We start from the raw sequence: 138,916 nt of genomic DNA on the forward strand, positions 1-138,916 counted from the left end.
CGCTCCTCACGCCGCCCCTCCCACCTCTCATCTACCCCCCCGCTCCTCACACCGCCCCTCCCACCTCTCATCTACCCGCCGCTCCTCACGCCGCCCCCCCCACCTCTCATCTACCCCCCTGCTCCTCACGCCGCCCCTCCCACCTCTCATCTACCCCCCGCTCCTCACGCCGCCGCCCCCCCCACCTCTCATCTACCCCCCGCTCCTCACGCTGCCCCTCCCACCTCTCATCTACCCCCCCGCTCCTCACGCCGCCCCTCCCACCTCTCATCTACCCGCCGCTCCTCACGCCGCCCCCCCCACCTCTCATCTACCCCCCGCTCCTCACGCCGCCCCTCCCACCTCTCATCTACCCCCCCGCTCCTTACGCCGCCCCCCCACCTCTCATCTACCCCCCGCTCCTCCCACCTCTCATCTACCCCCCCTGCTCCTCACGCGGCCCCTCCCACCTCTCATCTACCCCCCCGCTCCTTACGCCGCCCCTCCCACCTCTCATCTACCCCCTGCTCCTTACGCCGCCCCCCCACCTCTCATCTACCCCTGCTCCTTACGCCGTCCCTCCCACCTCTCATCTACCCCCTGCTCCTCACGCCGCCCCTCCCACCTCTCATCTACCCCCCCGGCTCCTCACGCCGCCCCCCCACCTCTCATCTACCCCCTGCTCCTCACGCCGCCCCCCCACCTCTCATCTACCCCCTGCTCCTTACGCCGCCCCTCCCACCTCTCATCTACCCCCTGCTCCTCACGCTGCCCCTCCCACCTCTCATCTACCCCACGCTCCTCACGCCGCCCCTCCCACCTCTCATCTACCCCCTGCTCCTCACGCTGCCCCTCCCACCTCTCATCTACCCCACGCTCCTCACGCCGCCCCTCCCACCTCTGATCTACCCCCCGCTCCTTACGCCGCCCCTCCCACCTCTGATCTACCCCCCGCTCCTTACGCCGCCCCCCCACCTCTCATCTACCCCCTGCTCCTCACGCCGCCCCTCCCACCTCTCATCTACCCCCCCTGCTCCTCACGCCGCCCCTCCCACCTCTGATCTACCCCCCGCTCCTCACGCCGCCCCTCCCACCTCTGATCTACCCCCCGCTCCTCACGCCGCCCCTCCCACCTCTGATCTACCCCCCGCTCCTCACGCCGCCCCTCCCACCTCTCATCTACCCCCCGCACCTCACGCCGCCCCCCCACCACTCATCTACCCCCCTGCTCCTCACGCCGCCCCTCCCACCTCTCATCTACCCCCCCTGCTCCTCACGCCGCCCCTCCCACCTCTGATCTACCCCCCTGCTCCTCACGCCGCCCCTCCCACCTCTGATCTACCCCCTGCACCTCACGCCGCCCCTCCCACCTCTCATCTACCCCCCGCTCCTCACGCCGCCCCTCCCACCTCTCATCTACCCCCCCGCTCCTCACGCAGCCCCCCCCACCTCTCATCTACCCCCCCGCTCCTCACGCCGCCCCTCCCACCTCTCATCTACCCCCCGCACCTCACGCCGCCCCCCCACCTCTCATCTACCCCCTGCTCCTCACGCCGCCCCTCCCACCTCTCATCTACCCCCCGCACCTCACGCCGCCCCCCCACCTCTCATCTACCCCCCGCTCCTCACGCCGCCCCTCCCACCTCTCATCTACCCCCCGCACCTCACGCCGCCCCCCCACCTCTCATCTACCCCCTGCTCCTCACGCCGCCCCTCCCACCCCTCATCTACCCCCCCGCTCCTTACGCCGCCCCTCCCACCTCTCATCTACCCCCCCGCTCCTCACGCCGCCCCTCCCACCTCTCATCTACCCCCCGCTCCTCACGCCGCCCCTCCCACCTCTCATCTACCCCCCGCTCCTCACGCCGCCCCCCCCACCTCTCATCTACCCCCCCGCTCCTCACGCCGCCCCCCCACCTCTCATCTACCCCCCGCTCCTCACGCCGCCCCTCCCACCTCTCATCTACCCCCCGCTCCTCACGCCGCCCCTCCCACCTCTCATCTACCCCCCGCTCCTCACGCCGCCCCTCCCACCTCTCATCTACCCCCCGCTCCTCACGCCGCCCCTCCCACCTCTCATCTACCCCCCGCTCCTCACGCCGCCCCTCCCACCCCTCATCTACCCCCCGCTCCTCACGCCGCCCCTCCCACCTCTCATCTACCCCCCCGCTCCTTACGACGCCCCTCCCACCTCTGATCTACCCCCCGCCCCTCCCCCCGGCTGGGTGGCCCCCACCCCCGTTCTGGCCGCCTGCCCGCGCTCCCCTGTCCCCACTCGCTCCCCCCCGCCCGGCGCTCACCCCCGTCCTGCCCCTGCCCCTCCCCCTCCCGCCGGCGCGGCCCCTTTAATTCCCTCTCTCCCCTCCCCCTCCCGGCTGCTCCAGCCTCCATTTTCCAGCGGCTCCGGCACCTGGAGGCAGCGCGGCGGGAGCGGCGCAGGCCCGGCCCGGGCATGGCCGCCAACATGTACCGGGTCGGAGGTAAGAGCCCCCCGGGGCCCCGGGCCCCCCCGCCGGCCGCTCCTCCCCGCGGGCGAGCGGCGCGTCACGTCCCCCACCCCCCGGCACTGTGGGGGGAGGGGAGAGCCGGGTCGCGGGGCTGGCGGGCGTGTGGGGCTGGGGGCAGAGTTGGGGTGTAGGTGGGTTTGGGGCTGTGGGTCTGGCAGGAGATTGCGGGTAGGGGTACGGTGCAGTGTGGGGTGTGATGGGGTGTGGGTGTGGGGCTGGGGGCAGAGTTGGGGTGTAGGTGGGTTTGGGGCTGTGGGGCTGGCAGGAGATTGCGGGTAGGGGTACGGTGCAGTGTGGGGTGTGATGGGGTGCGGGGGTGTGGGGCTGGGGGCAGAGTTGGGGTGTAGGTGGGGTTGGGGCTGTGGGGCTGGCAGGAGATTGCGGGTAGGGGTACGGTGCAGTGTGGGGTGTGATGGGGTGGGTGCGGGGGTGTGGGGCTGAGGGCAGAGTTGGGGTGTAGGTGGGGTTGGGGCTGTGGGTCTTGCAGGAGATTGCGGGTAGGTGTACGGTGCAGTGTAGGCTGCGATGGGGTGGATGTGGGGGTGTAGGACTGGGGGCAGAGTTGGGGTGTTGGATTTGTTTTGGTGGGTTTGGGGCTGTGGGTCTTGCAGGAGATTGCGGGTAGGGGTACGGTGCAGTGTGGGGTGTGATGGGGTGCATGCGGGGGTTTGGGGTGGGGGCAGAGTTGGGGGTGTTGGATTTGTTTGGGGGTGGTTGTAGGTAGGCTTGGGGCTGTGGGTCTGGCAGGAGATTGCGGGTAGGGGTACGGTGCAGTGTGGGGTGTGATGGGGTGGGTGCGGGGGTGTGGGGCTGGGGGCAGAGTTGGGGTGTTGTACGTGGGTTTGGGGCTATGGGTCTTGCAGGAGATTGCGGGTAGGGGTACGGTGCAGTGTAGGCTGCGATGGGGTGGATGTGGGGGTGTAGGACTGGGGGCAGAGTTGGGGTGTTGGATTTGTTTTGGTGGGTTTGGGGCTGTGGGTCTTGCAGGAGATTGCGGGTAGGGGTACGGTGCAGTGTGGGGTTTGATGGGGTGGATGTGGGGGTGTGGGACTGGGGGCAGAGTTGGGGTGTTGGATTTGTTTGGGGTGGTTGTAGGTGGGTTTGGGGCTGTGGGTCTGGCAGGAGATTGCGGGTAGGGGTACGGTGCAGTGTGGGGTGTGATGGGGTGGGTGCGGGGGTGTGGGGCTGGGGGCAGAGTTGGGGTGTTGTACGTGGGTTTGGGGCTATGGGTCTTGCAGGAGATTGCGGGTAGGGGTACGGTGCAGTGTAGGCTGCGGTGGGGTGGATGTGGGGGTGTAGGACTGGGGGCAGAGTTGGGGTGTTGGATTTGTTTTGGTGGGTTTGGGGCTGTGGGTCTTGCAGGAGATTGCGGGTAGGGGTACGGTGCAGTGTGGGGTTTGATGGGGTGGATGTGGGGGTGTGGGACTGGGGGCAGAGTTGGGGTGTTGGATTTGTTTGGGGTGGTTGTAGGTGGGTTTGGGGCTGTGGGTCTGGCAGGAGATTACGGGTAGGGGTACGGTGCAGTGTGGGGTGTGATGGGGTGGGTGCGGGGGTGTGGGGCTGGGGGCAGAGTTGGGGTGTTGTACGTGGGTTTGGGGCTATGGGTCTTGCAGGAGATTGCGGGTAGGGGTACGGTGCAGTGTAGGCTGCGATGGGGTGGATGTGGGGGTGTAGGACTGGGGGCAGAGTTGGGGTGTTGGATTTGTTTTGGTGGGTTTGGGGCTGTGGGTCTTGCAGGAGATTGCGGGTAGGGGTACGGTGCAGTGTGGGGTTTGATGGGGTGGATGTGGGGGTGTGGGACTGGAGGCAGAGTTGGGGTGTTGGATTTGTTTGGGGTGGTTGTAGGTGGGTTTGGGGCTGTGGGGCTGGCGGTAGATTGGGGTAGGGGTGAGGTGCAGTGTGGGCTGCGATGAGGTGCATGCGGGGTTGTGGGCTGTTGGCAGTGTTGGGGGTGTTGGATTTGTTTGGGGGTCGTTGTAGGTGGGTCTGGGTCTGTGGGGCTAGCAGGAGATTGTGGGTAGGGGTACGGTGCAGTGTGGGGTGTGATGGGGTGCATGCGGGGGTTTGGGGTGGGGGCAGAGTTGGGGGTGTTGGATTTGTTTGGGGGTGGTTGTAGGTAGGCTTGGGGCTGTGGGTCTGGCAGGAGATTGCGGGTAGGGGTACAGTGCAGTGTGGGGTTTGATGGGGTGGATGCGGGGGTGTGGGGCTGGGGGCAGAGTTGGGGGTGTTGGATTTGTTTGGGTGGGTGGTTGTAGGTGTGTTTGGGGCTGGCAGGAGATTGCGGGTAGCGGTACGGTGCAGTGTGATGGGGTGTGTGCAGTAGGGTAGATGTGGGGCTGGGGACAGAGTTGGGATTAGGTTTGCATTTGATTGTGGTGTGAGGCTAGATGGGTTTTGGGGCTGGTAGGAGGTTTAAGTAGAATTTGGTGTGGGTGTTGTGGGTTGCAGGTGTGAGGGTTGTGAGGGAGGTGTAGTGGTGGAGGCAAAATGTGGGATGGGGTAGGTGAATGTTGGGTTGTCGGGATGGGGGTTCTGGGTCCACAAGTGGTAGTTCTGGTGTAGAGTGTGGGGTGGGATTAAGGGGAATGTGGAGTGTGTGTATGGTTGGGGGTTGTGGGATTGTTGCTGGCCTGGTCTGGGTGCTGTGAGATGGAAAGGGGGTTAGTGTGTGCAGTTTGGCAGAGGGACAGTGTGGCTTGTGGGGCACTGCCAGAGGAGAGACATTGTGGTGCTAAGAGGGGATTAGGGCTGGGGTGTGGGTAGGGGAGGGTAACTGTGGGGCTGGTATATGGGGCTGTGAGAGGTGAAAGAAGCATGGTGGGATTGAGGGGGGTTGGATTGGGTGGGGGAGTGTGGGGAGCACAGTTGTGTGCTGGGTTTTCAGAGCAGGGTTGTGGGGTGATATGTAGGGAGTGCACAGCTGGGGTGTTATAGGAGTGCTGAGGTACTTGTGTGGTTCTTTATGGGTGTGGGTGAGGATGAGAGCCTCTCAGTAGCTGGTGTAGTGGGGATGGAGTGGTGTGATTGCATGAAGTATGGCTGTTGGTGGAAATAAGTCTGCTGGTTTCTGTTGATTTCTTCCCTGCCCTCTGTTTTATTCAGAAATCTTGTTCAGAACCCCACACTTCTAACTGTCCCAGTTTTAGCACCTGAGAGGAGAAAGAAGAGGCTACTAGATAGAGTGTGGGGTTGCATTTTAGGGAATGTAAACTTGGAAAGTGTGGCCTGGTGTGGATTCATCCTTAACTGGTTTTCTGGATGAAAACTGTGCAGTTGAACTTCCTTCTTTCTGAGAGTGAGGTGGGGAGAATAGGACAAGGAGGTTCTGTTGTGTAACAGCCCTCTGCATCCCCAAATGCTCCACTTCCTTGGCATCCAAAGCCCATTATGGCACTATCAGTTCCAGGAAAAATGGGATAATGCAGAAGATATAGTAGAGTGACACGCAAAGCACGAGCAGCAAGTCCCAGTCCTGACTTCAGCTGTTGTCCTTTACGTTCATCAGTCTCCGCTCATCTTGGCATACCTCTTACTGTTCCCTTGCTTTTGGCTCACAATTAATTGTCTCTTACCTCTACTCACTGATTTTATTGCACTTGTCTTGATGAGGGGATATGGTGTGGCCCTTAGCGATCATAAGCTTTGGCTGCAGAGAATCCTGACCATCATTGCTCTGCATTGGATTTACAATCATCCCTTGCTAGACGAGCACAGTTGGTTCCCAAATGTCTGCTTGTTGGCGAAAACTCATAAGAGCGACACTAAATTTCCATTAAAATACATGTAAAAGTCGCCAGTTTGTTCCAAGTGCTTGTAACTTGACATAAACCAGTTGAGTTCAGGTACTTTTCTGAAATATTTGAGTAGTTTGGCACCAGAAATAAGACAGTGTATGTATGTAGAGCAGGAATTCCCAAACATGGGTCCCAATAGATTTCTTAAAGGTCGCCAGCTGGGCAGTTCCCAGCTGCACGTGGCTGTTAGAGAAGCCATTTGCAGTTTCTTAACACTGCTGCCTCAGACGGATATCTATCAACAGAGATAGCTGCCATCTCCAGCAGCTACCTTTATCACTCGGGACGGCAACTCCCTGATGCCTAGGTGCTGAAACCTTAACAACTGAGTTAATTTGTTTTAATGACTGTTACCTTTTGGGAGCAGGAGGGCTGGGGGAGCCACCCAGTCTAGTAACCCCCAACCTCCCCCACCCCGAGGAAGAGGCTGCAGGGGGAGGAGGAGGAATGTCTAAGGTTGGGGCTATTTAGGGATGCAGGAGGGTCTAAGACTGGGGGAAGTTTGGGGGTGTAAGGCTGGGTGCTGTTTGGGGCTGCTTGGAGGTGTCTAAGCCTGGGGGCAGTTTGGGGCTGCAGGGAGAGTCTAAGGCTGGGGGTGGTTTGGGGCTGCTGGCGGGGGTCTAAAGGTGGGTGGCAGTTTGGGACCTTGGGGGGCGGGGGTTAAAACCTGGCCAAGGGTGAGGTCTGCAGGATGGGTGGCAGGACTAATATAGTAAATCCTCGAGGTACCCTGCGGTTGTTCCTGCAACCCCTGTATAACTTGAATTTTCCTGTAAGGGGAGGGGAGCCAGGAACCACCAGGCCTGGTCAGTTTCCTGGCTCCCAGAGTGGCAAGAGTTGGGAACCAGAGGCAGGCTGGTTCCAATCTACCCCTGGCTTGCAGGACCTGGAAACTGATCAGCTCATGGCTGGTTAGTTTCATGTTCCCCTCAGCACAGGGGAGGGAACCAGGCTAAGAGCCTTCTCCCTTTCTTCCCCCAGCCACACAGCTGCATGTCTGAGGGAAGGGAGGGAGAAGGCTCCAGCTGCAGGTCTCGCTACCCCCTGGCCAGGGACCCCGTGGCTGGCTCATATAAGTGGGGAAAGTTCACTTGTTTAGTGAAAGAAGGTAGTTATGTGCGTCCCTTGTTTCAGTGAGTACTTGTAAGAAGTGTACTTGTTAAATGAGGAATGAGTGTATTGAGGGCAGGATTTTGAAGGAGATAAATTGTAAGGGATTCTGCCTCCTTGTTCATTTCTTTCATAGGGGTTGACCATTTGTTTGGTGTTTATCATCCTGGAGCATCGAATGCCAGGAACCCTGTTCTGTGACTCATGTTGTTTAAGGAAGGGCTATTGGCTGTTATCCAAAATTACCATTCTCCATTATTTTAATGTATGGGGTCTTGTAAAGTGTCGTCTCTAACTTTTTCCACCCATGGGCAGAATAAATTTTTTTATGGGAACCAAGGCATGTGTGGATGTATAGGGTTCTTCCCACATGCTTCCCACTGCAGTTGGCTTTGGTCACTCTGCTAATCAGCTGGGCAGCACCTGAATCTCCTGCGTGGCAAACAGTTCAGCTTATAGGAAGCGTAGGTCTTGACTTGACACACATTATGAGCCCTTTACGGATGGTCCAGCAGTCTCTAGATGGCAATCAGATAGCACTAGTCAAGGTTGATTTAATAAAGGAGGTTGTGTTGGTTGCATCCCGTTGAAAGGGGAGACCCTCACATTTAAAAACTGTCTGTGCACCCACCTCATGAGAATTCAGGGTATGAGTAAAATATGATTATGGGTTCTGAAAGGACCATTCTCATGCTGATTTTCTGTTGAATCTTGTTTTTTGGTCATCCTGACCTTTTGACCAAAGTTCCATTAGCATCCATAGAAAGCGCTCTTGGAGGAATTCTGTGCTGCTGAGCACATGCACAAGTCATGTGTCATGCAGAATTTCTTTCCTGGAGAAAATACGTTCTGTTGGAGAGGTGCTACGCTTGTCTTTTGCCCACCAAGTGGAGGAAGGGTTTGCAGAACCACGCACAGTAAGTGTGTCTGACAGAGAAGGTGGGGATTACAGTTTGGTGGCTCTGTAGCAGCTGTTCTCCCACCCACATCCAACAACCCTGCAAGTTCCCCTGCCTCAACTCCTCTGACACTGACTTCCCCCAGCCTTTGCACTGCTTCTAAAGGGCATGGCATATATTTTTTTGCATTGCAGTTTAAATGAGTTGCCTGGTAATATGCTTAGTAAGGAATCTGTTTGTCAAAAAAAATTTCCCAAGTCTTTTTTGTTTTCTGTATTGGTACAGACAGTTGCTGGCAGGTATTTTGAAATAAATTGCCAAAATAATTGAAACATATATGATCATAATGATGTCTTGACAAATAAAATAAAAATAATTTTAAAATATTGGGTGCAGCATTTTCAATTATTTGGTGCAAAATTCCAAGTGTAGGGAATGACAACAATGCTGGTAAGACCCTGACTCAAGATCCAATGGCTGTTAGAATATATGTGGGCATGTACCAGCTTCTTGTCTCAATAGATGAAGGTGGCAATACTTGTTTCAATGTTGGGATTGTCAGAAGTGCTAGTGAAGATTATTTTATTATGGTCTTGTAAGTTTACACAATCCGTTGTCAAAGCTTAGCTTTGCTGCAGTAGATGCATAGAACCTGTTATATTTGTCCTCTGAAATTAACATTTTCTGATGTGAACAACAGTGCACCTCGTGGATCATACTATTTGTAAGACTCAGGAGTTAATCTTTTACCCTCTAATGTTAACACAGTAGTTTGTAAATATCATCTTCCTTAGCACCATCCTCACAGTCATCAGTCAACAGATGAAATATAAAGTAGCCAGAGCATGAGGAGCAGAAATTAAGTTCACAGTTTGACTGATCACCCAGAAAGAACTGTTTTTAAATCATGTGCCTTGAATATGATAGGAGTGAAGATTTTCTTCTCCACTATAACTTCTATCAAAGCTCAAACAACCTGAAATCATCTGGGCTGTGGACAGTATGGTGTGTGTGTGTGGTCTCTATTTGTTTGGAAGTAGTTGAATGTGTGACAAGATTGATCAGTTTTGCAGTAGCTGCCTGCCTGTATAATGGCAGATCCTTCTGCATGTCCTGTTTGTAGGAATGTTGTTGGATATACATGACACTTAAAGATAGTGGGGAGCTTTGAGTTGTGACCTACAGCTTGACTCAATGTCTCTGCTAGCAAATAAAGCCATGAAGGGGAAATGTTTTATGTTCACTTTTATCTGTGTGTTAAGTCCTCCACTCAGAGGCCAACATATCAGAACAGTTATGTCCATTATCAAGAAGCCATCTCTTGATGCTGACAATTCTACTAACAATAGTCCTGTCTACATCATCATCTTGGAGAAATGTGTGGGAAAAGTTTTTGCCTTATCTGGAGTTTTAAGAGTTACCTTTTGATTCCTTTGTTAGGACAGGATATGAAAGAGAATAGAGCTGGTTTTGAGAATCAATCCTGCTGTCTTAAAGAAAAGAGACCCACGTGATATCAGTCTTTCCAGTAAGTGTATTGTTGATGTATCTGTCACTAGGGTCAAGTAATTGATTTTTTTTTTGTTTTGTTTTCCCCAATATGATACACCATTTTATAGTACTTGTGGAACTCCCTAGTATTTTATTCTTATGGCCCATATCGTTATAGTGTCGGATCACCTTTCCCGTTAAGTCAACTTATCTTCTCAACATCATAGCGACCTAGGAAAATTGTATCATCTGCTCTTTGAGAACTGAGGCACAAATATCAAGGAAGTTTGTGCCAGAGGTAAGTTTTGAGCATATCTTGGAAGTCCCTGTCCAGTGTCTTAACTATATGGCCACCCTTCTGTCTTATTCCATGATATCTCCTATTCGGTTTGTGTGGGAAGTTGATAGAGGAGATTGGTAACACTACTTTCTCACTCAGCACTGTATCATTTCTTCCATCAAACCCAAATGTGTCTGTTTTCCCAGTGTTCAGCTCAAGTTAGGTCTTGGCTGAAGCTGAACTGCATCAACTTAGTCACTGATTTCTGAAAATATTGTCCCTATTACTGGTGGTGTTATCCCACAAGGTGGTTATAACTGCAAAGTGAGATGATTTTGCTTTTTCACCAGTTTATGTACACTTGGAGCAGTACTTTGAGTCCAGTTAGTTACATAACACAGCCATAGTGAGCCCAATGGATGTCTAGTTAGGGATGCCACAGAGGGAATGAACATAGAAGGGCAATATATTGAGTGATTTGTACTCTGCTGCCATTTACAGCTTCTGCCAGCCAGAGGTTTAGGGAGTCCCAGAACACGGGGATTGCATCCCTGATGATCTGGACGAAGAGACATTGATGGACCTTTCCTCCAGGAACCTCCTTATATCTTTTTTTTTTTTTTAATGGAAATTGTACTTTTCTTTTTCACAACATCCCCTGGTAATGAGGTCCAGAGATGGTGTGTTGTACAAAGACATTCTGTGGATTTATTTTAAATGCGCTGCCAGTTAATTTCATCAGATGGCCTTCTGGGTCATGTTTAATATGAAGGGATAAATAATAGTTCCTTGTTGACTTCCACATACCATTTATGATTTTATAGACTTCAATCAAATCTCCCTTTCTTTTCTTTTCTAAGATGAACAGTCCCTGTCTTTTTAATCTCTTCGTATAAAGAAGCAGTCCTGTACATCTAATACTTCTTGTTGCTCTTCTCTGTGTGTTTTTCAGTTCTACTATTTTGTTTTAAAATGGGGCATCTAGATGTCAGGCAATGGTGTGAACATACAATTGACTTATGTTGTGGCATTTTGATATTTTCATCTTAATTGCTACCCTTTTCTTAATGGTTCATAAAATTTTGTCTACTTTATTGACTGCTACTGCACACTGAGTAGATGTTTTCAGAAAACTATCCATAATGATTCTAAGCCGTTTCTTGAATGGCAACAGTTAATCTAGACCTCAATTTTATTTGTGTAGTTGGAATTATTTCCTAATGTGTGTTACTTTGCATTTATCAACATGGGATTTCGTCTACAATTTTTGTTGACCAGTCACCTAGTTTTGTAAGATCATAGAACATTAGAACTGGAAGAGACCTCGAAAAGTCATTGAGTCCAGTCCCCTGCCCACCTGGCAGGACAAAGCACTGTCTAGACAGTCCCTGATAGATGTCTGTCTAACCTGCTCTTAAATATCTCCAGTGATGGAGCTTGCCTGCAACCTCCCTAGGCAATTTATTCCAGTGTTTATCCACTCGGACAGTTGGGAAAATTTTTCTGATGTTCAACCTAAACCTCCTTTGCTGCGGTTTAAGCTCATTGCACCTTGTCCTATTCTCAGAGGCCAAAGAGAACAATTTTTCTCCCTCCTTGGAGCCCTCTTTTAGGTATGTGAAAACCGCTATTATGTCCCTTCTAAGTCTTCTCTTTTCTAAACTAAACAAGTTTTAGTTCTTTCAGTCTTCCCTCATAGCTCATGTTCTCTAGATCTCTAATCGTTCTTGTTGCTCTTCTCTGGACCGTCTCCAGTTTCTCCCCATCTTTCTTGTGGTGCCCAGAACTGAACATAATACTCCAATTGAGGCCTAATCAGCACTAAGTAGAATAGAAGAATGACTTCTCATGCCTTGCTTTCAACAAGATCCTTCTGCAGTTCTTCAAAATCAGCTTTGGACTCAACTTTCTCAGGTAATTTAGTATTGTCTTCAAACTTTGCCACTTTAATGTTCACCCTTTATTTCCCCATATCATTTAAGAATACGTCGAACAACACTGGTTCAACTATAGACTCTTTGGAGAACTATGTACATAGTGAAAACAGATAACTTATCCCTACCTTTTGTTTCCTATCTTTTAACCAGTTACTGACCAATGAGAGGACCTTCCCTGTTTTCTCATGACAGCTTATTTTTTAAGAGCCTTTGAGAGTCTTTATCAAAAGCTTTCTGAAAGTCCAAGTGTGCTAGATCACTTTTTCCACATGCTTGTTTGACATCCTCAAAGAATTCTAATAGTTTGAGGTGTAGTTTCCATGGACTAAAGCTATGTTGACTTTTCTCCAGCATACCATATTCATTTATTTGTCTGATCAATCAATTTTCTTGGCAGTGAAATTAGACTTACTGAACTGTAGTTATCAGGGTTGCCTTTGCACCCTTTTTTTAACAAATCAGTGTTTATGTTAGCTGTCCTCCAGTCGTTGGGTACTGAGATTGATTTGAGTGATAGGTTATGTCCCAGGTCGGTAGTTCTGCAGTTTCGTATTTGAGTTTCTTCAGAAATCTTGGATGAGTACAATTTTGTCCTGGTGATTTACTACAGCTGTAGTCAGTTTGTTCAAAAAACATGCTCAGCTGACATGCTAATCTGGGACTGTTCCTCCTCTGTCACCTATTGATTGTGGTATGGGAGACTCCTTCAGATCCTCTGCGGCAAAGACCAATGCAAACAATTTTTTTTTCTTCTCAGCCATGGCTTTGTCTTCCTTGAGTGCTCCTTTTAAAACCTTCATCCTTCCTCATTTCCCAGGTTGTAAGTCTGTTTTGCATATCAAAAATGGGGTGAGAAAAATAATTACCTTGGGTTTACAACTTTTATTGTAGTGCCTGAAAAAGCTTTTAAAGCTGTCTACTTAAGTTTTACTCACAAAAGTACTCGTGTCAGTCAAGGATGTAAAAAATATACCCTGACCAACATGAGTTTCACTGGCAAAAATATTTGTATAGGAGAAGCTCTGCTGCTGACACAGATAATGCTACTCTTTGTTTTTTTTTATTCATGCTGGCAGGAGAGCTGTCACCTGTCACCGAAGAACAGCTACACTGGAGACCTGTACAACAGCCTAGCTGTCCCACTGTAAGGTCCACAGTTTAGACATAGCCCATGTCTCGTTTTATAAACTGACTCAATATCAAGTTTCAATATTCCCCTTTGTAAGGTTACCCAAGCATTTTCATTCTGATTGACAAACATACACAGCTGAAAAGGACCATTATTTTTTGGCCAGAAATTTTCCATATGTCCCCTCTTACCAGTGGGGGTGTGTGTGTGATCTCAAAACAAATTATTTTTAAGATAACAAAAGCAGAGAAAATAAAATTGCTTGTGATTACGTACAGCAAAATTTAACCTTTTTAAACATTTTAGTAGTTCAGGATGGAAACTTGAAATTATTTTTTGTTTTGTTTTGTTACTTTTTTTGTTTTTCATGGCTGAGATGATTTAGTTGGGATTGGTACTGCTTTTAGCAGGAGGTTGGACTAGAAGGCCTCCTCAGGTCTTACTAGTTTCTGGGACTGGCCATCATTACACTAGAACCGCTAATTCTTAATTACCAAACAAATAGGAAAATTGTGTGAGAAGTTTGTCTCTTACTGAAATGCTTTTTTTCAGTAAAGTCACATTTCAAAATATTTTTGGTTATTCTAATTAAAGTTTCATACTTTAAAATCACACTTAGATAAATTATTTCCATTAGTAGATTTCAAGCTTCTTTTGCTGGAAGTGGAAAGAGAGCTTTTTCACAAATGACCACTAGTTGTGATGGAAGCTAATGATAAATGGCAGGGTGCTATGAATTGGTGTTAATATCTGAACAAATGTTATCCTTGAATGTTACTAATAAGCATTATTTCCTCTACTTTTAGTAACATCTCAATTTTGTGGTAAAGTCTAAGCTTAACTGAATATGAAGAAAATGTGCTCCTAACCCTTCCTCAAAAGCTACAGGAAGTGACTTTCTCTTTTGCAGGAAAATTGTTTGATCATTAATCAAGATGCATTTTAAGTTTTCCCCCCTGCCCACTGAAATTTAAAATACAACCTTCAGGGAAATGCTCCTACTGTTTTGTGAATCACAAAAAGTCTTGTGATGCCTTATAGACTAAAAGATACTTTGGAGCATAAGCTTTCATGGGCAAAGACCCACTTCATCAGAAGCATTAGTGGCCGGGGGGTGGTTTCAGAGGGGTATTTAAAGAGTGGGGTCCCAGTAAAGGGGGAGGGCCAGAGCTGACAAGGTCTATTCAGCAAGGTGGAAATGGCCCAGTTTCAACAGTACCCCCACTCATGCATCTGATGAAGCGGGTCTTTGCTCACGAAAGTTCATGCTCCAAAATATCTGTTAGTCTATAAGGTGCCACAGGACTTTTTGTTGTTCTTGAAGCTAGAGACTAACACGGCTACCCCCTGCTACTGTTTTGTGTTTAGATATGCTTTCCTAGTTACAAAAATTGAAGTTGCAACTTATACTCACTCAGACTTCTCAAGCTAGACCTATTGCCAGTTGATGGAAATATTTCTCTATTCAGAGCTTTTGAATCTTGCAACATATAATTTTTTTTGACTTGCATCTCGAGCAGATCTTTCCTAGCATTGGGAAGTTGTATGGCCCCCAGTGGCCAGTTAGTTGTTCGACTGAACAGTCATATGAAACAGGCTGTGGAAAACCACATGATAAAATTATATAAAATCAATCCCGCAAGGGCAAAAGAGGTCTTTTTACAGGGTCTGGGGCATTCTTCAAGGCCTTGAGCAATACATTTGCCTGGGAGTTTTGGGCTATAGCTGTAGCTATGCACCACAGTCCTGTAGCGTAAATGGAGACTGCTGACAGAAGGGTTTTTCAGATTGGTATAAGACACACCACTTCTCTGAATGAAGATAACTGTGTTGATGAAAACTCTATTTTCAAAATACATTTTCAGGGTAAATATAACTGTCAGCATAGCTGTGTTCATAGAAACCTAGAGCTAAAGGAGACCTCAGGAGGTCAAGTCCAGCCTCTTGCCCAAGCAGAACCAATCCTAACTAAGTCATCCCAGCCAGGACTTAAAAACCTCTAGAGATGGAGATTCCACCATCTCACTAGAGCTATGGTTACACTCTAGCTCTAACTCAAAATAACTTACACAGTTTGTGGAATTTGTTTTTGAGTTTACTTATTTCAAACTTCATTGCTGTCCACATGGCACTGAAGTTTGAAATAAGTGGCCATTTCAAAGTTTCCACTACGCTTTGTACGATGAAGGGTACCAGAATACTGTGCTTGAAATAATGCTGCTATTTTGAGCACGGTGTTTAGCCACGGAGTTGCTTTTTCAGGATACATTTTTATTTCTGGCTTCTCCATAAGCTTTGGCTTAATCTGATACCTTGTGTGAAAACTGCAAATTTCACTCAAAGCCATTAGTTACCTTGAATTAAGGTGTGTTTTTCTCCTAGCCAAGAATCCCTTTTGGTGCTATAATATGGTACTGAATAACCCCAGGAACTCTTTGTAGCCTTTGGGGGGGAAAAACCCAACCAAGGAAATAAAAGTAGAGCAATTTAAAACCATTTTCTTAATGGCCATCTAAGCTAGCCAGAGGGAGCTGCATTTTAGGCTCTTTAGAAAGGAAACCATGCTCAGAAAGGAATTTTTTTCTTTGTCCTTAACAGCTGGTCCACCATAAAAAGTGAAAAATTGATAAGCATAGCAAAGGTCATAAAAAACAGGCACTCTTCTTGTTGCCAGAAAAGTGACTTGTTTGCCTTGGAGGTTGAGATTGTTGAACAGAAACTAGGAGAGGCTGTTGTCCAAATGGTTTCAAAATGGCTGTAGTGAATCCTAAATATACTACTTGAATAGCACAGTCTCAAGAGAGCAAATCATAGCAGAAGGGCACTAAATCTAATATAAAGGGATTTATAGTGGTCTCCAAAAATGAATTGTTTATTGGTCTCCTTCTTGCCAGATGGTAATCAAGGGCTAATGGAAAAGCCCCTGCAACTCTAACAGGTGAATTAAATAACCCCCAAGATTTGATTAAAGAGCAAGGCACACTAAAACGCTCTTGTGGCACAACACATCTTGGTTCTAATACCTGCTTATGATGGTATCCTATCCATCTTTGTGTCCTCTCAAAGAGGAGCTACTGATGCGGTCCTTGACATACTAGATGGCTATTTTCTGGGTGACTTGGACGTTGAGGGGAGGTGGCTGAAAAGCATAGCCTTCTGTCATCATACCTCTTGTTTTTAAGCTAAATTTTTTCAGTTTGACCAACACATGAGCATATGGTATAAGCAGAATACCTGGTGTAAAGCAAAGGACAGACTTATAATAAAAAAACCCCAATCTGCCAATATAACTGATATATTAGGTTTCCTACAGGGTGATGCCTTACTGAGCCTAAAGGTAAATGCCTTCTGCACACATGGGAGTGCATTTAACAGGGATTGACTTCCTGACCATACCATATGAATGATTTTTAAGAGTAAAAGTGCTTCTTATTCTTCAGGTAGTGTCCTGGAAGCTTACTCTTGTTTTTAATGATCTGAATAGTTTTTCAAACCCCTACATACACTGTCTCTCTATCTTGCCTTCCAGTTTGTATAATTGTTACTAGGAATTCTATTTCACAGTTAACAGCCTTACTTATGGAATCTCACTAATGTACCTGTCTGCCACTCAGAGTGGACCAAAGATTTTTGTAACTGCTATTTTTCATCAGTATGGAAAGGGTGTAATTGCTTCCTTTTTCTCCTGCTTTGGTGCATTTTGGGGCAGGGGGTGAGGAGGAGGAATGGGATTAACTAAATGGGAAAGGCCTTCTAGAGCAGTGGTTCTCAAACTGGGTCATGACCGCAAAGTTGATTGTAACCTCAACAGGTCTGACTGAGGCTTGCTGGGGCCCAGGGCTGAAGAAGAATCACTGTGGCTAGAACTGAAGTCCTTGGGCTTTGGCGCCCTACATGAGCAGTGGGGCTTGGGCAGGCTCAAGCTTTTGTTCTCCCTCCTGGACTCACACGGTAATTTTTGTTGTCAAAAGGGGGTCAGTGCAGAGAAGTTTGAGAAATCCTGATTTAGAGCATTGCTTGGAAAGGAAAAGGTTTTCCCAAAGCTACACAGATCTGCTTCTTCTCTACTATATGGCAGTCAAAGGAAGAAAATCCCAAATCCTTCAAATTCCTGTAGTACTACATTGTTAGAGCTCTGTGTTAAATATGTTATAAATTCAAAGCTATTAAACCTCCTGCAATAAAAAAAAAAACAAAAAAAAACAACTGTGGTCCATTAGTCCAGATTAGTCTCTCTTGGCAACAGAAAATTCTTGTTTTCATTGAAGAGATATGTTAACAATAATTTCAAGAAGAGAAACAAAAACAAGGACCTGAGCAATGCCAGGTAAATCTTCTAGTATAATTATTTACATCTTTTCATTCTAGTTTTACGAGTTTCAGACATACTTCCTATACTTAAAATGGGGAATACTGATAGAGTTGATATTACTGCAGAATATTATAATATTGTTATTGCAACTTGTAACTTATTCTTACACACTGTGTGTGCATGAATGCAGAAGTACTTGGCATCTAGGTTTCTTGGTAATGTTGCTGCACGTGGCCTCCAGCAAGCAGATTGCCTTTATCCATTGTCTTGTACGCTCATGTAAGGGCTAAAGGTTGAAGACAAACTGCTCATGGAATAAGTGTAAGAAACGAAAAATGCCAGTTCATTCCTTGAAAAGTAAGGTCTTTGTGAGCGTATTGCTTATGTAAAATGCCTGCTGTCTTCTCCTGCAACTGCATGTCTACACATGGAATTATTCTGTGTGGACACAAATTCTAGAGTAAGGCTATGTCTACATTAAAAACTTGGGTGCAGATTACACGGTCATAAAGCTGGTGCCATTAGTATATCACTTTTTTGCTTGCATGCTCGTTGGAAGCACTTGTGTTGATGGACAATGTGGCATGCCACAGGTAGGTATCAGTGTGCAACCTGCCATCATCCACCTTCTGGGAAGTTTTGACAGTGCAGGGTGGGACAGAAGTGAGCATGCTGGAGTGTCTGGGAACAAGGGTTCAGTATTGCAGATTGCTGCTGTTTCCATCCCATAATGTCACCTATATCCCAGAATTTGTGAACCTTCTTTAAAATCTCACAAATATGCTCATCCTGCTTTGCTTTTCATCATCTCTACAGAAGCTGGGAGCCTACAAAGCTCTGCACTAATTATAAACGTTGCGGGTACAGGATACATGGTCCTCCAGAACATAGTAATTTCTTGGGGGCGAGATTGCTGTGGGACATAGCGAGAACCAACTCAAGGTTATTCGTGGCATTCACAGAGCTGCTGCAGATGGTGAAGTATCACTTGAGCACTCACTGGTGGGATTGCATCATAATGCAGGCTTCAGGTGATGAAAGTTCTGCAGGGATTATTCCTCTTCCTTTCTGCTCATTCTTGGGGTCTGTGAGTCCAGCTTCTTGGCAGTATCCACAGAGGTCTGAATAGTAACAGAGAAATAGTCGTGTTAGTCTATATACTATCAAAACAAAAAAGCAGTCCAGCAGCACTTTAAAGACTAACACAATAATTTATTAGGTGGTGAGCTTTTGTGGGATAGACCCTCTTCTTCAGACCATACCCATACCAGAACAGACTGTTCTGTCTATCTGTTCTGATATGGCTGTGGTCTGAAGAAGTGGGTCTATCCCACGAAAGCTCACCACCTAATAAGTTATTTTGTTAGTCTTTAAAGTGCTGCTGGACAGCTTTTTTCACAGAGGTCTGCAAGTTGTTGGCCGGATCTCTCAACCAAGAATGCCCAGCAGCTTTGAGTGCAGATTTGTGGATTGACCACCAGATTGCCAATTGGCATCCCTGACCTTCTGATATGCCTGCAGAAGTTCCTTGCCTTCACACAGCACTGTATCTCCTACCTGTCTCTCATTCCTTCTGCATCCCCCGCCCAGGCTGCTCTCACATGTCCACATTTCTGTGGTGGTCCATTAGTGTGCTTGCACAGCTTGCAGTCATCACAGAGGCCCCCCCAGTACCCCAAGAGCCAACATCTTCTGTCTACTTCAAGACTGGAATGAATGTGCAGCATGTAGGCAGCGTGGTCAGATGGGCGGTTATATGCAACAGTGGAAAGTTGCTAGGTGTGCTTATCAAGCTGGACAATCAGGAAAATAAAGTTCCAAAGAATTCTCGGGTTGAAATTGGGGAGTGGCTTCTGGCCTCCGTGGTGTCTGGGCAGTGAAGCTGTGTTGTGATGAATCGTGATTAGAACAGTCTGCAATAAAATATGATTCTGGAGTACTCTTTAACACCTTCAGGGCACTTCTAGTTCTAGCTGAGGCAGATTCTTAAGTATCTGAGCACTTCATATACAAGCAGGGAGGAACATCACATCACTTTTTTTACGAGCCCTACAAGGTGGAACCCAGCAATATTCCACAGGACATCTTGTTTTCCTTTGTGTAGGCAGAAAACATACCCTGACCAGCCCTTATGAGTTTTTGTTTTGTTGAGGACAGGGCCAAGCCAACCTTTTTCAAGTTGGACATTCTGGAGATAGGTGTATTTGTAACATTTGGGTATTGGTATTTTGTAGCACCCCCAAGGTGTGCCAGGTTCTTCGCAGAAGACTTGGTGATCCGAAGTGTTTCTAATCTAAAAACTTCAAGTGACTGAAATGAGTGAGGATGACGGACAAGGGTTACAGCAATAGGGCCGTGTGGATATTGGGCCTCTTAGTGCTTCTGGGTCATATGTGCATAGGTGAGTCAGTAATTGTGGCACGTGTACAAGTGTTTTCTGTGAACACTAAGCTTGCTGGCATTGTGCGTACAGCACTATTCTGTCAGAGACAATTACTCTATCGCCGCCCCCCCCCCCTTTTTTTTTTAAAAGGAAGTTCACATATGCCTTACCACAATTACCTTTTGGTTACAATGGTCTTGATTCTGCTCCTGGTCCAGGTGTCAGAGTGAACAAGGATTTTTCCCTGTTCATATTCATAAATGCAGTTCACAATTAGCAACTTTAAATTCCTCCTTGGGAAGGAGTGTGGTGTCTCTCTCTCTCTCTCTTTCCTGACAGTAGATTCCTGGTTAGGATTCAGGGGTAGAGTGTGGGTAGTGAAGAGGAAAATTACATTGAAATCCCTAGCTGTGGTTTGGTTAGATTTACCTCAGGGCTGCTGTAAAGATGGAGGGATATAGTAGGTTAGCTTATTTCTTTGAAAATTGTAGTATCCTCAGATTCTACAGTCAATGGAACATCTAGCAGAGGCTCCTCTAATTGCATTATCTGTGCATGTTAATTGGGTAGAAGAGGTGTTTTTCAGAAAGAGAGATTTTACAGTAGACCTCTAATTAAAATGGAAACTACATTTTAGTCATATGGTTGCAAATAACTGTACAAATCAGTTGTAGTAAGTTTCATATTTTATAGAATGTATTAATTAGCAATAAAGGAATCTAGAATAACTTCAAGAATGAGTAGTAACAGAGAGGTCGCCATGTTAATCTATATTCTAGCAAAACCAAAAAGCAGTCATGTAGCATTTTAAAGACTAACAAAATAATTCATTAGGTTTCGTGATCTCCAGATCTGGCGAAGTGGGTCTGCCCCACAAACACTTATCACCTAATAATTATTTTGGTAGTCTTTAAAATGCTACATGACTGCTTTTTTGTTTTGAGGAGAATGAGGGATTTTTGAGAAGATGACTGAGATGTTTAACCAATAATATTGCACTGGGATCCTGATTAACATCAGAGGTAAATGTGAGAACTTGAAAGTTCTTAAGATAATGTGGGCTTTTGAGGTCTTGATGGTAGACTAAATGACCCATTGAACCAATGTCAGGAAGTTCACTGTAGTACATCTTTTGTTGATTTCATTTCTAGTGGTTTTTCTAGTGCTCTGACATTCATGAACTAATAGCTGGCCCACCTTACACAATATCCAAGAAGAGAAGGTAGTGTTACATCCAGCATCCCAAATTCTTATCAAAGATGGGCTCTGGCTTTCCATCCCAGTAAGTCCGTCAGCCTGCCTTTTTGGTAACGAGGCCCTGGGGAAAAAAAAAATCCCTTTTACTGCATGGTCAGCACCACAGCCTGCTCTTCTTATCTATTGTTTGAACTGAGCTGTTCTGAAAGACATCTTAAGTGGTTCAAATCTCATGGATGATATAGGGGATTGTCAACTTCAACCTGTCACTTGCTATGAATAGTGAAGATTTCCAGTACCAAAAAGTGCTGGTATAGTCCATTGAGTTTAATATGGCTTCAGACTATACATTTGTTTTCATTGAAATATGCAAGTTTAGTACCTGAAGTTCTGTTCATAATCTCTTTTCCAGCCTTACTCTAGATATGACATCTGGCTCAGGCACTGTACAGAAGAGCAATAACTACTGCTATTCTCTTGACTCCTCAAACTCCCCTTTCTTGGGTTTGGAGAGGGCCTACTTATTGCCTAGAGTGGGGATCACTGCAGGTAATACTCAGTGAAAGCGAGCAGTTACTTACTCATTGCAGTTTTTCAGGTGATTGGCTGCATGGATTCACAAGTCTTTTTTGATACTTGTGTCCTGCAATAGATTCTTCAGTTAGTGGAAGACAACTGAGTTGCAGTTCTGTCCCCTTTAATAGTCGAAGTTGATGGACAAGGGTGCACAGAGAGATGATGCACAGAGCAGCGCCCAACAGTGCTATCAACAAAGCTTACGTTGAAAGTGAGAGCATACCTTTTACAATGCCTGTGTGGATCCATGCCAGCAATTATTTTTAACCGTTTGCTACAAGTAACTGTTTTTAGTCAAAATGTGTATCTGATATAGTTCAATTTGCATTGAAACTTGTAAGATTTTTTGATAATGCTTGAGCTTATAAATTTACACTTAAATTGTAAGATCATACAAAACAGTAGCTTATAAATTAGTATAACAGTAGGTCACCTTTCCCTTCAACCTAATTCCATAACCATTTGACATCCTGGCCTCTCTTAGACAGTCATTGGCTGCGTCTACACTACGAGATAAATTCGAATTTAAGGCAGTTAGCTCAATATTACCAGGTGACTGTCTTCACTGTAAATACCATTAGCTCAATTTAGGGAGCACTACTAGCAAGATTACAAAGTTGAACTTGCAGTTACCTGACAGGTATAGCGTCAAGCTCGAATTCAGAAGTTCAATTGAAGGCCAGTTTGGAAGCGCCACATCTTAAAATCAAATTTATTAGCCTCCAGAGGTGTCCCATATGTAACCCACAATGCCCCTCACTGCTTTGCTCCAGCTGCTGCTCTCCGGTAACAGGAAAATGGTGAATTTCCAAGTGGGAGCAGCAAGCCTGTGGCTGTGGGCTCATGTTTGTATGAGAGCCTGAGAAATGTCTTTCTTTTTTTTTGCGATTAGCACTGTGAGCACATCTGCCCATTACAGATAGCCCCTGCAGGGAGTCTGTGGTTCTGTCTCTACACTTTATTTTTTCTACGCTGCCTGGCACCAGCCACTGCACCACGTGGCAACAAGGCAGTGGTGGGGGTTGTGCTTGCGTAAGATGCTGAGAAACTTCAGTGGTTTACATTTGTGTGCAAACCGCTTTACCTTCCCAACAGGTGCCACACAATCTGGATATTTCCTGCACTCTGCCACATCATGTGGGGTAGCCACCAACCCAATAAAAGGATGTGCCTGCTGTTCGGTGCTGACCATGCTGCCAGGCAGCACCATGTCATGTAATGTGTACGTTTAGGGCTCCAAGGGTAGGAAAGATATTTGGAGCTTGCAGCTGCCATGGGGAAGTCTCCCCTGGTGGCTAAGATATTCAGGGAGGACCACCTCAACTGGCCCCCCACTGAGTTCCCCCTCACGCCCATAGCATGGGACCATTGGGCCTTGCTGCTGCCATGGGGCAGTTTCCCCCAGCAGCTAAGATAGTTGGGGTCACTACTTCAACTGCCACTGACCACAGAACCCTCCACAACCCACCAAAAAGACTTTTGGGAGTTTGCTGTCCATTGCAGACACCTTCTGGTCTTGCATTTCAGTTATAAAATCTTTTTGCTGATATCCGCTATCTGTCTTCATGCTTTGTCCCCCTCAGAAACATGGCAGGGGATCTAGCTGAGACTCCTGTTTGCATTATAAGTTCAGAGTATGATATTTAACTGGCATCACCCGTGTTGACAATATCTGTGTAGTGAAGAGGAAAGTAAAATATTCTTTTTTCCTAGACTTTTTTTATCCTCTTTCTTCTAACTTTAGAATACAGTCTGGGCCCCTGTATTATTATTTTCAGAGCCGTGCAGCCCGCTGAGAAGGTGGCGGGGACCAGTGGAGGAGCTGCACACACTGAGGCGAGTTAATTCTGAGGATGGGGTGCGGGTGGGGAGCTGAGACTCAGAGGGGTTAAGCCTGGGATGGGGGGCAGGTTTGTGGGATGGAGGGTAAAACCTGGGGACAGGGGGTGCATGTGGAGGCTGAGCCAGGTAGACCCTGGAGATGTGGGTAACTTAACTTTATAACGGGTACAAATCATTGTGCGTGCACTGTTCTTAAAACAGGGGTGACAGAAAGTATGGTTTGATGTTATTTATTAAGGATTGTCTTGTATTCGCATTCATTGCAGCTCTTGAAGGATTGATTATTGTAACTGAATTTGAAAAAATGCCTCTTGGCACTATTTCAGTTGCAGACCTCAGCTTGATCCAAAGTGCCTGATTTCCTCCTGTTGTTTGAGGGACCACACTACTACTTTCTGGTTCTGAAAAAGGTTTGGCAGTTGGGCTAGACAGTCAGCTGAACACAAGCACTCAGTGCCAGGCTGTTGCCAGAAGGGCTGTTGTGATCCTTGGGTGCATAAACAGAGGAATCTTGAGTGAAGGTAGAAGGGTTATTTTACCTCCGCATTTGGTGTTTGTGCAGTGCACGTTGGAATGCTGCTCCCAGTTCTGGTGCCCACAGTTCAAGATGAATGGTGATATTTTGGGAGGGGGTTCAGAGAAGAGCCCACAGGAATGATTAAAGGTTAGAAAATCTGCCTTACACTGAAAGACTCCAGAAATCCTATTTAACTTAACACAGAGAAGGCTAAGGAGTGACTTGATCAGAGTTTATGGCTACATCTACACTAGCATTCCTCTTTCGAAAGAAGCATGCAAATGAGGGAAATCAGAAATGCAAATGAGGCTGATTTATATATCTGGCCCCTCATTTGCATATTCTGTTGAAAGAAAAAATCTGTGTAGAGGCGGCTCTTTCAAAAGTAATTCCCATGTTCGGAAGAACCCTTCTTCCTTCTTTTGAAGATGGGGATTACTTCCGCAAGGGCCGCCTCTACATGGCTTTTCTTCTTGCAATGGAATATGCAAATGAGGGGCCAGATATGTAAATCGGAGCCTCATTTGCATTTTTAATTTCCTTCATTTTCATGCCTATTTCAAATGAGGAATGCTAGTGTAGACATAGCCTATTGTGGATGGGGGTGGGAACATATTGATTTATAGAAGTGACCAGTTTAGTATTCAAACTTTCCTTTTGCTTTGTCTCCTGCCAGTGTTGTGGAGGATGCACTTAAGTGATGGATAATGTGGAAAAGGAATTTTGTTTCCTAATCTCTCTCAATTCCTGAGAGATTCTGTGGGAACTAACCCCACTATGTATGTATAATTCCTCATGCAGTGGCAAAAATAACGGAGCTTTACAAGAGTTCTTTATCCTCTAAAGCACCATTCTGAGAGCGCTCACTGAATTTTAATATTTTATGAGTAGCAGTTCACTGAAGTGTCTCTGTAAGAATATTTGAACTCTAATTGGAAATGCGTAGGTCTTAAGAGCATGTGAATGTTGTTTTGCTCTGCTCTTTGGACTTTCCTTTTACTTGATTTGTAGCACATGATGGAATTCATAAAAAGTTTCAAGTGTGTATATGTATTTGATTCATTTCAGTAATGTGAGCTGGATCACAGGTAGGGATCTTGACATTTAACCAGTAAGTCACGCCCTACCTAAATGGATGGAAATTACTGGTTATGGTTAGGGATGTTAAACTTTAACCAGTTAGCTTCATCCTAAACAAATGAAGCTTACTAGTTATGATTAACCAGTATGGACTAGAACAGCCCCTGCCCTCCACAGGCAGGGATTGCTCCAGCCGTGCAAGGCCACTGCAGCCATGTATACTTTGTAATGTAAATGTCAACTGTGGTGGTAGTTGTTTACATTTGTTTTTTCTCAAATTATCAGCTTTAAAGTTTATGAATGTAACTTAGACCCCAATCCTCAGTCTACTGCTGGCCTAGGGTGACTCATAGTTATACAGGAAGCACAGGGTTGAAGGAGTCACAGAATCCTAGGGCTAGACGGGACCTCAGGAGGTCATCTAGTCCAGCCCCCTGCTTCAAGCAGGATCAGTCCCCACTAAGTCATCCCAGCCAGGACCTTGTCAAGCTGGGACTTAGAAACCTCGCGGGATGGAGATCCCACCACCTCTCTAGGCAACGCATTTCATTGCTTCATCACCCTCCTGGTGAAGTAGTTTTTCCTAATATCTAACCTACACCTCTGCCTCTTCAACTTCAAACCATTACTCCTTGTTCTGCCATCTGACACAACTGAGAACAGTTTTTCACCTTCCTCCTTAGAGCTCCCCTTCAGTAAGTTGAAGGCTGCTATTAAATCACCCCTAAGTCTTCTCTTCTGTAAACTCAACAAGCCCAAATTCCTCAGCTTATCCTCATAGGTCTTGTGCTCCAGACCCTTAATCATATTTGCTGCTGTCTGCTGAACCTGTTCCAGCAAATCCGCATCCTTTTTATACTGGGTGGGGGGGGGCCCAAAACTGGACACAATATTCAAGATGCGGCCTCACCAGTGCCGAATAGAGGGGAATAACTACTTCTCTGTTCATTCATACCTTGCCCATGTCATGGGCTTGGTGACCTCTGGAGGTCCCCTCTAGTCCTATGATTCTATAAGTCACCTTTTGTGAGACAAAGTGGGAGGGTTTGTGTAACAGCAGATTCCCTCTTCCAATGTAGTGATGTTCCGGGAGGTACTCTGAGGCAAAGAATTTTTAAGGAATCTGTAAATGCAGAGGTCATACCCTACGTCTGGACAATTGCTAATATGGTTTCGATTTTAAGAAAGGGGGCAGAGGGGGAAGTGACCCACGAAGTTACAAGCCTGGTGGCTTGATTTCAAATGTATACAAGATCTTTGAACAATTTTTGAAAGAGAAAGTAAAGGATGTGCAGGTGAAGAGTAATTGGGAGTAAAATACAGAATGGCTTTACAAAAGATAGACTATGCCGGATCAACCTGCTCTCCTTTGAGCACTATTTTTTTTTAAATAGATCAGATTTGCTTGGATTTCAGTAAGACATTTGATACAGCTCCACGTGAAAAATTGTAAGTTAAATTGGAGGTGGGAGAGGTGGATAAGAAATTGGTCAAAGATGACTATAGTGGGTTGTACAGAAAGGTGCACTATCAGGTGTGGGGGAGGGGGCTCACAGAAGCAGTACAGGCAGTGAGCGCTCAAGTCATTGCTGCTTGGCAGGGAGCACAGAAGCACCTCTAGGATGTGTGGTGCTGCCTCTTTCCAGCTCACTTGTACGTGGGCTCCTCATTCTGCCTACATGCAAGTCAGCAGAGCGGAGGTGAGTTGGGTGAGGTAGGGTCAGCAACTTCTCCCCCACAGGCTGAGTTCAGTGGAACCCCCTCGGTCCCTCAGCAATCTGGATCAAAGTGTCGGGGGGGCCTAGATCTGGACTACAGTCTGAAGGTTCCCCACCCTTGCCTTACAATTTCCCTCTCTGTACAATACTAACCTTCTTTATTTAGTGCTTTGGGAACTACTAATGAAAAGTGTTTTACAAGAATGGCGTCGTGGGATGACAGCACTTTTGCTGACATGGCTTACGTTTATGGAGTTTACAGAAGAAACAGATTTTGGTGAGAAATGTGGAAGGATAAAGAGGCAGGCTCAGGCATAGAAATGAGGCCAATTAATAAGAACTGGATAAAGAGAATGAGAGAAGTGAGACGTTTTTCGTCGGTGGACCAAATGGGAGATGTGATGAGATTCTGTGGGGAACAATTATGCAGAGCCATGAAGGCCAAGACAAGAGAGTAGAACTTGATATGAAAGGAGAGAAGAGGCAAGTACGGAGATTTGTAGAGGGGTCTGGTCACACTGGGCTATTTTAAGCTTTGCTTTTGGAATGCAAAGGTAGCATTTTGGTAACATACCCAGTTTTGAGAATGGGATTTTACAGTCTTCAACTGTCATTGATGTTGGTTTCTTGTATTAAATGTTAGACTGGATTGTGATCATGTATCTTTTCAGTTACTGGCTTTAGATAGGTCAATGGAGTTGTGATTTGCTGCTAAAATGAAAGTAGTGCACATCATTTCGTGTATTGTGTGTTTTTTAAGCAATATCATTTCAAATGTGTATACTTTGGAGCAAAGCATGCTTAACTGTGGTTTCCTTCTGTGTTTTTTAGATTACGTCTACTTTGAAAATTCTTCAAGTAACCCTTACTTAATACGAAGAATAGAAGAACTCAATAAGGTAATGGAGTGCTCACATTTTGCCCTAGGAATTTGAACAATTGGCTGTATTTTCTAATGTTGTTTCTATTGGAAATAAAATTGCAGTATCTCTAAGGTGTTATCAGCTATAAAATGTTATGATACCTGACTGTTGCCTGCAGTATCTGGGGGCAGTCACTAATCCAGTAGGTGCTCGTTGTGTGCTGTCTGCAAAGGCCAAAAACACCACCTGATGATGACCTTGCATTCATGCTTTGGCCTGTCTGGCAAGGTTTAGCCTGTGGTTCTTAAACTCTTGCTGCTGGATTGTTTGATCCAAGATTAACTATTCATTGGCCTGGGGAAAGGATGAAAGGAGCTTTATTGCTTGAACTTCTTGGAAGGAGGAAGTAGATCAGATCCTCAAGTCAGCCTCCTGAGATCTCTCTTCTCATGGCCCCTGGGTCTAGTGCATAGTTTTGGTATTTGTAGTCTTCAGAATATCTTCTTTCTTGGAGTTGAAAAAGTGGTATGATGGGCACTGCCATTCTAACACAATAAATGAAAGGCTGTAAGGAGGCCAGGGGATGCGAATGTAAGTCCTTAAGTATCGAGGATAAATTTCAGCCTAGGAAGCCTGTTCTAAACCCTTCAATGGCTGTCCCTACCACAGTATCACGTTAGCTCTAACACCCACTATGCTTCTATTCGGTCCTTTGCAGTCTGTGCAGAGGGAACATGGTGGTGTCATCTTCTTGGGATTAGATCCAAATCATCCAGTTGCCATCGGAGATGGGCTAAGGAAATTCCATAATTGTGGAAAATGTCATTTTTAAAGCTTACTGTTGAGCCTTCATCAAAATTACCTGTAGGTTTTGCAGTCTGAAGAAGTGGATGTAATGTCCATGTTTCCTTGTAATCGCTCCTGACTGCTACAGGGTCTCTGTGGAGGAAGTTTCTCTCCTCTATCAAAGAATGTCCTGTTTGTCTTGTAGCAGTACCATTCTCTGAAGTCTTTCCTCTGGAATGGTCAGAAGACTAAAGCTGCGTCTACACGTGCACGCTACTTCGAAGTAGCAGCACCAACTTCGAAATAGCGCCCGTCGCGTCTACACGCGTCGGGTGCTATTTCGAAGTTAACTTCGACGTGAGGCGGCGAGACGTCGAAGTCGCTAACCTCATGAGGAGATAGGAATAGCGCCCTACTTCGACGTTCAACGTCGAAGTAGGGACCGTGTAGACGATCCGCGTCCCGCAACGTCGAAATTGCTGGGTACTCCATGGCGGCCATCAGCTGGGGGGTTGAGAGATGCTCTCTCTCCAGCCCCTGCGGGGCTCTATGGTCACCGTGGGCAGCAGCCCAGGGCTTCTGGCTGCTTCTGCGGCAGCTGGGGATCTATGCTGCAGGCACAGGGTCTGCAACCAGTTGTCAGCTCTGTGTATCTTGTGTTGTTTAGTGCAACTGTGTCTGGGAGGGGCCCTTTAAGGGAGCGGCTGGCTGTTGAGTCCGCCCTGTGACCCTGTCTGCAGCTGTGCCTGGCATCCCTATTTCGATGTGTGCTACTTTGACATGTAGACGTTCCCTCGCTGCGCCTATTTTGATGTTGGGCTGAGCAACGTCGAAGTTGAACATCGACGTTGCCGGCCCTGGAGGACGTGTAGACGTTATTCATCGAAACAGACTATTTCGATGTTGGCTGCACGTGTAGACGTAGCCTAAATGTATAGGAAAATGCCTATAGCAAGTAATAACCCTTATCTGAAAGAGATGCATTTTTTTCCTTTCTGTGGATGCTTCTAGTCCTGAGGAAAGTGAGTGAGTCAGGATTATTAGTATTTTAATGACTCCAAACATCAAGTGTGGTTTTTGAATCTATTGGCAGCTTTTGGGAAACTTTTTTCCTTCTTTCTTCCAGGCTTACAAAAAGGGTCAAATTCTCAACCAAGGTCTAGGCATCTGGCACTTTGTGGCTTGGATTATGGGTCCTCATAGATTCAGAATAATCCACAATTGTTAGGTATTTAAGATAAACTTGGTTAAAGTCTTCAAGCTTTGCACAAGAAAACTGTGCCCATGATTGGAAACACTTGTATTTGTGCAGGTGTTGCCTGAGATTTCTCATTCAAGATCATTTGCTAGAATTGAAGATCTTGATTATTGTCCTTCCACCATTAGTTTTTATAGCTACTTTTGATATCTTGGCCTTTTATTGCCTTGTGCATAGAACTCCTGTTCCTCATTCCCCTTTCTTTTTTCCGGGTGAGCTTTTACATCTTTATTCCCTCAAACTGCCAGTCCACTAAACCTTGGGATTTAGATCTAGATCAATGCACTGCTCTGGGATACTGTAAGTTAATGTTTTTGTTTTCATCGCTCTGGAATTTTAGGGAAAAGTCTGCATGAGAACTGATAACTGCTCAGCGTTTATGCAGACTGTGAGCATGTCTGTTATGAGCAGAAATCGTTTAAAAATTGTTGGGTATATTTCTTATTAAGAAAAAATACAAAATCTCACCCTTTTCATATGGTTGTGAGTGACAATCTGTCTGCTTGTTGGATTTTATTATTGCTCTTTCTGGAACTTCCCTTGACCTACTTACTCTTCATGTGATATCTTTGGGTGGATTCTTTCTAATCCTTTAAACTGTGAAGGGAGAGAGGAGTGGAATCTTTTGGACTTGTAGGTATATTTCCAACTTCACTTTTTTAGGCATTAACTTCTCAATTATTTTGATTGGCTAGCCTTTTTTTTTGGGGGGGGGCGGGATTGGAAGGGGAGAGGGAGCTTTTGGTTCTTGCTATATTAGGACCTGGCTGGAAAGTTGTGTAAGTCGTTAATTATTCTCTCTGGCCATGTGCAACTGCCCTGACACTTAGGGGTGTTTGGTTCTGCAGGAGAAGCAGAAATACCCAGAAAGGATCAGATTCTGATCTCCCTACCGCTTGGATCATTTTTAGAGTAATGGGATGCTTGTGGAATAAGATTTTGCTACATTTGAGATAAGAGCAGAATCTGATGCTGTGTAGGTATCTCTTCATTACTGCATGAGGTCAACAAGTCCACTTGGCTTAAATCTTTGGTTAATCTACAGATAAGGTAAATTAAAATTGCTCGCTTCCAGACAATCAAGGCAAATGGGCATGGGGTCAGGAAGGAGTTTCCTGCTGACATCTTCTTGTAATTTTTCAGAAGCCTTGTGTTTTTTCTGCCTCTGTACCATCCAGGAGTAGATGATGGAGAAAAACAAATAGGATTTAGAACAGTGGTCTGTCTGTCTGATGATAATTTCTGTTCTTCTGTATTGTAGATTTGCAGAACACTTGCTTAGTGTTTTGTTTCCTATAGAAATGTGTTCAGTTTGTAGCAAGGTTCATGCATTTGACTGGTGTAGTTTTATGGTTAAGTTTCAAAATACTTTAATGGGTTTCTAGTTTGGTATTTGGAGATCCGTTTTTTTTTTTTTAATGCCCAAGAATAATTTTTCTTCTTACTGTTATAGACGGCCAATGGAAATGTGGAAGCAAAGGTAGTGTGTTTCTACAGAAGAAGGGACATATCAAGTACGCTGATTGTATTGGCTGACAAACATGCAAGTAAGCTTGTATATTTAAAAAAAAATTAATTTCTACATTTGGTTCAAGTGGCAATGTTGTTTTAAAGATGCATGGATCTTGGAGCTTCTAGATTATATTAAATTTATGGTCCCCATCCTAAGCAAGTACGTGGTATCTCCAGCAGCCATTTACATCACTTAGTTGGCTGAATTCTGACCTTTTCATTTGAGACACAAAGGACTGCTGAAAAGTTAGTTGACAGGTGTTTCCCAAGCAACTTAATAGTTGGTGTAAGGGAAATATATGCCTTTCATTTAAACAACAGAAACTCGTGATGCCTTTTTTTTGCCAATAACTCAAACCTGAGAGCATGAAAACGTGGCCTGTTGGTTTTCTGTCAGGAATTATCTTTGACATGTTTAAAAAAAAATTGTGAATATCAAATTTGGCTTTCATCAGGTTTAACACAGCTTCTAAAACTTAGTGATCTTGGGATGTCCCACCGTTATGGGATGCCTTGAATTTATGGTCTACCTAAGGAGGTTAATAGTTTCCCAGATGGAGAGATGTTGGAAGAGAGCTAGTGCTGCTGAGTAGTTTGAATGCTAAAAAGTCTGATTTTAAAAAAAAATTTCATGATTGAGCATTGAAATGTCAAAATGCTGGTTTATTTGTTCATGCCACCTTCATTTGGTCGTCTTTGCACATGTGCTTTATGTTCTTTACTGTCATCACAAACTAGTCCTCTGTATGGTTTGGTATAGGTTTTCCCTTCAACATTCTGTCTACACATGTATCATCTTGTAGTACTGTGTGCTCATCTGTTTAAAAAAAAAATTTCATAGCATGTGTGGTATACCCACTTATAGAGAGAGAGATTTTAATTGTAAAAAGGAAATAAGACACTCAGTGCAGCAGTGGAGCTTAATTACATTTGTAGTTTCTTCCAGTATCATGTAACTCCACATATTCCAGAAAGATGGTACAATTGAACTGCCAGTGAAGTGTACTGGGAAACTGGGAGAGGCTTATACAGAAGTTTTACTTGAATGATTTTATTCTGTAATTAAATACCTGTGCCAGTTATCTGCTTTATGCTATCACTTTTATTTAGCATTTGAAAAGTAGATAGATTTCAGTGTCACCTTAGTGAGAAATTTATTTTCAATTGTGCATGTATTAACCGTCAAATCAGTAGTATACAAATTCTAGATATTTACGTTAGAGAAACAAGTGAACAGTATTTTAACGTATCAAAGAGTTGGGGTGTGTGCATGGAGTGGTAGGATGGGTGCAGCTCTCGTGCTGCATAAGCCACAGTCTGCTGCCCTGTTTGCCACATGTGGGGAAGGGGGACTGTATTGGACACTGCTGAGTTAGTAAGTGAAATGAGAAGGAGCAGTTGAAACTTTGAGACTGAATAGAAGAATGCTTCCTCTTAATACAGGTATTTTTTTTATATGAAACAGTTTTTTTTTATTCAAATGGAAATTAGATCATTTGCTTCACTTTCAAAGCTATTTGGAAAACTGTCAGGAAAAGCCAACTATAAAGCAGTGCAATTAATGGAAATACCCGAGAAAAAGACAATGTATGTCAGTTTAGATTTCCTTTTCTAGAATTCTTCTGAATTTGTTACTTTGGTACAGGCAACAGTTCATTCCCCAGAAGTAGACTTTAACAGTCCCTTTTGTGTGGCTTCAATTCCCCCTTTTTAAAAAGGAAAACTATGCATATGGTTGGCAATTAATACTTCCTAAATATAATTTAGAATCAAAATATTATGTTAAGACTATAAATAGCCTGCCTGTGTGATGTAATGAAATTATACCTAATTGCATACAAAATTTGAATACAAATACTTGATCAGAGTGAGTCAACATTGTCGTGCTTTGATTTGATTGCATAATGATTCCTTTTCATAAAGTGTCCTGCTGCCTCATTTTGATGCATTTGCTGTAGTTGTATGTATCTGCATCACTGATCTTTTAACTGCCTTTGTTCAGCAGATTAATGAAGCTGTGTGACTGCAGAATCTTCTAGATTCAATCAGTCTTGTAATTTCTAAGTTTAAGTCTGCTATTAATACTGTTATTTTAGACCTACCAATGATATAATTAGGAGAAAGATTTAAGTGGCCGGTATGTGGGATTCAAATGAGCAACTTAGCAATACTGTTAACTGTTACTGACAATAGAGGTCTGAAGACAAAAATGACCTATTTAAGCAAATAAATGTCATTAAGTAAAATAATCAAGACTAAAATAAAAATGTCGGTATACTCTATCAGATATATATGAAACCGTGGAAACTTAAAGATGCAGGGATTTTATTTTGCAGCTATTTTCAAAGAGAAGTGGCATGTCTTCTGCAGTGAGGCTTATAAATTTGCACCTAATGTATGGAATATGATTCCCATATCTGAACTGCAAACTAATTTTCTTTAATAAAACAAACACCTGATATGAAACTTGTCTGGGTTATGGTTGAATGATGATTGCTGTACATTTTAGAATATTTTCCACGCTGTGTACTCCATAATCGCTTCATAAACTTAAAGAAATTGCTTTAAATACAACTGTTTCATGGGTGGAACACAATTCTTATTTAACAGGTTTACAGCAAAACTGCATAATCTTTTGGGACAGAAAACAAAGAATAAATACTCCATCCAATTGATATTGCAGTGAGAGCTTAGGAAGTCAGAGCACCCTTCTGTTTTCTGTAATTTACTCTACTGGTCTCCCCAGTAAAGATTCTATGCCACAACTAACAAACTGTAGGAGGAAAACACTTGAAGCAATAAAGCAGTAGGGTGCATGTACACACTGATTGCGTATTGGAACATTTCCAAACAGTTATAAAAGACCCTCTCTCCTGACTACCTTCCTTCTTCTTTGCCATTGGCAACAGCAGTCACAGAACCAATGTTTCATTAGTTTGTCTCAGTTCATGGAAAAAAATTAATAGCAGCAGTTGAATAGTTTGAGTAGTTATTGGCAATTTTGCTACCTCATTTTGGCAGGTACTGTTCAGTTAGTAGGCCTACATGATGGCATATTCTTAAGTTTCAGAGCTTCTAAAAATAAGTATCATCTTATCAAACCAACTTGTTAGGTGCCTGAGGAAGTTGCTAAGTTTGTGTGGTTTCTACACCAGCAGCAGGTGTATATGCAGTTTAAATATAGCCTCGTGAATGAGGTCTTAGTTGACTCTACCTCTCTAAAGTTTGGGAGTGCCTGGATCATCTGTTCAGAATTCATCTAAAACAAAATCAAAACTGAGATTTTTGGTTCCTTCATTACTGGGAGGAAGTTGGCTCTGCCTCTTGGAAAATTCCTGGAATTCTGAGTTAGTGTCTGTCTCTCTTTCTCATCCTGAGTTTAACAAGGAAATTGCCATACTATAACAAACATAGTTAATCTATTCCAGAGTTCAGTCTGTGATAGCAGCCGATAACAGTTGCTTAAGAGGAGGTGCAAGAAACCTCATAATAGACCATTTATGAAATAACATATTGCCTGCCCAAAGGGAGAAGTTCTTCCTAACCATTACTGTATTGGAAAAATAGCTTCTTCTTCCTTTCGAGGGTTGTGTGAGGCCAAGGGAGGACCAATCCTCCTCCTCCTCCACAAAAATGTTTCATCTCCTGTGGGATTCTGTGGTGCTCCCAGGCCAGTCAGGAGACATAGTTCCTCCAGAATATCCTGGGTTGGCCTCAGGGCCTCTTCACAATGAGAGGTGCCCAGTTTAGGTCCCATCGGCAGCCTCTAAAGAACCCTTGTCAGGTGTCTGAACCACCTCAGCTGGCTGACTGGCTCTTAAAAATCTCCAGTGATGGAGATTCCACAACCTCCCTAGGTATTTATTCCGGTGCTAATCCATCCTGAGGGTTAGGAATTTTTTCCTAATATCCAACCTTAACCTCCTTTGCAGCAGTTTAAGCCCATTGCTTTTTGTCCCATCATAAAGAGTTGAGAAGAACAATTTTTCTCTCTCTTCCTTATAACAAACACTGGGGTACAGTAGTCCCTCAAGTTATGTGAGGGTTGCGTTCCCACATGCCCTTGCATAACTTGAATTTCGCTTAAGTCGGGGTGGGAGGGGAATGTGCTTCTTTCCCTAGCAGAACATGTGCTCTGCAGCCAGGGAAGCAGCAGGAGCACCTAGAGCTTCTTTTGAAAGGTAAGTCCTGGGTTGCAGGGTGGTGGGCTGTTGAGAAGGGTTAAGCCTGGCAGTGGGTTGAGTCTATGGGTGGGGGCACGAGGTTAAGCCTGGCCGTGGGTCGGGGCTGTGGGGGAGTGGGGGGTGGAGTTGAGCTGAGCCAGGGCCACATGGCGCTACAGGGGGTTGAGCTGGAGCTGGGAGGGGAGTGGGGAGGGTGAGTCGAGGCTGGGCAAGGTTGGGGGGATTGAGCCAGGACTGCGGGGAGAGTGGGATTTTGAGTTGCGCTTAACTCGCATTAGTGCAAGTTAAGCGCAACTCGAAATTGTGAATTTCAAGGGATTGCTTACTTAAAAACTGTTAAATTCCCTCTCAATCATCTTTTCCAGATCAGGTGGCCTTTTCCTCGTAGGTCATGTTTTCTAGAAGTTTAATAATTTTTGTTGCTCTTTCCTGGACTTTTGCCAATTTATCCATATATTTCCTGAAATGTGGCACTCAGAACTGAACACAGTGTCACATTGTTAACTTATTTAGCAGGTGGTCCATTGTGACTCTGAGATTCCTTTCCACAGTACTCCTTCCTAGAGAGTCACTTCGCATTCTGTATGGTTAAAACTGATGGTTCCTTCCTAAGTGGAGTACTTTGCATTTGTCCGTATTGAATTTCATCTGTTTGCCTCAGATAATTTTGAATTGTAGTCCTATCCTCCAAAGCTTTTGTAACCTCTGCCAGTTTGATATCATCTGCGCACTTTTATAATTGTTTTCTCTTTGCCATTGTCTAAATCATTTGGTGAAGATATTGGACAAAACCAGTCCCAAAAATGATCCCTGAAGAACCCCACTAGTTATGCCTTTCCAGCCTGACTGTGAATTGTGGTAAGACGCAGGTCTAAGTCCATACAACACAAGCCTGGTTTGAGGCCTAAGGCCTAGCAACAATGAACAAAACATGGCTGACATAACAGAGAGGTTGCTGTGGTAGTTTGTATCCTGACAAGACAAAAAAGCAGTCACATAGGAATAATTTATTGGGTGATGAGGTGATAATCTATCTCCAGATCTGAAGAACTGGGCCTGCCCCATGAATGCTCATCACCTAATGAATTATTTTTTTGGTCTTTAAAATGCTACATGATGGCTGTTTTGTTTGCGAACATAAAGCAAAGCTAAGCTGTGAGCCAGCGGCAAGCCTCTGATAAAGAACTTGGCACAGACAGGGCTGAGTGTGCAAAACACTAACTGATGATTGGCCCAGGTGCAGAACAATAATTGGTACAGGCCATAAGTTGAAATCACAAGGTACCACCAGTTGATTCAAAAAGTCCTTGTTACCATCTCGTCACAGATACAGACCCAGGTTCAGAAAGGGGTCCAAAATGACACCATGCTGGATAAGGGACGGTCTAATCAAACCAGGAGATACAGGGTGATGGGTGGTATCTAAGTAATGTCAGAGGGTGGCAACCTGATATGTCAGCAATGAGGTGTGATTGGTTTGTACCTGTATGTAAAGTGGTGTCTTGCACAGTCTTTGTATAAACTGGGAGCAGTGGAAATTTCCCACTGACTGAGTCAGTCCATTGTACAGGTATGTATGTGCAGCGGTTCAGTAGAGTCTACCTGACAACTGTTACCATACTTTGCTCTGCAGTAAACCTGGCTGGGCGCCTTCAATCTTCATCTGGTCTTTGGGGGACCTCTGCTGCGGTCATTGGGCCCACATCATTTACCACACACGTACAAGCAGCCTTCTGGTTATCACCATCGACTGAGCCAAAGACCTGTGAGGACACTGCATCAGTAAATCTACCAAACAACATGAACCACTGATAACTGTGCTCTAGAAACTTATTCAATAGCTTCCCTCACCACTGGCACCCACCCTATAGTAGTTCCATCTATCTTTTTATTTCCTTAATTTAATGAGAAAGTCATGCTAAACTATGTGTAAAAGAACCTCACTGAAGTCTAGGTATACCACATCTACCCCCCACCCAAACACAAGGCTTTTTACCCTGTCAGAGGAAGCTATCGAGTTGGTTTGAAGTGATGTGGATCTACAAATCATGGTGATTGTTAACTTGACAATTGTTAACTTCTGGATGATTACAAATTGATTCCTTAGTTATTTGTCCTATTAGTTTTCTGGTACAGAAGTTAACCAGTTTCCTTATTTCCCTTTTTTGTAGACGAGCACTGTATTTACTCTTTTTCCAGTCTTTGGGAATCTCTCCCATATTCCATGACTTTTCAAATATAATTGCTAATGGTTCACCAGTCTCTTCAGGGATGCATTTCATCAGGCTATGGTGACTTGAACGCATCTAACGTCTAAGTAATTTTAAATATCACCCTAACCACCCATATTAGCTACTGAACCTCCCCATTTTCACTGGCATTCACTGTGTTAGATGTCTAGTCAACCTTCTTTGTGGAAACCAAAATAAAGAAGTTATTAAGCACCTGTGCCATTTCCACATTTTCTGTTTTCCACTCTTGAGTAATGGGCCTACCTGGTCCTTGGTCTTCCTTTTGGGTCTAAAGTATTTGTAGATTTTGTGTTTGTTTTTGTTATCTTTTTTTTTTCTAGCTAGTTGGACTCATTTTGCATCTTGGCCTTTCTGTTTTTGTCCGTACATGGCTGTGTCTAGACTAGCATCTCCTTTTCGAAAGGGGGATGCTAATGAGGTACTTTGAGATATGCTAATGAATATGCAGCACCTCATTAGCATAATGGAGGCCATGGCACTTCGAAAGTGCTGCTTTTGATCATGCATGGCTCGTCTACAGGGGGTTCTTTTCTAAATGACCCCGCACACTTCAAAATCCCCTTATTCCTATAACCAAATAGGAATAAGGGGATTTCGAAGTGTGCAGGGTCCTTTTGAAAAGGACCCCCTGTAGACAAGCCGTGCGCTATCGATAGTGGCACTTTCAAAGTGCCGTGGGCGTCATTGTGCTGATGAGGTGCTGCATATTCATTTCAGCATCTCATTAGCATCCCCCTTTTGAAAGGGGAGTGCTAGCATAGACGCAGCCCCCGTGTTTTGATTGTATTCCTCCTTTGTGGTTTGACCTATCTTCCACTTTTTAGGACTCCTTTTTGATTTTCAGAGCATGCCGGGTCTCCTGATTAAGCCAGAGTGGTCTCTTGCTACTTCCTAGCTTTCCTGCTTAGTGGAATAGTTTTGCTTTTGTGCCCTTAATAATGTTGCTTTGAAAAACTGCCAGCTGTCTTCAATTGATTTTTGTCTTAGACTTGTTTCCCATGTGATCTCACCTACCAACTCCCTTTGTTTGCTAAAGTCTGCCTTCTTGAAATCCACTGTCTTTATATTGCTGTTCTCCCTCCCGCCCTTTTGTAAAATCATGATCTCTTGTCATTTCTTGATCACTTTTACCCAATCTGCCTTTCATTTTTAAATTCTCACCTAGTTCCCACCTATTTGTCAAAATCAAATCTAGAACAGTCTCTCTCCTAGAAGCTTTCTGCATCTTCTGGAATAAAAATTTGTCTTCAGTACACACTGAGAGCTTGTTGGATAATCCCGCACTGGCCTGTTTGACTCTGGGCTCCTCCCATCCCATGGCAGGGAGCCACCACAGTTGTTCCAGCCACATGGGGGAGGGGGCTTGAGGCTGGGGTGCAAGTGCTTGCTCTCTGTTGCTGGGTGCCGGAGAGCCACGAGCCTTGGGGGGGCCAGATCCAGGAAAGCCAGGGGCTGGATCCAGCTTGCAGGCTGTGTAGGTTCCCCATCCCTGATATAAAACGCCTCCCATTTTTCCCTGTCTGTTCTCCATAAGCAAGCTGTGCCCTTATGCAGGTGCTGAGTATTTATTTTTGCATGTGCAGGGACACTTTTGTGTAGTCACTGCACACATGGCCAACCCTGCACAACTTCAGTGTGGTGCTGTAGTCTTCGTGTTGAGCATTTGTTTGTGCTAGTATTGAATTCACCCTAGCTGAATTTTCTGCACTTCTGTTATGTCTAAATTTGTCAGGTGCATAATTTTCAGTATTAAAGGGACAAAGATATTTGTGTATAGCTTTTTTATTCTTCAGAGACTCCCTACTCACTTTTATCCTTTGAAGCTTAGCAATTTTGTGTTGGGCTTTTCTTCCTTGTTACCTTATGTGAAGTCTTTCTTTCTAACATATTCGATTGTGCCATTTTATTTTGAAAAGCTGTGCACAGCAGGGCAAGTGCAAAAAGAAAATGTGTGCTTCACAGCCACCATGCTGCATTACCAAATTGAGCCAAGCAAATAAAACACTCTTTGGATTGGAAAGGAAATTGTAGTTTGAGATTTAATTTGTTTTGCTATTGTGGGTGGCTTCAATTTATTTGTGTTTGTAGCTGTGATTGACAAATAGTGTTGATGCTGTTCTGTTTTATTTAAAAAAGTCTGGTTTTTAAATATGTGAGAGGAGTCCAGTCGTGGCCCTATTAAGCCCTGCCACTGGTCCTGCTGTGGCTGTAGGGTCCAGCTGCAGCTGCAGGTTCCTGCTGCCTAGCCTGCTGGCTCCTCTGGCTAGGGCTGCTCCAGCCTGGCTCTGCTGGCTGCCATTGGAGTTCAATTGCAAAGACTGGTTAGTCATTCAACAATCCTAAGCTGCAGGCATAAGACTTTTCACCCTTTTTTGAGAATAGTAACATACTGAGTTTTTGTTATATACAGGGCTGAGCAGGTCAGTCTTACAATCCCAAAATTTTTCCATGGTCCCTTGTAAATACAGGAGGCAATCTGAATTGTATAGAAGGAAAAAGTTCCTCTTCTGCAGTTCATCATGCCTGGATGCTGTGCCCTTTCTCGTAGTAGGCTGGCTCCAAATGACATAATTGAAAGAAGATGTTACTAATGGCAATTCCCTCTGGTAATTCTTTCCCGCTGGGACATTGCCTAGATCCAGTTGTTTTGCAAATAAGTTGTCAGTGCAGATGAAGTTTAGCATGTAGACATGACAGTTCATTTCAGAAATTGGGACAGTATATTGTGGTGCCAAAGAACTATGTATCAAAAAGTAAAATGGCTCAGGACCTTGTTCTATGGGTCAGTCTCTGAAACAGAGTAGTGCTAGCTACTTCTGGACATTAATAGTGTCACTGGTGTAGCTGGCAAAACCGGCAGGCATTTAGTTGGCAGCACCATACTTGTTCTGTGACTCTAATACTGTAGTTGGTGTGCGCTACTTACTTAAATGGGCTGCAGCCCTGAGTTGCAGCCATAAGGGACATAGAGGAAATGGTTTAGGTACTACATATAGTGGTTATTTATAGTTTAATCATAATCTTGCAGCAATACATTCTAATTGGCCAAGTGGCATCGTTTGTGACATTAAACTTTTGTGTAACTAGGAGAAATGGAAGAAGAGATGGAAAACCCAGAAATGGTTGACTTACCAGAGAAACAGAAGCACCAGCTAAGGCATCGAGAACTATTTCTATCACGACAGCTGGAATCATTACCGGCTACGCACATAAGGTAATGATTTAATTCTTCTAGCACTCTTTAGTCAAGAAGCAAACAGTCTGATGTTAGCCTCGTATTCTTCCTGTGCGAGAAAATATTTTGTGCCAATGTTTCACTAATACCATTGTATATATCATAAGAGTTTACTATAGCTTTCTTTTTCATAAAATGTGATTTTCTTTCTTTTTTTAGAGGCAAATGCAGCGTTACTCTATTAAATGAGACAGAATCACTTAAATCATATCTGGAACGGGAGGTAGGAATCCATTTTGTGACTTGAAAAGCTTCACCAGGTTGTCTTGCCACTATCTAGCATTGATGGTTTTCTGCAAGTAGCTCAAATATGAGGTTTTCTTCTTTTCTTATTTCTGAGGTTGACTGGATGTTGTCAGGGCCACTAGAACCCAGGGATGTGAGTTCAGTCCTTGAGGAGGCCAGTGCTGAAAGGGTAGGGGACTGGACTCAATTATCTCGTGAGGTCCCTTCCAGTTCCATGATATATATATATATATATATATATATATATATCTCCATATATATATATATATATATATATTTAACTTTAAATCTATAAAATTTTCTGGTTCTGTAATTTTCATCACTGCTGTAACATGTTTTCTGCGCTAGCAGGCAAGGCCTGTTATGCAGTTGTGAAGACAGTAAATCATGCATTGATACAAGTGATTTGAGGTTGCTGTTAGCAACCATTAGAGTTAAGACTGCAAACCAGCTTACTCAATTTTGCAACACCATTTTCAGAAATTCTTACTGAGCCTGAAATTTTGGTTGCATCTCTTCAAAGTTAAAATATTTTTGGAAAAGTCAAATATGTTCTTGAGTGCGTGATAGGAAAGTGGGGGTGAGGGGAAATAACCCTTTTTGCATTCATTTGTAAATTTAAAAAAACATTCTAAAGTCTATTTTTAGTGTAGCTGCATAACTGCTAAGGCTAAAACTTAAAGCTGACATTAGTCTGTTAGTGGTAGTGAGACTTCTTCAGAATTGTTACCCAGACTCCTCAATGTGTAGCCCGTCCCCTTGGAAGCCTGGAAAACAAAAGTTTTAGACTGTGGAAAAATTACTTGTGAGCAAACTTGGTGGACATCTGCTGAAGTTTTAGCTGAGGTCATTGGAACCTCCTCTCTTCTGTGATGTTAGTACAAAGACCCTCGCTGGGTAGCCTGATAAATGCAAAGACAGTTGATCACATTGTGCGAACTGACAATTTTATATTCTTACGTTTCTGGTTAAATGCACAGCTTACTTTATTATTGACGCTATAGAATATTTATATTTGGATAAATAGTTCCTATAACTTAAACTGGCTGAGTTAACGTTATATTGGAAACCCTAACTTACATTTTTAATAAAGTGGCTCAATATTTAGTTGTTCAGATTGATTTTTCAGGAAATGTCAAGCACCCACTCTTTAGCTGTCAGGTCCATTAAAGGTGTCTTCGACTGGGCATCAAAAAACCGGTGCATCCTGAACCACTAATATCTGCTAACATGTAGGCCTTAGATCTCACTTTCTGGTATTTTTGTGAATTTAAACTGTGCAGCCATAGTCTTGTGTTAACACATTTATGTGTCTTTAATTTTTATTTCAGTTGACATCTCTGAACTGCCTGCTGGTATCAATAATCTTGGAATTTGACCTGACAGTCCTGGGACCTTTGTTTGACATTATTAGCAAGTTGTTATTTAAATATAATTAATATGAAGAAGTAAAAGTGAATTTTAGTGTGAAAGTGATATTACAGACATCTGTAATGGTGATGTCATTTAACCAAATGCAAATGTTATGGAAGTGTGAGAGACTGGAAAAATGTGTTGATTGAAAACTTTATGGCAATAGCTGTTAACTTTTTTAAAAAAACAAAAACAGATATTGCAAATTGTACACTGGAGTCGGTTCCACAATCAGTCTTCCTTATGAACACATTTCTAATCTGCTGTAATGGTCAGAAGATTAAATTGAATCTGATACTTGTGTTTAAGCTTTTTTTAAAAGATTAATTGCTGAATTATTAATCTTTCTCTTCAGCATCTTAAACTAGAAACGTGGCGAGTCTCACATAAGGCTGTCAAATGGACATGGTATCAAACAAGGCCCAATGTACTTGGAAAAGGGTCACCACTAGCAGGCAGCTGAGAAAATGCCAGTTGAAAGCACCCATTAGAAGCCTTGTTAATTTAACAGTTTGGTAATATTTAGTTGTTCAGTGCTCTTCATCTACATTTGAGGCGCGTATCAAAGGGAAGATTTATCCCATTGTACAGATGGGTAAACTAAGACAGGGAAGTGAACTGGTTTCCGCAATGTCAGGCAGCAGTTCACCTACAGATGTGGGATTAGAACCCTGGTAAATTTCCCTTCAATTTGTCAGAATACGGAGCTGAGTGTTGTTGGCTATTTTATCAAATGAGCAGGCATTTTGGGAAGAAACTTCATGCAATGAGGCATTTCACAAAAGTATTTTTTAACATAGCAGGGAACTGTTTAAGTGCGAATAAACTTTGCAACCCTGGAAAACTGGGAGTTTTAGGAAACCTATGGGTGTGGAGTGTCGAGAACAATGATGGGAAAGGGCTGAAAACAGTGGGGAGAAAAGGTGCAGTTACCCCCTCAAACTCATACCAGGAAGTGTGACACCTGCTTATCTCTTTTGACCTTTTCTCCCCCAACCAGAAAAGTACACTTTCACTTTTAAACATGTCTTCCACTCAAAAAAGTTAAAAAAAAAAAAAAAAAAAAAAAAGTGTCCTAGAGATCTGGAGTTAGGCCCCCTGCTCATGGTGCCCGCTCCCAGCAGAAGGGGAGTTACACCTGGGACTGTGTATCTGGTAGTGAGTGGGACATGTGGGCTAAACTTCTGGGAGAAGTCACAGGCAGAACAAGTGACCTTCCACGTTTTTGCTTAGATAGCCCTTCCAATGGACGGTTTTGTTCAGCCCCTGGGGGGGCACAGCTAGTATTGACACCATCAACGCTGCTGGTTCAGCTTGCATTTGGAAGAGAGAAATGAGGAGGAAGAGAAGCTGTGCGGAGGAAAATCTGAATTTACTGAAGTTGATGATCCCCAGTGGGGTTGGGTTGGGAACACAGAACTACGTACAAGAGTGGCAGAAGCATTTAATCGAAACAATGATTTATATCCCCAAAGTGTTTCATTGCCTTGCAAGCGTGTCCGCAACCTGGAGAACTTTGTCCCATGAATGGCTGCCCATTGGTTTATGAATGGCCCTAAAAAGGAAAAATAAAGTGTGATTTGTTTCAAATGTATTTTTAATTGAGTTCTCAAAATCTAATTAGTAGACTGCAAGACACTTCACTGTTCAGTGTGTCTGACATTATATTAGCACTGCAGTGTACAAATTCCTACCTGGCAAAGTCTGTGTTTTCCTTAGGGAGATAAGATGGAGGAGGCTACATCTCTTATTGGCTCAACTTTTGTTACTGAATGAGAGATCCCTTTGTGCTCTGGAAGTCTGAAAGCTCATGTTTTTCACCAACTGAAGTTGGTGCAGCTAAAGAGATTCTCTCCCTCACCTTATCTCTGTAATGTTCTTAGTCCAATTGCAGCCACAATAACACTGCAAACAAATGTTTTTCTGTCAATGTCAGCCAAGGTTTCTCCGGCCATTTCTCTTTCCTTATTTTTCTGCAGTTTCCTTGTGGCTTTGGTTAATGTCACTGACAAACTAGGGCTGGGTCAGGGCTAGAATGGGCTACTCAGGAACACCTCATTTTCTCTGGAGAAATAGAATTTCACAGTTCAGGTTTAGCAATCCATCTTGACTTTTTTTCTGAATGTGTTGAGCCTCAATGATATTTTATTTATTTTTTTAATTTTCTTTTCTCTTCTCTTCCTTTCAAGCAGTGCCGAGAGGGAGTGTATACAGTTCTTACAGGAAAAATGAGCACAGACTTTGGGAAAGGCCTATGCTATTTCTGGTATAGCTTTGAATGTCACTTTTTCCAGCTTTTTGACTCCCCTGGAAATTGTCTGAGGTGACTTCTGCCACCAGGTGGTGCGGAAGAATGCAGCTGGCCTTTTGAGGCTACAGAGCTATAGCTTCCCATTGGATTCTAGTATGAGCAAGGCAACAGTGCTTTATATTTAATTGTTCTTTTGAGAAGCCTGTTAAAAGAACAGCATACAGCGGTACTTGTGTTCTTCCTGGGAGTGTTTTCTGAGGAAGGTGCCGGGGCTTTGTGCCCCAGCTTAGGGCAACAGCCTCCCTCATGCCTTGCTCAGGGATCCCAGGAGTCAGCCTTCCATCTGATAGGTGAGAGGAGATCTCTGGCTCCTGAATGTGCTACCAAACCGAACTTGGCATGTTACTTTTGAGAACAGTAAAGGGGGTGGATTTTACTTTTTAAACAAATGGAAAGATTTTTTGTTTGTTTTGCAAATATAACTTGTTTGGATTTTTCAGTAAGTATCTACGCCCTGTAGCCAATAAAATGTAGAGTAGCTGACTTACTGGCAGAGAGAAAGAAATGTGTAACACTAACAATGCAAATCCCAAATGACAAACCTCTTTGTTCCCCCAAGGCTAAAGTGTTTTACCAAGTGGAGGCTTGGAGTTGTATCCCTGGGAGGTGTTTTTCATAAGGCACTTCAGAAAATCTGCCTGTTTACGTAGGTGGTTCTGGTTTTGAAAATCTTGGCTGAAGAGGCTTTTTCCAGTCTGAAGTGGAGTGTGTAATGGAATGCTGCACGTGTATGCTTCTGATGCTCTACCTCTGATGTGTTTCCTCTTTCCCTTTTATGACAGGGGTGGTGGGTAGCTGTCAGAAGAAATGGCAGGGCCTTCTTGCTGCTAGCAGAGTTCATCTGCCTGGGTTGTGTTCCTCACTGACCATCTCACTGCTTTAAGGAGTGGAGTAGAGTATCTGGCCAACTGAACCTACAACATGATCTGCTACTTGCTGTGTATTTGCTGGGCAGTCTGCCTTAAAGTGATGGTTACACTAGATATACTGCAGCCCTAGAGATGGAAGGGCGAGATGAGGATCAGACAGCTAGCAGAGGAGAAGCGAACGCACAGAAAGCACACTAAGGACTTGCCAGACACCCACCACATCTGCAAGAGATGCAGCAAGGACTGTCACTCTCGTGTGGGTCTTCATAGTCACAGTAGACGCTGTAAATGAAGTCCTAAATTGAAACTATAAAGGGCGCGATCCATAGTCTACGTAGACTGAAGAATGCCTACTAGAGATGTATACTTTGGGGCTGAAGGCAAATAAAGCACTCACATTTGTAACCCTGAGACATGCGAATAAAAACCCCTGTTTTATTCTTCTTTATGACACAGTACTGACTTAAATCTTTTGTAATTGACAAGATGATGAGCCTAATTCTCATTAGCATGAATGCTGCTTTATGCTGCTCTGGCATCAGCTACATTTGTACCCACACTGAGGCCCCTTTACGCTGTCAAGTAATGTAAGGTGCCCTTAGGTGCCATATAGACCCTTCTCCAATGACTGTTTAGTCTCCCATTGACATGAACGGGCTTTGGCTCTGGCCTTTAAGCACTAGTGTTGTGGTCTGTACTGTGCAAGACGCAAAATAAGCCTGACGCAGGCTAGGAGAGTTCGGTCTAATGTTGAAGGAGAATGGATGCTCCCTCTGCTGCAGGAGATGAGTGTGAACCCTTTCCTTGCTACCAGGACTTTTCAAAAGTGTAAAGTTCTTGCTTTTGAATACTGGCTGCTGTGATTACTGGTCACATAGGAATACAGAGAGAAGGGGGAAGGCTTCATAGTGCCTTTTTTGTCAACACTAGTTGCACTTTGCACATGAGGGGGGTGGGGGGGAGTAGAAGAAGCTTGCAGTTGGGAGCCTTTAAGCTACAGTTGTCCACCATGTGGCTGAATGTGTCCTGACCTAGCAATGGTTTCTTCCAGTCCTTGAGCCGTACTACTATTTGTTCCCATGGAGGCTCAATGTCCATTAGGGTGTGCAATATTGCCATTCATCAGTAGTTCTTTATTGTCCCTGCCCTCTACAGCTCCATGTATGGGCAGCAGGGAATGTATATAGAAGGAGGAGACCACATACTCTCGCAGCATAGCTAGCAGCTAAAGGGCTTATTGGTTGCCCTCTGGAATATTACAAGGCACAGGAGCATTTTTTTTATTGCCTCAGCAGTGCCATATGGTGTAATGTCCTGCGAGAGGAGTAGAATGCGTCACCATAGGGTGTTATCTTAATGGTTTTCTTTAGATCTTTATACTCTGCATGTGTCACTTTTCTCCAGGATGTTGGCATTGTGATGCCAGCGCCTAATTTGCATCACACAAGAGGAAATTGTGCTCCTGTCAGCTGTAACAACTGTATATGTGTTCCTAAGTAAATGAAACTGCTTTAGAGGAGAGCCATTTTATTTTCAGTAGCAAGTCATAGCATTTCATTTTTTTAAGACTGGTATTTAGTTTATAGTTTAGCCATCTGATTAAAAAAAAAAAACACATTTGTAATTAAAAACAGGCCGCTTTGCTACCCATCATGTTAATGTTGCTTGCCTTTTGTCTTTTGGTTTTATTTTTAGGATTTCTTCTTTTATTCATTAGTGTATGATCCACAACAAAAGACTCTCTTGGCTGATAAAGGAGAGATTCGAGTTGGAAACAGATACCAGGCAGATATCACAGACTTATTGAAAGAAGGTAATGTCCATGATTTCATTAGACTTGTCAAAGTGCTATATTGAAAATGGTGGGGTTTTGTTATGTGTTTTTGTGTGGACAGCTGGCTCAGGAGGTATGGAATATTTCACCTGTAGGTCACATGGGGGGGACATTTTTCTGGTTTGTGAGAGGCTAATGTGGTGTTACCAGATGAAGGCAATTATTTGGGTTTCAGTCCAAGCTCAAGTGGGCAGTTGTCCAGGTATAAAAGCTGTTGAGATGAATTGGATTAATTGGTTCTTTGTGAGCCAGTTCCCCCACCCCCCGCCATAAGATGTCTGAAAATTGCCTAGGGGAGCCCAAGTTTCTCAAATTGCTGAATTAGGCCTCTCCTCACACCTGGGGTTCCTCCAAACCTCTCATCCCTTAAACTCTGTCTGCCCATTATTCCTGGGTCCCTGTTCCCAGCAGCCATCTAAGTTCATCCAATTTGGCTACAGTACTGGAACTCTCACTTGTAGAGCAGGAACAATTTAAGGATTTGCTGGCATAAACTGTGGTCTACTGCAAGGGGAATTGTGGGGATTTACTGCCATCTCTTGAGGCATATAAGGGAGAGGAGGAGCTGCAGGAATCATTCCTTTTCCTGCAGACCCATGGAAAGGGAGCTGGGCTCCTGGAGCTCGGGGGATTTTTGCTTTCCAACCCTCCCAGGCTCCAAAGGAAGGGGAGGCATAACACATTCTTACCCTTCCAGATCTGTCTCTCTTCTGAGTCTGTGGTGGGGTGGTGGTGATAGTGGAGTCTTTCCTTCTGTTCTCCAAAGGGGCAGCAACTGCAAACAGCAGTACAAGGATCTCTGTCAAATTCGATGCCATTCCTCTGGCTAGAGGTGTGAAGTAACATTGGTGGTTTGATCAGTGCATTGCTGGCAATGTCTAGCTTAGTTTTAGACCAGGCAGAAGGAGGCGGGTCACCAATCAGGGTTTCTGTTTTCTTTGCTTGGGAAACTGGTATGGTTCAGCTGCAGCCGGGGCAGCCTCCCAATGTGACAGGAGAAAGAGCTAATCTTTATGGAGCAGTCATAAAGGACAAGTGCAGAGTTCAGCAATACAAAGGTAGAGTCTAGCACTTAGGTCATAAGAAACCCATGTTCTGCTGCAGTCTGGGGACCAACCGGCTAAATGTCAGTTTTGTGGAAAAGGACCTGGGGATTAGAGGGCGAGAAGCTGTTATGAGTCAGCAGTGTGCCCTTGTAGCCAAGGCTAATGGGACGTTGGAGTGCATTAGTAGGAGCATTGTCAGCAGATCTAGAGAAGTTGTTATTCTTCTTCGAGTGGTCCCCATGGGTGCTCCACAGTAGGTGTTGGGCTCGCCCCGGTGCCACAGCTCGGAAAATGTTCAGCAGTCTCCGTCGGGTCGCGCATGCGCTGATGCGCGTCGGCTCTTCGCGCGCTTACGGTCACGTGCGCGATCCGGTCCCCGTCAGTTCCTTCTCAACCGCCAATGGCTGCAGACGGAATCCTCTCCGGCTCCAATGCCTGAGACAGATAAGTCTTACTTTTTCTTGTGTTAATAGTTTTTAACAGTTCATAGTTAGCAGTCCTATAGTTATTATAGTTAGTTACTCTGTTAAAAGTTGTTAAAAGTTAGACTATCTTAAAACCGCAGCGGCCACCTCCGGGCGGGCCCGCTGCTTTTGTTTGTCGGCCTTCAAAGGCCAACGGTTATTAACATCACCTAACATACTGTTAAGTGTGCTATTAGCACCTAAGGACTCAGAATTAAGTTTTAACAATGCCATCTCCCCCGGCTTAAGAAGTGTGAATCTTGCCGGAGGCCATGCCTGCTTCGGATGGCCATAGCAGATGCATACGGTGCCTTGGGGAGACGCACGTTCCCTAGAAGTGCTCCCATTGTTCCAAGTTGACTAATAGAGCTACAAAAGATAGAGAAATGAGACTGAAGATGCTGTTAGTTGACAAAGCACTTCAGCCTGCCTCATCGAAGGCAACGCATGTGGAGGGCTCTTCAGGACCGCACAAGAGGAAGGCTGCCTCTTTGACCTCCTCTGCGCAGAAGAAAAGAAGAGCCTCGCCTACTCGATCCCTGCCCCTTACTGTTGGGAGTGGGACGAGTGTAGCAAAGGGCCCGCGCACGCTGGCTTCCTCCACTGGTAAAGCTGCGGCGCATGCAACCACTCAAGGCCCTGCAGTTACCAGGGAGACGGCACCAAGAGCCATGCGGGCACTAATCAGTTTGGCACCGGCTACTGCGGCACTGATCAAGACTTCCCCAGAGGCACCGGAGACGACGGCACCGGGATTGATGGCACCGACAACAACGGCACTGGGAGCAGTGGAAATCAGCATGACACCTGCTCCGGTACCAAGTTCACCAATAGGACCACCCTAGAGGGTAAAGGCTAAAACGAAGACCAGGCACCGCAGCCCCTCTCCCGAGGTAATTGCGCTGCCTTTGTCACCACGATCACCACCAGAGATTTGATGGGCAGCAACACCTTCAGCCTGCCACAGACGTCCTTCTCCTTTTCTTCGGAGCCCATCCCAGGGATCTGCATGCTTTTCTCCAGCATCTAGCAGAGATCCCTATGAGTCTTCTCACAGAGGCTCTCCTCGTACATCGGTATCATCTCAGAGGTCTCGACATTCCAGGCACCACCCTTACATCCTTGGGTCATGGTCCAGGTCTCCATCGCCGGGCCCCTGTCCCTGTTGCTATGACCGCCATCATTATGCAGGGCGTCATCATAGGAGGTCGACATCTCACTATGGATCCCCGTCGACCACTCCTCAACGCCACAGTGTTCTTCTTCCACCTGGGGGAACGCCACGGGTTCCCCAATCAGAGGCTGGGTCTAAAGACATTGAACCCCACCTCGAAATTCCACAAAGGCAATCACATCAATACGGCCAGGATCCAGAGGAATTGGAGGAGAGATACCATAGTGATGCCTCCTCATCCTCGCCAGGCAAGGCCGTGGTCCCTGGAGACATTTCTCCCCCAGATGACCTGAAACGGTTCCAGGAGCTGTTCAAACGGGTAGCTCAATCCCAAGATATTCAAGTGGCGGAGGTGCAGGAGAAACACCACAGACTCCTTAAAAACCTCAGGCCTCCATCTTCTTCTAAAATTGCTATTCCTCTGGACGATGCAATCATGGAGGCAGCCACTAATATATGGCAGACCCCAGCATCCACTCCTCCTACCAACAAAAGAGCGGACAAAAAGTACTTCGTCCCTGCGAAAGGTATGGAATTTCTATTTAGTCATCCACAGCCAAACTCGCTAGTGGTTGAATCGTCCCAACACAGGTCCAAATTGTCCCAGTACAAATCTGGGGGATTGGACAAGGACATAAAGAAGCTGGATCTTCTGGGTAGAAAAGCCTACTCCTCCTCTACTCTGTTGCTCCGCATGGCCAACTATGCCGCTCATTTGTCGAATCACAATTTCGACAATTATTCCAAGCTTACTGCCCTCATGGACTTCCTTCCAGGGGAAAAAAGGCCAATTCTTAAAGCAATTGTGCAAGAGGGCTACGCGGCTTCTCGAGCAGGCGTGCAGATTGCACTGGATGTGGCGGACACAGCGGCCTGCGCTGTGGCCACTGCAGTGGTAATGCGGAGAGAGTCATGGCTTCACACATCTGGCATTCCAAAGGAGTTACAGGTCAAAATTGCAGACCTCCACTTTGACAAAATAAAATTGTTTGCTGAATCGTCCGACTCAGTCCTGCACTCGAGCAAAGATTCCAGAGTGACACTTCGGACTTTGGGGATATATACCCCACCGTTCAGAAGGAAGAAATTTTATCCTCGGCAACACCGTTATGGTTACCAACAGCAACGTACCCAATTTCAACGGGGGTATGATCAGGGACATCATCAACAAACACATTATAAGGGCCCTAGGCGCCGGCCTCAGCAGGGCAGCGCCTCCGCAGGGCAAAGTGCAAGACAGCAAGTTTTGACGGATATGTCGAGGGCCGCGAAGCCAAGACCGTACCTCAGTGCCAATCTCAGTACATGTTCCATCACCGACTCAAGCCATTTTACCCACAATGGAAAAGCATCACGTCGGACAAGTGGGTATTGGAGATCGTAAACACGGGATACACGATCCCCTTCCAGTCTTTACCTCCACCAAATCCTCCCACCGCACCCATGCTCAGAGACCCCTCTCTCCTACCGGAATTAAGGCGGGAGGTGGACCACCTCCTATTCGTAGGGGCGGTGGAGAGAGTACCGGAACAATTTCAAGGCAAAGGGTTCTACTCCAGGTATTTCCTGACAGAGCAGAAGACAGGAGGGTGGAGACCCATTTTGGATCTACGCGCACTGAACCAGTACCTACGCAAACAGCGCTTCAAAATGACTACGATGGCTTCAATAATCACGGCACTTGACCATGGCGATTGGTTTGCAGCCCTCGACTTACAGGATGCGTATTTTCATATTGCAATTCATCCAGCCCACAGGCGTTTTTCTCCGGTTCCTTGTGGGTATGGATCATTTCCAGTACAGAGTCCTCCCATTCGGACTCTCTTCAGCACCCAGAGTCTTCACCAAGACCTTAGCGGTGGTGTCAGCATACCTACACAGACAGGGAGTTTTCATTTTCCCGTACCTGGACAATTGCCTGCTAAAGGGAACTTCCCGGGAGGAGGTATTACGGATGATACACATCACCACAAACACATTTATCTCACTGGGCCTCATCATCAATTTCTCAAAATCAAAGACCGACCCCACACAAAATATAGAGTTTATAGGGGCTCCGATAGACTCAGTCACGTCAAGGGTGTATTTACCCGAGGCTCGTTTTCGTGCCATCGAATCTCTCATACAACTACTAACGTACAGCCCCACTGTTCCGGTTCTCACGTGCTTACAACTGTTGGGGCATATGGCAACCGCCACGTTTGTAGTGCAAAATGCCAGGCTGCATATGCGAGGATTGCAGCATTGGTTGGCAACCGTATACAAACCCTCAATCCACACCGTCCACAAGAGGGTGTCACTTACAACAGAGGCATGAAGCTTGCTAACATGGTGGGGAAACCCCAAGAATCTCCTAACAGGGGTGCCCTTCCGCCAACCGCAAATTACAGTGTTCATTACAACAGATGCCTCCCATATGGGATGTGGGGGGGGGCTCACATGGACAACAAAACCACTCAAGGATTATGGTCCCCCACGGAGAAGACACTGCACATAAACATATTAGAGCTCAGGGCAGTGTTCAATGCGTGCAGGCATTTTCACAATTATCTGCGCGGAAAAATAGTCGGCTTGAATACCGACAACACCACCACCATGTTTTATATAAACCGATAGGGGGGAGCCAGGTCTCGTACGCTTTGCGTAGAGGCGGTCCGGCTCTGGAACTGGTGCATCGCCAACGATATAACCCTAAAGGCTTCATACCTACCGGGGGTCCACAACATCAAGGCGGACCAACTCAGCAGACACTTTGCGCCCACTCACGAGTGGCAGATCCATCCAGACCTACTCCACCAAGTGTTCTGCAGATGGGGTTTTCCCCAAATCGACTTGTTCGCCACCCGAGAAACAAGAAATGTCCCCAATACTGCTCCAGAGTGGGCATGGGACACGGGTCTTTGGGGGACGCCTTCATGATCCCATGGAAGGGCCCTCTACTTCATGCGTTCCCTCCCACGGCACTTATACACAAGGTCTTGGAGAAGACCAGAAGGGAGAAAGCACGCATGATACTCATAGTCCCAACCTGGGACCGACAACAGTGGTTCCCATTGCTCTTGCGCATGGCTCAACATCAGCCATTTCCCCTATCAACAGTACCGGACATTCTCTCTCAGGCTCGGGGGTCAATACTGCACCCACTCCCAAAGAGACTTCGGCTACAAGCATGGCTAATCCATGGCTAAGTGCCTTAGAGACTACATGCTCAGAGGGAGTACAACAAGTCCTTGAATATAGTCGGAGAACTTCCACCAGAAAGACTTATCAGCACAAATGGTCGCGTTTTTCCGAATGGTGTTCCTCCAGGCAACTAATACCCCAGGACACCACCATACCTACGATTCTGGATTATTTGCTACAACTCAAACAAAACGGACTTTCACTATCCTCTATAAAGGTGCATCTGGTGGCTATATCAGTGTTTCGGCATGAAGAGGATGGATCAACCACATTTGCCCATCCTGTTGTCTCGCGTTTCCTAAAGGGGTTGGTGAACCTGTATCCCCCTCGGAAACCAATACCGCCGTCATGCAGTTTAGACCTAGTTCTACACACCCTCTTGGGACCACCCTTTGAACCATTGGCTACGGTCCCCCTCCGACTACTTACCATTAAAACGGCTTTCCTCCTGGCAATCACGTCAGCTCGCAGAGTGAATGAGCTCGCGGCCATAATGTCCACACCACCCTGCACGATTTTCTCAAAAGAAGCTTACGATTACACCCAGCCTTCGTTCCGAAGGTCTCTTCAGATTTTCATATCAACGAACCAATAGTGCTGCCCTCGTTCTATCCTAAGCCTCACAACTCAAATGAAGAAGCATGGTTGCACTTACTTGACGTAAGAAGGGCACTGGCCTTCTACACCGATTAGAGCTAAACCTTTCCGGAAAACGGACAGACTCCTGGTGTCCATTGCATCCAGGTCAAAAGGAGAAGCACTATCTTCGCAGAGGATTTCAAATCACATTGTGTCTTGCATAAGACACTGTTACGAGAGTCGCAAGACTCCTCTGCCAGTTCCGCCAAGAGCCCACTCTACGAGGGCGATGGCAGCATCAACGGCCTTCTTGAAAGGCATCGTGCTGAGAGATATCTGCAGAGCGGCGACGTGGTCTTCCTATGACACCTTCGCCAAGCACTATGCCATGCACAGGATGCTTGATGAGGATACACGCCTGTCAACAGCAGTCCTTTCACGGGCAAGCTGCGCATAAATCGGGTATTCACCTCCTTTTTCGGGGCGGGGGGGGGGGGTTACTGCTGGGTAGTCACCTACTGTGGAGCATCCACGGGGACCACTCAAAGAAGAAAGAGAAGTTACTCACCTGTGTAGTAACGATGGTTCTTCGAGATGTGTCCCCGTGGGTGCTCCACTACCCACCCGTTCCTCCCCACTTCGGAGCTCTGTTTGTGTGTTTTCAAGGGCGTCCGGAGCGGTCGATCAGGAACTGGCGGGGACCGGATCGCGCACGTGACTGTAAGCGCGTGAAGAGCCAACGCGCATCAGCGCATGCACGACCCGACGGAGACTGCTGAACATTTTCCGAGCTGCGGCGCCGGGGCGAGCCCGACACCTACTGTGGAGCACCCACGGGGACACATCTCGAAGAACCATCGTTACTGCACAGGTGAGTAACTTCTCTTTCCCCTGTATTTGGCAGTGATGAGGCTGCTTCTGGAGTACTTTGTCCAATTCTCGGGCCCCCGGTGTAAAAAGGATATTGCTGCATTGGAGAGAGTCCAGCAGAGAAAATGGTTAGGGTGTGGAGCACATGACTTCTGAGGAGAGGCTGAGGGATTTGGGCTACAGAAGAAAAGAATGAGGGGAGGTTTGATAGCAGCCTCCAACTACCTGTGGTGGGGTTCCAGAGAGGATGGAGCCAGGATGTTCTTGGTAGTGGTAAGTGACAGAACGAGGAGCAATGGGCTCAAGTTGCAGTACGGGAGATCTAGATGGGAAATATTAGGAAAAACTATTTCAGTAGGAGCATGGTGAAGTACTGGACTGTATTGCCTAGGGTTGTAGTGGAATTTCTGTCATCAGAGGTTTTGAAAGACAGGCTTCATGACGCCCTGGCTGGAATGATATACAGTAAACTCTTGACTTAATGGACCTCGAGATTAACGGACACTATCTGTCAGGCCTCCCAAACAAGTTCTGGAGCCTCACCAGAGCCGCTGCTGGAACGGCTGGGGCTGCCAGGGCTGGAGTGGCCCCTGCAGCAGCTGGGGCCGGAGGAGCTGGGCAGGTGGGGAGTGGGCAGCAATGGCAGGGTACAGGAGCTCTCCTCCCCCAGCCCCATGTGCGTAGAGCATGTCAGCGCCTGGCCACTGCTGCCTACAATAGCACTGAGCAGCAACCATGGTGTCAGAGGCTGCTGCCCATTGGCAGGCTGGGAGCGGCCACGCTCTACCTTTGCGCGGGCCGCTCGGAGCCGGAGGCTGGAAGAGCCACAGCACTAAGAGCTGCAGGAAGTGGAAGGAGCCAGGCCGGCATTCAGCCCCCCTCCTGGTAATTGGGGGAGAGAGATATGGAGGTGTGAGGGGGCGGGAATGGGACAGGAGGGGGAAGGGAAGGTGGTGAGGAGGACAAGAGTGAATGATAGGCTGGGAAGGTCAGTGCAGCATCATACAGTATAACCATAACGGACAACCTGCCCCCCTATTAATCTGTTAAATTGGGGGTTTGCTGCTGTTGGGTTGATCTACGGCAAGCGTGGGGGTGGACTAGATGACCCCCTGAGGTATCTGTCAACCCTAATCTTCTTTGATTTTGTGATTCAGTCTCTCTTCACATTGGGAAGACGACTCTTCAGATCTCCTGTAGAGAACAAAGGGGAGGCCAGTGTTTGCTGGGCTGGGAGGAGAAGAAACTAGAGAGAGGGAAGATGGTCACAGAAAAGTTTTGCCCAGCAGTGTGCTGATGTCCTTCATGCAGCTCTACTCTGCTGCCCTCTGCATAGCTGGTGAATGTGTGTTCCTGGAGCGATTGTGTATGTGGAGTTGGGGAGAGGATGGAAAGAGTGTTGGGATAAGGAGAGAGAAAAAGAATGGGAGGTAGAAACATAAAAAAATAAGGGGAAATGATGGAGCAAGTGACATAGGGAGATGGAAGTAAAAGGTTTGAGAGACGTACACTAATATAGACTGTAAAATGTTGCAAGACTGTAAAATGTTGCAAGACTTCAAGAGGACTAGTAGTGAAAGAGTAGCAATGAAGGCACGCATTTTAAAATCTGGCTGGATGGGTGTATTATGCATCCTGCGTGGACAGATCCCAGTTTTGTAGCAGCATTCTGTGATCGCGATCCATCACACATGAAGAATAGTAACAGAGAGGCGCCGTGTTAGTCTGTATTCTAACAAAACAAACCAGCAGTCATATAACACTTTAAAGACTAACAAAATGATTTACTAGGTGATGAGCTTTTGTGGGACAGACCCACTTCTTCAGATCTATAGAATTTCCAGTCCACTCCTCTGTGCTGTATATCTGGGTCTGGACTGGACATTCTATACATCTGAAGAAGTGGGTCTGTCTCTCAAAAGCTCATCACCTAATAAATCATTTTGTTAGTGTTTGAAGTGCTACATGACTGCTGTTTTATTGCATCACACATGAGGTAGTGTTTCAGTTCAATTTCAGGCTGTAGCATGACCTCCATAGTGTTTCAAGAGGTTGCTTGGGTTATTTTTTATTTATTTGTTTATTTGTTTACTTATTTGTTGGAGTGGACTGTAAGATGACATGTAAGAATACATGTTTTTAAATAAAGTAAGTAGAATCTTTCTGTAGACTTAGCATGCAGAACATGGAGGCTAACTTTTTCTGCATGCCATGGAAGAAAATGTTGTTCAGCTGGTCAAATTGTTCTTTTGGCCCACATCCACTAATCAGGTGACCATATACCAAACTCAACGTTACGCAGTAATAGTACGGATATGAACAAGCTTGTCAATATTTACTGGGCATCCTGACTGCAAGCCAAAGTAGATAGTTTGATTTAGAGATACACAGCTGTGGTGGTGGTGGGGAATTTAGCAGAGTGGATATCCAGTGTGCGTTTCCCACAGGCAGATGGGAGAGAGGCTTTTTCGGCCACAGCAGTATGTGCTTTAAAAGACCAAAGGCTGTCAGTTACATATTTTTTGGGAGATGAAATACAGAAGAAAAACATTTTTGTTCTTTTTGAAAATTGCTATAACGAAATATTTCTAACTTCTGTTTCAACCAGGTGAAGAAGATGGAAGAGATCAATCAAAACTTGAAACAAAAGTTTGGGAAGCATTTAATCCACTAATAGACAAACAGATAGACCAGTTCTTGGTGGTAGCACGGTAAGTTTTCCCTATGCTTGGGAAAAACTAAGAACTTCTAACTTGTGAAAAAAATTCAGTGATGATTTCTTGTTTCACCTTCTATCCCAAATGCAAAGTGCATGTTCTCTCTCTCCTCTGACAAACCTTTTTAATTGCTGCTTGACGTTTTCCTTTTTTAAAAAGTTATTTCACTTGTGTAAACGAGTTTTGTGACTTGAAGTGTAAGAGATGAGTCTGAATAGTTGTTCTCAGTCTGAGACAGAAAATGCAAATAAAATTCAGGAGTTATGGACTATCATATCTAGGGTTTCCTGAAGTACCTATTTTAACCTTTTGATGGGAGCATAAGGGGTTTTCAAATAGCACAGCTAGATCATGTAGATGGAATTTGCTTTTGGGCAAAATCTTCAAAATCCATAAGGTTGGTAGCTGTTGAAAATGTATAGACTTTTTCCCCAGCTAAGAAGTCCACCCAAGTCCATGAATTTTTTTAAAAAATCTTGATTTCGTTCTGAAATATTTTCATGAATATAGCATATATTTTGTAAAGTTTTCACAGTAGAACCATTATGCTCCAATTTAATTCTGTAAATGAAACTACTACCACTTAGCTCTTGTACTCCACGTGGAGCATAGCTCACCTACCTCATGGTCCATTCCTTGTCATGTTGAGTTGTCTTGGGTATCTCAAGAACCCAGAGAGCTATGCTAGCAGGAGCTACAGCTCCTGGAAGGGTCATCTAAACTGGACTATGAATGAAAGCTCAATTCTAAAAAGTTAAATGAAACTGAGACTCAGATTTCTTCTTATGGCCATCTCAGTGAGTTTGCCCTTTCCTTTCAGACTCTCAGACACTTCAGCAATGGGTGAAAATAATGGGAAAAGGGGGTTTGGTTAGTGAATGGATTCAAGTGTCACTGCAAGTTGAGGGGAGGCAAATGGGTGAAGTTTTGAACTGTTAGCTAACCAAGCTCCATTAGAATCTAGAAAGTCCTAGAAGTTGTGCAGGGCCTCTGCAACTGTGGACCTTGAGTCAGAAAACTGATTTCTGTTGCTGAAGTGCATTGCTGTGCAGGAATGATAAAATGTGTTCTCCTGAAGTGCTTTGCTGAACCGGGGTTGAGGTTTTCAAAGATAGCTAGCATTCCTGTTTTTCACTCCTAAGTATTTGTTGTGTTGAATTCAGCAAATGACGATGCCCATTCTAGCACCAGTTCATGAGAGCATTCCTCATTCAAGGCTAGCACTTGAGCATGTGCTGCAACATTCTGACAACTGTAATACTGGAAAAAAAGTATTTAGCATTTACTAAACACCAGTGAACATCTTATTTATGCTCATCTGGTACCATTGCAAGGGTTAGACAGATGGAGGCACTTTGGTACATGTTGTTTGCAGAAGATATTCCATGCAATTAGGGGAAATATGGTTTAGAAGAGGGTCTTGACAGAGGAAGAGAGGGGTTGGAGTGATATGGATGCAAAATAAGCAGAGGGGGGAAACAAGTATTCAGTGAGTAATGTGAACATTTAGCAATAATAGTTGAAACTAGGTGGGCAGACTACATCAAAACCACAAAATTTCAAGTATCTGGCCTCCAGGCTCTGGGGCTTTGGAGGATGAAATTAGAGCTTAGATAATGTCTGACTCAGATGTAGGGAAGTATTGGTGGTGTCGTATGAGACAGAAAGATACCTATACAATTAAAAAGGAAACCCATGGAATTGTGATCCATCCAATTTGAAAGTATGGTTGGGAATACTGGCCAATAAACCAGAAATATGAGCAAATGATCACATCCGTAGAAATGTGACTGTTGAGATGGACAAGAGACCGCTTGAGGAATGTACATGTTAAGAATTTAGCATGTAAAGTAAGATGCAGTCAAAGGAAATAGGGAACAAACAAATGAGGAAAGTGAAATAGTAAAGGGAAACAATTTTTCTAAAATAAAATGCAAATATTAAGAAGCAAAGTAGAAAGGCTTTATGCTCATATTCACGTGCACAAAATGACTTATTTTCCGGACTCTCGAATGTGCCATTGAAGTGCAGTTTCATTATTTTGAAAAACGACTAGCAATTTTTGGTTATCCAGTTTGAGAAACCTTAAAGCCTGGATTGGATGCTCAGACCTACTGGGGAGCCGAGGGTTGGCCTTAGTTGGTTAAATTGAAGTAAAAATGTTAACCTATATCTGCACTATAGAAAATGTCAGGATTGGCTCACAGGGTTTCTTTATGTAGACGTAACCCTTTCTGGTCCTGGGCATGGTAGCTATCCTAAGATGAATTCACTGTGATATTAATTGGCTTTAGTAAGTTGCTGCTCCCCCAGTATTTCTACTTTTGTGGGAAGTGTACATAGAGGAGCAGAACATACTAAAGCTAGTGCAGGCTACTGGGAGAGCGAGAGAGAGGAAAATCTAGAACAGATAATTGGGGAGGGAAAAGGAGAAAACCACTGTGCAGGTTATATGCTTCTTGCCGAGACTTCCACCACTTGGCAGAGCTGAGACATTTGGTGAGCTGGGTGTTACAAGTGGCGCGCGCGCGTGTGTGTGTGTGTGTGTGTGTGTGGATATGTTGAAGGCTGGGAATGAGGAAGATCATTAGAGTTTAGAATAGATGTTGCCAGCTTTGTCCACGTGTATATTCTGGAGATACCATCACTGGACTGAATCACGTCAGTTACAGAATCACAGGCACATTCTCCTATTGCTTGGCTAACATCATATATGCTATCATGTGCCAACAATGCCCATACACCCTATATATAGGACAGACTCCAAACACTCCTTGGCAAAGAAAGAATGGACATGGAACAGACATCAAAAAAACTCCAAATACACAAACCTGTCAGCCACACTTCAATGGAGTGGGCTGGGCCTTGCTGTTAAAGATCTGAAAGCTTCTGTTCTACTGAAAAGGGACTTTAACAACTGTCTACAGAGGGAATGTTCATAACTAACATTCATGTTCAAATTCAATACATTAGCATGTAATATGAACAGGGACAGCAATTACCTGGTCCATTATAAGGACTCTTTCACATACTTTGATGTTTTATCTAACTCTTAACTTCCCCATCCCACCCTCACCCGCCATCCTTCTGCTCTTCTGATTTGCAAACTTTGATGATAATTCTTCTGATTTGTCAACCTTGGTAACAATTTTTGGACCTCTGTGCTTTATATATTGAGTCTGTTCTGGTACGGCTACATATGATTTGAAGAAGTGAGTCTGTCCCAGGAAAACTCATCACCTAATAAACTATTTTGTTAGTCTTTAAAGCGCTACATGACTGCTTCCCCCACCCCGCTCTTTAGAGGAAAGATAATTAGGATGCTGCTGTTCCTACTTCTACCATTGATCTTGTCAGTTATCTCTTCTCACTTGTGCCTTCGGTTAATTAAAAAACAATTCTCTGTGGAACGGGTTTTGATGTAGATCAGGTTTCCAGATCGAGGCTGATTCAGCAGTATCTCTTGAGGGGTGGAGAGGTAAGAATGCATCCCAATGTGATCTCTGAGTGTTTGTGTGTCTCCTTGTACCTCATGCTAGGAGCATAACTGAGGGCAGGTCTGCACTGTGGGGACAGATCAATCTAAGCTATGCAATTTGAGTTACATTAATAGTGTGCAACTCAAATTGATGATCTCCTTACCATGGGGCACAAACTCCGGTCACCTCCCCTTGCTCATCTCATTCTGGTGGAGTATCGGAGTTCCCAGAAAAGTGAGTGGCATTTAACCTGTTGGTGGATCATGGCAATCCACCTGTAATGGAGCTGAGATCTGTGAGCTAAGCAGAATGAAGCATACATAATCATGAGTCATGTGATGAAAGGGATCTCTGGCTCAGAGCTGGAACGGAGCAGTGAGTCATAATATAAAGTAATGGAGACAAATGACAGCTGTGCACTGTGAGCCTGCAAGCATTTTTATGTATTCACTTTGCATGCAAGGTTAATGTTCTCTTAATCCTTTTCAGCTCTGTTGGTACATTTGCTCGGGCCCTAGACTGTAGTAGTTCTGTCAGACAGCCAAGTTTGCACATGAGTGCTGCTGCAGCCTCCAGGGACATCACACTGGTAAGATTTTAAGAGGATTTTGAGGAAAATATAAAATATGCATCTATGCTACGGCAGTAGATGCATGGAGAGAAGGGCGTGTGGATTGTCATTGAGATTCAGCATTTCAGATGAACAGGACAAAGCACTGTAGAATAAATTCGTACTAGCACCAAACTGTAAGGATGGGTAAGGTTCTGAAGGGCAGATAACCTGTTACTTAACACAGCTAAAACTAGGCAATGGAGTAGGGCCTGTGTCCTCTCTCTCTCGCATCCCATCCCTACTCCAAGCAGTTAGAGTGCTTGCCCGCATCCATGCCACATTAGGGGTGTGTGCTCCTCACATGCACCAGTGCCAGAAGATTTTTCACTCGGCGGTAGCCATGGGGGACTGGGCTCTGGTGCCCTCTGGAGTGATGATGGCATGGCATGGTAGTGCATAGTATGTCTGCTGCTTCAGCCAGTCTTGTTCTCTCATTGTGTGAACAAGATCTTTTATTGTATAAATAGTTTCATAGTTTGGTAGCATGGTACTGAACAGTAGTTTGGTAGCTGCCCTGGATGGAACTTGAGCTAGGCAGGGGGCATGGCCTGATTCCCAGGCTTCAAACCTTGTGAGGTGTGCAAGCATCCTATGCTCAGTAGTGACTGGCACAGTAGTTACCTGAGGTGTCTCAGCCATGGCCACATTTGCAAGTCTTTAAGCCCTGGACAAAGAGAGAGCTGTTCACCTCCAAGCACTTCTGATGGAGTTGGCACTCACGTAGGCACCGGAGCAGAGGTCGGTCTTGGTCCTGAGCACAGTAGTGTCAGTGCAGAGAACCTGGCTGGCTCCATCTTCAAGCTGACCCCATTCCCCTCTTCCCAGTTCCAGCCAGGAAGCTGCAGGGATCAGCAAGGGGAAGGTGCGTGGGGGAGAGGGAGGAAGCTGAAGCGCAAGAACTTCTGCCCTGGACAGAGGACTTGTAACCTTAGCCCTGGGCAGTGGGGCTGGGCCCTATGTCCATCTTCTGCCTTGGTGTCCCTATTAAAATGGGGTTGTAACTTAGTTTGAGAACGCCTGGTATGACCCCTCTGATTCCTGTCTCCGGTTTAATTTCTAAGCATTTGTTTCCTGTACACCCACCTTTTGTTAATTTCATTTTTTAAACTTCTGTTTAGTTCCACGCTATGGACACTTTGCACAGAAATGTCTATGACATTTCCAAGGCGATCTCTGCCCTTGTGCCACAGGGGGGGCCAGTCCTCTGTAGGGATGAGATGGAAGAGTGGTCTGCTTCTGAGGCAAATCTGTTTGAGGAAGCGCTGGAAAAATATGGAAAAGACTTCACTGACATTCAACAAGATTTTGTAAGTATAAAGTGAGGCAGTGTGATTTAATTGTGGCTCTGCTCTGAGACTTTTTGCGAGCAGAGAGTCTGAGCTGGAGTGGCACTTGACTTTTTTCTTTCTTGGATGGACTGAAGTGGAGCCCACACAGCATAATTTTAACTACCCTCTGCCCCACTCCTGAACTGAAGGCAATGTACCAATGTGATGGAGAGTGTGTGTGTGTGTGAGAGAGAGAGAGAGAGGCAGAGCAGCTCTCAGCAGCTAAGGATGACCCCCTGGGGCTGTAACCTAAGCTAGCAGGTAACATTTCTGGCCTGAACAAAGAGCAGGGAGGAGCTGAGGGGGTTTTGAATGGTAAGCGGCAGTTAGAAGCTGTGGAGTGGGGGGTGGCGGGGGAGAGTTGGAAGGCAGCCAGCCTGGCTAAGGGGAAGAAGCTACACCCCAGTTGGGGCACCCCTTGGGCTCTTCTCCCCAGGATGGGTTGGCATGACTGTCTCTGCCTGCTGTACTGACACCTCTGTACTGAGCTGGGCCTCTGTCACCTCATAAACTTCCTGTTCTACCTGCTGAGTGAGAGTCACTCCTGCCTGTGGATGGGGTGCAGTGCTTGGGGACCCCTGAACCCCACCACAACTTGAAAGACATTTATTTTGTAAGGCCACCAAGAATGGCTGGTGCCCCCAGCAGTCCCTGGTTGGCTTCACGGTTAGGAAGAATTACCATCTATAAAACACTTTGCTGAAAGGCTTTTTTCAAAAGATTCTTAGGAATTTCAGTTAGGCACCAGCTTCCTGGGGTGACTGGCTTTTTCTTAATGTTCCTAGCTTCCATGGAAGTCCTTAACCAGCATCATAGAATATTACTACATGTGGAAAACTACAGATAGATACGTTCAGCAGGTAAGAGGAGATTCAGCACAGCCCACTCTGTTCCTCACAGCGGCAGTGCTCCTGTAAATTTCCTCTTGTCCATCAGTCCAGCAGGTGGGGTTGTTGGGATCAAAGTTGTGTATTTGTCTGAGCTCCTGTGTGTCACCCACTAGCACTGCCCTGCACCACACACACAACCCAACAACCACAATTAGATTAAAGAATCACCGCCCACAGGAGACTAGACTGCTTTGGGCTGCAGTCAGCGAATAGGAGATGCTGAAGTGCACCACTATCTGAGGTTCCCACAGTGGTAGGCAAATGATCTTGAGATAAAACTAGACAATACTGGCAAGTGACCTGCACCCGTGTGCTGTAGGGCAAAGCTAAGTACCGCCAAGACCGCTGCCAATCCTTGGGTCTAGCTCTTGATCTTAAAATCCTCCGTTTGTGTGTTGGTGCTTGTTACCAACTGCAGACCTTTTGTTTACGAGATAAACGGGGTGATAACCCGATGCCATAAACTTATTTTGGGGAAAATCTCTGGAATTTTGTGTGTGTTGCAGAAACAATGCATATTTCCATTTCTTTGGTAGGTAACGTGCATAGAATAGGCATTGCGTCCCCTTTTCAAACAAAAATCACTTCATTCTCTGCAGTGATGCAGCTGGTCAGGAGAGTGAATCAGGTGTTGTACCAATTCAGGTATAGTCTGGGTGGGGACAAGCTAACAAGAAGGACAGGCTCAAATATTTTAAGAGATCTTACTTCTGAGTGCATAAACTCCTGTTGGACTAAAAGAGGATGAAAAGACTATCCCTTATGAGAAGTGCTCTGATTGTAATTTTGCAAATGGGTTGGTTTAATCAATGAAGACACTTGAATTGATTCAATGCACCAGTTGGTTTTCAGTGAGTATCCCTGTTTGAGAGAGGGAATACATAACTGCTAATACCAAGACGTGAGTTTTATTCCTGTTCATTAACAGACGACCTGTGGGTGCTAAGGATTGAATTGCCAAACTCCCAGCTAAAATGGTGTGACCATTGGTTTCTTTTTATTCACTTCAGTTTTCTCTTTTGTGTTTTAAGAAACGATTGAAAGCAGCAGAAGCAGAAAGCAAGCTGAAACAAGTGTATATACCAAACTAGTAAGTATCTTACCTTGCTGATGAATTTGCCGTTTTCATTATGGATGGTTTATGTAGTAGTATTGCCCTTTGTGTGGGAGTATAATGTACTGTTTTTATCCGTAAAACTCAGAGTAGCCGTCAAATGTCCATGCCAGACAAATTAACAAACTAGATTCTTAAATAAGTGCTTAAGGAGTAGGGTCGCCATTTTAGCTGGAACTGTCCCTTTTTTAGCTCACTGGAGAGCACCCCTACTTTTTTTTTAAAAAACAGGCTAAGTGTCCCATATGCTGCAAAGCAGGGACCTGAATTTTAAAGAGACAGCTCCTTAGGCTGCAGGGGCTGTCTGTTTTAAAGAGCCATCTGCAGGAGGTATGTAGGCTTTTTAAGCAGATTGTTTGTTTAAACAACACACTGTTACCAGCAGCCCCGGGGCAGTGGCGGGCAGTTGAGGAGGGGCAGAGATAAGCTGCTTGGCTGCTGTGCACTCAGCTTCCTCCTGTCTTTCTCAGGCAGTGTGAGCAGTGTCTCAGATAGTTCCCACCCCCCAAACACTGCTGGCAGGGAATAGGATTGGGGTGGAACGGGCAGGGCCCTATGGTGGGGAAGAGGAGGTGGAGGGTTAACCACTTGGGGGAAAGGGGACAGCTGCTGGGTGGTTGCACTTAGCTTGGTAGCCCACAGGCAGTGAAAACAGGCAGGTCTCTGGCGTAGAGGGCAGCCTGGCCCAGGCCGGGGGTTAGATGGGAGACCATGGGTTTGGAGGAGTCCCAGGAGTGAGCAGAGACAGGAAGAAGGGGACAAAGAAGGTGAATCAGGGAGGCAGGCTGGTAGGGCTGTATTAGCTCTTCTGGAGGCCAGGGCTTTTAGAGGTTGTGGGGCCCCCTGAGGTGAGCACAGAAATCATGGGTTCAGAATGAGGGAGGGCATGCTACAGGCTGGGGCATGAGATGGGGTGGGGGTGCTCTAGCTAGAATCCATGCTCTAAGGTAGAGCCTAGAATGAAGGGTTTGGTGTGCAGCAGGAGGGAGCTCCAGGCTGGGGCCCAGGGGCTTGGAGTGTGGGAGGGGGCTCAGCCTGGCCCACTGACAGATGGGGGCAAAGAAGTAAGTGCTCAGGACCCCAGGCAATTTAAAATGGCCTGGAAGCCCCAAGCCCTTTTAAATTGCTCAGACAGGTATGGCAGGTGGAACCCTGTCCTTTGGGGTGGCAAGGCCCCCCACGTTCTTTCTGCCTGTGCCTTCGCTCAAAGACCAGAGCCATAGCCCCTGCATCCTCTGAGAGGAGGTGGAAAAAGGTGAGGTGATGGGAGAGAGAAGGTGGAGGTGGGGAGTCTGGCTGCTCCATTTTGCACAGGTGTTAATGGTTTAGAAGGGAAAGATTGCTTTTTACAACTTAATTCTTTAGAAGTTTTGTAGCTATTTGAAACTGGTCATAAACTCCTGGGGTCCCTGGGATTCTATCTAGTTCAGCCCCCTGCCCAAAGCAGGACCAACCCCAACTAAATCATCCTAGCAGGCGACTCTCTCTCTTTCTCTCTCTCTCTCTTTAAAAATATCCCGTGTTCCTGTGTTACTTTACTATTTGGTGTGCAGTAAATTAAAAACTGGAAGAACTTTACCAAAGATTCTGTTTGTTTGACTTTTCATTTCGAGTTGGAATTCCAGTTACTTGATTTCCATCAAGTTTTACTGTTTGTTTAGGGAGGTCTGAAGAAGTGGGTCTGTCCCACGAAAGCTCACCTAATAAATTTTGTTAGTCTTTAAAGTGCTACTTGACTGCTTTTTTGTTTTGATAGAATATAGACTAGCACAGCTTCCTCTCTGTAACTGTTTGGGGAGGGGTATTTGAACCATTAGGCTGAAGCCCTTGTCTTAATCTGCCTTGCCCTGGGCAATGAGGGAGTTAGCTAGGCCAGGACTGCAGAGAGGGGGAGAGTCTCAGAGAGGTAGCCCTGTTAGTCTGTATCTTCACAAAACAAACAAGCTGTCCCGTAGCACCTTAAAGACTAACAATATTATTTATTAGGTTATGAGCTTTTGTGGGACAGACCCACTTCTAGGAAGGGGTGGCCCACAGGCACCATGAGTCCTGGGCATCTCTGGAGTGGAGAGGGGAAGCTGGGCCTAGTGGTTAGATGGGAGGTCAAGTCACTAGTTGGGGGAGAGAAACCCATAATGGGGGATTCAGTGGCCGGCAGTGTCTGGGCAAGGGGTGAGGATTTCCAAGCCTTTCAGTGCTGTACCTCTCATGGGCGCTTATAAATTACAAGCTCTGAAAATCGTATTTACAGAGTAGAGAATTAGAGTGTAGGTCTGTGGTATACAGACTGGTGGCAGGTTGGAAATTTTGGCAGTGACCTTGGCATAGTGTGTATGGCTATTAGAAAGTGTGCTGGGCTGTACTGAATACTGAGGTATATGAAGGTATCAAGTATGGAATAATATGTTGTTTTGCTTTGAAAGCTAAGGGCTTCTGTGCTGTAAATCCACTGAGTCCAGTGAAATTAGATGGAAAAATGCAAAAATGTCAAATGACTTACATTATTACAGAACCCAGCCCCAGGTCTCCTCCCCACTTCCAGCTCTTGTCCTGACTCCTGCCCTCCTGCACACATGCCCATCCCTGATTTCCAGCAGCTCACTCACATACCTCAGCCCTCCTGCACCTCTCTCACACTACCAGCCCACCCTCTGGAGGACAGCAAGATTGGAACAAGGAAGGCACTTTTATAGAGCAATAAGCACTCAATTATAGGTCTGTATTTTTAATTTTTACTTATCTTTTGTTGTAATAATGCAGTATATGGTTTAAATGGGGGCTCAGTCAACTTAGTGTTATTTTGAATGTTTGTACTGCATAGATCTAATGGATTGCCATGGAACTTGCTTAACGCCAAGCAGGTTAGCAGGTGTCCCATATTTCACATAGGGAAATATGGTCATCCTAGTAAGGAGGAGTTCTAGTTTTGAAGAATAAATTAGCCATCAGTTTAACTTGGATGTTCGTTCATCACGTGGAACCTGTATCCAATAACTCTGCCATCTGTTGAGTCCAACAGAAGGTATTGTAGTGTAACAGAATGGCCAGAAACTAACCATCTTTAGCTACTTTTACAGCCTACTGGCCAGTGAGGTGAATGCAGATGTAAATGATGTCCCTTTCAGGTGTCTGAGTTGTGTGTTTCTTACCAAACACAATGGGCAAAATGGTAGCTGCTAAGAGCCAGAGGAGTTCATGGAGCAGGAGCTGCAGAGGAAAGCTCTGTGCGCCACTGGCTAGGAGTGTGCAGCCGCTGCTAGTGCAATTGTACTGCTGCTTGCACAGACATGGAAGGCAAGGCCATGCTCCTGTCTTTCCCAGACGTACTACCTCTTGGCCAAGGACTGCTTCAGACCAGTGGTGTGCAACCTGTGGTGGCCCATGGGCTGCATGCAGCTCACTGGGGGTCCATCTACCGCCCGCGGACAACCTGGCTGCCTCCCTCCCCCATGTGCCTCTTGCAAACGAGAGCCCCACACTTCTACGTCTCCCCCTCCCTCTGAGCTGTTTGTGGCTATTCCAGTTCTAGGATGGAGGCGGGGAGGAGCAGGGATGGAGCACTAAGCCAGCAGTGCACGCCCTCCAAAAGCAATGAGAGGAAGGGGAGGAGCAGGTAAATGGAGGGCTTCAGGGCACTAGTGCTCTAGAGGCACATGGGTAAGGGGGAACAGATGGGGGACTGCAGGGCCACAAATGGAACACCAGTGGACTTCAGGCTGCTGCAGTCCACTGAAGTAAAGGAGGGCCACTCTTATGGCCCACCCACTATTGATGGTTGCCCATCCCAGCTTTAGATAGCGCTGGTGGGCTTCCCTGCTGGAGCTCTGGTTCAGGTTGTGCCTGGGTGTACTCTGGGTTGAAGGACTCTTTATATTCTCTTCACCCACGTCTTGCAGGGGGACACAGACCTGGCCATAAGATGTCCCTTAAAAATTCTCAGCCTTTTTTAAAAAATAAAAAGCTTTCATAGGTTTTTCACATAAAATGTGGATTGGCGATTTTGTTTGATCAGGAGTGGAATGGACCTAAAGGATAGCAGTGGACAAATCGGTCTCCTCTTCCTCTAGATTTTGTTTGCTAGAAGATGACCCCCTGGAAACGGTGTTTCCTAGTGCTTTGTTTCAATTTAATTCTTAGAATTAATGCAGTGTGGGTTTGCCCCTTTCCTTTAGAATCTGTCGCACTGGATAGCATAAATTAAATTTTCCCTTAATTTCTTTCTACTACTTCTAGACTTATTCCCATGTGTTCTACTCTAAATAATTCTTCTCCCTTCTTTTATGTTTACACCCTTCAGATATTTAAGCATTCTTTTCATGTGTCATGTTAGCCATGGCTAAATCAAGATTTATATATTTAGCTTATAAGTCAATCCCCAGATCCCTGATAATTTTTGTTGCTCCCTTCTGAGTTCCTTTCAACATGACAATCTCTATCTGGTGACAGTGTCCAAAAAAGAACACAATGTGGAGAATGAAATTGAACAGAATTTTTCTCACATAGTTAGTCAGTGGTAATGTCTCTTATGGAAGCTGATGCTATTCAGGGTGACACTGGAGATCAAATTAGAGGTAAATACATAATATGATAAGACAGCAAAGCAACTGCCATTCTGGACCGCAAATGTAAAGGGTATTAACAGAAAAGACAAATTATTCTCCTTTGCTACTTTGGTCACACAATAAATTATTCTTAGTTTTCTGTATGAGTTGGTGAATTTTCTCTGCTTGTGTGAATGGTTGCCTTTTTCTCCTTTTTCCCAGCCTCAGGCATACTCGTGAAAGTATTCTGTTGTTTGCAATGACACTGATGTCATGTCGTGCGGGATACATTGGTAGGCAACTTACTTGTATGTTCTTATTCTTCTGATGTGCTAAGAATTTTAAATACCATAAGCCTCGTTCATTAAAATCCGATGCTCTTGGTCAGGGCAGTTGGTGGGAGTGTACACTTCTAAGCATGCCATCACAATTCTGTTTGTGCAAGTAGGGAGAAGCCTGTTCTGCCCCATGGTACTTGATGTATTGTCAAGGGTGCCGAAGCTCGTTGGGTAATTAGAACTGGCTGAATTTTATGACCACATGCTTTTCTGTTGGAAAATGCTGCTTAGGTGGAAATGTTCCATGTAAATAGTGTCTTCCCACAGAAACAAGACAGGAATAAGCGGACAAAAGCATCTGTCTGCCTGTTTCCTGCCAGCCCAAACTCCCCCACGCTGGCTCCCACAGAGGTGGGCAGCAGGAAGAGAAAACAGCCACAGCTGTGGTACATTGTTAGATATCTCTGTTTCTTATGTCGGGTGACCATATATCCCTGTCCCAAATATGGGATAGGGAGATATGTGGGGAAGGGCAGCTCCACCAAGCCTCAGGGAGCTGTGAAGGAAGTGGCAGCCACCTGCCCTCCCCCCTGCTGCCCTGGGCGGCAACTGGGTGTTCTCCAGCCAGCAGTTGCTGCTGCAAAAGGTGAGTAGGTTGTGGGGGGTCGAAATACAGGACAGTTAGTCCCTTTCAAAAATATGAGGTGGGACACTTTTTGGCATCCCAAATAAGGGACACATGATCACCCTATTCTTACGTGGCCCCCATACTAAAATAATGGGTTAGGGCAGTACTGTTATCCCCATTTTACAGATGGGAAATTAAGGCACGGAGAGACTAAGTGACTTGCCTCAGGCTGCATAGAGACTCTAGTGAACCGGCGAGTTAAGCCTAGATCTTGAAAACAATGTTGCCTGTAAGATGTGCCCTTGGGCGGCCACCTAGGAGAGATTATGGGGCTGCCCAGCTGGTTAGCAGAGCGCCTAGAGCCGACAGCGTGTTTCTACTGGTGGTGCACATCCACGCATGCCTTTAGGTACTTAACAACATTTATTCTGAACGTGGATGGAAAAAACTAGAGGAAATGTTGCTTCAGAGTCCCAGAAAAATGCCCCCTATTGGTGGATCAACCTTCCTCTCGTTTGAGAAGTGAATAACTGAGACAAACCTCTACAGTAGATCAAAATGAACCCCGGTTTGTAGTGCATAATTGATTCCTTCGGCGTGAAGGGCACTATGTTGTATAGTCAGTAAGTCTGTCTAGCAAGAGAAGGAATGCAAAAATAAAGGGCAAAATCAATAGCATTGGCAGAATATTTGGAAAGGAGACATTTTCACTGATTTTGTGTCAGGCATGCAAGAGAGTAATCCTTTAGGAAGTGTATTGATGCCTCACTTTGCTTACTTTCATTAGGCAGTCTGTTTTCCTGTGAGGTTTTGCATCCTGGAACAGAGAAAACAAAAAAGATGAGGCAGCTGTCGGCTACAGCTAGCAAAAAGGAAGTTTTGATGCCTTATTTCTAATAAAGGGCTGTCTTGAAACTGATCTTGCTTATCAGTTAAGATACAGCATCAACAAGAACTGTTCCCATTGGTGTACATCTTCAATAAATTCAGCATAGAAATGAACCTGTTTTGAAGAGATTCCATTCAGAGGGATTCCACAAGTCCCATAGGAACATGTTCCAGATTAACAGGAATGGGTGAAATGTACTTTCTTGCAGGTGGCGGGGCGGGTGAGGTGTGGAACACGAGGCAGTAATTTGCAGTACAGCATAAATCTCTTGTCAGTTTATCATATGTCGACTTTCAGCTATATAAATCAAGTTTTTCTTTTTTAAGAATGTGTTCATATTTAAATTTACGTGAGGGGTAGAAAGAGGTTTGATGCTTCTCCTAAAAGGAGTTTGTGTGTGTGTTACATGGTTTAATGGAGAATTGTTATATTCTTTTAGTGGTAAAAATAGTTAGAGTTTAACTTTTTAAATTTATATACAGGCCTCTTTTTTGTAGCATGGGGGAATTTCCTTTTGTGGGATCTAAGGCTTTTGCAGGTGGGGAAAATTCAGGGAAAAAATGCAGGGCTGTGTGCGAGTGGCTATTGCATGCCAGGAGTGGGATTAAGAGAATAGCCCCATGCAGATCTCTAATTCCATTATCTCATCCACCCCCATCTACCACCATCCATTAGTGGTCCTATTACAGGAAGCTTTGGGGCTTAGGTGGGTTTGGAAGACTTAAGAAGTCAACTAAGCGTGAAGAAGCAACGTGCTTATTTCAGAGACTGCTGCTAACTGTGAGAGACACAAGGAAGCCTAATGTCCGTGTGCCAGGAATGCACTAGAGAACAGAAAAGCTGGAGGTTGGGGGCAAGTGCACAGAGGAATTGAAAAACAGGAATGATCTTTTTGTTCCAGATTCTTCAATACAAAGGAAACCTTTGTAGCTTCCTGAATCTTCAGTTGTGGGAGAGGGGCTGTGTGGCAGATTTACAGAAAATGAGAAAAGAAAATGATTAGGGTTTGGAAAGATTAAAATACTGGGACTTTTTAGATTAGAAGACTAAGTGGGTAGGGGAGAGGGGGATATGATAGAGGTCTATAAAATCCTGACCTGGTATGGAGACAGTAAATAAGGAAAAGTTATGGTTCCCAGAACACAAGAACTAGGGGTCACCAAATGAAATTGATAGGTAGCGGGTTTAAAACAAAAGGAAGTATTTTTTTCTTGCAATGCACAGTCAACCTGTGGAACACCTTGCTGGAAGATATTGTGAAGGCCAGGATTTTAGCAGGTTTCAAAATAGAGCCAGATAAATTTGTGGAGGAAAGAGCCGTCAATAACTATTAGGGAGGATTGGCTGGAGTGATGTCCTTAGCCTCTGTCAGAAGTTGGAAATGTGTACGTGGTGATGGATGACTTGATGACTCCTGTTCTGTTCATTCCCTCTGGGGCACTTGGCACTGGCCACTGTTGACAGACAAGTTACTGGGCTGACTCAGTAGATATTGGTATGACCCAATATGGCTATTCTTATGTTCACACGTGCCTGTGTGTGCATGTTTAAGGAGTTGTGTGTAGGGATCTCTTTGTCACGTGCCATTTCTCAGGCAAAGAGTAGGGCTTCAATCAAATGTAATTACTTCAAAGTAGAAAGGGTGTTTTTCCCCAACAAACAGCTCTGGAAACATGTATCATCATTTATCCTAAGGATTCTCTAAGCCAGATTCTTCTTTGTGCTTGCACAACCCATTCAGGAATTATTCCAAGTGCAATCTTTTTGCCTTTGATGGATTTGTACAGGGAGAACAGATTTGGAATTTACTAAATCTCTGCTGCTGCTGCTGCTGCATGAGAAGGACTAGACTCTAGTTCTCTCTTAGCTGTGTTGGCTTTGCAGTAAACAGTGGTGAAAAGTGGTGAACTTTTTGTCGCTAAAGTCAGCAGCTGAGCTGCTGAGTACAGCCACAGCACCTTATTGGGTGTGTAAAAACGTATGTTTTCCAATAGGTTACACATTCACAGAACATGAGCGTGTTTTGGAAATCACACCCCAACAGAGTCCCTGGTCCAACTGTGTGTGCAAGCCCATTGCAAAAGCCACACAGTAGTCTTGGAATTGCACCCAAATCCCTTGTGTTGCAGTCTAGTACCTGAACCACAAGTCTGATTTTGTTGTGATTGTTGACAGCGGTGATAAAATAAATCTTTGTACGCAAAACTGATTGATTGCACATGGTGGTTTGCAGTGTCATAATCTCTGTGCTAAATACAGGGATGGTATGGAGTTCTTAACCTTTAAAGATGCTTCCTTTCACATCTCTCCTAGGAAATTGCAGAGGAAACATCTGAGTCAGAGAAAGATTGCTGTCTTTACAAGGTGTTCCCGTTTGGGTTATCTGAGGATTCAGTTTACTCCTTTTACTCTGCAGTTCTTTTACTCGTTTTAGGAGGGCAAATTCTGAGTCTCTGAAATAGTACTACTCAGTTCTTGCTTGAGAAATCTTACCAGTCTTGTACAGAGAGATGGGATTTGAAGAAGCAATTTGCTGAAGGAGAAAGAGAGCTAGACTGCCGTGGAATTCTCTGAATATATTGCCTGTGCAGATCCATCGTAATGTTCCCTCCTCGCTTCTTTAGAGTCATAAACAAAATTTTATTCATGCAGAGAAGAGCAGAGGGACGTCTGGTCATATGGCCCTTTTGTCACCCGATTAGAATGTTTTTGGATCAATAATCAAGGTATAATTAATATACACGGAGATACACATCTCATAGAGCTGGAAGGGAATTTGGAAAGTCAAGTCCAGTCCCCTGCCCTCTTGGCAGGACCAAACACAGTCCCTGAGAGATTTTTTTTTCTTTTTTTAAATCTGTTTGCCCTAGACCCCTAAATGACCTCCTCCTTGAACTCACAAACCTGGATTTATCAGGCCAGTGTTCAAACTACTGAGCTATCCCTCTCACCCTGTAGTCATGACCAGAATGTTTAACTGTTTTTAAGTAGTTCTGGGACTCCTGAGAAATGGCGTATGACTTCCGCAGTACAATCTGCAGAGGAAATGTATTTAGCGAACTCTTATTTACTGGTAAGTAATGTTTCTTGTTTTGTACTTCATAGACATGAGGACATCCAAATCTTCAGTTTTAATCTTCTGGGCCATACTATTTTAAGTCACATAGGAAAGTTAAATGTCACAATTAATTTTTCCCCTGTTTTTGTTTTGTGTTTTAAGTAACAAGCCAAACCCCAACCAGATCAATGTAAATAATGTCAAACCAGGAGTGGTAAATGGGACAGGCGGACAGACACAGAATGCAGGAGCAGGACGCGCCTGTGAAAGCTGCTATAGTAAGTCATTTTGTAAATGTAGCAACCATGCAAGAACAACAAGAAGTCCTGTGGCACCTTTATAGACTGATAGATTTAGTGGAGCCTGAACTTTTATGGGCAAAGACCTACTTTGTCAGATGCATGCATCGTCAGATGTTCAAGAATAGCAGAAGTATTCTAGCATTGAGTAAAGCTGTGGTGTCCAGCATTCTAGCCACGTGGGTATTTGGCTGGTTGAGTGTGGCTAATTGGTTTGAATGATAAACGTATTTTCAGAATAATATGGCTAGTTTAATCAGGCTTCAGAACTGATTGGATACCACAGGACTACAGCAAAGCTTTACTAAGCTACCTTGTGAGGTGGGGTAGGGGAAACAGGCTGGGGTTTTGTGTGTGTGTTTTGTTTTTTTTTTTTTTTTTTTTTTCCTCCCTTCCCCTTCCCACAAATATTTTTAGAATTTTTAGAAAGTTTTCAGAATGTGTGGATAATTTTTTTGTAAATAACTGCAAGAGCTGGTGTTCCCTGTGTGAAGAATGGTGAACTACTGGTTGAACACAAGGCTTCAAGTCATTGGAGAGGCCTTGGTGATGTTTTTGTTGCTTTATACTGGTAGTGGAAATTTCAAAGAACATGGTTATATCCTTGTATTCACTGTGTTTTCATTACTAATTTGTCTGAGCCTAACCTCTCCTTTATGGAGAACTTTTAGATGCGTTAAACTGTGTAGGGCTGTATGGAGAGTCTAAATAACTGTTTCTCTTCTCTAATGGTGAGTTGGGGAGGGGATTTCTAAAACAGAGAAGAAAAGTTACAGTGCACTCCTCACATCCCTATGCAGAAGTGTGGTTTTGTTTCAGAGTTATGGCGTAGTGTCTGTCAAAGACATTGCCAGGAAGTTTCTCCATCCTAATGACTTATTCATTTTATTGTTTTAAATGATATGCTGAAGAGTAACTATTAGAGCTAATGTCATTATAAGAGATGCAAGGTGGATGAGGTAATATCTTTTATTGGCCTGACTTCTGTGGGTGAAACAAGCTTCTGAATTTATACAGAGTAGTTCTTCTGCATAAGTTCATAAACTTCATTCTCTCACCAACAGAATTTGGTCCAGTAAAACAAATTACCTTCCTACCTTTGTGTATGCATGTGCATAACATATACTTACCAATGATGCAATCGGCCTCTTCTCTGATGGAACAGGCTTACAATCTAGTTTTGTTGCCTTGTGAAGGTTAAAGAGCTGCTTCTTCTGAGATGGTAAAGATGGTTGTAAGGGCTATAAACTTTGAAAATCAATTCTGTTTAAGAATATATATATTTCCACCTTTATTATCCCTAGCCACACAGTCTTACCAGTGGTATTCTTGGGGTCCCCCTAACATGCAGTGTCGCCTCTGTGCATCCTGTTGGACATACTGGAAGAAGTATGGTGGCTTGAAAATGCCAACACGATTAGATGGAGAGAGACCAGGACCAAACCGCAATAACATGGTATGTGCATCCAGTGTAAGATAATAGGGTGTGTACATCCATTGTAGGCAGCTCAGCACTGCTGGTTTGGGAACTGAAGGCTCATTCCAATTAACAGTAATGGAAACACTGTCCCTTATTCCTGCCACACACAACCTCATCAAGTAATATATAGTAGAACCTCAGAGCTATGAAGAGCAGAGTTATGAGCTGAATGGTTAGCCACATGCCTCATTTGTAATTGGAAGTACCCGATTAGGCACAAAAAGGCAAATATAGTACTGTACTGTGTTAAACTATTGAGAAAAGGGAAAGGTGGTTTTAAGAAAAAGACAAGGTAGAGAAAACTTGTGCTTGTTTCAGTTCAGTTAAGATGGTTAAATGCACTGTTTTGTGTTCTGCGTAGTAGAGCTTCAAAGCTGTATTGTCAGTGTTCCATTGTAAACTTTTGAAACCAGCTGTAATGTTTTATTCAAGGTTAGAACCTACATTCTCAAGGTGTTCATAATGCTGAACTTCTACTGTACAACTGCTTAAACCTAAACCAACAGAATTAAGAGTCAGATCTTGTCTTTTTTGTGACGTGGTAGGGGTCTGGCCTTCCCACTAATGGGCCTGCCATCTTTGTCCATGTATAGTACACATTTCCAAGGTGTTGAATGCTTAGATTGGCCCACACTGAAGCGTGGGGCCACAGGTTTAAAACATGAGCGCTGCTAGGGAGGATGGGAGCAGGGTAACGGAGGGTTCTGTTGCGTTTTGAGCTTGTTGAGTCTCTGCCTGCTGCTCTTCTCCTCACCTCCTACCTCTGTGCCCTTCAGTCTGTATCAGCTCTAAGCTCCTAGCTCTGTCTCAAGGAGCCTTTCGGACACACGTTTACTTTGAGCATCCCCCCTTCTTCTTCTCACCCTCCGTTACAATGTTTAGGGAAGAGGGAATTGGATAGGTAAGACTGTGGGTAGGAATGACTTGTAGAATGGACTATGCATGTGATGTTTAGTGATGCAGATTTCTGTTCACAAATTTCTAATAATAATCACTTATGATCAATAAACAATGCTTATGTTTTTCCCAGAGTCCCCATGGTGTGCCAGTGCGAAACAACGGAAGCCCCAAGTTTGCCATGAAGACACGCCAAGCTTTCTATCTGCATACAACAAAACTGACCAGGATTGCCAGGCGCCTGTGTCGAGAGATCTTGCGTCCTTGGCATGCGGCAAGGCATCCCTATCTTCCCATTAACAGTGCAGCAATCAAAGCAGAATGTGAGTACAGGTTAAACCTCCCAAAACTGGAATTCTCTCATCCAGCAACATCTGGCATCTGGAAGGGCCACGGATATTACTGGACAAAATATCCAGGTTGGGAGATTAGTAAGGGGACCCTGGGTGCCTAAGATGGGATCCCAGCAGGGCTTGCATCCCTGGCCAGAGGCACAGCCGGCCACAGCTGGCCTCTGCAGGGCCAGGGCTGTACTCGGCACCCACAGGGATGATAGCATTCAGGCAGCCTGGCCAGGGCTGTAAGGGCACGGCCGGGGCTGTAAGGGCACCCACGGGGCCGTGACTGTGCCAGCAGCCCAGCTGAGGCCATACCAAGCACCCATGAGGTGGGCACTATGACGACTGCATGGCTGGTCCAGAGCCAGCCTCTGGGCTGGGACTGGGGCTGACACCAGCAGTGTCTGGCACCCTAGCCAGAGCTGGAGCTGGCCTCTGTAGGGCCTGGGGTGTACCTGTGGCTCAGGAGCCACACCGGGAGTCCAGTCAGGGCCAAGCAGTTCCCCATATGGTCAGGGCTATGCTGAGCATGGGGTTGGAACCAGCCTCTGCATCTGCCCAGAGGCTGCCGGGTTGGTGTCGGACCAGTAGGGGCCAAAGTCTGGCAGGAGGTAAGGGGGCCCCAAGCTGGAGTGGGGAGGAAAAGAGGAGCGGGCAACAGACCACTCTTTGTCTGGTAAAGTCCCTTGTCTGGGACCAGTCAGGTCTTGAGGACGCTGGACAAAAGAGGTGCAACCTGTACTTACCCTGCCAGCTAGCTACTTAGTATGCAATTGGGAAACCAGAATTTTCTTTTGGGACAGCCCTGAGTTAGAGCCTTCAAGAGTACTGTGGTTAGCACAGATGACCTGCTGTGACTTATTTCATTTTCAGAAACGGCCTAATTCCCCACACTGTTGTTGGATCACACATTTGAAAATTCCTGAGGTTTTTTTTTTTTTAAGTGTCACTTGTTTGCCAGCGTGCAGCAGGTTTGTTTGCTTGTGTGCACCCTTGCCAAAACATACCCCTGCTCTACAAACATCCATTTTTAGGAGAAATCTCTCCAGAGAAGAGTTGTTGTAGATGAAGATAATGTCTGAGACTCTGTTCATTTTTAATACAAAAATAGATGTGTTCCCATCCTGATATTGTCTTCACAGGCACAGCACGCTTACCAGAAGCATCAGAAAATCCCCTATTGTTAAAGCAAGTTGTTCGAAAACCTTTAGAAGCAGTCCTTCGGTATTTAGGTAAATATGCCACAGCTAATTCTCCGAACTGTTTACATATTTTCGTTGTTCTGAATTTAGAAACCAGGCCTGGGTAAAATGATCTGGAAAAATAGGATTCTCTTTCCTCAAAATTTTGTCCATCTCTAGAAATAAGGCAGTAACCTTTGGGAATGCCCTGAAACGTTCAGTGTATGGACTCTTGTTTCCTTCTCTGGAACAGACGAAAGTTCATTGTGGCGCCTGCAGCCTTTCTCCTCTTCACACTTTTTAGAGGTCTGGTGGCACAGCATCCTGAAGCCCCCATATGAGAAACTCCTCTTTAGCAGTAATGAGGCAGCCTCTGGTGTCTGGAGGAGAGGCCTTTTGCTTACAATCCATACATGTGATAGGTGGGATGCAGTTGGCTGGTCCACAATCCCACTCTGGTGCAGTTTTAACGTACCTCCTACAGTGGCATCAACTGTGCAGCCTCTTCTCAAGTGTAAAAGGCTAAAGGGTGCAGAGCTTTTTCCATGAAGTGCTGATAGTAAGTGCTTTGCAGGCATTATAGAAAGAACATGCAGCATTACTGTGGGCCTCTTCCATAACATCATAATCACTGCACAGTAGATAAACCTCTGATAAGGGTGTCACCAGAGTTTGACCGAGATTTATTCCTTGGAGGGTGAAGTTTCTCTGGTGGAAGAGGTCTCAGTACAGAAATTATGGTCAGTGGGAGATTCATGGATTTCATGGCCAGCGGGGCCCAATGTGGTGATCTAGTTTAGAGCTCATGCATAACCCGGGCTAGAGAACTGACTCAATAATCAGATGGCATTAAATCAGTACTCAGATGCAAGAACTCAACAAAATGTCTAGGTACTGGAGGTGGTTCAGCAGATAGTCCTCTTCCTCTCAAGGGAGTTTGAGTCCTGTGCCCATGGTGAAGTTAGTATGTACTGTGCTGGTGAAGTCTCAGACTGCATGTGAAAGAAAGGTCTCAATCACTTATAGCCATTGTTAGAGCAGCCAGGAAAAAACCCAGACTGATTCTCTTTTTTTACAACAGTAGGGGAATTAATTCTTGTGTCCTGTCCAAAAATTATTTCTGCACATTTGTTTGGGTACATCATTTTTCTTCTCTTGCCCTAAATTGTTTAGCATTGCTGGGTGCTGTTTAGCATCTGTTATAGCCATCCTTAAGAGTGAATGGCATGACTTCACACGCGTATAGGCTGCAATATGAAAAGTGCTTCCTTGGATAAAAGTTGCTAATGAAATATCAGCCATTTGTTTCAAGTATTTCAGTGAATAGATGTGAACTTGTGCTTAATTTGATATGCTGGTATTTCACATAAATACATTGCTACCCACAAGTTATAGAACTACACACACAGACCAGACCGTACATTACTTTAAAGAAAGATCCCATATCTTGGAACGCTGTCATGTGAATACTGCAGGAAGCCGTGGTGTTCTGTGCATTAATTCACTGTTGGTGCATACCTTGGTTATGCTGTGGGGCAGAAGGATGAAGGCCTTATGACTATCTGAGCTCATTCTAGCATCAGAGGACAGCTGGCTGATTGTTTCTTTTGCATTTAAAAATTACAGAACTTAATGTATTGCATTTTCCTACTGTTCAAAATAGGAGAAGAGGAATAATACGGCAAAAGGCTACAGAAGCCCCTGTTGTAATATCTTTGAAAATATTTTAAAACCAGTTTTTTTCAATCTCCTCCTGTCCTCCTTTTACTTGACATTTGTTTTTCTAGGTAACCTGAACTCCGTGGTGCCGCTTCCTTTTCTAAGTCCCATGAACTAGCTCTCTCTCTGTTGCAGTTTGTGACCAGACAGCCACTTCCCCTCGCTTTCTGTTAAAGCTGAAATTTAAGACTGCCAATTTTTTAATGAAATAGCCATGAAGATTTAGGGGATTAGGAGGCTACAAACTGCTCCTGAGGGACTGGCCGGCTACATGGGTGAGTCAGGGCAGTAGTAAAACACTCATCTTTCTTCCTTGGTTTTCTCCTCCAGCAGACACTATGCAGCTTCCTTCAGACTTGCCTGGTTAGTTTAAATACCAAATTTGGGAGCCTGGAATGAAGCACCCAGAACAGTGCTTAAATGTTAAGTGTCCTCTGGCCACTTCTCTAGTCTTGCTGAGTGATATTGACGGGAAGTGACATTTTCCCTTCAGAGACGGGCTTTGATATCTAGAGGACTGTCCAGCTGTTTCTCAATTCCAGAGAGTTGATTCGGGCATTATGTTAAGCTCCCATTTCAGTAATCAAACTAATTATCTGTTAACTTTGGTAGGAAACTATGAATTCAGGGTTTTTAGTATGTTTGCTTAGGGGGACAGATAGATACATTGGAGGGTAGGGATAGGGTGCAGTGTGACCTAGATAAATTGGAGGATTGAGCCTAAAGTAGTCGTATGAGGGTCAACAAGGAGAAGTGCATACTGGCTAAGTAGCAGTGCAGCAGAAAAGGACATGGGGATTGCAGTGGATGAGAGGCTGGATATGAGTCAAGAGTGCGCCCTTGTAGCCAATAAGGCTAACAGCATATTGGGGTGCCTTAGGAGGAGCATTTCGAGCAGACCTAGAGAAGTTATTACACCCATCCCTTGTTTAATGAGTACTTTACTTATGAGTACTTGCTAAAATGAGGAACATATATACCTACCTTTATTCGATAAATGAGTGAACTTCCCCCGCTTATATGAGTGGGGTCCCTGGCCAGGAGCAGGGAGACCTGCAGCTGAAGTCTTCTCCCTCCCTTCCCTCAGACATGCAGATGTCTGACAGCCCTTCGGCTGGGGGAAGAGAAAGAGAAGGCTTGTATCCTGGTTTACTCTACCGCAGTGGCAGGAACATGAAACTGACCAGCCATGAGCTGGTCAGTTTCCTGGCCCCACATGCCATGGGGAGACTGGAACCAGCCTGCCCCTGCTTCCAAACTCCTGCCACTCTGACCAGCCCAGCAATTAACTCAAGCGTTAAGGTTTCAGCACCTAGGCATAAGGTAATTGCTATCTCTAGTGATAGAGATAACTGCTGGAGATGGCAGCTATCTCTATTGATAGATATCTGCCTGAGGCAGCAGTGTTAAGAAACTGCAAATGGTTTCTTTAACAGCACACATGCAGCTGGGAACTTCCCAGCTGGCGACCTTTAACAAATCTAATGGGACCCATGTTTGGGTTCCGACCCATAGGTTGGGAATCCCTGCTCTACATACATACACTACATTCTCTTTCTGGTGCCAAACTATTCAAATACATCAGAAAAGTACCTAAACTCAACTGGTTTATGTCAAGTAACAAGCCCTTGGAACAAATTGGAGACTTTTACATGTATTTTAATGGGAATTTAGTTTCACTTTTGTGAGTTTTCACCTATGAGCAGAAATTTGGCAGCCAATTGTGCTCGCATGATGAGGGATGAGTGTGTATATTCCCCTCTGTTTGGCGCTGGTGAGGCCCTGTCTGGAGTATCGCATCCAGTTCTCGGCCCCACAGTATAGAAAGGATGTGGGTGCGCTGGTGCAGGTTCAGCGGAGGGCAACGAGAATGATTGATTAGGGGGCTGAAGTACATGACCTATAAGGAGAGGCTGAGGGATTTGGGCTTATTTAGTTTGCAGAAGACTGAGGAGCGATTTAATAGCAGCCTTCAACTTTCTGAAAGGAGGCTCTAAAGAGGATGGAGAGAGACTGTTCTCAGTAGTGACTGATGTCAGAACAAGGAGCAGTGGTTTCCAATTACAGAAGGAGAAGTTGGATATTAGGAAAAACTGTTTCCCCAGGAGGGCGGGGAAGCACTGGAATGCATTACCGAGAGTGGTGGTGGAATCTCCATCTCTAGAGGTTTTTATATCCTGTCTTGACATAGTCCTGGCTGGGATGATTTCATTGGGGCTGATCCTGCTTTAGGCAGGGTGCTGGACTCAATGGCCTCCTGAGCTCCCTTGCAGACCTAGGAATCTATGATTCTAAAAGATTAAAAGCTTGTGTGGGTGTATTGTGTGAATTAAATATTGTCTGTTTTTGTTCTAGATGTAGTATTTGACAATAAAAACATACTGTAATAATAGCACCAAAAAACCCACAAACTGAGTACAGTTAGCTGCAGCTAAAGGGGGAGAACATTATGCTATGAAATCCTCGGGGGCGGGGGAGCCCATTCTTGAGAGAGAGTACCATAGCCTCTCTCATGCTCACACAGACTAGGAATTTGGATTTGAGCATCTCATCTGAACTCAAATCTTTGTGGTGTAACAATTTAAATGTGGCTCTTTGGCCTCATTGTCCAGTCTTTCTCTTGGCTCTAACTGTCTTCAGGAGTGTTGTGCTGCTTCTTACTATTAGTCAAACCTCTGAATCCATAGTTAGGGCTGAGAAAGAGCAACTCGTTTTAAACCCCTGTTTTCAGTTGCTTGTAACTTTCTCACCATCTTTTCCTTTGGCATGCCATGCTTGATCTCTGCCTCAGCCAAAAGGTTAGACTTAAATTCTGTGCATGCTCTCGATAGCTTTCAGACATCAGTGGCTTGGCTAGTTTAGGAATTGCGTTTATATAATAAGGATGAAGTTAACAAAATTGTAATTTCTGGGTAGCTTGTGGGTATTGCATGACTTCTGGAAGATGGCTTCTAATATAGAGCAGCTTAGAAATTGTCACATTATTATTAACAACACTGCAGTGAATATCATGGCACAGGTTAAACATCCTTAAAGGCGTTGAATTCAGCAGTATATTCACAATGCTTTATATAAGTAGCAATCTTCTTTTAGACTTGGGGCCAAATTCAGAAGTGATATTTCCGGCAATTTGTATTCAGACCTCTTTTTGCTAATTTAGATTCCTTTGCATTTTAGTAGATTAGGCATGAGTCAGCATAAGGCAGTTTGAATGTAAGGGTTTCTGGTATTGTGTCTGTATATTGCCTTATATTACCTCTGAATTTTGCCCTTTGTGTTTGGGTTTATATTCTCCACGTGTCTACTAATAAAAATAACACACTTCTGTTTTACAACAGAGTCTCATCCATGTCCTCCAAAACCAGACCCTGTAAAGAGTTTGTCCAGTTCTCTTAACAATCTGACTCCTGCCAAGTTCACACCTGTCATAAACAATGGATCCCCTACAATCCTGGGGAAAAGAAGCTACGAGCAACACAATGGGATGGATGGTAAATATTTTCTAATACATGTACATTGTCATCTGTTGAGTGTTGTGTCTTAAGCAGAATGCCCCTGTTAATAATTTCCATGTCAGTGTGTTGTCAGGAGTATTGCAAGATGGGCAGTATCTATCAGTGAGATTGGCTTAAAAGAAAAGGCAGGGCCCTTAATAGTTTTGAATGAGGAAATGTTAGTTTATTTTTCTCTTTTTGCACAAGCTAATTGGATTTGGTTTTGCTTGTGCAGGCATGGACATGTACAACGTGAGCAGTATGTTTAAACAGAGCTACTAGGCTTTTGGAACTCTGCCTACTTGACCATGTCTTGAAGTCATGCTAATCTCAGCCTGGCAAACAGGGAGAAGATGACAAACTTCTCTTTTTAAATTTCTCCAGGTTCCTTCTCTTTCATTAAGATTGACTGCTTTGAGACCTTAAGAAAGTGGCCAGTTCTCAGGTAGATGTCATCTGGGGGTTGCCAGGGTGTGAAGAAAGCCTTCAAGCTGCTTTTTTCCAGGGAAGAAGGCAGGCCCATGGTTAGCTGATGTAGGATACAGTTAAGTGGGAAATTCTGCCTGCAGCCAGCTGCGCTGTCTTAACCTGGAACCAACCCTCCTTCCCTGCTTGGCTCTTTCACTGGGAGTCTCCTCTCACTGTTGATGGGCCTCAGTCCTCCTTTCAGTCCGTTAAGCAGAATGGGCAAAGGCAGCATGCATTTGCAGCAGGAGATGGAGGTACAGTTCTTCTAGCATGGAGACAAGGGCTCTGTCCTGAAGAGCTAACCACCAGCTGAGAACTGGCTCCTTAGTCAAGAGGGAAGGCCTATTCAGGTGGCCTTAACAGGACTAGGAAGGTGGGGAATGGCTTGCATAAAAGAGGTGCATCTGCAGTGTGGGACTGGTGACAGTGTATGGAGAAAGACAGACAAGCGTCCAGCTTTCCCGGAAGTGAGCAAAGCTGTCATGCCTTCAAAGACCTTCTCCTGCTGAAGTGAGACCGGATCCTCTCCAGTTCGGGTCCATCTCTGTACACGTACTGTGCCATATTTCAGCTATATTGCCACTGTGTTTCAGTACAACCACACCAGTTTTTTCCTGTCTTCGCTTTTAGATTTAAATTAGCATTTATATTGAAGGCAGCAATGGACATCTTACTGTGTGTTTTGAACATTTAGCTTTTAAAAATCCCTACTGCTCAGATTGCTGATACAGTGTTTTCTCTCTTTTCTGTTCGCTTCTGCTCGGTCAGGCAACATGAAGAAGCGCCTATTGATGCCTAGCAGGGGTAAGACCTCAAAGCTGTGCTCAGCTTCTGCTAGGAGAATGAATTTCTGTTTCATCTGTTGGCTTCTCTAGTTTGCTTGTCTGTGCTTTGTGGCTACTAATACTCTGTATATATTTTGTGTTGGTGTCTAAATGTTCTTTGGATAACCTCTGTGTCCATGGTCTGTGGTCTGCTAATTATTTTCCAGCCTTTTTCACATGTGGGGCTAGTAATTGTGCAGCCATAGTTGTTGCATGGACATTGTAATGAAATGAAATAGTCACTTTAATCTACTAAAATCCTCAAATTATCAGACTTTTTTTTTCTAGCAGCTTTTGTAAAAGATTTTAAAGTTGAGGAATGTAACGATAGCTTGGGTGTTTTTAGTTTCACTATTTAAGATCTTCTCTGTACCAATTTAAATATCAAATGCATGCAGCTCAAAAAAGAAGCAAAATATAGTAGGCTATATTCTGCCTTTTAGTCATGACCCTTCATAATGTCAGAGCTGCTGCTACCTGTTTGATTAGCCAGTGCTGCTGGGGATACTTGTGGTTAGCAAGCAAACACCTGTGATATGAGACTTTGCTCATACACAGTGCTTTGAATTCATAGATCTCCAAGTGCTTTACAAGGTTTTTAAGAATTCTCCATCTTCCAGGGCTGCACATTGCACTATGGATATGTATGCGTTCGATGCACCAGGATTCAGAGTTCTTGCAAACAGCAAACACTTATCTTCGCCTGCGCCTTTTTCCTTCTGGTGTTTCCAGCTGGGGGGGTATAGCAGGGTGGCCTGGAATGACTGTCTCTCCAATTCCTCCTTCCTGCTGCATGGCTTGGATCCCAGTCTCAGCGTCCAGAGCTCTCCCTTGAGTTCTTCAGTCTGTGAACGTTTCAAAGATTGAATTCACAGGTGTTCCCCAGTATGCATCTCCCCTGTATCTGTTGTTTCTTGTATTTCTTGCTCATCAGTAGAGGAACATGTTCTAATTCATGTCCATCCCAATCTACATATTCATTTGCAGCTTACTCATTTCACCTGGTACCCACTGGCAGCCAGCACCCTGTTTGCTCCCATCCCCAGTTCCTCACCTTAGCCAGCGGTTGGGGAGGCAGGGGGGAGGTGGCGGAAGTGGGAGTGAAGAGGCAAGGTGAAAGCGTAGTGGGGGCTGAAAAAGGCAGGGTGGGTGGCAAGTACTGTACAGTTCTAGCCATCACAAGTGCAAACCACGATCCAAGTGTGAAGAGTGGGCCTGTGTCCGAGGTGATGTTAAAATGTCACGGTAGGGAGATTAGATTGTGTAAAGCACGATGAAGGAGGTGAACTTGCACCTGATGCTGCTCGTGTTCTCAGTTTGCCTGCTCTGGAGGTACATGCATTTAAGAGCACTGATTGCACTTGTGAAAGCACTAAAAGTGCCATGAAATTATCACAGCTGAAGATAACAAGACAGAAGTGGAGAAGATGGAACTTTTGCTGGCTGATTTGGATTTATGATGTTCATCAAAAGAAAATGTCTGTGAGCTTAAACTTGGTTCAGGAGAAGGCTGAAAGCCTGTATAAAGATTTAAAGAAAAGGGAGGGAGAGAGCTGAGCAGCGAAAAGGAGACTTTCAGTGCTAGTTATTAGTTACACGGATTCCAGAAACATGCCAATCTACATAATGTAAAACCTTGCAGGAGAAGCAGCTACTGCAGATAAAGCAGCTGAAACGCTTTCTGCATAGCTAAAGAAAATTGTTTTGAAAGGTGGCTACTCTCCAAAATAAGCTAACGTCAACAAGAAGGGATTTTGCTGGAAGATGCCAGTGTGGACTTATTTCTCATGTTTAGAAGACTATTCCTGGTTTCAAAGCATCAGATCACTTTCCCCTTCTGTTAGGGGGAAATGCAGAAGATGATTACAAGTTGAAGCCCTTGCTTGTCTACCGCAGTTAAAGCCCAAGAGGAATGAGGGGCTACATCAAGTCTCATCTCCCTGAACTTTGGGTGTCAAACAGAAAGGCCTGGAGAACATTCAGTATTTTTCTGAAAGCTTTGTGAATCATGCTGCCCAGGAATTTAAGACTTACTGTCAGAGTGAAAATTTGGCCTTTAAGTTCTTTTCTGCTGACTAATGCAGCTGCCCACAAACTGGACTGTGAAGTCCTCTGCCTGACCGTTGAGGTCCTCCTTTTTGCTCCCCAATTACCCATTGTTGCTGCAGTCTTTGAAACAGGGTGCAATGGCCATATTCAAGGCTTATTACCTAAGGAGGACATTCACCATACTGATTAAGGAGACAACAGGTGAAGGAAAGCCCACCGTGAAGGCGGTTTGGAAGTCCTACAACACCTTGAACGGCGTAGAAAACGCTGGTGCATTTTGCGAGGAGGTTACTTCTTCGAGTGTCCCCATGGGCACTCCACCTTCAGGTGCGTCAGTGCTGCTGCACCCATGGTCCGAAGGCTTGTGGCCCCTCAACCCCCCGCATCTGCCTGTACGTACAGGGCACAGGCATGAGATGCATGTGGCCAGCCGGTCCCTCGGTTCTTCTCGGATCACCCCCAGATTCCGCTGCAAGCAACTGTCCTCCCTTAGTCACCTGTGTGTGCGTGCGTGCGTGCGTGGGGGGGCGGGGGGCAGAATAATAACAGGAGAGAAATCAAAGGCAAACAACTATTTTAAACAAGGAACAAGCAAGGGAAAGCTGCGGAGGTGGCTTTTCCGACCAGCTTGAGCCATTTTCAGCTGCTCCTCCTGAAAGCACAGCTCTCCTCAGTTTCACTTATGCCTGGCTCCCTGGGTTTCAAAGGTGCTGAGCTTGTGGCCTCTCCTTTTCGGTTTCGATGACGGCTCTCTTGCGATACGGTGTCGGGGCAGCTTCACAACGCCGAAAGCTGCCCACACTGTATAAACAGTCAAAATGGTCTGGGAGAGCAGGGGAGCAACACCTCTGCATCTGGCAGATGGAGCAGGCTCTCTCTCACACCAACAGACCACAACAGCTCCCCCTCAGGCATAGCCCACAAGGGTTGAGATCTCTGACAGGGCTTTGATGGTGATAGGCCCTAGAGACAAGGGGAAATCTGCTGGAGCTAAGAAGAGGTCTCCCACCACCTCAGGGTCTGTCTTCCCGGTCGTGAAATTGACCAGCTCCAAACACCAAGCTGCCACCCTCCCTCAGGGTAAGGGGCAGCCCTGAGTTCTTTGCCAAAAGGTGACAGGAGGAGAGGTCTTGTCCCTCCTTAGGCATGGCGGTGTGGCTCTTTTGTACAGCCACCATCCCGGTACCGCAGGCAAGCCAGCAAAGAAAAAAAAGCAAAAGCCGGCTTCTGCGAACACCGCACTGGTCCTGGCAGCTGCTAACACTGATAAGCCAGCACCGGCAAAGCATGCAAAAGTGCTTAGCGCTGCTACAGCCACTTCTGGCCTCGGTACCGGCAGTGGGGGGCCCTGATACTGATGCCCCTCCACTATTTACGCTGCAGTTCTCTGTCACCTCAGTACCGCACACCCAACCTGCTTAGTTAAGGCTTCTTACATGGCTCCAGGCTTTCCCATTCACTCACTGAGGCTTCAGATGCTGAAATGGCAAAGTGTGCACTGGCTTCAGCTGTGAGCACTGGCAAGCCAGCCCCAGCAAAGCATGCACCGGCTTCTGTTCAGACTACTCTGGTACCGTCAGTTGTGAGCTTAACACGGCTACAGCTGCTTCTGTATTCCCGGCCCTGACAGCGCAGGGTCCCCGCTACCATGACCCTCCGCCATTTATACGGCAACACACCACTGCAGGGGAGCTTTCTGCCCCCTTGGTATCAGGCTCTCTGCTTAGGAAGGGCTCTTTACACAGCTCAGGGATTTCGTATTCACCTACTCGAGCCTCTGATTCCTCAAGGTTCTCTGACGTGGGCGATGATGTCGTCAGAGACCTGGGAGAAAATCCTCAACAAAGCCAATGCAATTGTAATGTTGGCAACAGCAGTGACTGCCACCGCTCTATTGCCACCCAGGCGGCCATAGTGGAATCTGTGGGTGGCTTCTCATCACCAGCTCCTTGCCCAGACATTACCTCAACCTCTACAGATACACAGACTTCGATTGCCCATTATTTAGGCACTGGACAGGTCGGCATATCAGAGGTCAAGGACTATGGTGCTTACCCCAGAGGAGATGATCGCTTGAATTCTCCACTCCCATCACAATACTTTCCCTCATCATCTTCCACAGGCTTGATGATGCCACTACCCATCCCCTCTCGGGTAATGACCCCAACACTTTTCAAGACCTCTTCAGGTGGGTCTCAGACAGGCTTGAGATATCCCTCTCAACCCCCAGGGATACGCATCACAAGCTGTCTAATATGTTACACTTGGGCACTCAGAACAGAGTGGCAATACCAATTAATGAAGCCCTCCTGGATCCAGCCAGGCTTCTATGGAACCCCCCAGCCTCCATTCCACAAATGTCAGAGGCGGCATTGAAAGTACTACGTGGCCTTAAAGTGTGCTGAATTCCTCTTCTCCCATCCACCCTCTAATTTGCTGAAGACAGAGGCCAAAAATCAGAGGGGTGATCAGCAGAATGCCAGATCCACCTCAGGAGATAGAGAGGAGAAGGCTGGATGCCATGAGTGGAAAAAGTTGTACTCATCAGCCAGCCTACAATTTTGCACTGCCAATTATGGAGCATTGCTTCTAAAATACACACGCTACACCAATGACCAACACCATACCTGTATTGAAACAATTAAAAAAATCAATTCAAAGGCCTCATGAGAGAGGGCTCCCTCATTTTACAAACAGTTTTATAGTCAGCGCTGGATGCAGCAGACACTGTTGCTAGGTCCCCATCATCTGCAGCAGTAATGCATAGCATGTCCTGCTTACAACTCTGGTTTTTCACAGGGAGGTCCAAACCGCAGTCAGACCTCCTCTCCAGAATGTCTTGGCCCTTCGCAGGAAGTTACGAACATGACGTTCACCACTCACCTTACGTACTTTGGGCATCCAAATGGTGGCTGCAAAACGTAAACAGAACAGACAGTTTGGTCACATGGGTCCTGCCTCATCAGCCATTTTGAATATTTGTTGAAGAGTCAGATAGCCCCGCAGCTGTCGGGCTCTGGGATGCACCAAGTACCACCTTCAGCTCAAGACTAGCAGCATTCTACCCTGCATGGCGAGCCATCACCACCACCAAGTACATCAGGGGCCCCTCTCGCGAATCCGTTCTCATGCCAGACACACACCTTCTTCTACAGCTGGGACCCATAGAAGAGGTACACACCAAGCGTAGGGGAAGGGGCTTCTATTCATACTACTCCCTCACACAGAAGCAAACAGGAGGTTGGAAACCCATACTAGGTCTCAGAAATCTAAACTGGTGTGTACTTTCTCAAAGATTCAAGAAGGTAGCCTTAGCCACAGTCGTCCCTGCACTACAGAAGGGGGAATGGCTGTCCACTGTCGACCTCCAGGATGCTTCTTTTCATATCACCATCCACCCATTGCACAGACAATTCCTGAGATTCGTAATAGCTAACTGACACTTTCAGTACAGGGTGCAGGCCTTCAAGCTACACACAGCACCAATGGTTTTCTCAGAGGTTCTGGCACGGGTCATTGTATATCTAAGAACAAAGGGAGTAACCATCTTTCCCTACCTCGATGACTGTCCAAGGGGCCACCTCGTAGCTCAGAACTAACAGGTAACAGCTGTGTAAAGAGTGCCATTCTTCTGTCTGGGTCTATGCGTACACCTGCCAAAGTGCACCCTGACAACAACTCTCACTCAAGTTCATGGGGTACTTTTGGATTGCCAGACAGCGACAGCCTCGCTGCCTAGTCTACACAGACAACAGGTGATCCAAGATCTCATCATCACACTGCAGGTCAGTCTCAGCATGGCCGTGTCCATCCGCTGAACAAAACACTGAACATCCCAGCTACAGCCAGAGACTCCCTCAGCTGGTAGACACAGCCACAGACCTATACAAAGTGGTTTCCTTCCAGAGACCCTCTCCAACTGGCTCACAGATCACCAGCAACGCAGTCCTCATAATGGCAAACAATACAACAGCAATGCATTGCATCAATAAATAGGGCAGAGTACGCTCGAGACAGCTCTGCCAAGAAGCAGTGCAATTGTGAAATTGGTGTGTCTCTGGACAAATCCATCTGGTGACAGCCTACATACCAGGCAGGGACAATCTACTCGTGGATCACCTCAGCCACAGTTTCCCTCCCAATCACGAGTGTGAAATCAACAGATGAACATCTGCCACACCCCCTCACAGATGGGGGTTCCAGCCATGGCTCTGTTCATGACAAGGGCCAACAAGTGCTGCCTCCACTGTTGCTCCGGATGTAGATTAGGCTGCAAGTCACTGAGGGAGGCGTTCAACATCACATGGAATGTACCGTCTGCGTATGCATCCCCACCATCCCCTCTGAGTCAGGTCACAGGCAAGTTAAAGCAGGACAGGGTCTGGGTTATACTATTAGCACCCACAAGGTGCAGGCAGACCTGGTTCTCTGAACCTCTGCAGCTGTCCAGATGTCCTCCATGTCCTCTTCCTCCCGTCTTCTCATTCTTAATACAACAGAACAGATCCATTTGACACCCAGCCATCTGCTGTCTTCCCCAAGGTGCATCATTCCTATTGGGCAGGCAGATTCAGAGCTGCACTGCCCACATCAGGTCTGAACGATCCTCATAAACGTAGACGACCTGCAACAAAGAACACTTACTCACAAAAATGGCAACATTTCACAGCATGGTGTGGCTCTCTCACAATCATGTTACCCCATGCACCCACCTTTAGGTGTCTACAAAGCAGTGTTATTAAAATGGTCTATTCAAGACCGGTCAGTCTTCGTCCACCCACCCATTAAGCAGCTCCTTAAGGGCCTCCACACCTTCCCGCCAGTCAAAAAGCAGATGCCTGTATGGGACCTTAGTTTGGTCTTCAGGGCCCTAACCTGGCAAACCTTCGAGCTAATAGCCACCTGCTCTTTGCTGCACTTGTCAATGAAAGTAGCTTTCCTTGTGGCAATCACTTCGGTACAGAGGATGGGAGAGATGTCCAAACCACTGTATACAACCTTTTATAAGGACAAAAGAGTCCTCCGCACCCACACAAAATTCCTCCAGAAAGTACTTATCTCTTTCTACTGCAACAAGCCAGTCTAGTCACCTGTCTTCTTCCCTAACCCGCACACCAATGATAGGGACAGAGCCATGCATATCCCCAGCATCTGTTGGGCCTTGGCCTTCTACCGACAGAGAAAGCAGCCATTTCGGAAGTCTCATCAGCCGAAAAGTCCTGTGGCATGCCTGTCTCCAAACAGAGGCTGTCCAAATGGATCTCGGACTGCATGAGACTCGCCTGCAATAAGTTTAACAAGAAACCTCCAATGGTCATTTGTGACGACTACTCAGATGCAATGGCTGCCTCTATAGTCTTCCTCAGAGGTGTCTCCACTGACCATATCTGCAGAGCAGCCACGTGGGCCTCTGCTCACACGTTCGCTCAGCATTACGCCATACAAACCTATGCTGACTCCGACTGTATTCAGCCGATCTGGTGTGCTGTCAGTTGATGTACACCATCTGAAGGACCCACCTCCAAGCAATAACACTGCTTTGTAGACACCTAAAGGTGGAGCACCCATGGGGATCCTCAAGGAAAAAGGAGAGGTTACTCACCCTGCGCGGTAACTGGAGTTCTTTGAGATGTTGTCCCTGTGGGTGCTCCCCTGTCCACCCACCTCCCTTCTGCTTCAGATTCCTCCTTTGGCTTCCAGATCGGAGAAGAACTGAAGGGCTGGCCGCCCGCTCATGTGCAGTAAGTGCTACTGGCCTCTTGTGCCTGTGCCCGAGATAACACACAAATCTTCAGCCCATGAGTGCAGTGGTGCTGATGCACCTAAAGCTGGAGCACCCATGGGGACAACATCACGAAGAACTCCAGTTACTGCACAGGGTAAGTAACTTCTCCTTCTCAAACAACAGAATGTTCTTCTTTGCGTGTACAGAACATACTTCTCAAAGGATTTTGTCTTTACTAAATAAAACGGTTTTCCTACTAAATAAAGACCCTGCTGTTCTGAAGACTGTGCCAAGTCTCAAACTTCCATTTCTGAGTGGAGCTGTGTCTTACACACATGGCAAGATTATTCTCCTCCTTTCCTCGCACTCCCAAGTCAGAGCAGGTGGGAAAGAGGTTTTTTTTTCCAACTTTTCCCCACCACCATTCATCTCCTCTGGCGAGAAACCAACCATGGAGAGTTTTTGTTTAGGAATAATACGGGAAGCAGTATTTAGTAAGAGAGACTGGCATCGGCTATGGAGAGAGCAGTGAAACAACAGATGGAAAAAAATATATATATGCACAGTGTGACTACTACAGAGTTAGCATTAGAAGAATCTATTTTCTGGTTCTTAACTGTGCATTGAAGTAACCCTCAGTGTCATTTTTAATGTTCTTGGTTTTGAAGGTGAATTTAATAAAGTAAAAAGTCTCCCCATTCACCCATTCAGTCCCCTCTTCCTCCTGGGCTGCCTCACTCTCCAGGCATGAAGTAAGGGATGCCCAAGGGAAGCTCAGCCTGCTGAGGAGCTTGCTGATTTTCTGCAGCTCCGGTTGATCAGATCGTTGTGGTCATGATTTCTGCTTCCTGCCGAACAGCTGATTGGTGAGGCAGCTGCTGAGTTGCTCAGCAGCTTTGGAAACCCTGACAAGGGTTGTCAGGCCTCAGGGTTGGAAGTGGAAGAAGAGAAAATCAATCTGTCCCCTGGAAGGTATGGCCCTGGGAACGTTTTGCTCTTAGAGGTGAAGAATTCCTGAGGCAGAGTTCCAAAATATCCCTTTCTTGATTTCAAGAATTTACCGTGTATCTCTGTGGCACCTAAAATCTTCTGCTTGCCCTAGCAGCAAAGTCCCTGATCAGGCTGGAGGAAAAGGGGGCTTGAAGCAGGGGGCTGGCCTAGATGACCTCCTGAGGTCCCTTCCAGCCGAGTGATTCTGTGAAAAGAGTGTTGTGGGCCGCTTGCTTCCCCTTCTGTGATGTCCGTTGGGTTATTAGTCACTATTAACATATTTTAGCAGATGTGTGCCCTTCGTGCCCACAAGCTAGCATTTTATTTCTTATCATTTTGTATCTACAGCTTCTAAGCAGCTCAGTGGTTCACTTCTGGAATCTGCCGACTCCCTTTCTGCATTGTACTTGGTCCTGCCATTGGGGCAGGGGGCTGGACCTGATGGCCTCTTGAGGTCCCTTTCAGTCGTAGTAGTCTGATTATTTAAGCTTAGATATTCTTGTGTATGAGTTAAATATAGTTGGTATAGACTTTGTTTAGGGAAAATACTTTGAAGACTTTCCACTTTATAAATTTTAAATATTTTCTGATTTTCTAGGTCAATGGAAGCCTCAATTCTAGTAAGAGAAAACGGGGTCTAAACAATGCAGACCAAATCTTCTTGGTGTAGAAGAGTGGGTGCTGGTGGTACCTTGGTACCAGCTATGATTCCCTGAATCTGTGAGCTGGTCTGTGCTGGTCCCGGTGTAATTTAGAGCGTCCCAGAGTTCCAAAAGCAATTTCTTTCACACCAGACCAGTTCCAAAAAGAAAATATTGGAAAAGCTTTTAGGAAAGTGAAGATGGGATTAGTGCAAATTCTGTGTGTGTTTGCCAACTTTCTACAGGCAGGAAACGGAACACCCTTGCCTTACCCCTGCTTCTGTGCCCTCACTCGCTTTGTCCTGGGTGAGACAAGGTGGGGGCTTTGGCTTGAGGTGGAGGCTCTGCGGCAAGGGATGTGGCCTTTGTGCTACAGGATTGGGTGAGGGCTGGAGGGAAGGTGTTTGGAGGGTTAGAGGGCTCAGTGCTGGGGCAAGGGATTGGGGTGTGGGCTCTGACCAGCTCTGGCTGGATCAGTGCATAGGGTCTCTAAGAAGTGCTGATGTCTGGTGGTCCCTTAAACAGCAGTGGCACCAGGGCTGCTCTGTCTGTCTGCTGTGAATCCTGGACATGTGGCTCAGTCAGGGCATCAAAGGCAACTTTTCCCCCCTGTTCTCTGGAATGCAGGGGGAGGGAGAGAATTCCCAGCAAGACAGACAGATGCACGTTGCTATGTCTCACTGCACCCCCCAGCCCAAATGATAGCAGCTCCAGGGAGAGATCCACTGCAGGCCTCTTCATCCTCACGCTGTTTGGAGTAATCCCAGCCCCTCGCCTTCACCACCTGACCCCGCCCCAGCATGGCCCCATCTGGGGCATCTGCTCTCAGCTGTTGCCCATCTCTGCTTTTACCCGTTCTGCATGAGAGCAGCCCGACTTCAGCCACCTGCAGTCAGTGTTTGTCAGCACAGGGCTTGAAATCACCCTGCAGATCCCCAGCTATGTCAGAGCTTGCAATGCCCCAGCTTCACTAAGGTGTTTTCGAACTTACTTTGTCCTTTCTCTTTGGCTTTAGTAGCTTTTTGTAATGTTCTGGAATAAACAGCCTGCCAATGTCTACTTCAAGGAAAACTCCCCACTGAGGGAAAAGGAAGGCCTCTTCACCACCAGCTGTTAGTGCCTCAGACACATGCCCTGATCATTACCCAATGTGGCCATGGGGAATTTGCTCTACAGAAATTCCTTTAAATTGTCCTGTGTCATAACGCATTTGTGAGGGGCAGTATCAGGGAAAGAAACTGCAGGAAATTCAGCCCTCCATGTCACAGAGCCATCTAAGCCATACATGTTTGTGAAAGAAATAGAGTGCTCCGTTTCTGATACCCAACCTAATGGACGCTTTATGTCCATCTTGGATCTCTGAGACTTCAGTATTTTCAGGGAAGCGGAAGGATTTCCTTCCTCCCAGGAATAAAACTGACTTTTGGGCACTCTACCATGCCTATCTCATAGAACCGGAAGGGACCTTGGCAGGTCATTGAATCCAGTCCCCTGCCCTCACAGCAGGGCCTATCACCATCCCTGACATTTTTTTTTCCCCCCAACTCTATTAGCCCTGGATCCCTAAATGGCCCTCTTAAGAACTGAGCTCACAATTCTGAGTTTAGCAGGCTAATGCTCTAACCACTGAGATGTCCCTCCCTTCATGCAGATGTCTGCTTTGCATTTTCTCATAACAGGAAAATACTGACAGTTCATGGATGGAGAATCTGTACCCTCAACCTCCAATTGCTTCTTTCCAAGTCATTGCTTCCTTGGATAATCAGCTGAGTCTGAGCACCCTGTACAACACTGCCGCCCAAAGGGCTAGTGTAATCCTGAGAGAGAGAAATGGGACTGTTGAATAGTAGAGAAATAATAGTTTCTGTGTTTTTGCAACTGGTGTGACCACTATTGGAGTACTGGGTCCATTTCTGGTGTTCACAACTAAAGAAGAATGTTGAAAAATTGGAGAGAATTTGGGGGGCAGGGCAAAGAATTAAAAATAGGAAAAACTGTCTTGAAGTGAAAGACCTGAGACAAACTGTCTGTTAATCTATAAAGAGACGGCGAAGGCAAGTATCTACGTGGGGAGCAGACATTTAATAATAGAGGGCTGTTTGATCTGTCAGACAAAGGTATAACTAGAGCCAGTGACTGACGTGGAAGTTCAAAAAACAGAGACTAGAACTAAGGTGTCAATTTCTCACAGTGATGGCAGCTGACCTGGGTTTTATGGATTCTTCATCAGAAGAACTCTTTCAGTCGAGATTGGATGTTTTTCTGTTGTGATTGTTTCTCACAGTGGTACGCAAAAGGATTTCCAGGGATAGACGGCAACAAATGAAGTACTAAGAATCAGGAGATAAGCACTGGGAGAGGGGAGTACGCCAGTAAGGCCAAAGTCCCAAAAGGGGTGCACAAATGTTTTGAGTTTGGGGAAAAATGTTCCAGCGGATTTACCATAGTTCAATCTCAGCAGTGGGACCTGAAGGAGGAATGAATTCAGTGCCATCTGGTGGCTCTGTTGTGCAGGAGGTCAGTCCAGATGATCTTCAAGGTCCTTTCTGTCTCTAAAATAAATAAATAAATAAAATCTAAACTTAATATATTGCCCGTGATTTAATACGTCTTACGAAAGTGTGGTTGAGACCGTATGCTTACTGGATCAGAGAGAGAAGTTTGGAAGGGCGGTCAGACACTGCTGGGCTGCTGAAGTCAGTCATTGAAGATAACCACCCAAGTCTCAGTTCATCATCCAGAAACAATTTAACTAAGTCACAGCCCTAATAGCTACTTCTTTACTGGTAGCCTTCCTGCTGCAGCACAGGAGCCTGAATGCAGTGATCCTCCAAAGCTAGCAGATATCTTAGTGCAGAAGTTGGCCCTGCTGATCCTAATGGTATTTGTGGAGCCTGCCAACACAAGAGCACTCGTAGGTGGAACTGTTGGTGGTGTCAAGCCACGTAGAGAAGTAGAAAAAGATTCAGACCCTGAACAAAAGGAGGAGGTGGCAGATCTCGGAGGCATTGCTATCTGCCAAGAATTGTTGAAAAGATCTGACAGAGCAAAGGTTTGGATCCAGAAATCCCTGCGGAAGTGGCTTAAGGCCATTGACCGTAAAATCTCTGCGGTGTGTGTAATGTAGAATACAACTGCCGGCAAGCAAAATAAGCTGATGGAAAGGGTTGGTGGGGGACTGAACCAAAATTTTTTTCCATGAAGGTGAATGTTTATGAATTCATAAGAGACTGCAGTAACTGGAAAGAAAATTAAAAGAAATAAGGAAAGACGCTCAGAGAAATGGAAGAAATCCCCTCCCATCAGTGAGGCCTTCAGAAGAAAAAGGAGAGTTCCCTCTTCTTTTTGAAACTAAGATGCTTACAGGCAGGAGAGAGGGCCCTGAATCTGGACTAGGCTTGCTGAGTGCTAATAGTGAGCAGCCTTGGACTGTGATTGTGCAGCTCTGTAATTCTATAGATAAACTAAAGATCCTGGAAGCCCTGCAAAGAGGCAATCCTGAGGGAAGATTGAAAGGTGAGATTTAATTAGGATGGAAAATTAGTTGGGGGAAGGGATCGGTTGGATAGAAGACAATATTGAATACTGTGAAAAGTTTACATGATCAGTTAGATGTAGCAATGTCTTGGTAAGAACTGTTCAGCTGCACAGAGCACAGCTTGAAAGGAAGGTCAGGCAGATTCAAAAACATCAAGTGAGTCTGCATGCTGGGTTCCCCTCCCCCCACATAATGTTCTACTCAGGGGAGATTAGTGAGCTGCATTTGCACAGCAGGGCTGAGTTGGTATGAGGGGAAATAGAAGGAAACATCTTCATCCTCGGAAAAGAGCGTGTTCTGTTTTGCCAAGCAGAAATAAAGCAAATGTTGAAAAGAGCTGGACAGGGCAGGTTTCCCCAGCCTTGAAAATAAACTACTGAGGAGGTCTTGGTATTACAGTAACAGCAGGATGTGAGTGTTCTCTGATTCTGGATTCCACTGGCAAAACTGCAGTGAAGTTATGAACAAGCAGAAATCTTTCATAATGTAACTGCAGTATTACTGACAGGATAGACCAATTTAGTAGAGTCTGTACATATGATAACCAGATGGAGCTAGTGTAGCTGTAGTTATTCATCTAATTATTCTTGAATTGGCATGAGGAAGTGAATTGGTGTCTGCTCATAAGAACATTGGTAGATCTCATTTATTCATTCTAGATCTGGTTTTTTAAATGAGCCCTGAAAACCCTGAAGCAGAACTCCTGAGAGGCAGAAAACTTTTTATCACTGGGGGTTTATATTGGGCTGTGCCCATTTATCTTAAAAGCTGTATTATCCAGCACCTGGATAACCAGGAAGTTCTGTTAGTCTCTGAGTGATTGCTCATGTGCATTCCTGTGCACGTGTGTGCGTGCACTCATTCCCAGTTGCTGGAAATCTTTTTTCCCTAGCTGGTAGCCACCGGGTTTGTGCTGCACCCCGGAGTGGCACCATTATGGTCGTCAATATATACACAGCCGAACCTTCTCCCAGTTCAGTTCCTTCTTGCTGCCGTGATGGTTGTTGGAACTCCCTGTGCTCATGCGAATGACTTTCGTCTGGCTGGTAGCCTTGTCTGTAAATAGTTAAGTTGGTCATAGTCATTACTTATGTAGTTAGTGTTATTAGTTCTTGTATATATAGTTGTCGGGCCCCAGTTGGGGACCCTGGTTCCCCCTCTTGCAGCCCTGGTGCTGGGGCATGCTTGAGTCTCTGGGCTTTAAGGCCTGTGGAAATTGTGGCAAATGCATGCCAAAGAGAGATCCCCATTCAGCCTGCCTACAGTGCCTGAGTCATCAGTGAGATTGCTGTGCGATTTGCAGGACTTTTAAGCCAAAGACTCTAAAAGATAGGGTGCAACACCTGAAAGTCCTCCGAATGGAAGCTGCACTCCAAGTGGAGTGCTCACCATCAGTGGGTCTGAGTACGGTATCTTCGGTGTGGAGCACACCGGCACTGACTGCGACATTGGCACCAACTACGGACGAAGGTGCTTGACACCCTGGCGGGGCCAGGGCACCACACCCTCCCGGGAGGCATTCGTCTCAGTCCCTGGTCACACATAAACAGAAGAGGCATGATAGGGGCTGGTCACCTATGGTACCAAGGAGATGGGACGAGCCCGAGACGCCGATGGTCGGACCGCGGCAGGGGCTGGACTCAGAGGGCCAGGCATTGATGCTGATTCGTGGGCCCAGTCCTCACGCACTGGAGATGTCTTCGACACCGGAGGTGTAACGTAAAAACAGTTTCCTAGATGGCCAAAACCGTATAGCAGGCGCCAGCCAACCACAAGTTAAAACAAAAGGCAGCATTTTGTCCCCTCTGAGGGGAAAGAACACTTGTTCACCCACCCACCTCCTGACTCCTTGGTTGTAGACTCAGCCAACCACAGAGAGCAACAGGGTTTTCAAGGCCTTTCTCCCAAAAGTAGAGAAGCCAAGAAATTGGACTTGTGTGAAACAAAGGTTTGTTCCACAAAGGGTTTACAGTTGTGTGTAGCAAACCAGCAGGCTGTGGTGAGCAGAGGCTTTTTTAATAGTGTTCTTGCTGTCTAAGTTGTTGGAACTGGGCCGTCGGGACGCTAAACAAGAGTTTGTGGCAGTGGTAGAGGGGAATAAATGAATCTCGCGTGCAGCCTTGCAAGCCACCCTGGATGCTGCAGACGCAGCTACCCGGGTTATGGCTTTGGGGATTGCCGTGATATGTGGAGCGTGTTTGCAGGTCTTTTGATGGTGTGGTCAGGACCATCAAACCACTTCACACTGGAGATCCAGTACTCCCCTTATTTTCATTTTATCTATCCCCTTTCTGCTTTGCCTGGTGCTGTGTGATGTTGGACCAGTGGGTCTGGCGTACGGTGGAAAGGGGATATGCTGTCCAATTCAGTTCCTACCTCGCTTCCCGCCATCCTCCCACATCCCTTTTCACAGACTCCTCTCATGAGAACATGCTCGTCCAGTCGCTCCTCAAGCCGGGTGCAACAGAGGAGGTTCTCCCTCAATTCAGGGTCAGGGTTTTATTCCCCTTATTTTCTAATACTGAAATCCAAAAGGGGTCTGAGACCTATCGTGGACCTGCGCGGCCTGAACAAGGATGTGATAAAGATCAGGTTTCGCATGATACCTTGGGGCTCAAAATTCCATTGCTGGATCGAGGGGATTTGGTTTGCTGCTCTCAACGTAGAGGGCGCATATTTTTCACAGTGCAGCCTACCCTCCTCTTGGCCAATGTCCCCATTCAGGCGGCCACCCGACCCTCCATACATGCATTTGTGGCTTATTACGCAATTATACAGCATGCAAGGGAGGGTGCATCAGCAGGCAAGCCTGTGCTGCAGTCGTTCCGATCCCACCTCCTAACGCCAGCTTGTGTGCACCTATATGCAATGCACTTGAAGAAAAGACAGTTACTGGTTCTGTAACTGGTGTTCTTCGAGATGTGTTGCTTATGTCCATTCCAAAACCCCACCTGCCTTCCCTGCTGTTGGAGTAGCTGGCAAGAAGGAACTGAGTAGGGAGACAGTCGGGCGCTGTATATACTGGCAACCATAACAGCGCCATTCCAGGGGGTGCTGCACCAACTGCCAGCTAGGGGAAAAAGACTTCCGGCAACTGGGCCTGTGTGTGCACACACCTACGTTGGAATGGACTTGAGCCACACATCACAAAGAACAGGAGTTAACAGAAAAAAGGCAACTGCCTTTTATCTGGCTTTGGCCCCAGGGGCCACTTGGCTGGTGTCCCTGTGGGGGGCCATCTGCTCTGCTGGCAGCAGTGGGACCAGCATCCTGGCCAGGGCCAGTGTCCTGCTCAACTAACGGGAAAACTTGATTATCCAGCAATCCCTGTTCCCCAGGGTTGTCGAGTAATCAAGCTTGTCCTGTGCTGCCCAGGAGGGGCATAGGAGAAAATAAGACTTCCAGCGCAGTAGGAGCCTGTGTGCTAATGGGAGCAGAAGGACTGCGTTCCAGATCCTTCCCCTCTAGGAGCTAGCAGGGAGACTGGGCAGAGCCATAGCTTCACCCACATGCACATGGTTGGTGGAGCTGGCTGGTTGCTCAAGAATAAGTATTCTACTGCCTTCCAAAGGAACATGCAGTGAAATCATTGCTACCAGAACAACGAGGGTGGTCCAAGCAGCATTGTTCATGCTGCCTCCCCGTGCTTCCTGCTGGTATACACCTATGCACCACCTTTGCTGTGAGCTGTATGCATTTCATCTCCTCCATGTGCGATATTCGTATGACAGTAGAGCACAGAGGCCCTGATCCGGTTTGAGATTTGTCCTGCTAGACTCTGCACACAGTTAAGCGTGAGCCGGGTCCTAGAGAGCTTAGTCTAAACAGATGAGGGGAAAAGGTGACACACACATGTAGTTTTTACGCTTATAGGAAATGGTGAATTATGTATAGACCTTTCCACCTGCCCTCAGCCTAGCCACTGTAACTGATTAGGGTTATGTAGGTGGTGGTGTGGTAGAAGTGGCTCTGGAGAAGAGGGTGCCACTTCTGTTCCAGAGCTCATGGATCTGTTCGGGATGAAGCTGACTACTGCTGACCAATTACAGACTCATTGCATCTAATGGCCTTGCCTTGCAGAAGTAGGACCTTGCTTCAGAGTCACTGGGACTACTGGGGGGCAGAGTGCTGCCCAGTACAAGTGAGGACATCAGAATATGAGCATGTAGTGTGTTGGTCTCAGAATGATTTGATACAAACAGCTGTAGAACTGAGCAGTTCAAGATGTTTTGTCCAAGGCCAATTAATACATAATATGCAAAGGGGTAGTGGAGGAATGTGGGAAAGGAGCAGCTTTCTATCTAGAGAATCCGATTTGGCCTTTGCTTTATCTTATTTGGGAAAAACTAATTTCCGTTTAATCTTGCATCATTTAGTGTAATATCAAACATTCGGGAAACTCAGTCACTCTTGCTCTCCATTACAATCCAAATAATTAGCGTGTTGTGTTTTTTTTCTTTTAGTTCATATAATCATTCTTTTTTTAACTTTTAAATCTCTTTTTCCCTTCTCCTTGCCATTCTTGGTAGGAACCTATTTAGGTAAGTAACTTACAATTTTAATGTTGTATGCACCACAAATTTTTATGAGAATCCATTAGTCTAGCTAGCAGCTATTCACTATAGTCTGACACTTGCACTTCTGTAGCTACACTTCTTCAGGTTCACCCACAGCACTTTCAAGGTGATGGACTTCTCACAGTCTGCACACACCTTCAGTAATGTACAACACTGGCACTATTTCCTCAGCCATTAAAGGAGAAGTTGATATGTCCACGTTTTATTTATACTCTTCCCCAAGAGTTAAGCTTGCAATTCAATAAGCAAATGAAGTCTGTTTACTAGAGATTTAAATACTTACTGTCTCCTGTGCACATACTGGTTTGTTATGGTTTGTTCATGAATGTGGGGCTGCTGATGGTGGTTTTTTGTAGTTGAGAAGACCAGGTCCTAGAAAAGGCATTTTGTTTTTGCTTTTGGGTCTGTTGCAGGGGGCAGAAATGGGAGAAAGTATGTAAAATATTACATTGATTTTGAAGGTAAATGAATATATTATAAAGATGGCTTAGATTTTAAACTAACTAGTTTTGACAGCATAACTTATAGTTTTCTGTGTACATGGCAGGTTTCACAGCTTCATTTGTGAATGACTTTTAACGATGCATGTATTGCATGATAGTTCTCTTCAGCAAAGAGAAATAGATACAAAGATTAACCTTCTTTCTGTGCTGACTGACTAAAAGAGGACTTGGGCCTGTGCAAAATGGATGTGCGTTTTGGGGAAGCAAACATTTAGTGCACTGAATGGCATGGCCTCAATATTTCCATGTTTGACTGTGGTTTTCCTGGGTGCTAGCACTGTGCTTCAGAGGTTGCATGTGTGGAACTACATGAAGGTGGTGGAGAGGGAGTCAGGCAAAGATCTTGTGGTGCTGATTAAAGTAGATCTGAAAGGCACGTAAGAAAAGAGGAACCGAGAGGTTTCTAGTTCTGTGAAATGGTAACAAGCAGAAAGTGAATTGCTCCCTTTCTGTGCTGCTGCTTCCTGACTTTTGCCTAAGCATTGGGTAGGCATGCTGCAGAAGGAGGTCACACTTCTGCATTTTGGGGGCATTGTGATGCCAGTCCTATGGCATGGTGACGGTTCGCTAGGCTCTGTACAAATAGAGTATGCACACGTGTGCTCTTGCAGACGTCCTTGGGAAATCACCACGCAAGCAGGCTTCCTCTGTGGTGTGACAGACGCTAGACTGCCCCCTCTGGTCCTGTGCAGTGGTGAGTGCCAGCTGCTCCTTGGCCCCACCAGCAGTGCAGGAGAGTCAGATGTGAGTGTCCTGGAGCCCAGAACTCCCTCCAGTCAGGTACTGATTAGATTAATTTTTCAAAAGCAGAGGTAGGGTTGGCACACAGGAGGCAAAGTTTCGGTGTGGTGGCTTTTTTAAATTGGACCCGATCTAGGCTTTAAACATATCAGTATCTCATAGGAGTAAATTAAATAGAAATGGAATTTAGCTGCAGAGGAACAAGTTAATTGACTCCTGGATCATCTTGGGAGGAAATACATCCCCTTACAGCTTTGACACCCTTAAGAAAGGCCAGTCGTGAGATCATCATAAGCTACTGTGACTGCTCCATGTGAAGTAAGCTGTCGTGCAGAGTAAGTCTTGTGCCCAGAGAGCAAATGTTTTGTCACCTTATCTGCTATTCAAGAGCTGAGGCATACCTTGAGGGCTTCATGCGTTGTGTATGTATAATATAGCTGCCTGTTCTATAGCCATTTCAGTAATTCCAGTCATTTATGGCTAAGGCACTCTAGGTTACTTGCAGACATGCCTTCAAGTCCTTGACTCACTTTGACCTTGAAGTTCCCATGGGATTCATGTTTATCTCATTTTGAGTGTCTAGGAAACTGGAAAGGCAGCAGACCACTCTTCAAGGCGATGAGCCTTTTCTTAAGAAAAGGTTATTTACGTGTTCCCATGATATCAGAACTAAGGGGCACTAAATGAAATTAATGAGCAGCAGGTTTAAAACAAATAAAAGGACATTCTTCTTCATACAGCACACAGTCAGCCTGTGGAACTCCTTGTCAGAGGAGGCTGTGAAGGCCAGGGCTAGGTAGAACCATATAAATTCATGGAGGTTAGGTCCATTAACGGCTATTAGACAGGATGGGTAAGCCAGAATGGTGTCCCTACTCTGTTTGTCAGTGGCTGGAGATGGGTGGCAGGAGAAAGATAGTGTGATCATTACCTGTCCAGTTCACTCTCTCAGGGGCACCTGGCATTGGCCACCGTTGGCAGACAGGATACTGGGCTGGATGGACCTCTGTCTGAGCCAGTGTGGCCATTCTTCTGTTCTTATTGTTTTGTGGAAATAAAGCCAAATCTTTTGAGATTTCCAAAAGCATATTAGTATATGTACCCATCTGCCTTGCAGCTTTCATCCACCACAATCTAGTAAGTAAGGAAAAACTTGGGGTCATCTGGAGCCTTCCTCCTCAGTTGTGGACCTGCCACTGAATATCCCTTAAAAACATGTGGCTTGAAAATATGACAGAGGCACTTGGGAAACACAGGATTCGTTTTTGCTTTGGGGCACAGTCAACCTCATATTTTCAGGCAGGGAAGCCTAGACCTTCAGAGGGTTGGGTTTTTAAAAAGGGCTATCCCAGACCACCTTCCTTGTAATGAGAGAGAAAGTCTCCCTTTAAATACTCAGGGCTATAAAAGGGGTGCCAGAGCCTACTGCATTTTTGTCCCTAGTAAGTGCATAGGTTTAAGAGTTTAGTGTGTGTTGCCACCTCTCCACCCCATTTGCAAGGGGTATGGGGGAAAGGAAAGACAGATGTGTTTGTTCTATTCTCAACCCCTGTAAAGAACAGCAGTTTGGATTCAAGCTAGAAATCTGTTATTTCCCATACAAAGTATTTTTCTTTGGCTTGGCAGCAGCTCTGAGTGTATGTTTGGAATAAAAGATAGCTGTGGTGCTATGTCTCCACTCCTGCAAAGCAGTAACTGTTTATAAATGGGGTATTTTTAAATGGCCAACCATTATTTCTGATGTCATTTTCAATCTTAGCACAATTAGTTTTTGAAATGGCTATTGCTGTATTCTTTCTGATCTTCTTCATTCCTGGCATATAAATCTGTTTTAATGGCAAAATCTCGAAGAGTTAAGTATTGGTGTATTGCCTACAGGTATCTCATCAAACATCGTGTGATAGCAAGGCGGTACAAATTTGATTTGAAAAAGGTATCTATTTTATGTTGCTAGTTACTGGATCAGAAACATAATTGACTATACAATGCGTCCCACTTATTTCTGGAAGCAGCAGCTTGGCTTTAAGGTTGATGCCATATCTTGGAGACTAACGGGCTTTTTTCCCCTCTGTTGTATATGGACTTGAAGCGCAAGCTCTTGGAAACAGTAGTGGTTTCTGCCTGGCTTACACCTCTGAATCTTGCATTTATCGCTTTCAATATGTGACCTCTGTCTTCTCACGGTGGAGGATCTGGAAGTACTTCTAGGTTTATTGCAAGGTCAGCGTGCTGGCAGTCAGCCTTCTGGGGTTCAGTTTAGCACACCTAGTAGAGAGAGACACTAAACTGAACTGTCATGGTGCTACTGCTGACCCCAGTACTCCTGGCAGTTGTGAGAAGTAAGGAGATACAATGGGAGGGTTTCTCCCATTGACCTTTGCTGTGTGGATAGTGGCAAAAATTGATTTTAGGTAAGTGAACTCCAGCTATGCAGTTCTCATAGTTGGATATATATCTCTACAGTCGATTTTTTCCCCCCCCGCCCCCCCGCACTGTAGACCTGGCCCTGAGTTACTACTGATCTGGAAACTTGGGAGTTGCTTAGGAGTTGTTACTGACTGCAGTCTGTGCACCAATGTTGTTCTTGGCCCCAGTAGCAGCTACCTGTCCCCTCTGAATGGAAATCCATCGCACGAGCCACCTCTATGGCCCTGGTGTTCTTGGCATCAGGTGCGTTCAGCCCTGTGCCTTCCTTCCAAAGCTCTCGAAGGTTGAAGCTCTCTACTACTATGAGCAAGGAAGCATAGTCCTCATTTTGTAGAAAAGGAAGCTGAAGTACGGGGTGATGATGGGAGTTGCCCACAGTTACACAATGGCTAAAACTGCAGAGTAATGACGAGAACTCAGATCTCCTGTCTTCCAAGCCCATGTTGCAGTCTAATGACCATGCTCTTCCCAAGTGCCTTGTCTACATCACCTGACCATCCCTGCTATGGGCTTTTGATGAGACTGCTGTTTTCACTGAGACTTGCATGCCTTTCACAGCCTAGCTCCTTCCATCCTGATACTGGATGCATCATTGGTTGACATCTCCTTCATTAGCTAGACAAGGTGGATGAGATTTTTTTATTAAAGCAGCTTCTGTTGGTGAACAGTACATGCTTTCCAACTACACAGAACTCTTCTTCAGGCCTCGGGTCACTTACCTTTTCTCCCTAATACCATGGAACCAGCCCAGCTACGAGTAATCATAGGTGATCTCCAGCTCTGGAGATGGACATGTAAGCACTGAAGTACCAGAAAACGTCTGGGTAGATGCTGGAATGAGGAGGGCTGATTTACTGCTGCGCCCTCTGGTTTGAAGCAGTTTCTGTCATACACAGGGGTTATAGCTTTATTTCAGTGGCTCTCAGCACCTCCCTGTGCAAATTATTCTAGTGCCTCTGAATGTGTGAATGTGTGTTTGTCTTCATGTGTTGCTCTCTACCCTTTTGCAGACAGATGCACCATAACTGTAGATTAGTTTTAGTGTAATACTACAATTGAGATTATCTAAGCACTTAAAAATAGGACAGTGCAACAGTTATATTTTTTTTCCTGAAACATTAACTTGGCCTTGTACATTGTACATGTTTCATCAGTGCACTAACTAAGTACATTAGGTAGTAACAGAGAGGTAGCTGTATCATAACAAAACAAAAAAGCCGTCCTGTAGCACTTTAGAAACTAACAAAATCATTTGTTAGGTGATGGGCTTTCATGGGGTAGACCCACTTCTTCAGATCTGGAGACTATCTCCAGGTCTGAAGAAGTGGGTCTGCCCCATGAAAACTCATCACCTGATAAGTGATTTTGTTAGTTTCTAAAGTGCTACAGGACTGCTTTTTTGTTTTGTTGAGTATGTTAAGGTTTACGTTATGCAGCGGAGTCTTTGGACATAACCAGTTTTGATCTTGATTTCTGAGCATTGTGGCTAGAATCTTTTTATAACAGGAGCTGCGTGGGTGAGAGAGTTTTGCTGATTTCTCAAATAACAGCAGGAACCTTGTTCAAACGTTTTTAAATAGATGTTCACCTTTGGTCAGAGACCAGACACAGAAAATTTCAGGCCAAAAGGATAATGTTTAGGAAGGTTTTTCTGAGCATGTGAAAGCAAGGTGGCACTGCCAAGGTGCTGGTACTCAGTACTGGCATAAGAGGGCACTGCTAATACGTAATTACACGTGTTCGTGATGCTCATGTTTATTTAGAGCCCTGGTTCAGTTTACACACTTGCTCTGCACCTAAAACATGGACTTTACACAACGTGATGGAATAACAAATCGTGTTACTAGACCATCCGTGACTGTATCAGATTGTTGTGTCTGTAATATCTGCGTTACTGGAGTACCACCTTAGATGGTGATGTTTGCTGAGCTCTGTGACTGTCGGAACTAAGATACCAGTTGTCTTCACTTGTGGTGTGTTCTTATGGACTGAGCCGCACAGTAAATGCAATCTCATTGTACATCCAGAAGATAAAATAGCTCCTTGGATTTTCCCAGATGATAGTAATTTTTGTACTCTTTTTGCTTTCTTGATAGTTTAATCCTCTACTTCCTTTAGAGTCCATCATAAAATCTGTTCTTTTCAAGCAAATGAGAAGTAGTTTCTAGATCTGGCAGGGGTTTGATTTTGGTGGTAGTTTCCCATGTCTTGTCCTGCAAAGCATGAGAGAGCAGAGAATAAAGAAGGTAGCAAGTTTAAACTTTCTGGTCTTGTTTTTAAGAGCATGTCATTAGGGATGCTGTTTTCTCAGTTATCTCTCTAGGAGAGCAGAGACTGGGTAGTAGATAACATCTACATCAGAAAACACACCCAAATACAAACATAGTTATGTTTGTTTGATTTTTGTTTGTTTTTTTTCTGTCTTGGAAAATCATTGCTGTCTTACGAGTTCTATTCTCTTTCCTGTTTGTTAGGTCTGCCTAACCACGGACAAACCAGACAAATGGTAAGAGAATGTTCATTTAAACCAAAAATGGGGGGGTGGGGGAAAGAAAGGAAAATCCCAAACCGTAACTCCCTAGATAGGTTTTTAAAGGGATAAACTAGCTGTTTTCCTATTTTGCTGTTCTCAGCTATTAATGTTTTATCTCTTTTTTTTTTTTTTTTTTTCCAGTTAGCCAGGATGGTTTTTCAGTTGGCTAGATCTAGGCGTTTAAATGGAGGGAAAAAAGAGTGCAATCTAAATCAGAATGTCTGTCTGTTTTGAATGGAACATTGTGTGTCCACTCATACAGAAATCAGGGGAGGGACTGGTTATGGCAAAGCCCTGAAATGTGTATTAGCTGGAATGTGTTTCATTGAAGGTGGAAGGGATGAGGTGATGAAGGGCTTTGTTTGCCAAATGTTTTTTTTATTTTTAGACGGTTGTTGTGCATGTTGTCTGCTGAGAACGTGTGTGTCTATGAGGGAGAGAAAGTGAAAAATCATCTTAGCTTTTCATCCATTATGCTGAGAGCTTTATCAGGCAACAGAATCAAATAGCCAGTCTGTTCTGTGGGGTTCTGGCCAAGTGCTTTTCATGGAGTGCTCCTGGGGTGCAGGTCCCCGCTTTCCGAGAACCAGCACAAGGGTCCAGTGACACTTCAAGCCACCAAAATGAGATTTAATACCACATAGCCCTTGTTCTAGGTCTATTCAGGGGGAGGTGTTTTGCACCCTTTAATTTATGCCACAAAGAAACCTCTTATGATATTGCAATAGAGGAATTTGCACTCTTTGGTAAAATGCCAATATGTACTTGTGTGAGTGGAGGCACTGCAGCAGGTCTGAGTGACAGCTACTGAATAACCGAGTATTTGCAAATCTAGTGCTTCTGTGTTGGGTAGAGGATAATATCTTATGTCCAGGATGTAATTTTTGTCATGCTATTGTAGTTGTAATGCAACAGATCTGTTTGTCACCCAAGCATTTGATAAGAAGTGGTGAATTGTATTTTTGATTGAACTTGGTTTCGCCTCTTACTGCAGAGGAGACTGGCTACTTGTTTGTGTCTGCTATGTAGACAAGCTCACAATGTAGTGGGAGAAAAGTATGAAATGGCCAGACCCCCATGACCTGCAGGCATAAAAACATGAAATCTCTCATTGCTCTGTTTGCTTGATAACATGGTCCACGTTTCAGGATGTAACCATTGAAGTGATGGCTCTGTTTGGGAAGAGGAGACTCCTCTCTTCCAAGCATTTTCAAGACCTTTTGCTGCAGCTGTTTTCCTGACACTTAACATAGTGGAGAAAATATTCTTAGCGCTGCAGCGAAAGGGGCTCTCCTTCAGAAATCTGGCAAAGCCACCTGTCAAATATTGTTCCCCACACCACAAAAATAAAATCTGAGTTTCTGAAAGCATCTTAGTGACATGTTTTGGTGCTGAAATTATCTGAACTACAAAGGACGCAGAAGAATGTTGAGAGAAAGTAAATGGTCTATCCCATGCACACAACTGTGTAAGCTGCCCCAGTTTTCAGGCAATGAAGAGGAGAATGGTGTGTAGCTCCTTTTTAGGCTTTTACTGGCTGAGAAGGAAGAGCAGGAAAAGGCAAAGCAGCCGCTGGCATTCACCCCAGGGCTGCTAGGAGAGGAGGCTCTGGCGTTCCTTTTGGAGAGAAATGGGGGTTCATTCCTCTAAATCCGATTTTCACAGTGTCTGCTGTCTGCAGAAAATTTTAACCGTCAAAAAGAAACTTAAGATTGCTTCTCATCCCCCACTGTTACAACTTGAGTACGTGGTGACGCTCTTGCGAGTTGTAGTTTGTGGTTCAGTTGCTTGATTTTCTTGCATGCCCGCACATATATCTTTATAAAGGTAGTACTAGAATTTCAATAGGGTGGCAGTGGCTAAGTTCATAAAACAAGTTGAGTGTACTTGTTGGCATTAGACTGAGACAAAGGTCACCTGGAAGCTTTCTGATGACCTCTTAAGTTTTATGATTTTAAACTTTCCAAAAGCATCTTTAACTATCTATTGCCCTTAAAAATGCACATCCTTAAGGCAAAAGGGATTCAGCTGAGTGGGACAGCTTGGTATAACCTGAGACCCAGATTTTATTAGGTGTAAATCTAGATGTTCACCTGACATGTAATGGGATTGCTCCCCATTTAATAGTGTGACAGAGAGCTGCATTCTGCATCCAAACTTGATGTGATCCTTCTCTGTACTAATGTAGATTTGCTGGCCATGCTGCATAAAGTTCCTATTTCTGGTTTGGAGTGTAATTCCGTTCTACTGGAGTTTCAAGAGGGCCACAGCCTCTAGTGCTGGGGGCTAGTTGCTTTTTCGTGTATTTTATATTCAGTCACGGGCGGGAGGGAAGAGGACTTGCAATGAACTTCAAAATCTGATGTGGCTGCTTTGAATCCTTCTTTCCTCTTGTTTGTTTGTCACATGGCACCATGATTAGCTGCAGTCCATAATTTTACCTCTTTGTATGTTGTTAGGGACCAAGCCGAAACTTGCTGCTCAATGGGAAATCATACCCAACAAAAGTCCGATTAATTCGTGGTGGATCCATGCCTCCAGTGAAAAGGAGGAGGATGAACTGGATTGATGCTCCAGATGATGTGTTTTACATGGCCACTGAGGAAACCAGGTAGGGAACTAATCAGTTGATTTGTCACTGGGCTGCCTGTGTGTAACTCCTTTTGATTTTTTTCTTGTCAGTTATCACCCCAGCAGTGTTTGTGCACACTGATATCATTTGTATGATTGCTGTGAAAGTCTGGTCACCAGGTCTGCTGTTGCTTATTTAAAAACTCAAGCAGCTGCCACAGCTGTTCCACAAGAATGGGTTCCTTGCCAGCTGTGTACCATCGCAGCACTTGGCGGAAAGTGGATTCATAGTGACATAGGATCGGAAGAGATGACCTCATCATCATGTCCAGTCCTTTGCTATCACAGAAACTCATTATCTAGCCCTGATTACAAACGTGTTGAGCATGATCTCAAAACTAGTTGGGCTCTTTCCTCTGCCTCTTATTGGGAAGCTTTTCCAGGATCTCACTCCTGTGATGGTTGGAACCCTTTTCCCTGCACCTGAATACTGCTGCTAGGGATGCTGTCAGTTTGAGTCGGAGCAAGCGTGGGTTTTCTTCTGATTTTGAAGCCCAATGAGGGGAAGAACACTTCAGTTACTTGGATCAAGTTGGTCACCTGCTGAGGTCATCTTTCCTGTATCAGCCAGTAGCTGAGGCTGCGGTAGACTTGAGTTCTCTGCCTCCTTCAAGGAAATGCCACAATTGCCAAGTGCTTGGTGAATATCTTTGCTGCTGTAGGAGCCTGTAGTGGGAGTGACATGTTCCTACCAGGAGATGGAGGAGTTTCCTGTGGGCTGGCAAGATGGATACTTGTACGTGGACATTTTGCAGGTAGAAAGCCACAAACCAGACTTAAGGATCCAGTGGAATTGTAGAGGCTGAAGTTAACATCCTGTTTGAAACAGTGGATGCATCTGAGATGTTGACAGTCCAAAATGGGGGATACCCTCCTTTTTTCCTGATAGTGAGAAGATGGCAGGAATAAAATCTCCTCTAACTCTAACCTCTCTGGGCACCTGCTCCCTTTCCTCAGGCGTTGAAAGGCTCTTGTTTTGTGAGACGGGTCCCTGGAAAGGTCAAGGAAAGATAGGAGCAGAGAGTGTGAAGGGACTGGACCAGGATAGAATGCTACTTCTTCACAAGCACCTGCACCAAGCTGATTACAGTCCAGGCCTCTTGAACACATGAGGGGGCCACCAAAGGAGAAGAGGAGGAAAGGAAATTATCATTGGGTAGTTCTGTGACTCTCCACATGGCCATCAAACCAGCTGCCTCTGGAAGCACCTGACGGAGCAACAGCAGCACATCTGCTTCAGTGGAGTCTCTTTTTGTGAAACTCCTGCTGTTGTGTTTCCAGCCTGAAAGGAAACCTGTGGGAGAAAACAGAAGCTGAAATGTCAACAATACCATGTTTTGAATCTGAAATCCAAAACACTGAAGTGAAATCAGAGCTTCAGTTGGAATAATTTTCCCTTGAAAACTCTTTGAATTAGAACTTCTTATTTAGAAATTATTTTTGGAAGAAAATAGCTGTTTGTGACCAACTTAATGAAAACATTTTTGTACATAAAAATGTGGGAATCTCCCTTTTCCAGTGCAATAAAATTCTTGGCTCTGTTGCCGTCAGTGGCAAAATATCTGTTAGAATTGATCAGGTCTTCACCTCTTGTGCCCAAGCAGAGGACAAGTTACCAAATAGCCATGAAATGACATGTTTACACAGAGGAAAACACAGGAGTGAATGTTATCCATTCTTGGGCTTGAGTGTGAGTTTGGCGGAGAGATTCCGTACTTGTGGGGGGGGAAAGAATCTTTCTTTTATTTTGTTTTTTAAATTGGCAGCTGTTTCAAACCTTTGGAACAGGTTCAAATATTAGAATAAGTCTGAGGGAGGTCAGTCGCTGGTATCGTGGCTCTGAAATGTATCAGTGGCATTATTGTCGGGGGGCGGTGTGTATACACACATTTGTAATGGAAACTGTTGGGTTGCAGTAATGGTTGCAGATATTCTGTACATCTGCTACAATAGAGGCTTCCGTAGGCGACTAGCCCACTCTGAGTGGAGAGCTTGGGGCTTGTCAGAGGAGAGCCATTATAGAAATGGCAGTGCACTTTTTTGATCGATTTATTAGAAGAAAAAACTGAGAAGACTTGTCTGGAATAGACAGCAGCCCAGCCTGGTAATGCATATATAATCTCCTGAGAGCACTCTGCAAAATAAGAAATGTCAGGATTTTCTGCTGTTGTGACAAATGCCTTTTTATTTTTGCTGTTTGTAGGAAAATTCGCAAGCTGCTTTCATCTTCTGAAGCGAAGCGAGCTGCCAGACGCCCTTACAAGCCCATTATCCTCAGGCCAGTCCAGGCAGTCCAGTTACGACAACCTATGAACGATGAACCCATAATCATTGAGGATTAAAACAAACTGAGCAGCCCTCATGGTGACAGCGGGTCTGCCTGAAAGTCTCTTCTCCAATACATACTTGAGTTTTTATGGCTACAGTGTTGAACTAACTGCTGAAGATTGGAAACCTTAAAGGAACTGTTTTGCATCTTTTAAACCTTTAAAAGGAATTCAGCCCTACCTGAGCCCTGATGACCACAGACTGCGCGCGCTCTTGCGCATGCTCTTTCTTTCCTCTAATCTTCCTTTTTTATTTTTGGTAGCCTGTTTTCCCCTCTTGCTTGTAGATTACTTTGTCTTTTTGTAGACACGTGGGAGGGAAGGTAAGTTTAACTTATTAAGAGAATGTGGAATAGTAATTTTTAGCTTTGTTTCCTCCTCTGATCTTTGAAGAGCTAGACTCCTTCATTTTGTGACTGGGCTCTCCTTGCTAACCATTTTTACAAGGCTGTGTTGTAAGAATTTTTTTTTTTTTTTAATTTTGTGGACGGTGCCATTTTTATTTCACTTTTATTTCTTTTGTAGGTGAAGTTCTGATCTGTAACTCAGATATTTGGAAATGGAGGGTTTGAAAGCCAGCTACAGGTTCAGCTTGTTTTCTTGGCCCTCTCCCTTGTGGGTTTTCTTGGATAATTTGGCATAGCCAATGTTGCTTGTGCTCAGGCACAGCACAGAAACAACTCAGGCTGAGAAAGCAGCACGCTGACAACTGAAGAATCTTGCAGAGCATTACACTAACGCTGAGCAACTGAAGCCAGGTTACTGGAACTGGCTGTTTTATTCCTATTGGTCCCAGAGAGATCTGGCTCATGGCATTTTTCACAGTAACCAGAATTTTGTGTGCTGTCCTCTATTTGCTTCTGGAATCCTGTGTGCTTGTGTAACAAGGACCAGCAGTAGCCCTTTAGTGCACCTTGTATAATGAATTGTTTTGCTCTGGCTCCAAGAATCAAGTCCATCAAGGTCTAGGGACATTTGCTTTGAATTCTGAACCTGTTTGTGCATCATTGTTTGGGGTTGTTTTTTTTTTTTTTGACACACCTCTCCATGGGGAACCCTGGTTTCTGTTAAATGACGTGACTGTACGTTTCCTATTTTATAGGGAATTTAAACTTCAATTATAACTGGATTTTAATTAGAAAAGACTGCGTCTGAAATTGTTTTCCCCTTGGCATTTTTCTGTTTGAGGTTTGGTTTTGGTTTTTTTTGCATCTCCTGAACTTTTGATGTATTAGGAAGCCTGTATAATTTCTTTTTCATATGTCTTCTCGTGGCAGTGCATTTGCCAAATGCCCTGCTTTATTCTGAAAGGTTGTAAACTGTCATTTGCAGCTTATGCTGATCTGTACATATACCTGCCTCCAGCAGACACAGCATGTAGTAACCCCCAAGTCATTCCATGTGTGTCGGCAGTGAGATGAGCCAAAGTTGTATTTGGGTTATCGCAGTCCAGCCATGATTCTGTGCAACGCCGCTCCCCCTCTGGGTGAGGCCAAAAGGAAACCCCACAGAACAAAACCAGTTCCGTTCACTTTACTTAATAAACCTGGACCTGAGCTTTTGTGAAATGCTGGTCTTTCTTTCTCTCTCCTGAAATGTTAACTCAGGCCTTACCTTTGCTTATGCACCACCTGCCTGTAGACTGCAGAGTTGCTGGCCTGCTTTGACTGAAGCGTGCTTAGATCCCCATGCTGCTGTGATCTGTAACTTCTTCACATGTCTTTGGCCTATCAGGCTGGTGTTTTGGGACATTTGTAGTTTGATCCACCCCCCATACTTAGTGTATATCAAATCACATTTTAAAACCTGCCGCAGCAACTGAGAGCCCAGCTCTGCAGCCCCGGGCTCACACTGCTGTGCTAAAAACAGCTGTGTGTGTCGGGGGTCAGGCTTGGCTTTTGAATTTCATTCCCCTCCCCAAGCTTCAGCACAAAACATCTACACAGCCCCAGAACACTAAGCCTGGCTCAGACTCGCTGCTGTGGGGCTTAGAAGACAGTATAGGCATAGTGTTAGGTACTGCTAAACGTTCAGAGTCGGAAAGGTGAAATTATTTTTCTCTTCTGCACCATGGGTCTTTTAGGGATGAGGGGACAGCACTCTGAAAAATGCTTGGCATGAAAACAAGTGATCTGCTACTATCTCACAGCGCTGGAAGGGACTTTCGGGGTCATTGCGTCCAGTCGCCTGCCCTCACAGCAGGACCTAGCACCATCTCTGATGGATGTCTTTTTAATGTATTTGCCCCAGATCCCTAAATGCCCCCCTCAGGGCTGAGTGCACAGCCCCAGGGTTTAGCAGGCCAGTGCTTGAACCACTGAGCTATCCCTCCCCCCAGTGCTTTCAAAAGAGCCTGTTGTGTGTGTGACCCACACTGTTACATTGAGCCGGGGCAGGAGTGTGACGTGGCAGGGCAGAATCTTAGTGACTTAATAGGTTGACTTGGAAATATTTCCCTTCCACATTAACTCACTATCGGGACAAGCAAAGTTAGTTCAGCTCTGCAGTGCAGTGGGAACAAACTGAGTTGTGTAGCTTTTACTGTCTGTGCTGCTCTCCACTCTTCTCCCGTCATTGCTGACCCCGACTTCAAGCCAAGAGAGGTCAGCCAGGGGCTGAAAGAACTGTCAGTTTTGCCAAGCAGCCATGGCTGGTTGCATAGTATGTCCTAGGCCTGGGTGGCCACACTGTGCCCAAAGTACTACCTCCTGCACTGACAGCTTCTCCTTTGTTTCTCTTAAACGTATGACACAACTCCACCCTTTGCTGGTGAGATCTGATAAGAGAGAATGCCTCGGGCCGTCTGCTATGGAAGAGTCCAGTGACATGTGACTTTCCTCTAAGAGGAGGGAGGAGTAGAGCAGCCTGAAATGAGAAAAACAGACAGGAGCATAAACTCTGGCAAGTGAAGTGTAAAAATATACTTAGGAAAGCTAATCAAGAATGTGAAGAACAGCTAGCCAAAACCTCAGCGTAAGAGCAAATATTGTGAAATACATCAGAAGCAGGAAATCTGCTAAACAACCAGTGGGACCACTGGATAACTGAGGTTCTAAAGGACCACTCCAGGATTAAGGCATTGGCCACTGTCGTCAGACAGGACACTGGGTGAGGTGTGCACCTTTGGTGTGACCACTTAATGTCCATACCAAAAGTTGACAGTGAGGTCTGTGACTGATGCTCCTGCCGTACTGCACGGGATCCACTCAGACATACACCTGTGTTCAGGCATCTCCGGCTGGAAAGATGCATTTCATTTTTCAGTTGAGAAATGACAGCTAGGATGTGATTTCATACCACATGAAGTAGCGGGACATGACCACTTGAGGGTGCCAAGCCTGCAGTTTCGGTGAGTGGAACAATGAGAACACAATATGTGACTGCTAGGATGTTACTCCAATTATTTAAAATCAGGCCAGGCAATCTCCGGCAGGGTATCCCATAGTGCACTGGCCTCCAAGGATCACGTGGCCACTGCTTACAGGGGCTTCCCTGGTCTTTGCTTTTCTGTAGCAGACAGCACTTCACCTGGCCTTAGCATAGGGCAGGTGAAGATTTTTGTGTAGCACGGCTGGGTTGTGCTCTGTCCCAGGAAGAGAACTGTGCTGATGCTCCTAAGGGGCACAGCTCTCAGCTTCGTTTGCAGCTCCCACGTGCCTGAACAGCCAGATTGCACTGACCAAAACCCTATGAAGTCATCTCTCATTGTGACCTGCTTCCTGCGTCTCCCCAAGTGTGCTTTGAAACCGTTTTCCCCCAGAAGTCTTTGTGCTGGGCGGTGGTTCTTGTCAGGACCTTGCGAGCAGGGGAAGTGATTCATCACCGGAGTCCTCTCAATCCCCTACCCTGATCAGTTGCTGGACTCTGGCCACTTGTCTAATCAGCCTTTGGGACTCCTGTCCGAATGATTTCCTGAGTTCTTAAGGCCAAGTTCTAATGCGACTCTTAAGGGAGCTAGCCATTAATTACATCACATGATCCAGTTAGATGCAACCAGTTAGAGATGAAGTCTGATCATCTTTGTGCTTGGCTCCTTCAGTATCTCTCAACCAGAGGTACTTGTAGCCCGAGGTTACTCAAAGGTCTTCTGGGGTACATTAACTCATCTAGGTATTTGCCTAGTTTTACCAGATACTACGTGAAAAGCACTAGAGAAATCAATACAAACTCATTTTTTTACAATGACTTGTTTATACTGCTCTGTATAAATACAGTATTTATATTCCAACTGATTTATTCTATAATTATACGGTAAAAATGAGACAAACAGTTTGCAACAGCGTGGTGTGAGGCTTTTAAATGTTAGTCTTATTTTGTAAGCAAGTATTTAAGCGAGGTGAAACTTGGCGGGTACACAAGACAAGTCAGGCTCCTGAAAGGGATACTGTAGACTGGTAAGGCTCAGAGCCACTGCTGTGTTCTGTTTTACTGCCCATTACTGTAGTATCTGAGCACCTTCATGTAAAATCCATGGCAAAGTGAACTTCAGGGAGTCTCTGGCTTTTCTCCCTTGGTGAGATCAGTGTGTTGCTTGGGGGTAGGTTGTTTTTACAGTTGGGAGGAGGTTGGAGTTGTGCTGTTCTGGGTGGGAAGAGCATTTCCTGAAGTGGGTCAGGCTGCCACATCACCTGATCTCCTTGGGATGCTGTCTCATCGTTGGGTCTCCTTGAAGGAGAAAGCTTTGGTCCCAGCTCTGGTGCTTTGTGTGATGCATTGCCCCAGAGCAGCGGACATATCATAGATCTAGATTCTGCCTTTGACGTAGCTGAGGCTTGATCCATTCATGCCTTTGAAGCTCAGGGCCAAGGCTTGAACCTGTCCTGGAAGATGACTAGGAGCCAGTGGCACTACCTGAGCACAGGCCTGATGTTTGCAGCACCCTCCCAGCCTTGGAAAAGGCAGGTAGCTTCATTCTGGACCAGCTGAAGTCTGTTCTGGAGTCAGCATGTGTGACATTTGGCAGAGCGGGGCAGGAAGCAGAAGGAAAATCCCCCCCATGTGGCTCAAGCAGCTGGAAAGGGGCAAGATCATCCTTTCAGGAAAACCTCTGCTCCCACCCCAAACACTGCTCCTGCTGTCTCTGCAAAGAGAACATACACGTTGGGTGAGCTCCCCGCTTGGCTTGCTGTTCTGTCCTGACAAAAGGCAGCAAACCCTTACCCACCTGACACCACAGCGGCGGTTTTTAACCCTTTGCAGACCCCAAACAATATCTGAATGGAGGTGCACACCCTTCTGGAAATGTGAGAAAGTCAGCGGAGCCCCAGGAGCCTGCTGGAAACAGTGAGATGCAGCAGGACCGGTCTGCAAGTAAAACAGTGCTGCTTCTAACTTCCAGTCCTGCAGTCCCCTGCTGGGCTCCGAGGGTCATGCCAAGATTATTTGCTGCTTGCTCATCAGTCCCCAATTCTGCCTTCTGCCCCTGTTTCTTCCTTCACTGGTACCTGCTTTCAGTGGCTCTTTACAGATGTGTTTGACACCAAAGCAAATTGAGTAAATAGATGCCCAAGTGGAAGTACATTCCAGGTGCCTCTCCTGTAGCCAAGGTGACTCTGCACCCGGAGTATTAGGAATACATCAGTAAGGGTATGTCTGCTCAGGTCAACTGATGGGGCCTAAGGCTGGGCACTGTGGAGCTAAACACAGCGGTGGGGCTGTACTGACTGGTACTGGAGCCTGGGCCCTGAAACCCAGGGAGTGCAGTGAGCCTCTGAGCCCAAATAGTTACGCTACTATTTTTTTTTCTCCCTGCAGCCCAGCCTTGGGTCAGCTCCACAGGGCTCTCAGGTGTGCTGCTGTGTCCGCTGTCCTTTCATCTCCCTGGTTTGCCAGCTGTTGAATTGTGAAGAAAGCCCTTTAGCATTTTTAGCACACTCAGTTTAAAAAAAAATAAACCAAAACCATTGGCACTGGCAAGGCGTTTTTATGTTGCTAATGGTAGTACACCCAGTTAACACCCCAAGTTATGCAAGTTTTATTGATCTTTTTGGGGTGTTTGACTCATTTGATACCATACAGCAGAAAGCGTATCTGTCTGTGTCATTTTCCTCCTTTCATGACTACTGTACTGTCCTTCGCGGGATGGTCCTGTGCCTCTGAGCACGGCCAGACTCATTCTGCATTTGGTAACAGACTGCTGCTTGTTTTGTGTGTTTCATTGCAACCGGAGACTTACTGGCAAGAAGCTTGTGTGTAGTAATGGCAGCATTCTTCAGCATGTAGGCAGAATGAAGTCTGTGTAGGGTTAAGTCCAATGTCGTCTTGAGCTCTGCTCTTGAATAGGGTTATTTGTGCTAATTTCAGGTTGTGACTTCTGGGAAATGTGGCCCTGTGGGAGCGGAGAATGTGATCAATCAGGGTTTTACTGGACCAGATAATTTGTGCTTTGTGGTGGAGAGAGTCTGTTACTTTGATCAAGGTGCTGGCCTCGTAACGGTTTGCTTCAAAAATAACATACAGAAAAAGTTTCATCCTGTCTTAGGTTTGCAGCCTGCACAGAGCTGGTGATTGCAAAGTACTGGGGCAGGGTGAACTGTGGGGAAGGCGTTCACAAAGGCTGCTGTGATTTTTAAAGAGGCATGCACTCCAGCTGTGTTTGCAGAGGTATAAAAAGGGACATGGAAGAGCAGTTCCAGAGACGACTCTGCACCAGTGCACTTGAGGATGAAACAGTTTAATTTGGGAGGAAGGGCTGTCCCAGCTGAGCAAGGAAGAGGAGTGAGGAGAATTCAGGTGCTTCCTCACACGGCTCCGTGGCAGAATTGTGAGACCTGAGCAAGCACTCCAGCAAGCTGTCGGCCCTCAATCCAGTGCCGTAAATGTGTTTGCACAAGGCATTTCCTGTGTAATGCAGAGGGAAAATAATTGGCATGAGGTGCGCTTTGTGAGCAGATGGTTCAGACCCCAGGTAAAGAGACAATGCCCAGGACTTGCAGCAGTAAGAAGTCAGCCTGTGAGCCAGGAGTGAACGTACCTGTCCATTTCTTACAGGTCCTGTCCTACCATAGCCTGGGTCCCTGCCAGCTCTTCAGACAGCTCCCTGCTGGCTTTTGCTGCAGCTCAGCTGGCTCCTGCCGGAGCTGCACACTGGGGCGCACCCCACTTCCTTTCACCCCTGCTCTCTGCTGACTTGAATCAAGTTCACTGAGGATCTGGCCCTCTGTGAGAGTCAAGAGTGACTCACCCAGTGGTGCCTGGCGCAAGTTCTCAGAATCTCAGGAGCGGGGATCCCAGTGAGGTTTGTCTCCTCCATCTGAAGTCTGCAAGCTGAGCTCAGCCCTGCCTTGGGAGCACTCAGGTTAGGAATGTTGTGCTGTGTCCTTGGCAGGCATAAATTAGCCCAGTTGAAATCGTCCGGCATCAGCTGCAAGGCTACTGGCAGTAGGGCACCGATGTAAAGCAATCCTTGCTGGTGGCTAGCCCACATACCAGCAGCAGGCTCCATGTCCTGAAATCTGTGAGCGTGAGCTGCCCTGCCTTTTCCCAGGCACTTTGACCATCTAACAGAGTGGAAACAGGGACATCTCTGCCCCAGCCAGCTGATGTGCACAGGAGCCTGTAGTGCCTACATGTGTCCCCAAGGATGCAGCTAGGTGGGTTTGGGAGCACAGAAGCCAACTCTGGTTCGAGAGCACTCCCCTCTTGTCCTGCCCCCAAGTCTTCAGAAGCAGCTGGTGTTTGATCCAAACAAATGTTCTGCATTTTCTGGGCCAGGAAACCCCTGGCTTATGTTACTCCGAAGGCTGCAATTTTCCCAAGCTTTTGAAGAGCTCCCCAGGCTGAAGAGAGCTGCCCTTCCAGCTGAAGTTGGTTTCATTTGTTTTGTCCGTTCTTCTGTCACTGAATCCCAGAGGGTTTCTGGTAAGGGTTGTGCAGGTTCTGGTTCTGTCATAACCAGCACCTTCTGATGGTTATGACAGAACCAGAACCTGCACAACCCTCACCAGAAACCCTCTGATGCTGGCAATTTTTGTTCTTGGGCTCTGCTTTCTAGAGCTTGGCCCTGGACTTCAAACACCAGGGTGGAAAGTTGTGGCCTGATTTTAGGCACTTAAAGGTGTCCCCGACTGATAGGTTGATGAGTGGCAAGCACCCAGCAGCCCCCATTGTCCTCTGTGCCTTCATCAGTTCAACCCCGCCCTCCCCGTGGAAAACGCCCAGTGTGAGCTCATTGGGCTGTTTGTGCTCATCTCAAGGGTGGGACTCCAGTGTCCACACTGACCCACCCCGCTGAGGTCCTTGCTCCAGTTGCGTCTGATGGTTGGTGTGCAGCTAGTTAGCATTGTGCAGCCCGTATATCATCTGGGCGTGGTGTACAGGCCCACCAAGACGGCTCACAGAGAGAACAATGAGTCTGTGCTACAGCCTTAGTTACTAGCAGGCTGGCTTTTGGCTTATGTGCTAGAGGCTCATACACTAAGCTCCAGAGGTCCCAGGTTCAATTCTGCCTGTCAGCATTACAGTTGCATTCAGTGTTCCACCACCGGAAAGCACCCGAGGCCTTGGCAGCTGCTCTAGGCAGGCTCCACAGAGAAGTAGCTGCTCTTGTGGCTGGAAGGTCTTCACGTACCCTCAGATTCTGTTGAGCTACAAAGTCAGGGAAGGCCAGAGCCAAGATGCGGCTCAGAGCTTGGCAGTTTCCAAACTCCCGGAGCGAGTGTCAGAGTCAGGAGTTTTGCTTCCTGCTCCACATCTGCTCTCCCATCTTTCATAGAATCATAGAAGAGTAGGACTGGAAGGGACCTCGAGAGGCCATCGAGTCCAGCCCCCTGCCCTCATGGCAGGACCAAGCACTTTCTAGACCATCCCTGAAAGCCATCTATCTAACCTCTTCTTAAATATCTCCAGTGACGGAGATTCTACTACCTCCCTTGGCAATTCCTTCCAGGGTTTGGTCACCCTGACAGTTAGGAACTTTTTCCTAATGTCCAACCTGAACCTCCCCTGCTGCAATTTCAGTCCGTTGCCTCTTGTTCTATCCTCAGAGGCCAAGAAGAACAAGTTCCCTCCCTCTGCCTTATGACACCCTTTTAGACACCTGAAAACTGCTATCATGTCCCCCCTCAGTCTTCTCTTTTCCAAACTAAACAAGCCCAATTCTTTCAGCCTTGCTTCATAGGTCATGTTCTCTAGACCTTTGATCATTCTCGTTGCTCTTCTCTGGACCCTCTCCAACTTCTCCACATCCTTCCTGAACTGTGGTTCCCAGAACTGGACACAATCTTTGGGTTGGAGCGAGATTCTTCACCCAGCCCCAAAGGCCCCTGGATGACTGCGTTCTCCTAGGCTACTCTGCAGGACCTGACTCTTTCTATCAAGCAGGCACCCAGAAAATGAGGAGCACAGGAAGTCTGGTTTAAGTAACTTGCCCAGCATCACACAGAGATTCTGTAACAGACTGGGAGAAAACCCAGTTCTCCCAGGCAGCATTCGACTGCCTTGGCTCCAGGACTATTCTTTCCCTCTTCTGACCATCCCCTGCCTCAGTCATCACATCTGCAAGAAATGAAGAGGGAACGTTGGGCAGAGAAAGAGACATTTTAACCCTGATCCTGCCTCTGTAGACAGTCCATCCTGGACAGTGAACGAGACTGTGCGTGGCAGTTGTGTGGAAATGCTGTGTGATCGTTACTTAGATGACTGCGATGCGCGTTCTGCAGCTTTTCCAAGGCTTGACTGCTTAGCTTGCAACCTAAACAAGCAGGTATTCTTTTAGCACTGTTCTTGAGTGTAATTTTTTAGGTTTTAAAGAGAGAGAACCAGTTTCTGATGTACAGCGCCTGTATGCTCATGTAATTAAAGACCCCTAGCACAATGCATAAGCACAAAGGGATACAATTAATGTTACTGTGCAATCTTCATGTTTTACCAGTTACGTCATTTCCCTAATGGTAGAGGAGCCAAGCAGTTCTTTGAAGTCAGATGGGAGCTGGGTCTGGATAAGCAGTGACACACTGGAGCCAGTCAGATGTTTATATTGCTGTCTCTCCATGGAAAGAGTGTGATGTGGTCAATGAAAGCTCTTGCTGCTACTTTAATTGTAAGCACACTATGGGCTGCTACTGCACTTCGCTACACTGAGAAGCAGTAGAAGGTGGTTGGCAGTTAATGAGGTTTAGTTTGGGAAATATCTTCATGGCAGCAAAATACTCAGTAAATAATTTATCTAAAAAAGCACCTACACTGATCAAAGGTACAAGAGATGTTGGCTCTGGTGATGGGCTAGGCTGGAGTTAAGGACTGGGAAAGAGATGCTGTATGAGGTACTTTGAATTCAGAGATGTTAAGGCCAGAAAGAACCGTTAACATCATCCGTTCCGGTCTGCAGCATACCACAGGTCAGGGGATTTCACCCAGCAATTCCTGGATCAAGTCCATCTCTTTTGGATGAGTGACCGCATCTGTAGCAGAAAGTCATCCACTCCTAACTGAAGGCCTTCAAGTCATGGAGACCCCGCCCCGTTCTTACAGAAATAGTTCCCATAGTTAATTACACTCCCTGGCCCAGCTGGAATTTCTCTGTGTTTGGTTCCAACAACTGGGCCTGGTTTTGCCTTTGTCTGCTAGAATCACAGAAGGGTTTGCCCATGTATGTATTTCTAGACTAAGTGAGGAGCTCAGTCTGTTGAGCTCACCCAAGCAGAGGCTGTGCCTCTCGCTGTCGGACAGCCCCTCCAGTGCACAAGTAATTCCTCTAGCTCTTTCCTTTTTTGCCAGCCTCCTTTTTGAAGTTTTGACACCATAACTGGTGTCAAATCTGTTTCTCCACGAATGGTCTCCCCAGTGCCATTGACAGAGGCAATATGTCGTCCCCCCAAATTTCCCATGTCCTTCAGACCCCTCTGTAGAACTGATCTGTCCTTTACCACTCCGCTAGTCTGCATCAAGGTTGGGGCAGGAACCGTAAACCCTCGCTGGATACAAGTATTGACTAGCATGGTACCAATTCCAGATTCCTGAGCAATCCCACTAAAGCCCAGCCCAGTGGGAGAGAATTCTGTTTGCAGTAATACTCTGAGATCTAGTGATTAAAAATTAGCACTGTGCAAAATCAGGATATCTTGCAAAACTAAGTAAACCATCTTCCATAACTCCAAGTGTGTTATCTCGGCTCCTTTTATCAACCAAACTTTCTAATCTTATCTCAAAGGAGAACAGGTTTGCAAAGAGCTGTTTGCCATAAGCTTGGGCTGCATTGCATTAACTGTTCCCTTCTTTTGGTTACAACTGTTTCATGCCTCATACAAGAAGCCAACTGGATTGTGAAGGAGGCTCCCTGAGAACCCCAGGGGTTACTGGTAATTCAAATTAGATACACTGTGTAATTCCCACCTGCCCTCCCTCCTGCTCCGAGAGCAACTGTCTGTGTGGTGGGTGTTCACCTGAAGGGGTTAACAAACCAATCAGGCTGTACGTGGGGAGAATTAAGGCTGAGGAAGGCGCTCACTGGGGAAAGCTCACCTGTGCCAGAACAGGTGGGGTGCCTGTAAAGCTGGGGATCTGATAGCCAAGAGGGCCGCGGGAAGAGTCTGCAGCACCTCCCTGGGGGCCAGGAGGCATGCTTGGGGCTGTGGAGGCCAGTAGCCTGAGGGGAGGAAGTTGTGGGGCTGGCCAGCCCAGAGAGAGGGCGAGCCACACAGGAAGTAGGTTGGAAGGGCTCAGGGAAAAGCTTTGGAATGGAACCAGATCTTGGTTGCTGACTGAAGGGTCCCTGAGCTGGAACCTGGAGGAGAGGATGGGCCCAGGTTCTTCTACCAGCCGCAGGGGAAGTAGTGCCGCAGGGGCAGTGAACGGGAGGACTGCTGGTAAGGAAAGGCACTGGTAAAGTGGAGGCCACCTGGCTGAATGCCAGAGTGAGCAGCAGAAGGGGGCTCGGACCTGGACAGCGCTAATCCCAGAGCCGCCGGGGGTGATTGGTCACTGGGTCACCCCAGGCCTCGGCTGTGCTGATGCTCTGTGTCACTGACACCAGCCTCCCGTTGGAGTCTGCTGGGCCACAGTGTAAGATGAGCATCCCCGAAGGGGCAGGACCCCTCGCCCAGGCTCTGCGTGGTTTGGAAGGTGTGGTACCTTGCAGCTTTGGATCCATAGGTTAATTGTTCCTGGCCCCAGCGAGCAGACAGGAGAGGAAGGAAGTTGTCATGGTTTGCTGTTGGCATTTTTAGCTTTTCCTCCTTCCTGTGCTGGCGGTGATGAATGGGGACCTTGTTGGAGGGGGTGGGGCAGTTCCTGAGCAGTGGCTATTGTTGGGGCTCTTGGGCATTTAGAGCTGGTTCCCTGGCCAGGATGTAGGGGAGATGCCAGGCGGCGGCAGCTGCTTCCTTGCCCAAAGCCCATGCTGGGCCGAACGACAGCTGCCGGAAGGGTCATAACCGAGCCAGAGTCAAATGGCAAGTCCCAGGGAGAACTGCCATCAGCCTGTGCTGGCGAGGTGGATTCCCCCCGAGTCCTGCTGTTCTCCACACACGCCCGGCCATGTCCAGAGGCGCCGGTCCACACAGCTGCAGGTGGCTCCACCCCTTATGCTTCATCAGCTGGGCAACACACCGCTCAACGACCATGTGCAGCTGGCCAGTGCTGTCGGGGCCAGCGCCGCTTCTCAGCATGGCTGGCTGGCGGCGGGGGGCTGCTGTACTCCTGGGGGAGAGTGGCCCCCCGGGGCAGCTCATGAACACCAGTTATGGCTCCTGCCTGGGCAGTTCCCTGCCTCTGCACAGCTCCCCGAGGGAGGGGAGTCCTTGGACAGGCCAGGAGAGAACCCAACTCTCTGTGGGGCTCAGAAGGCCCCTTGCGTTGTATTAGCTGTGCGCCTCTAAGTCACCAATGTGCTCATTCTCCCCAGACCCTGGGCACCAGGGCTGCCCTGCTGCCCCCAGTGCAGATGGGCACTGAGGCAGGGAGTGGCCAGCTCTCCCTGCTCAGCACAGGATAATCCTTAGTCAGCAGGGTTGCATGAAAAATGGGGCCCTAGGCCCTCTTGGACTGGAGCTGGGTGCTGAACGTGGGCAGGGGGAGAGTCTCTGAACACAAGGGAGATCTCCAGAAGGGCTACGGGGCTAAACCTAGTAGGAGCCCGAGTCGGGTGGCCGGGTGGGAGTTTTGGGGAGTGTAGCCAATCCCTGAGTGACTTGCCCAAGGTTACAAAGTCTGTAGGAGAGCAGGGCCTTCCTGCCCCTTACACATCACCACCTCTGCCTGGGGACCCAGCTTCCCTACCTCTTGGGGTGCATGGGCCAGCCTTTGCCTCTGAAAGGCAGTGGGATTCTTCTTGAGAGGGCACCAGCTGGGCCCAGGGCTACCCCCAGAGCACGGTGGCAGTAGCCCAGGCCCCTTACAAGCACCCCCCTGGGGTCGCTCGGCCTCACCCATTCAGCATGCGCTGGAGCAGCCAGGTGCGATGTCAGATCAGTGCTCACGGCCCATCGCACAGTCACCCCAGGCTGGAGGCAACCGCTCAGGGATTGCTGGCCCCTCTCAGGGACCAGGAGAGAACCCTAGGGCTGGAAGGGACCTTAGGAGTCACCGAGTCCAACCCCTGCCTGCTCCCAGGAGGCAGCCCAGGGTGGCGTTCCTGCAGAGGGCTAGTGCTGGGGCTTGACTCCCTGTGCTCTGCAGTGCAAGCTCAGGCAGCAAGTGGGAGGGTGACAGTCTTAGCCAAGTACCAGCAGAGCTTGGGGAATGGCATGTATAGAGCGGGTACCCTTTGCCCAGCACTGAGCCAGCTGGACAGCTGGCTGCAAAAGTATCTGTCCTGCCAGTGTGGTCGGCCCTGCCCTTCTCATGAGTCTTACCCTATGCCTTGAGCTGCTGATGCCCCCAGCAGGGCCAGAATTCCCCTCTGCGGCTCAGGTAAGATGTGGCTAAGGAGCAGAGAGACCCATGGTGCAGGGGAGCCCAGACGTTTGGCGGGGTTGCCGAAGGGCATCTCCCTCCATCCCATGTGCCAGTGACCAGCCAGCTTCCTCTCCCCTGTGCCGTCTAGGTCTCCTTCCGCCGCCTGACCCTAAGCACCGGCGGTGTGTTCTGGCGTGGGATTTCACCACGCAGAGGAACTGCCTGTTCCATTGCTATCCCCTAGCGACAGATTAAACCCACCCTGTCAGTCCTGCTCTCTCTCCCGCTGGCCACCCCCCGAACATTTCCTGCCCAGACACACCAGAGGACCCGCTAACATTCGCCCACCGCCAGGACGTGCGGGCGAGAGCGCTGGGACCCGCAGCCGCGCGTTGTCTCACCTGGGCAGAGGAGCACCTGCGAGCTCTGGCCAGCTGCACCTTGGCTGCTGTGGGGTCAGGTGGGACCTAGCCGCACTGGAGCAGCCAGACACAATGCACTGGTGGCCCCTGCTCTGGTGAGGGCCCCTCGCGCATGGTGCTGTCATCCCTAGCGTACGAGGGCCACAGCCCCAGAGCGCGGCTGGGCCGGCTCCGGCTGCATGCCTGAGCTGAAGGAGAGAGGCCTTGCTCAGACCAGGCTGCGCAGGTGCAGCAGCTGGCCGATTTGCAGAGCACCAGGCCAGGAGCAGGTGTGTTTGCTCTGGACTGAGTGCACTTGCGGCAGCCCTAGATTTCCTCCTCTCTGCACCTTGGGGGTAGCAGCTCCTCAGCTCGTCTGAGAGCAGAATCAAACCCAGCCTGTAACAAGTGCTGCTGTGCACTCCTTGGTCGCTGCTCGGAGGGGCGGTGCGAGAGCTGGGGGAGTCGTCCTCCCCTCCTGGGAAGGACAGGAGCTGCCCTACAGCTTCCTTCCACACTCCCCACCCACCTCCAGACTCCCACGGTCACTTGCTCCTCTCATCTTCTCTATGCTCCTGACCTATCGTAACCCCCCTGCCACAGCCTCCTGCCCTGTGCCCCAGCCCTTCCCCTTTCCCTGCTGTCTGGCTGTGGGCTGCTGTTCCGTGGGGCAGCCCCAGTCCAGCCCTTGCACTCCACATACCAATAAATTGGGAGGCTTCTTGCGCGACCTGCTGATGCTCTGGGCCATGTACCTCCTCCAGCCCGCTGCTGGGGTATTTGATCCCAGGGTGTGGCACAACGCACTGACGTTTGTGGTGCTTGCTGTGCACCCATTCAGCCCCCACTCCCGTCCCTGGGACGAGCCTGCCTGGAGCTCTGCTGGGCAGACAGCCAGGAGCTGGAAGCAGCTCTCGTGTCTGGCCCCGGCACTGAAGCTCTGGCCTGTGGCGCTTGCTCAGGGATCGATGGCTCCACCCTGCTGTCCCAAGCATGGGGCCCAGTTCTATTTTGCTTCTGGGAATCCTGGATTTTCTTGGCTCCTGGCAGAGTTGCTACTTATGTCTTTACGTCCCTCCTTATCGCTGCTCCTGGTTTTCCTCTTTCATCCCTGGCCGGTGGCCTCAGAGCGGCAGTGGAGGTTACAGGCTGACTGGAGCTGTGAATCTTGCTCCATGGTCCTGATAGCAGGAGCCCAGGCATCCGGCCGTAAGTGTGGTCTTATCAAGTGCATTCTGTGCAGCCTGGAGTGCGGAGCCCTGGGCCCACATGGAGGTGCTGCAGGGAGCCTGTCCAGCCCTGCAGGGTGGCCAGGTACTGGGCCGGAACACAGACCCAGGACAATGCAGGAGGCATCTGCCAAGGCCTCTCGCTTAGACCTCCTTATTCCAGCCTACTGACCTGTGTTCTCTCTGCCTGCCCCATGCCTGCTGATGTGTTACCCGCCTCTGCCCAGAGGGTGCTGGGCTTAATGTCTCTGGCCCAGCCCGATAACCGCCTGGCCACGGATGCCTTTAAAGGAAACAAGCAACAGGGAAATTTCAGTAACTGGGAAGACCAGCACTGAAGTGATAAATCAGTGACGTGGCAGCACCCCCCGCCCCCATGCCGGGCCTGCCTGGGCCTGGAGACAGCTGCCAAAATGTGGCATGTGCATCGTGACTGATTCCAGCTGGGAGAGACCTCCCTCTGTCCTATCTGCACCCTCTGGGCCAGCTGCCTGGGTGGGGGGCCGAGGGGCTGCACCCACCCGTGACTGCCAGCTGCTGAGTCCTCAGCTGCCATGCAGGGGCCAAACAAGGAGCAGGAGCACCAGCAGGAATGCTGCCAAATGAAGCCTTTCTAGCTCCTACCACCCAGGGATGTCTCCTTAAGGGGCTCTGTGCAGCTTTCCACCCAGCCTCTACACCGTCCTCCAGCCGCAGCCTGGGCCTGGCTCTCCACTGGGTGTGTGTTCAGTTAGGGGTCGGGTGGTTTTGGCCGGCGGCCCATCTATCCAGTGCCCTGTGTTCTGCCAGGGGCTGATGCCAGACCCTGCCAGAAGAGGCAGTGGGAAGAACAGAGTTGCCTTCTTTTCCCTTTCCAGGAAGCGTGAATTTACTCCTGTCCCCGAAAGGAGCACTGACTCGAGTCACAAGCTGGGGGGGAGGAGTGGGGGGCGGTCAGACTGGTGGCTCTTCGGGCACAGAATGAAGTGGTCATGTCTCGTATCACCACAGGGCTCCCCATAAAAACCAAACACCCCAAATAAAATACCTTTGACCCCACATTGTTTTTCTAGTTTTTTGTTTGACTCTGAAACGGTTTCTCGTTCCTTGCTTCAGTGAAGGTGGGGGAAAAATTCTGCTTCAGGTCAACCCAAATGACTTGTCAGGCCAGCTTCCAGCTGTAAAAAAATCCATTTCTTCCCTCTGCGCTAGTGGCGAGGTGCAGACGGACGCGAAGCTGGACAAAGAGGGAGGGGCCACGAGGAGAGAAGACCAAAATTAGACCTGTTGAAGGTACCGGCCGAGCTGGGAGAAGAGAGATGTCAGGACGAGGGGAGGTGAGCCAAGCGTGCGTAGGGAGGGATGCTGAAGCCAAGAACGGGGAGAACGCCAGAGTTTGTCCTTAGCCGGAGCTGGAGAGAGCTAAGCGGAAGGGGAGGATGGGAGCCAGGCTGGAGATGACAGGAGAGGGGAGCACGAGCCAGCAGGAGCCATGAGCCACACCAGGATTTCCGAGACAAGGAGATCAGAAGTGGGAAGGGACAGTGGTTGGAGAGACGGGGGACTGAGGGAAGGGTCGTTCGAGACGGGACGGCAGACCCCTGTGTGGAGAGCGGAAGGGTAGCAAGGGGCTGGGAGGCAGGGCTAGGTGGTGAGAGGTAAGGGGCTTGGGGAGAGCTGTCTGAGAAGTACCAGCAAAGCCTGACACCCCAGGTACCCCAAGCTAGGAGCTCTTGGCAGAAGCAGCATTGGCCCGGAGCTGCCTCTTGCTATCTGCAAGGAAAGATACCACTGAACGAGGCTTTCTGCCGTCTCCCCTTGGAACTGCAGCATGAGGCTATTGTCTGATCTGTTCCTTCCCTCCCCTGCGGCACCAAAACCTTCAGCTGCATAGAGTCACCTTACAGGCACCCACTGTTAGCGGTTAGGTCAGGGCAGCCTGTATTCTGCCCCCTTCCGCCATCTCGGCCCTTTCCACCAGCGGGGCATGAAGCCAGCCGTGTTCTGCCGTAACTCCCACTGAGCCCTATTCAAGCTTTCATGCCAGTGGAGGATTCAAGCGGGAATGTTAGATGGAGGTCCTGACCCTTTAGCTCTCCTAGACGTAGCAGGGATGCAATTTCCTGGCAGTCTGTCAAATAATGGATGGACCCAACGCAACAGCAAGTTTTCTAAACTGTCTAAAATAGCCAGGCTGGAGTCAGCCGCTCCATTTTCTGGCCCCCTGGAGCTCTGCCACAAGAGTACAGCTCATCGGCATGGGTGCCAAGCATTCCCGAGGGCTGGTCCGAGACACAGCATCTAAAGACCGTGAAAAGGGCATTACGTCGGCTCCAGAGCCAGGCAGTCGTCTCTGGCCTGCTTTCTCCGTGTACAGAACCCCACCGGCCCCGTTCCCCTCCTGGCAGAGTGTGAACCTCACCAGCTGTCAGTCACATCCCGGAAGGTGTGATTGGTGGGCCCTCAGGTGCTATGGTCACGGCACAGGGGGTGGGAGAACCCCCCAGAAGCAGTGGGTGGGCATAACCATACACTCGTCTTTCCCTGAGCATTACTCCGTGGGTGCCTGGTGCAACGGCTGAGAGGCTGCGCTCTTCCCAGTGTTAGTGCTCCCCCTCCCCTGCCAGACAAGGGCAGGAACCCAGCTAGTCATGTTCTGCACCTCCGGTGGGTCATCGTCTCCTGGCCAGAGAGGAAGGAGCTAAGTCTGGAGGTAGATGCTGTGGGGCGGGGGTTGGAGTTGAGGCTGCATGAGACACCGATCTGTCTGGGGGCTTTGCTGGTGGTGTGCATTCACACCTGCCTGGGTGCACATAAAATGTCCTATGGCTGGAAAAGAGAGGCGGAAACATGGCGTTGTAGGGAAGTTGGAGGTCTGTCTCCCCTTCACCAGGCAGCCTGTGAAGAGCGAGTGTGAAGCAGAGGGGGCTGAGGTGTGCCTCTCTCCTGGGGGAGCAGCCTGGCTTCTCTCGCTGGGGGCTGGTTCTCGGAAGCTGGGGTTGGGGATTTTACGGAATGGTGGTTCCCTGCAGTCTGCCAGAATGGTAAGAAACTCTTCCCAGGGCTGTGGGTGCAGCCAGTGCAATGGCTGCCGTGTTCCCGAGGAGACTTGGAAAGCTCTCCTGCTCTGGCTCTTGTGTCCCAAACACTGGAAATCTGCCTGCTGACGACGGACTGTGATGGGGCTGGCTGGTTTGATTTGCAATCCTTCATAGTCATACTCTGCCTATTACAGCCTCTTCCTCCAAGGATTTCAAGGTGCCTTGGAAATATTAACCTTTGAATGGGAAGCCGGTGAATATCCCTGATGGGGAAATGAGGCAGGGGCTGGTAGTAAACTGGGGCCAGCGAAGTGCTCCAGCCCTGGCTGCCATTTCCACCCCCCACCCCACCCGCTGGCTTTTCTAGTTCAGTATTGAAAGTCTTAAAAGTGGCAGTCGCAGGCAGCCTCTCATGGTGTGGAACACAAAAGCAACGTAAACTCTCCCCCAGATGAGCACCTGTTCTGTGCCTTAATGCAGGCTGCAGCGCATACGCAGCAGCCCCTTGTTTTGGGGAGCATGGGTAATTATGGGAGTATCAAATCAACAGATAGCAAATCTCAATGCCTGCTGCTGTCACATCAACTCAGCCTGAGGAGCCGGCCCAGGGAAGCTGCTCAGGAAGTCTGGCGGGTGGGTGTTCACAGGGGATCTTTTAATGAGGAGAGGCTGAACTGGCACAGGCTCACCTGCTTGCGATTGGTGGAAAATGGGTCACTTAGCTTAGCTCACTTCCCCGCTGTGTGGCCATTGCGGATACACGCAGGAGGAGAGCTCCCGCCAGCCCTGGCTGGGCACAGCTCCTCGGGAAATGTGGGCTAGAGCAAGGGCTCCCAGGAAATGCGCTGGTGACCTTACAGTGCAGCTGCCCCCTCTTGCTGGTGGCTGCTCTGACAAATGGTCCTAAAATACTTGACTAACTGCCGGGAAAACAACCAAACCTGCACAGCCGTGTGTCCCAATCGCTGCGGAGAGTTCAGGGAGGGTTTGACTGCAGAGTCAATCATTAAAACCACATTTGCCCGTCTTCTTCCCTGGACGTAAAGGGAGTAGACACAAATAATGGGCATTGCATTCTCTTGTCTTTTTTGTTTCTTTTGCTGAGTCCCAAACCCTCTCCCACACCCCCAAGCCTCTGTCCCAGCCTGGATTCCCCTCCTGCACCCCAGACTCATCACCTGCCCCATCCCATACCCCAGCCACAGCCCCCTGTTCCCAACCTGGACCTCCTGTTGTACCCCACACCCCCAGCCAGAGCCTACATCCCCAGCCTGGAACCCTCATCTCCTTCCCACTGCGTCACACACGTCCACCTCGTGCCGTGACAGTGAGTGGGGCAGGAGGGCGAGGGACAGTGGGCAGGGCCTCAGGACGGGGTAGGGCCTTGGGGGCAGGGCGTTTGGTTTCGTGCAATTAGAAAGCTGGCCCCCCACTGCTGTCCCCGTCTCCCACTCACCCATCGCTGCCCAGAAGGCCGTGGCTGCGTTTGAGAGAGGGCGTTAGAGCCCTGTCCTGGCCCTGCCCTGGGCGCAGGGGCGTTGCTGGGTGCTGGGGCCCAGGATGCTCCATTTTGGAATTTGCTCTGCAGTGTGGGGGTCGGAGGAGCAGCTGTGCTGTAACATCAGTTGCCATTGCCAGGGCAACCCCGGCTCCTGGCCCCGGTCTGGGCAGGTGGGAGGAGGTGGACTCCACTGGGGTTTAACATGCTGTGCGCCAGTCCCTCGGTCAAGGACGCAGGAAGGGTTTTGTGCCTGGTCTTCCCTGCAGGCCTAGCACAAGCCTGCACAGGGAGGCGTTGCCGCTCTGGGGGAGCCGGGCGGGGGGAGTTTTCTGCTGGAGGAGAAATGCGTTGTCCGGCCGGATGTTTTGTACTGACTGCCAGGAGCGGGTCTGGCCCAGCAGTAGTGCCAAACGTCGGCAGGTCCCTTTCGCAGAGACCACAGGCTGCCCCGTTCTCCTGAGGCCGTCTGCTGCAGCGCTCTGCTCCCACCCTGGCCACCCCCAGTGCCCCCGGCCTGGGCATTAACTTGCTTTGCCTGCTGCATCCCACAGACAAGCCCCGTAATGACTAGCTGTAGCAGCTGTGCGAGGCCCTTCTGCCGTGGACCAGAAGGCGTTTCCCACCCACTGTGCGTATCTCAGCGGGACACCCCACACATGAGTTTGGTTCCTTTTGCCATAGAGGTCCGTTAGCCACAAACTGCACGAGCGACGTACAGCACAACCTCACTTGAAGGGATGCTGTACAGCCTCAGCTGCTGCCCCTTCTTTGGGTCAGTCCCCCACCCCGCCAGCAGCCCCGCTTTCTTAGGCAGTGTGGGGGCCTTGCAGTGAATCTATGGCCTTTCCCTCACAGTGAAATTACCAGCACAGTGGGAGGATACAAAGAGTGAGGCTGTGCGGATTCAGCACAAACTGGAGATGCTGAGCATGAACTGGGCATGCGATTGATGGCTACGGAGCAGAACCACCTGAATGCCTGTCCGCCCATGCGGGCACCTGAATCACAAACGAGAAGCACTGGACTTGCTCATTTTGGAACATAAGTTGGCCCTGGCTGGTGGTAGCCACCCCTGGGGCTGATTTGCACGACAGGGAGGTTACCATCAAGGGTTATAGCCTATTCAGGAAGGAGCACATGAGCAGAAGGGGCAGTGGCTCTTTCTCTGTCGCCGGTAGACAGGCTCAGAGGGGTAGAGCTGTTAGTCTGCAGCTTCCCAGGAAACGAGCAGTCCTGTAGCACCTTAGAGACTGACCCCTTTGTTTACTGGGCAATGTGCATTCATGGGCACATCTGAGGAAGTGGGTCTCACCCACGAATGCTCGCTACCCAAGCGATAAATGTGTTTGTCTTTCAGGTTCTGCGTTGTGCCCTGGTAACTCTGGCAGCACGGGCTGGGCAGGGCTGTTGCTGAGTGGTCATCCTGTGCTGAACGGGTGAGCTGCACTTCCAGGCCTCAGCTGAGGGATGCTGTGCCTGGGCTGCTGGTCCCTGGCTGGGGACAGTGGGTGAGGACTTGTTGGCCTCAGCTCCCCCTAGCTGTCCATCCATGGCGGGGTGAGGTGGGGGAGAGCTGGGAGGCTCCAGGCTTGCAGTTCTCCGTCCTGAATCCCCCGGGCTGGCGTGCTGCCTGGCTTGGGAACACACTTAACAACGAGCGCTTTGGTTCAGCAGAGGAAGCTGTAGCACAGGCCCATGGCTGGCAGCTGAAGCCGGACAAAGTCAGACAGGAAATAAGGTGCACGTTTTTAAGGGTGAGTGTAATTACCCATTGGAACAACTTACAGAGGGGTCTCAGGGCTCTTCGTCACCGACAACGTTTACAGCAAGACAGGGCGTTTCCCGCCAGCGCTGCTCTAGGAATGGCTGGGGACAGGTCTCCGGCTGGCGCTAAGCAGGCAGTCAGACTGGAGGATCACAGTGGGCCCTTCTGGCCTTGGCCTCCGGACATGGAATCGTCGTTTTCCAGGTGGTTTTCTGATCAAGACTGTTCATGGACTTAGACCCAAATTCACAAGTGGTTTTGGGGCCCTGCAAAATGCATTTTCCTGAAAATTTCCTGTTTGCTTAAAAATAAATCGTTAGCTGAACTGCCACCCTGAAATCCAGCATCCAGCCCTCCCCTCCTGCTGCCCCTCTCACACCCATGTCAGACCCTGCTGCACACAGAACCGCGTCTCTGTCTTGGTTCAAGGGTTTCGTCACGAGTTGTCTCCCTGGTTAAGAAGCAGCTGAAGGAATTTTGACACTGTGGTTGCCACGGTAACCATGCAAAAGCGTGCAGTGACTCCGTGGGCACCGCTAGCTGCTTGAGGATGTGGCAAGACAGGAGGAATAATGCTGAATTTATTTTTGCAAGGGCTGGATGCAGCTCAGCCGCCGGTGGGCCTGGAGGGGGAAGAAGACACAGCGCTCTCTTTCGGACCACGTGGGGCTGAGATCTCCGTAGGACAGGGCCCAGCGCCGGTGGAGAACGGAGCTGGGCAGTTCTGCTCGGAGGCACCAAGCTCCCATGGATTGCTTGGGAGGGCAGGAGGCCAGCAGGCTTTGAGGGTGTGGACCCTTTCATCCTGGGCCCAGGGTATGGGCTGCCTCCAGCAAGTGCGGGCTTTGCTTTGAGGTTTGAGAAGGAGCAAACACCTGCCCCGCTCTCTGTGTGTCTCTGCTGCGTGGTCGGAGAACCTGGGTGCTGGCTCCAAGAAGGGCTGTTTCCAAAACACTTACGTTTCCACGTATTGATGGGCCTTTAATAGGTCGGGTTCCACCCCTCAGCCACCGCTCCCCTTCCCTGGAGGAGGAATGCAGCAGGAAGTGGCACGTTGCACCAGGTCTGGCTGGCTCAGAGGGCCTGTGCTGGCCTGGTGGATGGACAGCTGGCCTCTGTCCCTGCTTTTGCCCCCTCCTAAGGGGAGGACAGCACTGTCCTGCAGCTGGGCCTGAAGACTTCCAGCTAGTACTGAATGCTGCCATGTGTCTCCTCCCCGGCGCGTCAGACCTGCCCTCCCTGGCCCCCAGGGCACGCCTGTAGCTAGTGAGTCAGGTTCAAGCTCTCAGTCCTTCCAGGAGGTAAGTGGCCTGGATCCAGGTATCCGGAAGTCCTGGGCTGAGGCCTGGGGCACAGAACTGTGCTCCTCTGGCCCAGGGGAGCGCTGTAGTCGAGACCGAGGGAAGGCTGGTCTCAGCTGGTGGCCATCTGCGGAATGAATTCCCCCAGTAACAAGGGATACGGTCAGCACCAAGGGCAGGGCCTGGTACTTGTGCCCTAGTTCTTATGTTATGGGGTCACCAAACAACATTAAGAGGGAGGGAGGGAGGAAGGAAGGATTTCTGCACCCAGCACAGGGCTGGCCTGTGGAACGCCTGGAGGGGAGGTTGTGAGGACCAAGAGTTTATCAGGGTTCAAAAAAGAGCTGGATAAATTCAGGGAGGCTGGGCCAGGGTGGGCAGACCCCTGTCGGTCGGAGCCTGGGAATGGGGGGCCAGGCTGGGCAGACCCCTGTCGGTCGGAGCCTGGGAATGGGGGGCCAGGCTGGGCAGACCCCTGTTGGTCGGAGCCTGGGAATGGGGGGCCAGGCTGGGCAGACCCCTGTCGGTCGGAGCCTGGGAATGGGGGGCCGGGGAGGGGCCGTAGCCCCTGTTGGTCGGAGCCTGGGAATGGGGGGCCGGGGAGGGGGCTGTAGCCCCTGTCGGTCACAGCCTGGGAATGGGGGGCCAGGGAGGGGCCATAACCCCTGTCGGTTGGAACCTGGGAATGGGGGGCCGGGAGGGGCCGTAACCCCTGTCGGTCACAGCCTGGGAATGGGGGGCCGGGGAGGGGCCGTAGCCCCTGTCGGTCGGAGCCTGGGAATGGGGGGCCGGGGAGGGGCCGTAGCCCCTGTCGGTCGGAGCCTGGGAATGGGGGGCCGGGGAGGGGCCGTAACCCCTGTCGGTTGGAACCTGGGAATGGGGGGCCGGGAGGGGCCGTAACCCCTGTCGGTCACAGCCTGGGAATGGGGGGCCGGGGAGGGGCCGTAGCCCCTGTCGGTCGGAGCCTGGGAATGGGGGGCCGGGGAGGGGCCGTAGCCCCTGTCGGTCACAGCCTGGGAATGGGGGGCCAGGGAGGGGCCGTAGCCCCTGTCGGTCGGAGCCTGGGAATGGGGGGCCGGGAGGGGTCGGAGCCTGGGAATGGGGGGCCGGGGAGGGGCCGTAGCCCCTGTCGGTTGGAGCCTGGGAATGGGGGGCCGGGGAGGGGCCGTAACCCCTGTCGGTTGGAACCTGGGAATGGGGGGCCGGGAGGGGCCATAGCCCCTGTCGGTCACAGCCTGGGAATGGGGGGCCGGGGAGGGGCCGTAGCCCCTGTCGGTCGGAGCCTGGGAATGGGGGGCCAGGGAGGGACCGTAGCCCCTGTCAGTCACAGCCTGGGAATGGGGGGCCGGGAGGGGCCGTAGCCCCTGTCGGTCACAGCCTGGGAATGGGGGGCCGGGGAGGGGCCGTAGCCCCTGTCGGTCGGAGCCTGGGAATGGGGGGCCAGGGAGGGACCGTAGCCCCTGTCGGTCACAGCCTGGGAATGGGGGGCCGGGGAGGGGCCGTAGCCCCTGTCGGTTGGAGCCTGGGAATGGGGGGCCGGGGAGGGGCCGTAACCCCTGTCGGTTGGAACCTGGGAATGGGGGGCCGGGAGGGGCCGTAGCCCCTGTCGGTCACAGCCTGGGAATGGGGGGCCGGGGAGGGGCCGTAGCCCCTGTCGGTCACAGCCTGGGAATGGGGGGCAGGGAGGGGCCGTAGCCCCTGTCGGTCGGAGCCTGGGAATGGGGGGCTGGGGAGGGGCCGTAGCCCCTGTCGGTCGGAGCCTGGGAATGGGGGGCCGGGGAGGGGCCGTAGCCCCTGTCGGTCACAGCCTGGGAATGGGGGGCCGGGGAGGGTCCGTAGCCCCTGTCGGTCGGAGCCTGGGAATGGGGGGCCGGGGAGGGGCCGTAGCCCCTGTCGGTCGGAGCCTGGGAATGGGGGGCTGGGGAGGGGCCGTAGCCCCTGTCGGTCACAGCCTGGGAATGGGGGGCAGGGAGGGGCCGTAGCCCCTGTCGGTCGGAGCCTGGGAATGGGGGGCCGGGGAGGGGCCCTAGCCCCTGTCGGTCGGAGCCTGGGAATGGGGGGCTGGGGAGGGGTCGCTCTCCTCTGTGCGCTCTCCCTGGGGCGCCCGGCAGTGGCCGCT

The 138,916-nt window shown here is 47.1% G+C and overlaps 1 protein-coding gene across 7 annotated transcripts; it reads left to right on the plus strand.

Annotated features, from left to right (window-relative positions):
- Positions 1-2,337: 2,337 nt before the first annotated feature.
- MTA1 (metastasis associated 1) lies at positions 2,338-115,303 on the plus strand. 7 transcript variants are annotated; one of them, XM_075003518.1, is made up of 23 exons: positions 2,386-2,459; positions 21,431-21,567; positions 23,339-23,430; positions 27,583-27,650; positions 31,112-31,205; positions 40,694-40,820; positions 41,001-41,064; positions 47,376-47,493; positions 57,439-57,541; positions 61,516-61,615; positions 62,758-62,946; positions 63,753-63,827; positions 64,889-64,947; positions 74,528-74,643; positions 75,969-76,120; positions 77,175-77,364; positions 78,522-78,611; positions 83,618-83,770; positions 85,010-85,045; positions 102,538-102,549; positions 108,731-108,762; positions 111,249-111,400; positions 113,624-115,303. In XM_075003518.1, exons 6-23 carry the CDS (start codon positions 40,699-40,701, stop codon positions 113,760-113,762), a joined length of 1,902 nt encoding a protein of 633 aa, XP_074859619.1. In that variant the 5' UTR covers positions 2,386-2,459; positions 21,431-21,567; positions 23,339-23,430; positions 27,583-27,650; positions 31,112-31,205; positions 40,694-40,698; the 3' UTR covers positions 113,763-115,303. The 7 variants fall into 7 exon arrangements, with proteins under 7 accessions (XP_074859617.1, XP_074859618.1, XP_074859620.1 ...); XM_075003516.1 differs by lacking the exons at positions 21,431-21,567; positions 23,339-23,430 and having other exon boundaries at positions 2,338-2,459; XM_075003517.1 differs by lacking the exons at positions 21,431-21,567; positions 23,339-23,430; positions 102,538-102,549 and having other exon boundaries at positions 2,338-2,459.
- The last annotated feature ends 23,613 nt before the right edge of the window (positions 115,304-138,916 follow it).

Source organism: Carettochelys insculpta, chromosome 9 (assembly GCF_033958435.1).
Source record: "Carettochelys insculpta isolate YL-2023 chromosome 9, ASM3395843v1, whole genome shotgun sequence".
Lineage (NCBI taxonomy): Eukaryota > Metazoa > Chordata > Testudines > Carettochelyidae > Carettochelys > Carettochelys insculpta.

Excerpts from the sequence above, each read along its gene's own strand:
- MTA1 (XM_075003516.1), top strand. The coding sequence starts at position 2,432 with ATGGCCGCCAACATGTACCGGGTCGGAG. Across the intron at positions 31,206-40,693 it reads ATTGGCTGACAAACATGCAA|GAGAAATGGAAGAAGAGATG; the intron begins GTAAGCTTGTAT and ends TTGTGTAACTAG. Across the intron at positions 40,821-41,000 it reads TTACCGGCTACGCACATAAG|AGGCAAATGCAGCGTTACTC; the intron begins GTAATGATTTAA and ends TTCTTTTTTTAG.